The sequence below is a fragment of the Peromyscus eremicus genome, chromosome 4 (assembly GCF_949786415.1).
Source record: "Peromyscus eremicus chromosome 4, PerEre_H2_v1, whole genome shotgun sequence".
Taxonomy (NCBI): domain Eukaryota; kingdom Metazoa; phylum Chordata; class Mammalia; order Rodentia; family Cricetidae; genus Peromyscus; species Peromyscus eremicus.
The window spans coordinates 78,832,503-78,943,015 of NC_081419.1; the positions used below are offsets into that span (position 1 = coordinate 78,832,503).

At 39.6% G+C, this 110,513-nt stretch overlaps 4 protein-coding genes and 1 long non-coding RNA gene across 5 annotated transcripts; 4 read left to right on the forward strand and 1 right to left on the reverse strand.

Moving 5' to 3' along the window:
• The first annotated feature begins 4,098 nt into the window (after nucleotides 1-4,098).
• On the forward strand, nucleotides 4,099-6,118 carry C4H11orf91 (chromosome 4 C11orf91 homolog). Its single transcript, XM_059259459.1, has 2 exons — nucleotides 4,099-4,669; nucleotides 5,854-6,118. The coding sequence occupies exons 1-2, from the start codon at nucleotides 4,171-4,173 to the stop codon at nucleotides 5,937-5,939; spliced, it is 585 nt and encodes a 194-aa protein (XP_059115442.1). The 5' UTR covers nucleotides 4,099-4,170; the 3' UTR covers nucleotides 5,940-6,118.
• Nucleotides 6,119-16,704: 10,586 nt separating this feature from the next.
• Nucleotides 16,705-17,293, reverse strand: LOC131908411 (translation machinery-associated protein 7-like). Its single transcript, XM_059259460.1, has one exon. The coding sequence runs from the start codon at nucleotides 17,100-17,102 to the stop codon at nucleotides 16,908-16,910; it is 195 nt and encodes a 64-aa protein (XP_059115443.1). The 5' UTR covers nucleotides 17,103-17,293; the 3' UTR covers nucleotides 16,705-16,907.
• Nucleotides 17,294-21,538: 4,245 nt separating this feature from the next.
• On the forward strand, nucleotides 21,539-60,358 carry LOC131907830 (transcriptional regulator ovo-like). Its single transcript, XM_059258910.1, has 16 exons — nucleotides 21,539-21,596; nucleotides 34,388-34,455; nucleotides 38,783-38,876; nucleotides 40,857-40,885; nucleotides 40,978-41,050; nucleotides 42,717-42,787; nucleotides 44,957-45,050; nucleotides 47,190-47,260; nucleotides 47,738-47,825; nucleotides 50,090-50,151; nucleotides 52,286-52,379; nucleotides 54,834-54,862; nucleotides 54,949-55,021; nucleotides 58,081-58,136; nucleotides 59,755-60,111; nucleotides 60,290-60,358. Exons 2-16 carry the CDS (start codon nucleotides 34,408-34,410, stop codon nucleotides 60,356-60,358), a joined length of 1,308 nt encoding a protein of 435 aa, XP_059114893.1. The 5' UTR covers nucleotides 21,539-21,596; nucleotides 34,388-34,407.
• Nucleotides 60,359-60,565: 207 nt separating this feature from the next.
• LOC131907831 (ankyrin repeat domain-containing protein 26-like) lies at nucleotides 60,566-87,699 on the forward strand. The gene is made up of 9 exons (XM_059258911.1): nucleotides 60,566-60,776; nucleotides 65,969-66,149; nucleotides 70,621-70,670; nucleotides 71,421-71,538; nucleotides 72,398-72,606; nucleotides 75,458-75,671; nucleotides 78,431-78,543; nucleotides 82,149-82,269; nucleotides 87,481-87,699. The coding sequence occupies exons 2-9, from the start codon at nucleotides 66,054-66,056 to the stop codon at nucleotides 87,697-87,699; spliced, it is 1,140 nt and encodes a 379-aa protein (XP_059114894.1). The 5' UTR covers nucleotides 60,566-60,776; nucleotides 65,969-66,053.
• Nucleotides 87,700-89,324: 1,625 nt separating this feature from the next.
• On the forward strand, nucleotides 89,325-97,015 carry LOC131908412 (uncharacterized). Its single transcript, XR_009378584.1, has 3 exons — nucleotides 89,325-89,675; nucleotides 90,944-90,994; nucleotides 96,197-97,015. It is a non-coding gene; the product is annotated as an uncharacterized LOC131908412 (long non-coding RNA).
• The last annotated feature ends 13,498 nt before the right edge of the window (nucleotides 97,016-110,513 follow it).

A 110,513-nucleotide genomic window follows, 5' to 3' on the forward strand; every position in this document is an offset into this window, starting at 1 on the left:
TTGCTTCTATATTCTGCTGGATCTGGATCTTGTAAGCATCTGAGCTGCAAGAGGAATGGGGAAAGCTAGTATTTACTTTCTGCAGCCACTGTGGGTGAAGGAGGCAAAGGAAAAGGACTGTGATTGGTACAGTCACTGGGACACCCAGCGGCAGCATCTCCTCTCTAGTGGCTGCGCTGAAGGCCACACAGGTGATCCTGCTCTATCTACTCCACACAGGTGATCCTGCTCTATCTACTCCACACAGGTGATCCTGCTCTATCTACTCCACACAGGTGATCCTGCTCTATCTACTCCACACAGGTGAGCCTGCTCTATCAACTCCACACAGGTGATCCTGCTCTATCTACTCCACACAGGTGATCCTGCTCTATCAACTCCACACAGGTGATCCTGCTCTATCTACTCCACACAGGTGAGCCTGCTCTATCTACTCCACACAGGTGATCCAGCTCTATCTACTCCACACAGATGACCCTGATCTATCAACTCCACACAGGTGATCCTGCTCTATCTACTCCACACAGGTGATCCTGCTCTATCAACTCCACACAGGTGATCCTGCTCTATCTACTCCACACAGGCGATCCTGCTCTATCTACTCCACACAGGCGATCCTGCTCTATCTACTCCACACAGGTGATCCTGCTCTATCTACTCCACACAGGTGATCCTGCTCTATCTACTCCACACAGGTGATCCTGCTCTATCTACTCCACACAGGTGATCTTATTTTATCTATTCCACACAGGTGACCCTGCTCTATCTACTCCACACAGGTGAGCCTGCTCTATCTACTCCACACAGGTGATCCTGCTCTATCTACTCCACACAGGTGATCCTGCTCTATCAACTCCACACAGGTGATCCTGCTCTATCTACTCCACACAGGTGATCCTGCTCTATCTACTCCACACAGGTGATCCTGCTCTATCTACTCCACACAGGTGATCCCCTGCTCTATCTACTCCACACAGGTGATCCAGCTCTATCTACTCCACACAGGTGATCCTGCTCTATCTACTCCACACAGGTGATCCTGCTCTATCTACTCCACACAGGTGATCTTATTTTATCTATTCCACACAGGTGAGCTTGATCTATCTACTCCACACAGGTGATCCTGCTCTATCTACTCCACACAGGTGATCCTGCTCTATCAACTCCACACAGGTGAGCTTGCTCTATCTACTCCACACAGGTGACCCTGATCTATCAACTCCACACAGGTGACCCTGCTCTATCTACTCCACACAGGTGAGCTTGCTCTATCTACTCCACACAGGTGACCCTGCTCTATCTACTCCACACAGGTGACCCTGCTCTATCTATTCCACACAGGTGACCCTGCTCTATCTATTCCACACAGGTGACCCTGCTTTATCTACTCCACACAGATGATCTTGCTCTACTTCTGAGTCCTGTAGGTTGCCCTGGGTTTTGCACCTTCCAAATGTAATTCTCAAGCTTTCGTTTTGTTAAGGTTCCAGTGTGAAACATCCCCCCAGTCTCGGCTTTAGGCTGCTTGGTCTTCAGCTGGTGATGCTCTTTTAGGAGGTTCTGGAAACTTGGGGGGTGGAGCCTCACTGGAGGAAGCCGACCAAGGTTAGTACAGCTAATTGGTTCTGGTTGATTCGATTTACTCTCATGTCTGATCTGCCAGGCTTCTTTATACCCTATACTGACTTAGCTCTCAGACTTCAATTTCATTAACTTTTTAACAGTTAACTTTCATTAACAGTTTCATTAATTTTTTTTTTTTTTGCTACCTCTGCAAGTACATGGGAATACATGTACCTAGGAAAACAAGCATACAGGCTAGACTGCATTTTTGAGAACATGTTTTGAAATAGTGGGAACTGTGAAGGAGGTGGGAATACCCAAGCCCTCAAGTCCACACCAGAACAATGGTTAATTCAGATTAGTAATAAAGGGCTGTTTTGTATTTCTGAGAATAGCATGGCCCTTAGATTATGCATAAACAACCTCCAATAAGAGCCAGCCTGTTGCCAGGAAGAGGGACTTGGAGACCAGAGGCCATGTAGGCAGCCCTGGCCCTGCCATAGCAGAACACAGGGTCCCCTTTTAAAGTAGTTTCTTGATGTCATAGATGAAAAAAACTTTAAAAACAAAACACAAAGGGGGAATGTTTTTTATTGGAATTAGGAAGAGAAAACAATTGGTCATGGAGCTCTGGGGGAGGAAGAGGGAAAGTTACCCTTTGTGAGTCAGAAGTCAGAAAATGCCCAGTGACCATCTGTAAGCAGCTGGATGCGGGGTAGCTGAAGTATATAAATAGATATTTCATTAATGGAAGAGCTATTCAGTCTATTTCTGTGCCCTTAGGCATATCTACCATATATGTCTTTTCATTGTTTAGCTTAGGCTCATCTTGTTTAAGAAATAAAATAGCCTTTGCTCTTTGATGTAGTACATGGAGGAGGGACTCATCTCAAAGGCAGTCTCCTCATGATTCTCTTATTTCTATTTATAGATAGCTGACTTAACGTCTTTGATGAGATGGTCTGTTCACCAAGAGCAGTGAATCAATTTTACTGATTGACCTGGTACAGTTCCCAGCACCCACATCCTCTTCTGACCTCTGCGAGCTTCTGAGTGCACATGGAACACATAAATTCACACACACACACACACACACACACACACACACACACACAAATTAAAGAAGGAAAGAAAGAAAACTGACTTACAAGTCAAGCAACATGCTAGGTGTGGTGATGCTTGCCTCTAATTCCACCAGGTAGAGACAGGAGGATTGCTGTACGTTTGTGGCCAACCTGGTCCACACAGGGAGTTCTAGGCCAGCTTGGACTGCCTTTTCTCAAAAAAACAAAAAACAAAAGCAAACACCCTTTCCTCCAAGTCAAACTACTTGCCCAAGACTACCAGTTTGGATATCAGACTCTATCCTTTGCTGCCCCACCCTATATATTTAGCATATATACATACAGCATTCACTTATGGAGCTGAGACTGATTGAGCTGGCCATCCCTGTTCATTCATGATGGTGATCATTACAAGAACATCCTTAAGGAAACTGACCTCCCCTTAGTTAATTGTGGGAGATCTGCTCCCACTTTTTTCCTCAGGGTACTCTTGAGGAGTGAGGGATAAGAGATTTAGCTAGAAATACAGAGGGGAGAGAGAGAGAAACACAGGATAGCCTAGGGAGGGCCTGGATTCTTATCTACCAGCTCCTTCTGTCTCTTCTAAAGGGCTTTTAAAGGAATGCCAAGGGGTGGAGCAAAGACCTCCCCCTAGCACAGCCAAGTGTAACACCTGGTAAGCACGCATGTGGTCAGTCCATCCGCTTATGCAGCCCTGCTGGGTAAAGCAAGCTCAGATCTCACTAGGAAACCTCTGTGGGCGCCCACAGTTAATGACTAATATTTCATAGAAATGAGCTATACATGGCCCTTGGGCAGAATATCCAGTTCTCAGGAATGGGTGTGGAGTATGTGTGGCCACATGAGGATTTCCTCTGGGTGCTAAGCTGCCTGTCAGCTCCTGAAAACTTACAGAATTAAACTTTATTTCATAAAGAAAAAAAATTGTCTGCTTCTGAGTCATTACAAATCCAGATGCTTCCCCCTTTCCAGAGTCTTTCACAGCATCGCTAAATTTATCAGAAAAATTTCCCCTTCTCCCTCTGTAGAGGATGAAGTCAGCCACGCATTTTGTCAATTTCCTAAGTAATGAGTCAAGTGTGCTAGGACCCGGTTGTTGGGAAATATTTTCCGCTCTCCGATAAAAGGAAAGGCTGAACTTCTCTCGCAGCCTTGGCCATCTCCGTGCGCAGGATTAGTATGTGACAGCTTCGGAAATCGAATTGAAGGGCGCTGGGAGGAACCTAGGGCCGAGACGGAAGTGCGCTAGGGCTATTTTGGAGCCAGTAGGGCGGGGCAGCAACTGGAGCCAAAAAAAAAAAAAAACAAGCAAGGAAGGACAGATGCGGCTTTCGGCCCTGCCGGCTCGCGGGGCGGGGCCTCTGCTCTCCAGAGCCCCGCCTTCTCGGGGCGGGGCGAGAGCGAAGGGTGGGGCCGCGCTCCGTCGGGGCGGGGCCTGTGGAATCTCGGAATTCGGAGACACGGGGCGTCGGCGCGCGTCGCCCGGCGCGGGATTCCTCTCACGCAGACTCCCATTCAAAAGATGCCGAAGGGGCGGCGCGGCAGCCAGAACCCCAAGATGAGCCAGCGGCCGGCCCCGCCCCTCTACTTCCCGTCGCTCTACGACCGGGGCATCTCGTCGTCTCCGCTGAGCGATTTTAACATCTGGAAGAAGCTCTTCGTGCCGCTAAAGGCGGGCGGGGCGCCGGCGGGCGCGGTGGCGGCGGTAGCGGGGGTCCGACCCCTGCCTCTGGCAGCCCCCGCCACGGTGCCGCCGCCGCCGCCTGGCCTGGGTCCCCCCAGCGAGCGCCCGTGCCCTCCGCCTTGGCCGTCCGGCCTGGCCTCTATACCTTACGAGCCTCTGCGCTTCTTCTACTCGCCGCCGCCAGGGCCCGAGATGGCAACTGCAGCCCTGGTCCCCGGCTCCACGACCCCCTGGCTCGCCTCCGCCTCCCACCCCGAGGAGCTGTGCGAGCTAGAGATCCGGATTAAGGAGCTGGAGCTGCTCACCATCACTGGAGACGGCTTCGACTCCCAGCGCTGTGCGTGACTGCCAACCGAGCCCAACCCTAGCTGTCCTGAGTGTCCGCTCTAGGCGTCCGCCAGGCACCAGAATGTGACCCCAGATTGGCCACAGCCCTAGGAGTCCCACTCCCCAAATCTGTCCTCCAGAGGTCCAGACCCCCACGTGCTGAATTTCAACCGACCCCTGCCTCACCACACACTTGAGCTAATCAAACCCTTTAGTTTTAAACTTCACTCCTCAGGGGTTCGTCCTTGAGGAGGTAATGTGGACTCTGGATAGACTCCTGAAGCACTCCCTACACAGTAATACCACACTTCCGTAGTCTGGAGCTCCATTCACCACAGACTGCCTATCTCTAGAGACTAACCTTCAATAGTCAGTCTTACACGGGGGGTCTGTGGGTGGGAGGAGATGGTTGGAATTGCCCAAACCTTGAAAGCCCTCAGTCATTCACTCTGCCTTTCCATGGGCCCCATGCCCCAAGACCCTTCAACGGGAAATCTCGGACTCTGACATTTGATCTTAGGTCTGAGGTTTTAGGGATCTACACCAGAGCAAAGCAAGTGTATTGATGTAAGCAGGAGTCCTCCGGTATATGAACTGATTCCTCTCTATTGGGCAGTAAGGCGGTTAAAGCCGGCTGTATTTCCAGAAGGACCGATTGCTCAGGAATTAGTAGTCATAGGCTGTCCTTTCTCATCATCTGCTCTGAGGTTTGAATTTGACTCCTGGAGGGGGGCAGATGGCACTGGAAAGACCATGTCACCTGTTCTCTGCAACAGGTTAAACTCCTCCCCTCTGCCACACAGGGAGGTGAAGTATGGAAAAAAAAAACAACACCCTATATATTTAGGTATGCATGGCCATGGGAATGGTCTCCAATTCATCTGATACCCTGTAGGATACACTTTTTCATAACCACAGGAGACAAAGTCCCTAGAATTTCCAGACATAGGCGTTAGCTATGTTTGAGCTGTTAGGAGATTTTAGGGTCGTGCACAGTTACTTCTCAGAAGCTTGCTCTGAAGTTCTAAGATTCCTCCTCAGAGCGGAGGTGGTGCACACCTGGAATCCCAATACTTAGGAGGCTGAGGCAGAGGGATCAAGAGTTCCAGAACAGCCTGGAGCTACATAGGAAGACCCTGAACAACAAAGCAAAACCTTCCCAGCCGCAGCTGAATCTGTTTTGCTCTCCTGCAGATAAGTTCCTGAAGGCGCTGAAAGATGAAAAGTTACAAGGACTGAAGACGACCAGGCAACCTGGAAAGTCGGCCTCCGTCTCCTGAGGAGCTGCCCCCCAGAGCTGGGCAGCCACCTCCTTAGATGTTAGTGCTTAGATAATGTGTCCTTTTGTTGTCATTTCAAAGATGGTTATTTTCTGTTCTGTAGTTACTACTGTTATTGTTGCTCCAGCACGTACTTCACATACAGTTGCCCGCTTGCATAGTAAACCTCATGGCCTCTCTCCTCTCTGCTGATGCTGGGGGTCCTTCCTCATGGGATGTAGAGCATGGTAAATCTCATGGCCTCTCCTCTCTGCTGATGCTGGGGGTCCTCCCTCATGGGATGTAGAGCATGGTAAATCTCGTGGCCTCTCTCCCCTCTGCTGATGCTGGGGGTCCTTCCTCATGGGATGTAGAGCATGGTAAATCTCGTGGCCTCTCTCCTCAGTGCTGATGCTGGGGGTCCTTCCTCATGGGATGTAGAGCATGGTAAACCTCATGGCCTCTCTCGTCTCTGCTGATGCTGGGGGTCCTCCCTCATGGGATGTAGAATTCCTGTCTGGCCTACTATCCAGAGTCTCTTGTGGCTTAAGGAGCGGACCCAATACTGCCACTGCCAGGCACACCAGGCTGGCCCATATGTAGGAGAGACTCAAAGCACAGGCAATAAATACTGGTCCTGATGTTGACTCTCAGCCAGAAAGATCATTTGAGGACTAGAACTAAAATTAGAATTTTAGTTGCCCTCCATCTCAACATCTTTCATTTTTAGAAGTATTTTTTGAACCACAAAACTCTGGTAATCTTTTGAAAGGCATGGTCCTTCTAAGAAGTTCACATACAACGTTCAAGAAGTATTTATCAAGTCCTTAGTATACCCTTAGACCCCCACCTAGGTTCTTGGAATTGGGGATGGGGAAAGATAAATGAGTGAAGTACAAGATGGCGTCACAGAAAATAACATGCCGAACAAGGAAAAGGAGAATACAGTAAGGGGAGCCAGACTACCCTAGGGAGGACAGGCGGGGTTTCAAACAGGGTCTCTTGGAAGACAAGGCATATTTTGTTACCGTTTTGTGATTGAGACAATGTACCCCAGGATAACCTTGAACTCCAAAATCTTCCTGCACCTGCTTCCCAAGTACTGGGATTACAGGTGTATGCTACCAAGGTTGATCAAGAGGTAGCATTTTAAACAATGTTGGGAAGTGATTGAAGGTTGTAGCCCTAGGGGAGAATGTTCCAGGCAGAGGGGCCAATGCAAAGGCTTACAGTGGGAGCATGCTAGCTTTTTTTTTTTTTTTTTGGTTTTTCAAGACAGGGTTTCTCTGTGTAGCTTTGCTCCTTTCCTGGATCTCACTCTGTAGAACAGGCTGGCCTCGAATTCACAAAGATCCACCTGTCTCTGCCTCCCGAGTGCTGGGATTAAAGGCGTGCGCCACCACCGCCTGAGCATGCTAGCTTTAATGAATCCTTACAAATAAGTGAGGCGGCAGAGCAGAAGGGGTGAGGGGAGATGGGGAGGGATGAATGCAGAGGAACTCATTCATGTAGTTCAGTAGAACTCATTCTTGTAGCCATGACCAGGTCACAAGGTCCTTGTGAGATGGGAAGAGACCTTAGGGGTTTTCAGCTAAGGTGTAACGGGATCTGACTTGTGGGGCTACGGGTTCTCCCTGCTGCTACACTGTGAATAGACAGCAGGGGTACAATCGGTGAAGCCCGGTGAGCCCTTAGCAATCAGTAACCCAGCTGAAGAGAGTGCTGACAGCAGCTGTTTAGAGGCCATTGGAGTCACCGGGCTGAGCTACAACCGCAGGTGGGCAGGTTCTGGGGGAGGGAGTCCTTTAGTCTGAGGTGTGTGAAAGGGAGGGTTGTAGAGCTGTGGGGTATATGAGTTCTGGACAAGGCCTTTGCTGAAGGACACATTAGGGAGTTACTGATGTGGAGATGTAAGACCCCTGAGACCTCCACAGAAGTGTATGCAGGAAAAATAGAACAAATTTCAGAGCCTCCCTGACCCAACCATCTGAAGTCCAGAATGTTCCAAAATCTAAAACTTTGACCACCATCTCAACTAAGTTTCACATCGTAAAACTTATGTTTCATGCCCCAAAGTATTGAAAATATTGTCTAGAATTCCTTCCAGGCTATGTGGATAAGCTATAAACAAACCGTGCATGAATTTCATAGGTAAGCTTGGGCCCCATCCCCGAGTTATCTAAGTATGTATACATTGCACACTTTCAAAATCAGAAGAAGAGGAAGGTCTCAAACAAATCCACGACACTTCTGGTCCCAAGCATTTTGGCTACGGAGAGCTCTGAGCCTGGAGGTACTTCTTTGGAGGAAAAGATGCAGAGCCTTGAAAGAATAGAAAGCAATTAGCCCCGAGTCAGTTGTGTGTGATGACAGGGGCATCAAGGAGGTGAGTGGCCTGCCTTGATAGACAGTGCTGCGTGGGGCTGGCAGGGTGGCTCAGTGGGTAAAGGTACTTGCCACCATCCCAACAGCCTGATTTTGATCCCTATGACCCTCTGATGGAAGGAGAACCGACTCCTGAAAATTGTCACCTGACTTTCACACATATGGTGTGGTACATGAACACTCACACAGACACACACATAAATACTTTATAGTCTATTATTATTATTATTATCATTATTATTATTATTATTATTATTATTATTTTTCGAGACAGGGTTTTTTTGTGTAGTTTTGGTGCCTGTCCTGGATCTCGCTCTGTAGACCAGGCTGGCCTCGAACTCACAGAGATCCGCCTGGGTCTGCCTCCCGAGTGCTGGGATTAAAGGCATGCACCACTGCCACCCAGGTCGTTTTTTAATTTTTAAAAGTTAAATATTTTTTTAAATTAAAAAGGATGGGGGCTGGAAAGATGGCTCAGAGGTTAAGAGCACTGGCTGCTCTTCCAGAGGTCCTGAGTTCAATTCCCAGCAGCTACATGGTGGCTCTCAACCATCTGTAATGAGATCCTATGCCCTCTTCTGGGCTGCAGGTGTACATGCAGGCAGAACACTGTATACATAATAAATAAATGAATAAATAAATAAATAATCTTAAAAAAATATATAGTGCTGATATGGCAATAAGGTAAGCCAAAGAGTCTGCTCTTAGACTTAGTAGCACACAATTTGTGCGAGTGAAATCTTTAAGAGCAATTTTGGTTGAGCAGTAGGATCAAGGTCTGAAGGATGTAATTTTAAGAGATGCTGGGAGCAGGTGGATTGGAGCTGATGGGCGCTGGCCATTCCTTGGGTTTGACTGCAAAGGAGACCAGCTAGACCTGAAGCTGGCAGAGCAGCAAGTGGTAAGAGAAGACTTCAGATTGAAAACTAGCTGCCTGGTTGTGTTCTGAGGAGGGTAATCCAACAGAATGTGACGGAGGTGGAGAGGGTGGAAATCATTCAAGCGGCAAGCTTGAATCTGCAAGAAAGATAGTGTTTTCATTGGCTCCTCAGATTACCACAGACTCATTATAAAAGAGTTGTTTTTCACAGGAAGCCCAAAGATCAAGGCACTGGCAGGTTGGTCTCTGCTTTCAAAGCTGCATTTTGAATGTTGCATCATTTGGAGGGGAGGGACATTGTGTCTTCCCTCATGTGGCAAACAGGCCTAAGAGGAAAAGGAACTCACTCCTGAAAGCTGGTTTTACAGTGACATTAATTTGATAAAAGAAGGGTGGGCTCATGACCCAGACATCTCTGTAAGGCCCTGCCTTCCACCATACACCGTTACACCGAAAGTTAAGCTTCCAGGATGAATTTTGGAGGGAACAGACGTATTCACACGACAGCACAGGGTGTCTAGCATTCAGTAGAGAGACCGACTTGAAGGGAAGCACAGAAGACTCATCTCAATAGGGGCTTACCTCTGTATGGAGGTATAGATGCTGGAAGTGAGTAAATGAGGTGATGGGAATCGGGAAGTGGCCTACACGTACACACAGATTTGTTCAGCAAACCCCAGCTTGAGGATACAAATCTACATGCCTGCAAGACCTGGCTGGAAACCCTGGAGTTGAGGGGCAGGTAGGACTGGTACACTGCAGCACTTGAACCCAGTGTTGAGGGGAATAAGTCCCTAATGCAGACAGTCGTTGCCAAAGCTGGAATGTGAGCACAGGGTCAGGTGAAAGTCCTTGGTTTTCAGTCTTAGCAATTCATCCAGATAACAAAACATTGTGCAGGCCACATGGGTGGAAGATGTGCCGTGGAGTGATGAACTTTGTTCTACTGGTAGGGCCCTCCCACCCCGGCAGTGACTCTGGAGCCTTCTTCCCATGCTTGGAAGATGACAGACCTGAGTCAAGGTAGCCAAGGTGCTACTAGAGAAGTTCTTGTCCTTGAGAACTTAGGGCTTCCAGGGCAGTGACTGCTGGGGCCTAAACAACCTTAATGAGAACAAATGGGGGGTTGGGGATTGAGCTCAGTGGTAGAGTGCTTGCCTAGCAAGTGCAAGGCTCTGGGTTCGGTCCTCAGCTCTGGAAAAAAAAAGAGAGAGAGAGAGAGAAATTGCTGTGGGATGGTCTGTATGTCAAATGTGTTGCTGATTGGTCAATAAATAAATCACTGATTGGCCAGTGGCCAGGCAGGAAGTATAGGCAGGACTAACAGAGAGGAGAATTGAGGGAACAGGAAGCTGGGTGAGGGAGACTGCCAGCCGCCATCAGGACAAGGAAGATGTAAAGTACCAATAAGCCACAAGCCATGTGGCAAGGTATAGATTAATAGAAATGGATTAATTTAAGATATAAGAACAGTTAGCAAGAAGCCTGCCACGGCCATACAGTTTGTAACCAATATAAGTCTCTATGTTTACTTGGTTGTGTCTGAGCAGCTGTGGTACTGGCGGGTGTCAGAGATTTGTCCTGACTGTGGGCCAGGCAGGAAAACTCAAGCTACAAATGGCGCCCAACGTGGGGCAAGAGTTTCCACCTAAAAACTTAAAAAAAAGATTCTAAAACGGAGCTAAAAACAGCTTCCTAATTGTCTCCCTCAAATGAGCAGCAGCTGCCGGTTTGAGCTACTGGCGGGTTCCTAGTGTGTGCTCTTGACCTGCAGTACAGTGGGAATGAGGCCTCTGCAAGTGGCACATTAAGCTGTGTGGTGGATTTAGCCTTTGCTAGTACAAAACAAAAAAAGAGGTTTCTGGGCTACAAGCTACTTTGGTAAAAATTTAGACCCACTATTTCTGAGAGTTACGGCTCCCAGAGCTGGCGGAAAGCGGACCACCGCCATGTTGGGAAGCTGAAGTGGGCGGAGCCAGCAGCCACTGCGCCATTTCAGGCTTAGAATGCTGCAGTTTAAAAGGAATAGGCTCAAGCTAATATAAAAAAATAAGCCACGTAAAGATGGCTACCACACAGAGAATCTGGATTATGTTCTCTTTGATATTTGTAACTAAAGAAAAACATTTGATTACAAAAGCTGTTGAGTTATGCCAAAATGTATATTTTAAAGATACCTTGACTTCAACATTTGGATGTAAAGATATGTTGCTTTGGAAAGCAGGCTCTGCTTTTGTTTCCACAGAAAGCCAGAGGCTATGGATTTGTTCCAGATTAAGATACATCAGGTTTGACCAGCCAAGACCACCTGAAAGGTCTCCGATGACACCATGGCCCAGATGATCCAACATCCAGAACCGTTTCAAGGCAACTGGCTCAGACGATACACCCTCATGGACTACTCCATAATCCTAAGATAGTCTTTATGTTTCCATAAGATACAGCGCCCCCCTCCAGCAGGAAGTAGTAAGAGAAGCTACGCCCAAATTCCCAAATATACCAAGCTGACTTTGGAGATGTGTAAAGGTTAAAACCTTTTTAAGGAAAGAAAAGGGGAAGTGCTGTGGGATGGTCTGTATGCCAAATGTGTTGCTGATTGGTCAATAAATAAATCACTGATTGGCCAGTGGCCAGGCAGGAAGTATAGGCAGGACTAACAGAGAGGAGAATTGAGAGAACAGGAAGCTGGGTGAGGGAGACTGCCAGCCGCCATCAGGACAAGGAAGATGTAAAGTACCAATAAGCCACAAGCCATGTGGCAAGGTATAGATTAATAGAAATGGATTAATTTAAGATATAAGAACAGTTAGCAAGAAGCCTGCCACGGCCATACAGTTTGTAACCAATATAAGTCTCTATGTTTACTTGGTTGTGTCTGAGCAGCTGTGGTACTGGCGGGTGTCAGAGATTTGTCCTGACTGTGGGCCAGGCAGGAAAACTCAAGCTACAAGAAACAAATGAGAATCAGCCAGGACAACCCAGTGCAAAGCTTAGATGGAGACAGAGGTGTCCCGGGGGCCTGTGACCCATTACCTCCTCAGAGTCCAGAAAGCCCCTCACAAGGCTATACTCAGGTAAGTGCAAAGTGCTCAGGTGTTGCAGTTGACATTAATTTGATTTGATTTATGACATTTACCACCCCCCCCCCCCCACCACCACATTGTGAGATAGGTCAGTCTCTCATCTTGTTTTCTAAACAAGAGGCCAATGCTCTGAGACCAGGTCACTTTTCTACAGGCACAGGACAGGGCCTGCAGAGCTGGCTTGGAACTCAGGGCTGACAAGGATGCCTGCTATGTATGCTTCTTCCTCCATGAACAGGCTACAGAAGTCTCGGGGGAGCAGAGTGGCATGGTCACAATTACCACCCATGGAAGGGAAAGGCAAGAAGATGACAGCGTATTTAAGGCCACCCTGCTCCATGTACTTCCACCCCACCCCCCAGGACTACATAGTAAGACACTGTCTCAAAAGCAACAAAAAATACCAACCAAAGCAGGGGCTGGGGAGATGACGACTTGGTGGGTAAGAATGTTTGCTGTGTACACAGGAGGACCTGAGTCTGGATTCCAAGCAGCCACGTAAAAAGCTGGGAACAGCCACGAGTGCCTGCAACCCCAGTGCTGGGGGTAAGGTGGGAACAGGAGTGTTGGGGCTTGTTGGACAGCCAGGCTAGCTCTGGGTTCAGCAGGAGACCCTGTCTCAAAGGAATGAGGGAGAGTCATAGTGCAGGACACCTGATATCTCTCTCCAGACTCTCTGTACATATCGGTGTACTGGGCATACACCACACACACACACACACACACACACGTACCTATCCCCCCACAAAACACAACAAAACACCCTCAAGACAAACTAGGAGCTATAGAAGTATGTGACACAATGCAAGGACAGCTGACATGTCTTCTGAGGAACTCTGACCTCCTGCCATGTGTTCTCCTTGTGTCTTGGGCTCACAGGTGACACGACAGCCATGGAGGATGGTAGGCTGGACACTTGCTTGGTCCTGACGCCTCGGTGCCTACACACAGCGGCCAATGCGCTCACACTGGATGTAACCTTCCTCTCAGGATGCCCTGATAGCCTGGACCTGCCCTCCCCAGACAGCTGCCGCAGACAGACAGACAGACAGACTTCATTTACACCCACCAGCACAGCCCCATTTCCTGCAGATTGGAGAAGACATATAGGTTCACATCTCTGATTTGTCTGTGCCTGGAGCAGTTGTGGAAAGTCGGAGGCATTTAGTGGATGACCGGGAACCCAAGCCATTGAGGAAGGATGGCCCATTGTGTTATCCCATGGCACAGGTCCTTCCAACTCAGAAGACCAAAGAAGAATCCACAACACAGAAGGTCACATTGAAAGGACCAAGCAGATGCCATAACAGGCTGCTCAGTCTTCTCTCAGAGATCAGGCCTCAATTTCAGTTTTTTGAGACTTGAGCAAGCAGTTTCTGAGAGGGCCATGAACAAAAGACATAGTCCTTGCAGTAGCTCCCTTTCTGCACGTACTCTGACTGCTCAAAGTTCAGCCAGATGTTTACTCTCTGGGGCCACTCACCAACTTAGAGTTATGTGTAGTACGTGCTTGGCCAGCCAGCCCCCATGGTGGCTCAAGGACAAAGCCTGGGACTTGTGCTGGACTGCCCCCAAAGTAATAAATTGTAACCACCAACCAGTAAATTCAAAGGTTACATACCCTCACCCAATTAAAAGAGAACAGAGATAAAAATAAACCAATCCGAGTTGCACCCGTGCAAAACTCCCCCAACCCCCCTGAAGGGCTTATGGATTTTGCCTTTAAAAAGCTAGCTACACAAAGAAAAAGCAAGTTCCTCCTGGCCTCATGGTTACTACGAGTGCTTTGGATCGAGCTTCCCTGCCCGCGGCTTGTAAACAGAAATAAACCATGCTTTTGCATTCTGTACCTAAGGTCTTAGGTGGTGTCTTTGGGGTCCCAATCTGGGCATAACAACATGATCAGTGCAGAGTTCCAGACAGGGTGCGTGATTTGTTGATCTTTTGTATACATGGTGACTATAGCCCCAAACCAGACACACCACATACTTTAAAGCAATATAACCAGAGCCTTCCAAATCTACTGGCACTTTCTAGGCATCACACATTGTTTTAAGCTTTTTACATGGCTCATTGAACTTTATCTTCAGAATGATCTTGTAAGGTAGAGAGATGGTTTTATAGGTTCCCCAAAGGTGAGACACCCAGAAGTAAATTAACCACCCCTATGGTACTGCTGCTAGTAGACAATTTAGACTTGGGGCCGGCTCCAGAGCCCACATTTTGTCCACACAGACCCTTGTGGACATCGTGGTCAGGGTTTGTGGTGAGTACAGATGGATATCAACAGGAAACAGTGCTGCACTTAAGCTGGTTTGTGCTGCAAGCCACAAAAATATACAACGTAGGATTTCAGCTGATTATGACAAAGCCAAGGGCCTTCCAGAGGTCAAGCTGAGGCTCAAGGAGCCTTGGTGATATTTGGCTTTTGATTATCAGCCGTTTCCTGCTGTGAGTTTCTTGTGTGCTATTGTAGTTTTTCCATCATTTATTGGGGACCATTTCCCCTCTACTAAAGGAATATTTAGATAACCTGCGTTGACAGCTCTGCACAGCCAGAACCCCAGTCAAGCCTGCCTGCAATTATCGTCATTGGCAGCATCCGGCCAGGTCCATCCCTACCCGGAGGAAAGTACCTTATCAGAGATAACCTCTGCACTCTCTGAGAACAGACTTAAGCGTCCAGACTACCTGTTTGAGAAGGCCTGGCGGATGTGCCAATTAAGCTTAACTTCCTCCTTTCCCAGATCTTACCTCTAGTTCCAGATCTCCCTTTAACTATCACCAGAGACATATAGCTGTACACAGGTTGCCTAGCGACTGAGCACAAATTTCCCCCACCTTGCAGAAAAAACAGCAGATAGCTTGGACAGATAGGAGCCACAGGAAAAAAGAAGGCAGTTTTATTTTCTCCCATTGACCTAGCAACTTACAGATTCTTAACATTTTCTACCAATCACATTTAAGACTATAGTGGAGTATATAAGATCCCTATTCTTAGGTATTACCCAAATTTAGCCTTTAGTTAATTCATTTCCCCATTAGTCACTTCCCTTTTGGGTTGCAAATGATAATTAACAATTATTGCCCCTCTATGTGATTCTTATCACCCCTTTGTTTGACCCTGGAAGCCTGGTGGTCACTGCCTGAGGAAAATTCTTACCTGCCTTTATGACCCTGTAGAATTCAAGCCTGGTGACCTTGCTCAACCAGGAGCTTGCTATTGCTTGGGTTTATAACTGGATCCCTGGGAGACTTAGGAGGAACGTGGAGAACGGATGGAGAACGGAGAGGGATAAGAAGAGTACGTGTGGATGAGATGGAAGATGAGGAAGAGTCAGATGGGGAAGTACTAGCTGGGTAAGAACAAGATGAAAAGGACATAGATGAGGCAGAATTAAGATGAGAGAATTAAGATAGAACAATAGATAAATGTAGAGAGAAATCAGGCAAGAAAGGAGCTAGGCACGAGAACAGAACTGAAGCTGTGTAGATAGGATGTTATGCCAGAGGAATTAAAGCTTGGTGTGCTGAGATTCTATTTCCCGAAAATAGTCCTCACCATTAGTAGTTCTCTCTCCTGAGCCCCTGGGATGTATAATATTAAGGCTAGTCCCTCTAATATTATACAAGAGGTTTGTGTATACATGTATGTGCGTGCACGTCTTTATGTGTGCACAGATGCACATGCCAGAGGTCAAGCTCAGGTGTCAGTTCTTGGGTGCCGTGTATTATAAGTATTTTTATTTTATTTAAAAATTTTTAATATGTATGGGTATTCTGCCTGCATGTATGTGTTTACTCCTCTGGAACTGAAGTTACAAACATACAAACAATTGTGAGCTGCCATGTAGGTGCTGGGAATCGAACCTAGGTCCTCTGAAGAGCAGCCAGTGCTCTTTACTGCCAAGTCATCTTTCCAACCCCTTTACCTTTTTTTTTTTTTTTTTTTTTTTTTGAGACAGGATCTCTCATTGGCCTGCGGCTCTGGGTTAGGTAGGAGGGTTGCAGAGGCACGCAGCAAAGCTGCCTTTTCAATCAAGGGTTCTGGGGACTGGACTCAGCTCTCCATGTTTGTGAGGCAAATGCTTTACTTTTTTTTTTTCCCTGGAGCTGAGGACCCAACCCAGGGCCTTGCGCTTGCTTAGGCAAGTGCTCTACCACTGAGATAAATCCTCAACCCCTATAGCTTAAAATTTAATTTTAAAATATTTAAGTAGATAGAGTCTTTGAATATTCTTTTTTTTTTGCCTTTTAATGAGTTGGTTTAATTAATTCAAAGTGATACAGAATTCAGAGTATAACAAAGATGAAACAGCTCTGGTAGGATTTCGGACTGAGTTTACTTTAAATTCACAGCTGAGGTAGGAATTGCTGAACACTAGAGACAATGAGCCATTGTATTATTTATTATTATAATTTTTTTTACAAAAGTTTATTACAATGTACAACGGGCTCCAGGATAACACTTCATTCTGACTATAGGTGGCAAAGATGTTATAGTTGGTAATCCAGATGTTTAACGGGCTCCAGGGTAACTCTTCATTCTAGCTGTAGGTGGCAAAGATGTTATGGCAGGGAATCCAGATGTTTAAATAGGAATGGAAGAGGGCCACCATCATCTCAGATATGAGGAACAGCTTACTCTTTCCCAGATTTCTTAATTCCACCTGTGGCCAGGGGTCCCTTGCCCACGACCTTGGCTTTTAGCTCCACGAGTTTCTTCTGCTCCTCTTTCTGTTTCTGCTTGAAAGCCTTATCTTCCTCGTCCATCTCCTTGGCCTGCTTCTTGGGCTGTTTCAGGGGCTTCTTTTTGCCACCTTCACGGCCCGACATGGTGCCTACAGACAGCCCCTTCCGAATATTCTTAAAATCTGTATTTGTCGCCCGGCGGTGCTGGCACACGCCTTTAATCCCAGCACTCGGGAGGCAGAGCCAGGCGGATCTCTGTGATTTCAAGGCCAGCCTGCTCCTCAGAGTGAGATCCAGAACAGGCACTAAAACTACACGGAGAAGCTCTGTCTCGAAAAAACCAAAACCAACCAACCAACCAACCAACCAACCAAATAAATAAATAAATAAATAAATAAATAAATAATAAATAAATAATAAAAAATAAAAAATAAATCTATATTTGTTCATACATAGTTTCTTTGGAAATTTTTATTAATTAAAAATTGTTATCATGTCTACTTTTATTCTTACATTCTACTTCCATGTAAAACGTAGGAGACATTGTGTTTGTTATCACCAAGTACTTGGAAACACTGACAGTGTACTGATCTTTTCATTGTCATATTACAAATAGTCTTAAAACTCACTTTTTCTATAAAAAGCTCAATGAGCTTTGAGACAAACTGGCTTATTGTGTTAAAGAAACAGAACAAAGAATTGCCTGGATCAAAGATGAAATGTAAATTCACTTGACACTTAGGAGCACTCTCCACACCACAGGTCTCCACTGGTCTAATTAGAACCACATTAACCCAATGTAATGTCTATGCATCATAAAGTACTCACAGACAAATTCAGTTTTCTCCGATTTATCGACTGAAGTTCTCATTGAATAATCATCTTTTCATTACATGTATGAATAAGTTGCAGGATGATACTTAACTAGTGTTTTTAAATAGTGTCCTTATAATTGTGTTTTTGTTGGCTTAGGGCTAATCTTTTCTCAGAAATGAGAGCCTGGGGCTCTGAGGATATGTTTAATTAAGCCTTCAGGTGTTGTCTATTGACTTCTCCCACAGAAACAGAGAATTTATCTCTTCTTTTGTCCCGTGATCCTGCCTCCTTTCTTAGCTGTATGAATAATCATTTTAGTCAATATAAAAAAACTATTTTATAAGTTAACATTAGGATTACACAAAAATAAATTCAACATCACTCCAAAGTTGAAATATGAGCCTTAAACTTTCCTTGATTTAAGGTGTTCTATAGAATTATGGTATTTCTCCACACATTTCCTAAATAAAATTTGGGGAAATGTTGGAGTCAACACTGAAAGTAACTTGTATTACTTTTGTTCCAGCATCAGCTGGCCAGAGGACTCTTATTCAAAAAATGCATTTGGTTTTATTTGTTGTCAGGAGGGCTTTCATATATATATTTCACAGGGTTCTTTTTTTTTTTTTGGATGGAAATGGCATTTTACTGCTGTGAGTTAATTGCATCTGCAGAACATATTCATAAAGAGATGGGAGCTAAGGATGTGTGCAGTTAACCCTGAGTAAGGAACGTAAAGACAAAAATCTGAGGAAGGATGATAAAAACTGATTAGCAACATGGTACACTTGCACCAAGCCATATAAAAACCATTAAATGGTTAAACTCTAGCTGAAGGAAACCAGCCAATATCATGAAAGTACTATCCAAAGAATTTAATTAACATTAGACTATATTAGGTCTTGTAATGCATGCATATGGCATAGATGTTTGGGACTATTTGAATATGTGTTTTGTAGAAATTCTCAGATTCTGCCCATATGGAGTGATTTGTGCTTGATGTATTCCAAGGCCATTTTCGTTTCTTTGATACTGAATAGTTTTTTATGAATACTTATCAAAATAAAGACTGACATCACAGCTGTGTTTTCTTTCTTTCCTTGACTTTGACTGTTTTTTCCAGTTATTGAAAAGCTGCAAAGTGACATACAGTGAGTCAGTGGGCACAGCGGATGAGCCACTGTGCTGACTTTTAACACAATAGCTGAACAACCAGAAAACAGGTTTTCATTCTGCACACAAAGAAAACTGGCCCAGTGGCATCATCGAACATTGGCAGAAGTTTTCTTTAATGGAGATTAAACATGAAACTCTAGGTAAACTCTTTCTGAAGGTCAAAAACACGAGAAAGGCAATGGCATCATGAGTAAAGAGGAGGGAACCCTGTATCTGCTAGTCATCTTAGTCTTGATAACCCAACATGGACAAGTCAACAGGAATTCAGATAACAAAGCCATAACAGTTTTATTATTGTTTTTTTTTTCTTTTTTTCCCCTTTATTCTTCTCTCATGTATTTCATCCTGACTGCAGTTTCCCCTCCCTCCCCTCTTCCAATTTCTCCCCCACCTTCCCTCTCTTCCATATCTGGTCCTCCTTCCTTTCCCTTCAGAAAAGGGCAGGACTCCCAGGGACAAAAACCAAGTTACAATATTGTAACCAAGTTACAATAAGACAAGGCACATACCATCATATCAAGGCTGGACCAGGCACAGACCATCATATCAAGGCTGGACTAGGCAACCCAGTAGGAGGACACCGGTCCCCAAAGCAAGCAAAAGATTCAGTCAGGTCCCCGCTCACAGTTAGGAGTCCCACAAGAACACCAAGCTACACAACCATAACGTATATGTAAAAGACATAGGTCAGACCCATACAGGCTCCATGATTGCCGCTTCAATTTCTGTGAGTCCCTATGAGTCTTGCTTAGTTGATTCTGTGGCCCGATTTCTTGTGGTGTCCTTGACCCCTGTGGGTCCTACAATCCTTCCTCCTCTTCCACAGGATTCCCCAAGCTCCACCTAGTGTCTGGCTGTGGCTCTTTGCTTCTGCTCCTACCCTTATAATGTTAGGAGAGGAAAATGTCAGAGAAAACATCTGGAAAAATTCAGACACACAAAAACATCTTCTGTTTCCCTTCCTATTATGACTTGTGCTTATTTTTGTATTTAGAGGGGCAAGACTTATATAACATAATTCCTATGTTATTATGTAAACCAAATCAACACAAGTTATTCTTATTCTATTATTTCATTCAATTAGTTTTATTCTTAGCTACTATTTTGTGGAAAATATTTTGCACTTTAAACCTAACTAAACATCTGATTTATTCTGCTGATATTCCATGAAGAATGTTTTGGTATGCATCCTTAAAATATGTAAAATTAATACATTTGAAAAAATTCTCATAATATACTGAAAATGGCATAGACCACAAATTATCTAAATGGCATGAATTTGGTATTGTGTAAAATACCATTTTCCAATATTTTAGTAGTTAGAATGTTAATTTTGCATGAAAATCTCTTAAATCTGTAAGTAAAATGAGACTCTTCCTGGCTTTTCTCCCTTTAAAACTTTAAATTTCTCTTTACAAGAAATTCATCCAACTGTGCACGTTGAACACATCCCTCATGCCCCATGACCTCATCCTTTCTCTCAGATCTCTTTCTAGCTCCCCCTTTTCCCAAAGACAAAGTCCTTTTTTACTTTCATGTCCTATATGCAAATGTGATTTGGACCTAGGATGGAGAAGGAAGAGCTGGAGTGATTCGGATGCAGCACTCTCATGAAGTTAGAAAAAAATATACAGTAGAATTTTAAAAAAAGAATAAAAAAATTAAATAGCAACAGCTTGCAATTTTCTAATTAAAAGCATTAATTTGTGGGGCGGTGGTGGCGCATGCCTTTAATCCCAGCACTCGGGAGGCAGAGCCAGGCCTCTGTGAGTTCAAGGCCAGCCTGGGCTACCAAGTGAGTTCCAGGAAAAGGTGCAAAGCTACACAGAGAAACCCTGTCTCAAAAAACAAAAAAAAAAAAAAAAAAAAGCATTAATTTACACCCTCCCACCAAAGAATCAAGGAATAAAAATGAGAGAAAATCCATGACCTGTGGCTTTCTGAGACTTGATTTAGTTTTTAAACTTGGTTACCTACAGTTCTATAGATAACATATTTTTCTTTTTTTTTACTGAAAATTAAAAATTTTTTTTTTTATTTTTTGAGTGTTTTCATTTTTTAAATAATTTTTTATTCATTTTACATACCAACCACAGTTCCCCCTCCATACCCTTCTCCCACCTCCTCCACCTCCCCCAACCCACCCTCATCAACTCCTCAGAAAAGGTAAGGCCTCCCAAGGGGAGTCAACAAGGCCTGGCACATTCAGTTGAGGTAGGACCAACCCCCCTCCCACACACCCACCTCCTCCATCAAGGCTGAGAAAGACATCTCACCATATGGAATGGGCTTCAAAAAGCCAGCTCATGCACCAGAGATAGATACTGGTCCCACTGCCAGGGGTCCCACAAACAGACCAGGCTATAAACTGTTGCCCACATGCAAAGATCTTGTTGGTCCCATGCAGGCTTCCCAGCTGTTGGTCTAGTGTCCATGTACTCCCACAAGACTGGGTCATCTGTCTCTGTGAGGTTCCCCATCATGATCTTGATCCCCCTTGCTCCTACAATCCATCTTCCCTCTCTTCAGCTGGGCCTGGTGCTTGGATGTGGGTCTCTGCATCTGCTCCCATCAGTTACTGGATGAAGGTTCTATGATGACAGTTAGGGTCCTCACCAATCTGATTACAGGGGAAGGCCAGTTCAGGTACTTTCTCCACTATTGCTTGGGTTCTTAGCTAGGGTCATCCTTGGGAATTTCCCTAGCATCAGGTTTATCCCTAGCTCCATAATGCTGCCCTCTATCTAGATATCTCTTTCATTGCTCTCCCACTCCATCCCTCCCGCAACTCAAGCATCCCATTCCCTCATGTTCTTATCACCCATGCCCTCCCCTTTATCGCCCACCTCCACTCCCAGTTTACCCAGAATATCTCATCTCTTTCCTCTTTCCAGGAAATGCATCCCTATTAGAGTCCTCCTTGTTACCTAGCTTCCCTGGAGCTGTGGATTGTGGTCTGGTTATCCTTTGCTTTATATCTAGTATCCACTTATGAGTACATACTGTGTGTGCCTTTCTGGGTTTGGGTTACCTCACTCAGGATGATTTTTTCTAGTTCTATCCATTTGCCTGCAAATTCATGACGTCATTGTTTTTTTTTTTTTTTTTTTTTTTTTTTTTTTTTTTTTTTTTTTTTTTACAGCTGAGTAATACTTAATTGTGTAAATGTACCACATTTTCTTTATGCAATCTTCAGTTGAGGGGCATCTAGGTTGTTCCCAGGTTCTGGCTATTACAAATAATGCTGCTATGCATGTGTTGAGCAAGTGTCCTTGTGGTATGATTGAGCATCTTTTGGGTATATGTCCAAGATTGACATAGCTGGATCTTGAGGTAGACTGATTCTCAATTTTTGGAGAAACTGCCATTCTGATTTCCAGAGTGGCTGTACAGTTTGCAACTCCCACCAGAAGTGGAGAAGTGTTCCCCTTACTCCTAATCCTCTCCAACACAGGTTGTCAGTGTTTTTGATCTTAGCCATTCTGACAGATGTAAGGTGGTATCTCAGAGTCATTTTGATTTGCATTTCCCTGATGACTAAGGATGTTGAGCAATTCCTTAAATGTCTTTCAGCCATTTGAGATTCTTCTGTTGAGTCTCTGTTTAGATCTGTACCCCATTTTTAAATTGGATTATTTGGTATTTTGATGTCTAGTTTCTTGAGTTCTTTATATATTTTGGAGACTAGTCTTCTGTCAGATGTGGGTTTGGTGACTGAGGCAAGCCAATGGTTAGTTTGAGGCCAGTCCAGGTTATATAATGAGTCCAAGACCACTCTGAACAATATGCTAAGACCATGTCTCAAGAAATCAAGTGATAGAAATATAGCTCAGTGGTACAACATTTACCCAGAATGTACAAGACCCTGAATTCAAGCATCATCACTATAAATGGAGGGGGAGGAAGAGAAAGACAAGAAGGTGGATATGGAAAAAAAAAAGATACTGTTAGATTATAGAGAAATCTATAATTATAGATGAATCAATATGCAGATGAAGTAAAGTTACATAGAGAAGTGACTGGAATAAGAGTCAGGGATGAGGGAAGGATAGGTTTCAAGTTGGCTAGAGAGAAGAAATTGCAAAAAGTTTTGTCTTAGTTACATTCTTATTGCTGTGATACATGACCAAAAGCAGCTTGAAGAAAGGGTTTATTGGGCTTATACCTTGGGTCACAGTCCTTTGAGGGAAGCCAAGGCAGGAACTCAAGGCAGAAGCCTGGAGGCACGTGCCTAATGAAACCAAACAAAAATGAAAAAATCCTACTTGATGATGGTGGATGATTTTTTTTATGTGTTCTTGGATTCAGTTTGCCAGTATTTTATTGAGTATTTTTGCATCGATGTTCACGATTTTTTGACAAAGAAGCCAAAACTGTACAGTGGAAAAAAAAAGCATCTTCAACAAATGGTGCTCACATAACTGGATGCCAACATTTAGAAAATTGCAACTAGATCCATATATATCACCATGCACAAAACTCAAGCCCAAGTGAATCAAAGACTTCAACATAAATCCAGGTACACTGAACATGATAGAAGAGAAGGTGGGAGGTAGCCCTGAACACATTGGCACAGGAGACCACTTCCTAAAGATAACACCAGTAGTACAGACATTGAGAACAACACTCAATAAATGGGACCTCCAGAAACTGAAAAGCTTCCGTAAGGCAAAGAACACTGTAAATAAGACAAAACGGGGGAAATTTTTTTTTTTACTGTAAGGATTGTAAATACTTTATTCTGTAGTATTTATTATAATTTCAGTGAAATTATTATGCTCAAATCTATTTTTAAACATCTCATTAATAGGAAATTTGCAAAAATGATATTCTATGTGTTCCAAAGTTAAATCCTGTCTAATATGCATATCACTTAATGTTCTTACATGCCCACTTACATTCCATTGTGGGTTTATATTGTTAGTTTTCAATGATGTTAAATATATATTTCATCTAGGAAGCATACATGTGATAATGAATTCCTATTTAAAAAAATTTTGAAATTATTTATTTTCATATCAACAATACTTGCTTTTACTTTTTTTAAAGGACTACCTTTTTCTATTTAAGTATATGTATGACTATGTCTCAGGTCTGTGTGGGTATGTGCATTTCTGTGCAGGAACCCAGAGAGGCCTGAGGAGTCAGCAAACTGATAATGGAGTTATAGATGGTTATGAGCCACCTGAGGTGGATGCTGGGACCCAAACACAGGCTCTCAGCAAGAGCAGGCTACCTGCTTAACAACTGAGCATCTCTCTAGCCCTAGAATACCTTCTTTTAAAATAAAAAAAGCTTAAATATTCAAAAGCGATTGAAAATTGATAGATCTATGTTAATATTTGTTTTATCAGGATACCTCTACACGTATTCAACCAAGATATATTTCTCAGTTATCATTAGGATTAACTCCAACCCCCACAAATATTCTAAATGGAGGGAAAGGTAAGGATTATGTCATCAGTATGCCAATTTAAGGAATTATTAAAATCAGGGCCAGCATGTATTTTACTAGCTAAAAGTTGTCTATAAAAATAAGTATGCAGTAAGAAATAAGAAGCATTAGATTGGAATAATTTGTAAGTATCATGAAGCTTTAGTAGTATTTTAAATTGGGCATGCCAAGAGCTGAATTATAGAGCTTAACTCAATGCTTAAGAGTACATACTATTTTTCCGAAGGACCTGAGTTCAGTTCCCAGCACCCAAATCAGGAGGAAAACAACCACCCATAATTCAGCTCCAGGAGGATCCAACTGCTCTGCTTCTGTAAGCACCTGTGCTCAGTAATAAACATACCCCCATAAGGACATGCACAAAAACATGCAATTTAGAGTAACTTAATTTTTACAAAAGAGATAGGAATTATAAGTATATTTCAATTTTGTTTATCTGAGGAATTTCAAGCAGTAAGAATTTGTAAAGAAGATAGGAAATGGTGGATAGAATAGGTGTAGAGGAAGGGATCTGGGGTAATGTATATTGTAAAGGGTATAAAAAGAATGTCTTTAGGAAATGAGGTGAGAAGTTAGACTTATGGGGAAATATGAACTAGTGGTATGGAAATATGACTGAGAGGAAAAAGAAAGGGGTGCTGTACTTTATGTCTTTATCACTTGTGGAAAAGTGTGAAAGACTGAAGAATTGGGTCATAATGGAACTTCTTTTAATGTACAGTAGATAATAATAAACATCTGTGTCACCCATAACATATATGGAATGCCTGTGGATTCCTGGGAACTTCCCTAGCACCTGGTTTCTCTTTATCCCCATGATGTCTCCCTCTATTATGGTATCTCTTTCTTTTTTTTTTTTTTTTTTTTTTTTTTTTTTTTTTTTTTTTTTGGTTTTTCGAGACAAGGTTTCTCTGTGTAGCTTTGCGCCTTTCCTGGAACTCACTTGGTAGCCCAGGCTGGCCTCGAACTCACAGAGATCCGCCTGGCTCTGCCTCCCGAGTGCTGGGATTAAAGGCGTGCGCCACCACCGCCCAGCATGGTATCTCTTTCATTGTTCTCCCACTCAGTTCCTGTTCCAGCTTGACCACCCTGTTCCCTCATATTCTCATCCCCCATCCCCTACCTGCTGTTGCCACCCTCCTCAACTAGGCCCTCTGCATACGTGAGACAGTTGTGTACCTTGACATGCTTAAGAGGCCCCTTGGCAGTAGGATCAGGATCCATCCCTGGTGCATGAGCTGGCCTTCTGGAGCCCACTACCTATGATTGGACACCATGCACAGCCTTGATGCAGGGGGAGGGGCTTGGACCTGCCTTGGTTGAATGTACCAGGCTCTGCTGACTCCCCATGGGAGGCCTGGCCTTGTTAGAGGAGGGAATGGGGGGTGGATTGGGGGAGAAGACTGAGGTAGGGGAAGAGGGGGATCTGTGGTTGGTATGTAAAATAAATAATTTTTTTTTTTATAAAAAATATACGGAATGTCCAATGCAGGTTTTTCTACTTCTCTGATTCTGTGACACAGGCCAAAATATCAATGACAGGCAGAAGCAGTACATGATTAGGAAATGATCAGCAGATGATCAGTCTAGGTGGCGATCACTGCCTCAGGCTCCTTAAGCTGTGCATCCTGGAACACTGAAAGAACCCTGTGTTTGACACTACAAAGTAAAATTCTGTGTAACGGAATGTGAATAGAGACAGTAATTGAACTAAAGCTTCTCAAATATTCATGGACAGTCTACTGAGGACTTTGGTTAAAATTTAATCTCTGATTTAACAGCCCTGGACCTCTACATGTATAAGTCATGTTCAGGTGATGGGGATATGTCTGGTGGTTTAAGCAAATTAAATGCTACTTAGCATTCAGTTGTAGAATAACGGAAGCATGCTTTCATTAGATGTGGCCCTGTGCCCCAAGGTAGGAGAGGATGGTTTCTAATTTTTAGTACTTGTGAAAACTCAAGCTATTGTGATTTTATTTCAGCTATAAATGACATTTATTTTGTATTTAGATTTCCTTGATTCTGAATATTTCTTACTACAAAATTCACATGTAATCTAGAAAGTAAAAAGGAGTGCATTCCTCACAGTTTTAAGCATGTTTGTATACAAAGTAATCCTTATTATTCTATGAGTGGATATCTTTGCTGATCAGTTCAATCCGCATTTTATTTTGTGGAGAAGTGACTTATTCCTTTCACTGTATTTTGTCAGTGCCTCATGTTTGCGGAATTACAATTCAATATGGAAACTTTGAGAGTACATTGGTGTGAATGTCTCTGCAGTGTTTATATAAGACGGCACTCGACTTCAGTTTGTATGGTTGGAATTCCACTACGGGTAGCTGGTTTCAACCTGCACTCACTCCGAGATAGGTTCTCTTACTTTAATTACAAAGTTCATAGTGGTGTGTATGACTTTTGTATTTAGTTTAGTTATTTTTATTTGGATTATGATCATGCTTTGCAATTTTTCATTCAATTACATATTAGGCCTTTTGTTTTAGCAACCAGTATCCTATATTTGAGATCTAGAAAGACTCTAAGCACAATATGCAAAGAGAAAACCCATCAAAATGCTTTCCAAATATCCTTACTCATTCCCCAAATCAGTTATGATGATTTTCCATTCCAGGTCTTTTCATTGTATTTATCGTGCCCTGTCCCCCGTCCTGAACCCCACATTTCCAATAGGCAGGGCAGAATGTAGGTCAAAGGTTGTGTGGCTGTGCTAGAGTCCCAATCCCTTCACTGGAAGTCCACCTGGTCACAGGAGATGGTCTGTTCAGGGTATTCATCCACCGTTGCTCAGAGTCTTAGCTGTGGTCATCCTTGTAGATTCCTAGAAGTTTCTTTGGCACCAGGTTTCTATCTGAGCCTGGAATGCACCCCCATTCCAGTCATCTCCTTCAGTACTCTCCCCCACCCCAATCACTCATGTTCCCATCTCCATGCACCCCCAGTCCACCCATGAGATCTCTTCTGTTTCCCCTTCCCCAGGATATCCACGCATTCTCCCTTGGGCCCTTCTTATTACCTAGCCTCTCTGAGTCTGTGAATTGTAGCATTGTTATCCTTTATCGCTAATATCTACTCATAAGTGAGTGCAATCTATGTTTGTGTTTCTGGGTCTGGGTTAGCTCACTCAGGATCATAGTTTCTATTTCCATCCATTTACTTGCAAATTTCATGATGTCATTGTTTTTAATTTTCTAAGGAATTGCCACATTGAATTCCAAAGTGGCTGAACAAGTTTGCACTCCCACCATCAGTACAGGAGTGTTCCCCTTGTTCCACATCCTCTCCAGCATAGGCTGTCATTTGTGTATTTTGTCTTAGCCAATCTGACAGGAATCTCATAGTCATTTTGACTTGCATTTCCCTGGTGGCTAAGTATGTTTAACATTTCTTTAAGTGTATCTCAGCCATTTGGGATTCTTCCATTGAGAATTCTCTGTTTTGATCTATACCCCACTTTTAAATTTGGATTATTTAGTATTTTGATGTCTAGTTTCTTGAGTTCTTTATATATTTTGGAAATCAGCCCTCTGTCAAATGTGGGGTTCGTGAGGATCTTTTCCTATTCTGTAGGCTGCTGTTTTGTCCTATTGACAATATCCTTTGCCTTATAGAAGCTTTTCAGTTTCAGGAGGTCCCATTTATTAATTGTCAATCTTAATGTCTGTGCTACTGGTGTTATATTCAGGAAGTTGTTTCCTGTGCCAATGCATTCAAGGCTATTTCTCACTTTCTCTTCTGTCAGGTTCAGTGTATCTGGTTTTATGTTGAGGTCTTTGATTCACTTGGACTTGAGTTTTGTGCAGGTTGATATGTATATACATACATACATACATACATATATATGCATTATTCTACATGCTGGCATTCAGTTATGTTAGCACCATTTGTTCAAAATGCTTTCTTTTATTTTCCTATGGTATACTTTTGGCTTCTTTATCAAAAACCAGGTATGCGTAGGTATGTGGTTTTACATCTGGGTCCCTATTCAATTCCATTGATCCACCTATCTGTTTTTATGCCAGTACCATGCTGGTTTTATTACTATAACTCTGAAGTAGCACTTGAAATCAGGGATGGTGATATAAACTCAAGTGCTTTTCTTGTACAGGGTTATTTTAGCTATCTTGGGTTTTTTTTTCATATGAAGTCAAGTATTGTTGTAGAATATTATTTTAAGGTGTGTTATATTTGTTCATGCTCTGGAACATTTGCTTAACAATACAAAGATGGTTGCATTCTTTTATGTTGCATTTGTTTAACTCTGTGAAGCTGTGTTACTTTGCCTGTCTAAAACACCTGATGATCTAATAAAGAACTGAACAGCCAATAGTTAGGCAGGAGAAAGAATAGGCCGGGCTAGCAGGCAGAGAGAATAATTAGAAGGAAAAATCTGTGTGGAAAAAAAAAGAGAAGAAGGAGCGAGAGAAGGAGGAGAATGCAAGGGGCCAGCCACCCAGCTACACAACCAGCAATGGAAAGAAAAGAAAGGTTTACAGAAATAGAGAAAGGTAAAAGCCCAGAGGTAAAAGATTAAGGTCTTGTCATGCAGATCTTTCACTTGATTGGTTAGAGTTACCACAAGATATTTTATATTATTTGTGGCTATTGTGAAGAGTTTCTTTCTCAGCCTGTTTATCATTTGTATATAAGAGGGCTACTGTTTGTTTATTTATTTATTTATTTGTGTGTGTGTGTGTGTATGTGTGTTTATCTTGTATCCATTCACATAACTGAAGATGTTTATTAGCTATAAGAGTTCCCTAGTATAGTTTTTGGAGATGCTTACCTATGCTATCATATCATCTGTAAAAAGCAGTACTTCTCCCTTTCCAATTTCTATCCCCTTGATCTCCTTTTATTGTCTTATTGCTCTAGCCAGAACCTCGAGTACTATATTGACTAGGTAAAGGAAGAGTTGACAGCCTTGTCTTGTTCCTGATTTTAGTGGAATTGCTTTGAGTTTCTCTCCATTTAAGTTGATGTTGGCTATAGGCTTGGTGATATTGCTTTTATTATGTTTAGGTGTGTTCCTTGTATCCTTGATCCCTCCAATTCTTTCATCATGAGATGAGGTTGGATTCTGTCAAAGGCTTTTTCGGCATCTAGTGAGATGATCATGTGGTTTGTTTTTTCTTTCATTTTGTCTATATGATGGATTATATTGACAGATTTTCATATGTTGAACCATGTCTGCATCTCTGGGATGAAGCCTATGTGATCATGATGGATGATATTTTTGATGTTATCTTGGATTCTACTTGTGAATACTTTGCATCAATGTTCATGAGGGAAATTTGTCTGAAATTCTCTTTCTTTGTTGAGTGTTTCTGTGGTTTGGGTATCAGGCTGACTGTGGCCTCATAAAAAGGATTTGTTATGGTCCTTCCATTTCTATTTTGTGGAATAATTTGAGGAGTATTGGTATTAACTCTTCTTTGAAAGTCTGGTAGAATTCTGCCCTGAAACCATCTGGCCCTGGGCTGTTTATGGTTGGGAGATTTTAATGAATGTTCTATTTCCTTAGGGGTTATAGGTCTTTTAAAATTGTTTATCTGGTCTTGATTTAGTTTCGGTATGTGGTTATTTATCAAGAAAAATTTCCATTTCTTTTAAATTTTCTAATTTTGTAGAGTACTGTTATGTCCTACATTTCATTTCTGATTCTGCTAATTTGGATAGTCTTTCTCTGTCTTTTAATTAGTTTGGATAAGGGTTTATCTATCTTGTTGATTTTCTCAAAGAACCAGCTCTTTGTTTCATTGATTCTTTGTATTGTTCTTTTTGTTTTTACTTTATTGATTCAGCCCTCAGTTTGATTATTTCCTGCTACTCCTCTTGTGTCCATATGTTTCTTTTTGTTCTAGAACTTTCAGGTGTGCTGTTAAGTTGCTAGTATGAGATTTCTCGAAATTCTTTATGGAGGCTCTTTTACTATGAATTTTCCTCTTAGCACTGCTTTCATTGTGTCCCATAAGTTTAGGTGTGTTGTACATTCATTTTCATTGAATTATATGAAATCTTTAGGTTTTTTTTATTTCTTCCTGGACCCATTCAGTTGAGAGTTGTTCAGTTTCCATGTATTTGTAGGCTTTCTATAGTTTGTGTTGTTGTTCAATTCCAACTTTAGTCCATGGTGCTGTGATAAGATACAGGGGGTCATTCCAATTTTTTTTGTATCTGTTGAGACTTGCTTTGTGACTGAGTATGTGGTCATTTTGGAGAAGGTTCCATGAAGTACTGAGAAGAAGGTATATTCTTTTGTGTTTGGGTGAAATGTTCTGTAGATGTCTATTAAATATCATTTGAGTCATAACATCTGTTAGTTCTGTTATTTCTTTGTTTGGTTTCTGTCTGGAAGACTTGTCCATTGGTGGGAGTGGGGTGTTGAAGTCTCTCACTATTATTGTGTGAGGTTTTATGTGTGATTTAAGTTTTAGTAATGTTTCTTTTATAAATGTGGGTGCTCTTATATTTGGGGCATAGATGTTCAGAATTGACACATCATCTTGATGGTCTTTTCCTTTCATGAATGTGAAATGTCTTTTTTCATTGCTTTTTTAAAATTTTGGTTCAAGTCTATTTTGTTAGTTATTAGGATAGCTACACCAGCTTGCTTCTTAGGTCTGTTTGATTGGAAAAATCTTTTTCCAACCCTTTATTCTGAGGTAATGTCTGTCTTTGGTTTTGATATGTGTTTCTTATGTGCAGCAGTAGGATGGATACTGTTTTCGTATTCATTCTGTTAGTCTGTGTTTTCATTGGTAAATTGAGTTCATTGATAGTGAGGGATACTAACAACCAATGTTTGTTAATTCATGTTATTTTTTGTTGTTTCTGTTGTTGTTGTTGATGATGGTGGTGGCTGCTGGTGGTGGTGGTAGTGTGTGTGTGTGTGTGTGTGTTTCCCTTCTTTGGGTTTTGCTGGTGTGAGATTATCTATTTCCTGTGTTTTCATGGGTGTAGCTAACTTTCTTAGGTTGGAGTTTTCCTTCTAGTACTTTCTGTAGCACTGGACTTGTGGATTGGTATTGTTTAAATTTGACTTTCATGAAATATACTGTTTTCTCCACGTAAGATGATTGAAAGTTTTGCTGGATATAGTAGTCTGGGCTGACATTTGTGGTCTCTTGGTATCTGTAAGCCATCAGTCCAGGCCCTTCTGGCTTAAGAGACTCCACTGAGAAGTAGGGTATAATTATGATAAGTCTGCCTTTATATGGCACTTGACGTTTTCCCTTTGCAGCTTTTAATATTCTTTCTTTATTCTGTATGTTTAGTGTTTTAGTTATTATGAGGTGAGGAGACTTTTTTTTTTCTGATCCAGTCTATTTGATGTTCTGTAGGCTTCTTGTACCTTTATAGGCATGTCCTCCTTAGGTTCTGTGATTTTTTTGAATATATTTTCTGAGCCCTTGAGCTAGGCTTCTTCTCCTTCTTCTATTCTTGTTATTCTTAGGTTTGGTCTTTTTATAATGTCCCCAATTTCCTGGATGTTTTATGTTAGGATTTTTTTAGACTTAAAATTTTCTTTAACCGATGAATCTGTTTCCTCTATGGTATCTTTAATGCCCGAGATTCTGTCTTCCATTGCTTGTATTCTGTTGGTGATGCTCACATCTGTAGTTAGTTCCTGTTTGCTTACCCAGTTTTTCCATTTCCAGAATTCCCTCAGTTTGTGTTTTCTTTATTATATTGTTTCTATTTCCACTTTCAGGTCTTGAACCATTTCCTTCACCTGTTTGATTGTTTTTTCCCCCCTGTCTTTCTTGGCATTCTTTAAAGGATTTATTGGTTTCCATTTTTTTTTAAAAGATTTATTTATTTATTATGTATACAGCCTGTATGACTGCAGGCCAGAAGAGGGCATCAGATCTCGTTACAGATGGTTGTGAGCCACATGTGGTTGCTGGGAATTGAACTCAGGACCTCTGGAAGAGCAGTCATTTCTCTTAACCTCTGAGCCATCTCTCCAGGCCCGGTTTCTATTTTTTTGTTTGTCTTTTCCTCGATTTCTTTAAGGGAATTTTTCATTTCCTCTTTAAAGGCCTCTATCATCTTCATAAAGTTATTTTTAAGGTCTTTTTTTTTGTGATTCAGCTGTGTTGGAATGTTCGGGTCTTGCTGGTGTAGGATTGCTGTGTTTTGGTGGTGCCATATTGCTCTTTGTGTTATTGTGTTCTTACACTGGCATTTAGACATCTGTGCTTGGGATGATTATAGGCCTAGGTGTTGATTCCCATGTTTGTCTTTGTTGGATGGGTGTTTTATTCCTTTGTTTTCTGTTTCCTCTCTGATCTGGCCTAAGTGGCCAAGACTTCTGATGACTGGCAAGTCTTCAGGTCCAGTAGGGTGTCTCCACTTGGGTTCGGGGGTCTTGAGTCCCTAGATCCAGGTTGGCCTCCAGTAAAGATTAAGTCTTCTGAAGTTGTAGACCAGAATATGGAGCCTGGGGGGTTGGGGGACGTTGCTGTTCTTCTGACTGGTGTGGACTATACTTGCTCTTATGGAGTTTGCTCGAGCTGTGGAGAAGTGCTGGCCGTGAGGAGAGTGATGGGTGGGAGGGGTTGGGCTGTGGAGTGGGTCTTAGGGCCCAGGATCCAGGGGATGGTGGCTATCCAGCTGACAGGCAGTTCACTCACCTGCTTGTTGACTGGTCTCACATTTTCTTTATCCACCCATCTGCTATTGGACTATAAGCTGATTCCCACCTTAGGTAGTGTGACTACTGGAGCAATAAAAGTGGAAGTGCTAGTATCTCAGTGTTCACACTTGATGGCCTTGGCATTCCAGCATTCTAGACTTTTTTCTCGTATTGTATGACATCATTTCCTTACTCTCCATTCTACCTTATTGTCTTCTATATTCTATTTTCTTCCCATTTAACATTTATCTGTCAGTCTTAATACTGTACTTTTTACTTCTGCTTCTACTGCGCTTCATAAATTCTCACATTACTAGTGAAAACATCGATTTTTCTCAAAAAAAAACCTTCCATGTCAGGTCTTCTTATACCCATCAAATTCAGGATCCGAAACCTAAAACATAATCAGTAATTGAATTCTAAGAGTACTGAATTGAAGACAGTTTACACAAAGATGTAAAAATGATTCTGTTCAGTCTGGTAATAAAATGGTTAACCTATAACTGAATATTTTACCCTTCTAGTTGTGAGGAAATGGAGGAGAGCTCCGTAGATAGATTGTTGAAAGCAACACATGTTTTTCTGGGGAAAGAGGAACATAATCAAGGAAGACATGTTATGTTACATTGAGTAGTCAGAGAAAACTCTGTATTTCAAAAGAGCACAAGAAATCATCATGTACAAATTGTAGTATCCGGTGAAGTGTAAACAGTTCACAGAAGTTGAACTAAGTAAAGACAGCTTTTCTTCTGGAGAAAGTTACTGTTAGAAAGGTACAAAATCACATTTTAAAAGATGCATTCATTTATGTTGGGTGCATAGATATGTAGGTGAATTTGACATATGTCTATATGTGAACATGGAACCCTTTATAATATAAATCATATCCTGAATTTCTCTGTAACTGTATTTTGTATATCAGCAAATACCCATTGATAAATAATCTTAGATGAAGCTTAAACTGAGAAAACAAACATTTAATTATCATAATAACCACTTTGTTTTTGTTTTTGTTTTTGTTTTTTGTTTTTCGAGACAGGGTTTCTCTGTGTAGCTTTGCGCCTTTCCTGGAACTCACTCTGTAGTCCAAGCTAGCCTCGAACTCACAGAGATCCGCCTGGCTCTGCCTCCCGAGTGCTGGGATTAAAGGCATGCGCCACCACCACCCGGCCATAATAACCACTTTTAAAACATTTGTTTTTTTCTCATGTATTCAATCCCAACCTACTTTCTAAACTTTTTTCTCTATTCAAGATTCCTACTTTAGAAATGTTATTTCTACTTTATTTGACTTATATAAATAAATATTTATTTTAACAGAAACAGATTTACAGTTGAAGATGGAAAATCTGAAAAATCTTGATGGCAGTGAAATTACTCAATCATCTGTACGTAATGTTAAATTTGAATTTCTGCTTTGTTTTATACTTTAATATTTCTTTTGTACCACACTCTAAATTAAATCTTCTTACCACATTTAGAATGAGTAGTACAAAACAAAAATTTAATTTTAAAACATTTAACTAGTTAGAAGCTTTGGATTTTTCTTGACTATATATTAGCTCATGCTTAAAATTACTCTGGAAACTGTTAGTAATTTTTTTGTTAGTATTTTATAAGGAGTTATATTCTTCTTCCATAAAAAATATGAGACAAGCACTGGAAAATGTGAACAATATTGCACTGACCTCTCTTGCTATACTCCAAACAACAACATTATTAACACCTTTTTTGGTACACTGAAGTAAACCAGCCAATACAAGCAAAGTGCTATCCAAGAAAGTTAGCTAACGTAAGAGTAAGTTAGGTCTTGTCTTAACGCACATGCATGATGTAGGTATCTGATACTATTTGAGTTTGTATTTTCAGGAAATTGGTAGACTATCTTGTGGAAATAGAGTGATTTGTGTTTGAGGTATCCCCAGTGACAATTTCATTACTTTGATATTGAATAGTATTTCGCCAGTTCTTGTCGGTAAAGCAGAGACAGAAATTGCACCCGGATTTTCTTTCCTTTCTCGATTGTGACTGTTTTACCATCTGCAAAGTGACGGGTGGTAAGACAGTGGGCACAGCAAATGAGCTGTGGGCTGCAATTTAACAAAACGACCAAGCAAGCAGACAACGAACACTGAGGGGCAACACTGTCGCACACTAAGGAAGCTGTCTATTACAGTGGGAATGTGAGTAGTAGTGCAACTCGGTATTCAAGGGAACCATTTCTAAATGTGACTTTGAAGTTACCATGTGAACAAGGAGTCAGCCTTAGAGACAGATCAGTGACATGGTGAGTAACGATGGGGAAAAATCCTATCTGTTTATCATCTAAACCACTAGACTTCTAGGTAGGGGGAATCATAAAACTCAGCTTATTAATAATCCTTGTGTGATCTTACTGTTTTGAGGAGAGAAAAATGAGCAAATAAGCACTGAACTCAATTCAGACATTCTCCATGACACGTTTTCCTGATTCACTTATGAATATTTTTACATTAAATTTTTTCTGTATTCTGAAATTTCTATGCTATGATGTAAACAAAACCCATAATACTTTCCTTATTATTTTGTCATTTCATTCTCCACTTTGTTTTCTGTGAATATTATACTAGAAGTATTTAGCATTTTAAATCAAACAAGGCAACTTCTTGATTCTCCTGGTATTCCGATGACATGCTATGCGTCTGTTTTAGTGTGTGTCGTTAAAAATGTAAAAACAGCTAGTAATAGAGAGCATTCTCAGAATTACTTAGGGAATAGCGCATCACAAATTGTTCAAATGAAATTAATTTAATATTGAGAAATTTTTTTAATTTTTAAATAATGAGAATATTTATATTGTGATGATATTTTAAATCCATGTGAAAAATGAATGTGTTCTGGGTTTTCTGCCTGCATAATATTTTAAACTTCATTTTTCTAAAAGAAATCATGCAAATGGATAATGGATGGTGAACTTATTTCTTGTGCTACATACATCCTGTCCTTTCCCTCTGCCATTCTTTGAGTCCTGTGGTGGTATTTTACTTGTACTGAAATGTGATTTTAATTGTATGTTTTAAATACTTTACATTAGATTGGATTGTTTTATATTATATACAAATTATATATATTGAAATTGATATTAATAGAAAATGCTATATGTATATTTCTAATTATACTTATATCGTTCATTTAACAATGCAATTTTCTGATCCTTGAATGTTATTATTACCATTAGGATATAAAGAAATAATAGTTAATAATTAGACATTACAATAGAACTTATAGTCATATTAGATATGTTTTAAAAATTGAGCAGATATATTTTAGATAGGTCATCTTCAAACCCTTCAGAGATCTACAGAATATGGCATTTAAAATATTTTAATAACTTAGAAAATTTTTCTTTTTTGTTATGATTATGAGACATGTCGGCTCCTGGCAGTACCAATCTACTTCAGAGAAAATATGGGCATTGAAAAAACTGCGTATGGAGTTAGCTTTCATTGTGGCAAAAGTTAGCCACTGGACAACAAAGTATCCTCGAATCAACTGATGACAAAATGGACAGACAGGACATGAAACAAAGGACTACTGATTCTTGCCTAAACAAGCATGGTTATGGCTTTATCAAAAGGCATCTTCTGAGGCCAGGACAATATGACACCATCCCTGACGTGGCCTTCGCAACTCGGAAAAGGTACAGTGCCCTTTTCTTCAAAGGCAGCTGAACAGGCAATGGGCCGATGGCTTCTGATATGCTATGGAACAGCAGCTGAAACAGTTATTCTTAAAGAATAACTAAGCTCACGCCTCTCAATAGTAGACTGGCATTTGATAGAGAGATGTGAAGAAGAACGGGATGCTGAGATGAAGCCATATGTACACAGCCAAGAAGAATGGAGAGCTGAACTAAAAAAAACCATCAACATTTTCCAGAATTTAAAATCCTGAATCATGACATGACATTAATGGAATTCAGATGTTTCTGGTGCATGGACTGCTCTCACCCAATGTGAGGTTGAACTGTTGACCTTGTGTACATCCTACTTCACAAATGAGTCTGTCAGATATGCTAAGCCTATATAGGCTAAAGATGATGCCCCAGCATTGCGGAGAAACCTCAGATGACTGTCCAGGCAGTTGGCTGTTTCTGTCAACTCACAAATTTTTTGGAAGTTGCTTACATGCACTTTCTGTTTTTATTTTTGTTAGCTAATATTATTTCCTTCTTGGGTCTCTGAGGGAGTTAAAGATTAGTTAGTTATAGTTGAAGGTTAGTTAGTTGAAGATTAATTAGGATAGAAAATGAATTAGATACATTTTGGACTTAACAAAATAGGATAATGAAATTATCATCTCTGAATTTGTCAAATACAAATGGACTAGACATTGTTTAGACATTTATTATTTGTATATATTGTATATAATTATTGTACTTTTGTATATAATTTTTCTTTTGTTAGTTATAACCTTTTTCTTTTTTTTCCTTTTTATTAAAATAGAAAAGGGGAAATGTGGTGGTATTTTACTTGTACTGAAATGTGATTTTAATTGTATGTTAATAAATAAAGTTGCCTGGGGGTCAGAGTTATAGAGCCATAGCAAGTGCGTGGCGGTGGTGGCGCACGCCTTTAAGGACCTGGAGGGCGGTACATACAGGCAATGACAAGGCAGTCACGTGTTTAGTTTACAACCAATGAGAAGGCAGAACATCTAGACTATTTAAAGACATACACACAGGAAGTAGGCCTCTTTTTCGGAGAGCTCTCTTGGCTGAAGCAGGATAGCTGAAGCAGGAAGGGTAAGGCTCTTAGTTCTGACCTCTTGGCTTTCTTCTCTGAATCGGCTCTGTGTTTCTTATTTAATAAGACGGTTGGTTACATCTACAGAGTCCTTTTTATTTTTATTAAACAAGTGTCTCACTTATATTTTCATATCCTATACATAGGTAGGATTATGTATGATTATTCATATAAAAATCCAAAATCAGAGTAAGTATATGATATTTGTATTTCTCAGTCTTACTTAATTTGCTAAGTAATTATCTACAGCCTCATTAATCTTTCTGTAAATGACATAATACCACTCTGTATAGCTAAAATTTTTCATTGTAATATTTAGTAGTGTAGATAATCTAGCTAAGCTGATATGTTCAAATATAAATTTTTTGTTATTCTCAATCATGGAATAAAAAAATAATGGTATATGTATGTGATGTTAAACCTTGTTAAGATATACATAGTGCCTAATGTTATGGCTGCTAATACATGAACACCAGCTTTTCGTGGTGTGTTAAATGGTCTATTATCAATGACATTAAATATAATTTTGTTCTAGAAAGCATATGTCTTATAATTAATTCATAAATTTAAAATATTTTGTAATCATGTTTTTTAATATCAAGAATACCTGCTTTATTATTTTAAAACTCTATACTTTTAGGTGTGTGTGTGTGTGTGTGTGTGTGTGTGTGTGTGTGTGTTTCTGTATGTGAGAATGTGTACATGCATGTGAGTGTCCGCAGAGGCCAGATCCATTGAATCTCACTATAACTGGAGGTAGAGGTGGTTGTGTACTGCCCCAAAACTCTGGTCCTCTACAAGAACAGAAAATGCTCTTAACCACTAAGCCATCTCTGATCCATAGGGTACTTGCTATTATAAGAAGTTCACTTATTTTATTCCAGAGTGAATGAAAATTCATGGTTGTCACTATTGATATTTGCTTTATTAGGATACTGTTAAACATATTAAGCCAAGGTGTAATCCTCACTTATCAACAAGACTAAGTCCAAGACCTATGAATATTCTAAATAAAGAAGGGAAAGGTAAGAATTATATGTCACCAGTAAATCACTTCAAAGAATATTTATTGAAATCAGAGCAAAAAAGATATTTACTAGCTAAATTAGTTACCTATTAGAAAATGTAGAAGAAATAAGATGCACTAGATTATAATAAGAAGTAAGACCCATTAAACCATAATAAGAATATATCTCAAGCTGGGCAGTGGTGGTGCACACCTTTAATCCCAGCACTTGGGTGGCAGAGGCAGGTGGATCTCTGAGTTCGAGGCCAGCCTGGGCTACAAAGTGAGTTCCAAGAGGGCGCAAAGCTACACAGAGAAACCCTGTCTCGAAAAACCAAAAAAAAAAAAAAAAAAAAAGGAAAAAAAAGAATATATCTCAAGAACGTTCAATAACATATTAACTTGCAGTGTCAAGGTTTGAGCTGTATTATAAGAAGATGGTAAAGTATTGTTTGCCTTAAGAGTTTTCAAGGAATAATGATTTTGAAAGCAGATGGAGAATGAAGAGCAAAGTGGCAGATAAAAAGGAAGGGACTGGGTTAGTTGTATTAATTCATGGCTGATAACTTCTTTAGGAAAATGAAGTCTTAGACATTCAGGAGATGTATTCCATGAGTTAGTACTGTGGAAACATGACCAAAAAGTAGAAGGAAGGATGCTATAATTCTTATCTTCATCACCTGTGGAAACACATGAATGATTAAGGAAATTTACAATGTTTAGTTGGTAGCTGTAAATATCTGTGTCAGCAATACATGTCAAAATTTGAAGTTATGTATGGGGTTGTTCTTTCCCTGTTTATCATAAAGGCCAAAATGTGAATGTCAGGGAGGAACAATAAGTGCCCATGAAAGTGATCAGTTGGTAACAGGTCTATATGGTGGCCCTGACTTCGTAGGCAATTTATATTTTGATCATTGAAAGGAAAACTATGTGCTAAATACTGTGAAGTAAAATTTCACATACGTAATGTTCATGGAAGCTCCAATCTGAGTAGGGCATATCTAAGTTTCATGAACAGCTGATTAGGGACCATGGTCAAATTTTAGTTGGTAATCCAGCACCCTTGAGGTCTGCATTTATAAGACTTCAAGTGATGAAGATGTTGGTGGCACTACAATCAAACCCAAAAGCCTTAGAGCCTCAGGTGCTGCGTATCAAACCTGCATGTTCATTAAATGTGACCCTGAATCCAAAGGTAGGAGATAGTATTTTCTAAATTTTAGTATTTGTAAAATCTCAGATTATGTTTAATTTTGATGATCTTATTTCAGTATTGTAAATTTATTTTGTAGTTTCTAGGTACCACATACCTTTTGAGAATTGCTAACTAAAAGTTCACATTTATAAATTAGAGACAAAGGAAATGTATTCCTCACATTATTGAGCTCATTTATGTACACCAGAATATTTTATTCTTTATTGGCTATGTGAATGTCCAAGCTGATCAGTTCAGTCAAATTGTTTAGTGAAAGATGAATCATGTCTTTCATTGTAAATTTTTGTCAGTGCCTTAATCTTGCCAAGTTACAATATAATGTGAAAACACTGAAGCTGTTATTAGTCTGTTGGTGTGATTGTCCCCCAAGTGTTTATTTCAAGACATTTGGTGTAGCATTCTACTATCAGCTTGGGAAGTTGGAACACTCTCCAAGTACCTGATGTCAATCTGTACTCAGAGATGAGTTCCATCTCTTTAATTATAGACTTCACTTTGGTACATGTGACTTTTGATCTTAGTTGTGTTTATTTATTGGGATCATAATCATACTTTGAAAAAATTTGATTAAATATATACTCTTGTTTTCTTCAAGAGTCTGTTTACTATATTTGAGCTATAGAAAGACTAACACATAACTTGAGTGAAAAATCCACCCCAACACCAACTTTTCTTAACTAATCTCAAATTCCATTCTGATAGTCATAATTTTAAGCCTACTTCTACATGAAATTATGACAGATTTAGGCATATTTATATATAATTGATTTATCATTTTAGGATTTCAAAAGAAACATCCTGAATGGAAGGTAATAATTTTATTTTCTATCCTGGACTATTAAGTTCGTAAGGTATGACATTTAGGAAAGTAATTAACTACATATTTTTAAAACCCATCCAGGCTCCCACTGACTTGAGAGAGTCTAAGTCAGTAGAAGTATCATCAGTGACTTATGGACAAGAATTCTCAGCAGGTAAATTCTGCAATAGTGTATTCTTTGGAGCAACGACTTTCAAACATGGGAGATACCCACTGTTTTATAATCCCTAAAACTTTGTTTCTAAAACCGCGTGGAAAGATTTGTTGTAAATGATTAGAAGATCATCTTGACATCATAATTTCAAAGTAACTTTTTTAGCTTAAAAATATATGCATCTTTTAAAATGTTAGGTATAATTAAGTTATTTTTAGCATTAGGTCAGTACACTTGTCTTCCTTTTGGAAGTTTGATGGTCTAACTTTACTGAGCTTATCAAGGAAAGTCACAAGTTTTGAAGAGGTAGAAAAGGTTTGCTGTAGAATTAAAGTGTGGTGGCCCATATCTGTACATTAAATTAACTGAGAGGCTGAGGCAAGAACTTCCTTCCCAATCAGGAATTTTGAGTGAGCCTGCTTTATGTACAAAAAAATGTGTAGATTTAAGTACATTTTGCCTTTAATTCTACATGGAAAAGCAGTCTGTGGGTTAACTGCATGTGGTTTATATTCTAATTTGTGGTCTACCAAATTCATTGTCCATAATCAGTCATTGTACCTGCTATGAAGTAAAACTTCACATGACACTATATGATGAACCATGTTTCCCCAAATGACAGAAGGAAACCTATACTACACACACATCCAAGTTCTCTTGATAATATTTACAAGTATCACCAAATCCACAACCTGTGTTTGTTTATTTGATTTTTGTCTGACAGTTTTCTTTTCAAGTTTATGGTTAATCCTAATTTTGTCACTTTGAATACTTATCTACTAGAGAGAATTTTACATCTTCTCTAGGGTTTGTCACATGAAATTTACGCTTTTTACAAATGAACTAAACTTCATTGTATTATTTCTTGATGATGCTGTTTCAAAAATGAATCACCAGTTCTTGAAAAAAATTTAAGTGAATCCCAACAACATTCATAGGTGCAAATGAAAATGTCAAAGTAAATAATAAAAAAACCCTTAATTTATGGAGTTCCACCACAGCCTGTTTCCTAAGTGTAGTGACAGCATGTTGTCACTAAGGAATCCCAATTTGTATTTACACTCCTTCAACTGGTCTTTTTCTATGCTTTTCACTAATTGTTTTGCAGGAAATATACTTTAAACAGTCCATGAGTTCAAGGTTACACTATATTTATATATATTTATCTTCTAAATAACTTCTTTTTTTTCTTTGTGCCACTCATATTCATGGTCACATTTAGGAGATCTATCTCAGTTTCAGAAGTGAACATGAACTTATCATAGGTATACTTCTAAATGGTGTATATAAGATGTCATTATATGAATGATGTTTTCCAAAGGATCCATCTCAAAATTATGATTCATTCACGTGATTTTCTTGAGCATCATATAAAGTAGTGTCCCTCATGATGTTGGTTTCATACACATATATAAATACATTGTTCCAATTGTCCTGTGAGAATCTCCCCATGTTTTTCTTGTCTGCCCATGGTAATTTCCTCCTATTTTTAACATAAGTAAATATCCTTTGTAAGAATATACTTTAACTTAAAAATGATAAAACAAAATTTAATTTTCATAATAACTAAATCTTAATATTTATATTGTTGTAAAGACTCATTCATACATTAGAAATGTTACTTTTAGTTTACTTGAATTATATAAATATTTACTTATTTCAATAGAGGCAGATTTGAAAATGAAAACCCAGGATTTTCAGGAATATCTTGAAGACAATGAAAGTATCCAATCATATGTATGTAAACCTTAATTTTGAATTTCTGCCTTAATATTTGCTTTGTAAACAGCTTCGTAAATTTAAATTGGTGCAGGTTAAGTTAAATCTTCCTCTAAACATGCATTTAGACAGAATACTTTAAAGCTCACATTTTGATTTTTAAGCATTTAAATAGTTGAAACTTTTGAACTTTCCTTGAATTAGCACATACTTGAATTTTCTCTTGGAAATATTACCATTTCTGTACCATATGCTTCCTCCCTTATTCTTTCATTATAAAATCTAAGAGAATAGTGTATTTTTATTACTAAGCACTCGAAATAGGAACACTATTATTATTGCCTTGATCCTCCTATTGTTATGTTCCAGTCACTTTATGCTAGATCTTGTTCTTTTTTTTTTTATTTTACTTCCAATTTAAAATTTATTAGCATTGGACTTATACAGCATGACTAAGAGGTATGTGGACACGTATAACAGCAAAGAATTTGTGGTACATATACTTAGATAGCTATCTGCATTGTCTTCAAATAGTTACATAGTTTCTAAACCGTATTTATCAAGCAATACATTTTTGTCAAGTTTAAGTAACATAGAAATGTGGTAGTATTGTGTTCCCCAAAATATTGTGCATCCTAATAAACTTGTCTGGGGTCAGAGACAGAACAGCCACTAGATACAAAGGCTAGAAAATGGTGGCACTCACACCTTTAATCCTAGCATTCCAGAGGCAGAAAATCATGTGTTCAAGGATACAGCCAAGCATGGTGACTCACGCCTTTAATCCCAGAAAGCGAGCCTTTAATCCAAGGAAGTGGTGGTAGAAAGCAAAAAGGTATATAAGGCATGAAGACCAGAAACTAGAAGCATTTGGCTGGTTAAGCTGAACACTGGAAGATCAGAGAGACAGAACAAGCCACAGCTAACCTCACCTGGCCAACTTCTCAGCTAATCTTGATCTTGTTTCCTCAGACTGGAAGCCTCTGTGTCCTCATATCTGAATGGCTCTCAGCGGAACTGTGCTGCTAGAAGCCTGAAAGCTTAACCAGCCAAATGCTTCTAGATCTTGTTCTAATACCCATACACAATCCAGGTCTTTGGCACTGTGCTTGCAGAAAACTGACAGACTACGTATCCTGTGGGAGGAGAATGATTTGTGCTTGAGGTCTCCCTAACGTCATCTTCATTCCCTTAGTTTCCCACCAGTTCTTATCATTTAAGCAGAGACAGAATCTAGAATGTCTTCCTTCCATTGACTTCACCTATTTTTTAGTTATTGAATAGCTGAGAAGTGACAGGTAGCGAGACAGTGGGTATAGCAGAGGAGGCTTTGTGACACGCTTGAATAAAATAACAAAGTAACCAAAAATCAAGATTCAAGTACACACACAAATAACACTGACCTTGTGGCTCTGGAGAAATTTTCCTTCATAGTGGGAATCAGAGTAAGAGTGTGGCTTTATATTGAGGGAAAATCTTTGTGGATTGTCAGTGGAGCTACTTTGGAAAAGAAACAACAGCATCATGGATAAAGAGCAGAGAAAGCCACGCCTGTTTTAAATCCAGTCTTTAGAAACCAAGATCATATAAAGGAGGCTGGGATTCAGATAATCAGGCTTAATGCATTCTTTTTCATTCCTGTCAGGGGAAGAAAATGTGCTATTATATACTGGATTATTTCAGATACTTACTAAAATATGTTCTGATTCCCTTTTAATTAATTTTTGCAATTTAATAAATATTTCTTGGGAAAGAGTTCTATAATTCATCTAACATTTCCATTCTATTATATAAAGCAAATGTGCAAAAAATTCCAACCAGTTCATAATAAAGAAAAAGAGGCCTTGTTTTCAAGAGGGAGAACATGGGAAGGTATATGGGCAGGTTTGGGGGAAAGAAAAGGAAAAAACCGTGAGTATATTTAAATTAAAAATTAAAATTAAAACATTTCTAACATTCTGTTCTTATTTACTATGTGTACATGTTTAATAAAGAATATTCACAGAAATGCACACATAGCCTTTGTCTGGAAACAGATGTAATTTAATGTATTTATATTTTTGTATATGTTTTAAAAACATGCTATTTTAGTTTCATGGATATTTACCTTTAAAAATGGAACTCATGTACTTTGTCTCAAAGTGATTAGATTTCCTCATTTAATAACATTGATTTTGATTTTACCAGAATTCTGTTACATGTCTTCAACCAAGGCCTAGTCCTTATTTGTCATTAGGACTAACTCAAAGGCCCAAGAATCTTCTAAATGAGGGAAGGAAAGGTAAGAATTATGTATCATCGCTAAGCAATTTCAAAGAATATTGATTAAAATCAGCGCAAGCAATATACCATTAGCTAAAAGCCTTGCCTATAAAAAGTGCTTTAAGAAATAATAATTCATTATGTTGTAATAAGTTATGTATCTCACAAATTTTTGATACTATTTTTAAATAGTGTCTGATAAAAGCTGCATTATAAAACTAGGTACTATTCTTTTTTTAATTGAAGATAGAATATTCTCTCATACAATACAATTAGACCACAGTTTCGATCCCTCCTCTCCTCCCAGTTCTCCTCCATGTAGACGAAATTCTGAACGGTCTTATTAAATAAGAAACACAGAGCCAAATACAGGGTTAAAAGCTCAAGAGATCAGAACACTAGCAAAGAGCCAAGACCACCCTACCTTACCACTCGCTGCCGTCCTTCCCCCGAGAGACCTTCTTCCTGTGTGTCTTGTGTTTTATTGCTTTCCTGTTCTACCTTCTCATTGGCTCTAAGCCCAGCCACATGAGTTCCTCGTCACTGCCTGTCTATACAGACCTCCTAGTCTCTATGGTTGGTACTGGGATTAAAGACTCAAGGATCACCATGCTTGGCTGTGTTCTTGACCACACAGAGACTCTGCCTGCCATGTGATCGGATTAAGGCTACCACCCCCTGATTTTTATTCCTGGCTCACTAATGACCTCTGATCTTCAGGCAAACTTTATTTATTAACATACAAATAAAATCACATTTCAGCACAATTAAAATATCACCACACCCCCACCTCCCTTCTCCCCCAGACCCACTCCCCCCTTAGTTTCTTCTTCTGAAAAGAGCAGGTTCCAAGAGACAACAGCAAAACAAGACAGAACAAGATAGAGTAGGACAAGGCAAAAGCCCTCCTGTCGAAGCTGCCAAGGAAGGCAAACGATAGAAGACCCAGGAGCAGGCAAAAGAGTCAGAGAAACACCTGCTCCCACTGTGAGGAGTCCCACAGAAACACCAAGCTAACAGCCATTACATATGGGCAGAGGACCCATGCAGACCCATGCCAGCCCCGTACATCTGTGACTTGTCCATTTGTCAACGGAGAGGCTTCCTCCAGAAACAGATGGGAGCGGGCGCAGAGACCCACAGCCAGGCATTATGCAGAGACGCTAAATAGGAGGTCTCCATCTAGTTCCTCCCCTCCGAGACCAGGGAACCTGGTATAAGAGGAGGAAGAAAGACCATGGGTACCAGAGGGATAAAGGACGCCAGTGGAACATGGCCTACCGAATCAACTATGTAGACAGTATTTTTTAACTGAAGAATTTCAAGATATAAGTATTTGGAAAGGAAATGGGAAATAAAGATTAAAATAATAGAAAGGGTAGAAAGGAAATGATATGGACCAGGTATTTTGATTACGTCTTCTCATTTTCCTTTTTGAGTGTTGCTTGATATCATTTTCCCTAGGCTTTTGGATACATCACTAATTTATTAAGTCCAGATGCCTTGAATATTTGCATGTCCTCTTAGAATAGCACATGTGTCTTATATATTTTTTATGATGTGCCTTAATTTTCATTCAGTTCTAAGAATTTTAAAATTTCTTCTTGAACTTAATTATGTTTAGTGGAATCATAACCTTGGAGTTACTTAGTCAAATACTTGGTCTTATTTTTACATGAGTATTATGTACATTTATAACACAGCTTGACTAAAGTATAAGTAATATGATAATTGACCATACTTCCAAACTCCAGTAACCTTTCCCCTGGAGAAATCCTACATTATTTTACCAGTTCAGTTCTACATGGAATTCTGTCTTATTTAGGGATATTAACATATAATTGAATTTATGTCTTTTTGTTTTTGTATGCAATACTCTAAATGGGAGGTAATACGGAATGAACATCTGACATATCTTCATATCTTGAATATGGAACCTTTTATGTTCCAAATTCCTGCTGTTCTTATTAATTATATTTTTCTACATCTGTATATGTGCAGTAGAAGGTTAAGCTTAATTGAGTGCTAAAGTTAGAAAGACAAACATTATTTACCATAAAAATAAATTTTAAGCTTTATTTTTGGATATAAAGACTTCTTTCCAATGCTATTCCTCATTTTGTTTTCTATTTTTTTCAAATGCATAAACAATCAACAGAGGCCGAATTACAAAAGAAATCAGTGAAAAGTCAAAACAATCTTGAGAACAATAAAGATACTCAACTATCTGTAAGTCAATGTTAAATCTGAGTTGCTACTTAGATATTTTCTTTTGTAAAATAATTTATCATAGGCTCAATGAAGTTTTCTTATGTATATGCCTTTATATTGATTAGTCATAATTAAAATTAATTTTAAAAATATTTAGCTGGTTAGAAATTTAGAACTTTCTTAGAAAAGACAATAGTTCCTAACTAATCTTCCTCTCAGATTTGTCTTTAAGTTTTTATCCTGTACACTTCCTTACTTTGAAAATTTTTAACTGAGAAGGACATGAAGAAATGAACAATAATGTACTTATCACCCAGTTATTCTTTAGCTTTTTAAAATTTGTGTTTTGTAACATTTTGTATGCCTGTGTTTTTCTAAGTTTGGAAAACATGTTTCTTTTGGTTTTAATAATACTTTCTTTAAAATAGGAAATCTGTTGTGATAAAGTCCTCGGAAAATATTCATGGAATTCACTATTGATATTTACTTTGCCAGGATAACATTATGGATCTTCAACCCAGGGATATTCCTCATTCATCAATGGGACTAAGTCCAAGATTCACAGATCTTAATTCAGGAGAAGGTGAGACTCATATATCATCAGTAAGTCACTGAACGCATTTTTTGTTGTTGTTGTTGTTTTTTGTTTTTTGAGGCAGAGTTTTTCTGTGTAGCTTTGTGCCTTTCCTGGAACTCACTCTGTAGCCCAGGCTGGCCTCGAACTCACAAAGATCTGGCTACCTCTACCTCCTGAGTGCTGGAATTAAAGGCATGCACCACCACTGCCCGGCTGAATGCATTTTTTTTAAGTGAGGGAAAGCAATATATTTTACTAGCCCAAAAATTGCATATCAAATGTGTAGTATGGGTTAAGATTTATTCAGTGACTATGCATTATACAGCTCATGAAATTTCAGGAACATTTTAGGTTGTTATTGTCAAGATGAGCACTGCATAAGAACTACATGGTAAATTATTTTTATCTGAATAATTTCAAGAAGTAAGAATTTGGATAGAAAATGATAAATGAAGATTAAAACGGTAGTATGCAGTCATTGAATTATACTAATCATTGAGTAGACTTGTTCTGTACTGTCCATTTATAATTTTAACATATTATTTGAAAATTCCATGAGTTCCCGTTTGCTTCATTTTTATACACATCTATCTATTTTGGAACCATATCTGTGTATTTTATTCGTCTTATTACTATTCATTCTCCTCCTTGTATTTAGATAGATCTTTCTTATTTTCAAAAAAGAGCATGAACCTCTTTCAAATGTATTTTACATACTTCTGAAAGTTATACATAAATCTTTGTTATATACATGGCTTGCTAAATCTTCTACTTTTAAATACTGGTTCATAATATTAAATATACTATTTTAGATATTATACAAAGTAGTTCCTGTCATTAAGGAGGTTCCATGCATATGTAGTCTTCTATATTCTTTTTATTGTCCTCTCACCATCCCCTGGGTTTCTCCTGCTCATGGCAGTCTTGTTTTTCTCACAAATAACTACTCTTTATGGTTTTATTGTCACACCTATAATATTTTCTATTATCATCCCCTCCTTTCCTCCTAATGCTGCTCTTCCCCTCTTATGGTCACTTTTCTACACTCATATCTGCAAACACATAGATAAAACCCGTCTGGATTAGTTAGCTCAGCAGAGTAATCTCTATTTTCATTTATTTTGCTGTATTGCCATGGTTTATTTATTTTTATTGTGAATAAATTTCCAGAGTGGATATGTTAAACATTTCTTTATCTATTCATCTTTCTGAAATTCCAAGATGACTCCCTGATTGGGACCACAGTGGGAATAAAAGTTGTCGTGAGAATATCTCTGTGGTGTACTGAGCTAGACATCATCCTATTCAATTGTTAGACAGTTGCTGGTTTTCCATTTTACTTGATACCAATAATCTGCTATTGCTCCCCTTCTTCCCTATGTTTTATAGCTGTTTTCCCATTTAACATTTTCTTCTATTTTGTTCATGCATTTTTAAACTTCCATCCTTTATTAAATTCTCCAGCTTTCTAGATTCTCTCATTAGGATTCAAAAATACTTACAACATCATTTTAATCATCTGCTAGAACCAGTACAAATTCAGTAGGGTCTTTGTTTGTTTGTTTTGTTTATTTTTTGTTTTGTTTGTTTGTTCTTTGTTTTTCTGGATAGAAGGGAGTTTATACAAAGATGAAATAAAAATTTCCCTTCATCCCAGTAATAAGCAGATTTTATCTATAATGGGAAATTTTGCCCTTAAAGTGGGAAAGACTGAAAAGTTAACAAAATTGACATTTTAAAGAGAGTTATAATCAAGGAAGGCTTCAAATGCTTCACTGTATCAAAAAAGAAAAGTTTTTGTGAGAATAATAAATTTAATCATGTCATATTTAAGTTACAGGATGTCCAAGGGATAAAGTGTAGATAGTTGATACCAATTAAATGAAGAACAGGTTTGGATTTCATCCTTATAAAGTTACTGTTATAAGATATAAAATAGAATTTGAATCCTTTTTTTTCCAGCTGTTTCTAAAAATGTGCTTATTTGCATTGGGTACGTGAATATGTGGATGCATCTTTAACATATGTTTATGTTTGAACATGGAACCTTTTATGATCTACATCATGTACTAAAGTTCTTGTTGACTGAATCTATTTTCTACTTCAGTATATAAGCATTTGAAGATTAAATTTGATTAAATGTAAATGTGAAAATAAAAAAGTAATTTCCATTATAAAGTTTTAATCAATTTTCTTTTGTTTGAAAAGCTTACTACTTTCAAGATTTTATTCATAATTTATTTAAATTAAATAAATACTGTATTCAACAGAAACAGACTTACAGATGAAATCAGAGGGAAATATTGATGGCAATGGAAGCATTCAATCATCTGTATGTAAAAATTTAATTGCTAAATTTTAATCACTATTATTTTCATTAGTAGACAAGTAAGTTTATGCAAATTCAGTTTTCTTATACATTTAATTTTAAATACATCTTGTTAGAAATTTTGAACCCTCTTAGAATCTACAGAAACCCCTATAATTTTTGCTGTTTTTTTCTTATTTTACTCTTCAATTGTAAAAATGTTAAGTAAAATATGAAACTATGTTATTAAAAACTACCTGAAAACATGAACAATGATACACAAATCTCCCTGTTATTTCATACCACACAATAACTCCAAACTCTTATTTTACTTAAGAAAACCAGAAACTATAACGGGAATAGTAGCCACCAATGTGAGCGGTCATTAGAGTAGATTAGACCCTGACCTAATTCAGACACTTGTTGGTATTTCTCAGGTAACTGTAGAGTCCTGCACTGTGGAAACAGGCTGCTCTGTGCTGGAGATCTCCCTACAGCCATTTTCATTCCTTAGATGCTGAATAAGCTTTACAGTGTTGTCAAACTTGTGACGAAGGGCACATCAGGTTTCCACTATTTCGGTGACCTTAACCATGTTCAGTGATTGCACGTCTGCAAAGTGACAGGAAGTGAGTGGACCTCACAGACGTACTTTAATAACTTAACCAAATTCTGAGGAAACACTTTTTCAGTGGTTCACACAGAGTATTGGTGGTGTAATGGAAGGGAGTGCTTCCAAATATATTAAAAAATACCATGGTTGGGAAAATAAAATAGCATGTCATGATTAAAGGGAAAATGAAATTAAATTTTTTTTTGGCTAGGTAGCAGGAAAAAATTAAGGCGCCCCTACCAATTTTCATTCTTGTAAGGTACAGAGAAGAGAAGGTGCTTATGAGCACCTGGCCTGATTCATACACACACTAAACTATCTCCTATGGTTTGTTCTAATCAAGGCTTTCGATTATTCTCCTTATTTGATTTAGCAAGAACTTTAATACCGTATGTACAGTCTCTATGCTACATATTATTAAAGCAAAACCCAAACAATATTCCCTTCATTATTTTGTCATATCAAAAACAAGTTTTGTACTTAGTGAGGTTTTACCTGAAATACTTAGATATTCATTCCAGAATAAAGCAGACATGAAATTATTATTATATTATACTGATAAATTATTAAGCCTATTACAACCTGTCTTTTTTAAAAAATGTCAAAACATTGAACAATATATAAAAATGCTTGTAATCCACCATGAAATAATACAGATCAGAATTTATCCATGCAGAATGAACTAAAAGATGAGAAAAATAATTGTTTCTTATTTTTTTAATAATGAACATTTATCTATGTATTTCATGCACATTTCTAAAAATTCATATAAAATGATGCTCTTTTACACCTTTCTGTTGTTTTCTACAATTTTCAGCTTTCGATTTAAAAAGTAATCCGGAAGTAACATTGCATGCTGAGTATACTCCCTCATTCCTTACCCTCCTCCCGCCCCAGTTACCAATCCCTCTACTTCTTCTTCATCCCCGTTGTGCCAAGACAGTGGTACTTCTAGTTATCTCTATAACATGTGAGTGTCTAGAACAAGAGAAGATTTATGCTATTTGTCTTTCTGAGGCTGGATTAATTTGGTTAACACGATTATTATAGTTGCATGACTTTTTCTACAAATGACATACTTCTGGTTTTTATGGACACATTTTACTTATTTACTTTTTATACATCTTTCTCTAACTTGAACAATACTTGCCGTTAGTAAAAATTCTAAATTCTGTAGTAAATAAAGTGAACTTAATACATCAAAATGTGTTTTTAAATGCTTGAAAATTTTATGAAAAATATGATGCCACATCTGAAGTGAATGTCTGTTGAAATAGACCTATCACTGAGGTTTTGACTTTGAATTTATTTCCTTTTGCCTACCATGGGATGTTTACATTCTCTTACCATATATATGAGTTTAATCATGGCTTGATCTAGATAGCATACATTATATACTCTTCAGATATTTTAAAATCATATGCTTGCTTTTAACTAAGAAATAGTGAAATAATTTTTAAAAAAAAACATAGGAAATTAATTTATTTTCCTTTAGAGTGATTGGAAAATCTTAATTTAACTCATTTTGGTATTTGTTTTTACCAGGATAGCGTGAAGCATCTTCAACCAAGGCGAATCCATCATTTATTGATGGGGCTAATTCCAAGACCCATGAATATTATAAGAAGACGAGGGAAAGGTGAAGGTTGCATGTTATCAGTATTTCAAAAAATGCCTTTTTTTCCCCCCAAATCAGGGTGAACCATGCATTTATGAGCCAAGAGTAGCCTATCAAATGTGTGGTAAGCACCGGGCGGTGGTGGCGCACGCCTTTAATCCCAGCACTCGGGAGGCAGAGGCAGGTAGACCTTTGTGAGTTCGAGGCCAGCCTGGTCTACAGAGTGAGATCCAAGAAAGGCGCAAAGCTACACAGAGAAACCCTGTCTCAAAAAAACCAAAAAAAAAAAAAAGTGTGCTAAGAAATAATGTGTATAATGTGGTACCAAGTTCAGTATCTATAAAAGTTCTAATAACATTTCAAATTACATCTCAAATGTAACTCTGTAATAAGGTATTATTTATCTGAGGGATTTAATAAAATAAATAGTTAGAAAGAAGAAAGGAAAGTAAAGAATAAGAAAACAGAAGGTCCTGGGAGTGCATGAAAGGAAACTTGACAGGTATACATAATGAAAAAAAATGATGGAAACAATAAACGTGCAAATTATATAAATCATGTTAAAAACACAAATTTGAAAAAAAATTAACCTGAATTTTCCTGTTTTTTATATTACCTTCTTTTGGAGCCTTGCTAAGCACTGAGATAATGATCTTGCACAACTGTGCTGTACTTATCATAGGCATATGTGTACATATTCAGCCAGCCAGGCACATAGCAATGTTATTTAAAATGCTGCTATTTCAAAAGATATTATCATATATGTCAAAATAACAGAGTTGGAAATAATCTCATAGTGAAGTTATGGAGAGATCCAGAAATACGGAGAAGTCAGAGAATTTCCATACTTCAGTTTGGAGATATGAGCTCATGGTTACATTCTAAGAAGGTAATCAGTGACAAGGAAAGGAACTGAAGCCAAGTCATCATCAAACAAATCTACTCAAATGCCAACGAAGGGCCTGTGTAGACAGTGATAACAATGTTTGTGCTGATATCTCATCTCTGGGACTTGTAAGCTCTGTGAATTGTTGGGTCAGGGGGTTCCTGCAGGTGTCATGACAGGCAGGGAAATAATCCACAAAGAGGTGAGAATGAAAACCGGTTCAGGCTGACTTAGGTGGCATTTCCCCTCCCTCTTGCTGTCTTTCAAACTCACAGGAGTCTCACCAACATGGCTGCCAAACATAACCTGAACATGAATGGCACCAGTAGACACACTTCCCATAAATTCTTTTGAGTATGAAGATGATATAACCAACTAACATATAATTTTAAAAACAAAAATCATTATAAAAGATCTTCCTTGAATATTCAAATTGTTATTCATATGATAGAGAAGGATTACTTAACCTGTAGCTAGTTAATATGTAATATTTAATTGGAAATACAATTTGTGTTTTTTGATAACCATGCATCAATACTAAAGGATAATGTTACCCATAGTTTGTAGCTGAAGTTTTCCTGTGTCCCACCTGACCCATGGTCAGGACAAATCTCTCTCACCCACCAGTCCTGCAGCTGCTTGGACCCAAGTAAACACACAGAGGGTTATATTAATTAAAACTGCTCACTCATTGGCTCAGGCCTACCACTGACTAGCTCTTACATTTAAACTAACCCATAATTCTTATTTATGTTTAGCCACATGGCTTGGTACCTTTTCTCAGTTCTTCCTTCACATCTTGCTTCCTCTGTGTCTGGCTGGTGACCCTGACTCAGCCTTCTTCTTCCCAGAATTCTCCTCTCTGCTTACCCCGCCTATACTATACTTCTTGTCTGGCTACTGACCAATCAGCATTTTATTTATCAACCAAATCAGAGCAACACACATTCACAGCATACAGAAAGACAAACCCAGCAATAGTTTATACTCCTCACACAAGTTACTCAGAAACAAGACATATGTCCAAACTACATGGAAACATGTAGTCATACAATTATCACACACAAATGTGAATATTTTATAAACTTACCTTTTACAATTGTACATTCAAGCTTATTCATCCATAAAAACCTTTGTGTATAACAAATTACATTTTTCTTTTAACATATTAACATCAGTTTTCAATTCCTAAATTATAGACCAAAGAATGTGACTTGATACATTTTTATAATTTAATGGAATAATTGTCTGTGAAAGGTTCTATTAAAGAAATACACATTTACTTTTTGTTGGTTTATTCATTAACAAGTCAATTCCCAGGATTATGATCTGATACAAAGCACGTTTCTATTAATCAGCAGTTCAAGTTGGTATATCTTTCTTTTCTATTTCAGTTAAATTTATCAGAATTGTAAGTTTATTAAAACCATATTCTCAAAAGCAAACAAGGAACATTATCCTCCCAAATCCAAATCTAAAATAGCCATTTGCATATGAATTACTAAGAATGACTTTCATAATTTCTTTGTATAGATATGGGATAGTTGTTTTTACATCTAAATCACTATATTTTCTTTGATTTTTTTTAGCATCTCACAAGAAATATCTTTCACAAAAGGTATTTTTATTTATCCAATAAAATTTGCATCATATTTTATGGAATATAAATTAAATTAATGAGTGTTTTGTTTCAATTCCATACAGGGTTCCATTGCAATAAAAGACTTCAATGCAAATACAAAATTACAAAGAAAAGAAATACAAACACTCAAATCAGGTAACTGCTCAAAATTATTCTGGAAAGAAGCATTTTAAAATACCTGTAATGGGTGCAGTGTTCTCGTCTTTACTTCATTTTCTCCTAATGTGACAGAAGGATTTGTCCTAATTAATGAAAATATCAGTTTTACCAATGTTTAAAGAGTATTTAGAATCTTATGAAAATGTTTTATAAATGAACACTTCTTTAGGTATTTCTACCTTTATGTGTCTGCATCCTAACATTCTAGCCCAAATTCATATATTTGCTAAGAGATACAACGGGGTTAATTTTGAAAGTGTAGTATTTTCCACACGTTAAAAATGATCATAGAAAAGTTGGTCTCCATCTCACACATTTTAATTTCTGTGCATATATTATCCAGAGGACAGAGCTCTCCAGGATCCCAGGTGTTTTAAGACAACCTGAGCAGTATAGCAAGATTACTTCATATTCTTTAGTTTCTGTTTTATTGAAAATAGATTTGTCAATAATATATTCTGATTAGGATTGCCCTTACCCCAACTAATCCCAGATCCTCTCCACATACTTAAATACACATCCTTGCTCTCTATCTTTAGAAAACAAAGAGGCATCTGTAAAATATAGAAAATGAAAAAAAACAATAAAATAATATAAAACCAAATAAACCTGAACAGGACAAAACAAACGAGAGCTACAGCTGAAGCACAGGAACAGATGAAGACAGAGACTCACGCATGGCGCACACTAGAATTTCCTAAAAACAACATTGGAAGCCATGATACACAAACAAGACTTGTAGAATAAAAATAAGTAAGTTAAAAGTAAAAAGAAAAGTCAGACAAATCATTCAGAGACAGCAACAGCAAAATGTGTTGGTCATCTACTGCTGGGAAGAGGTCCTTGCTTTAAAAGAGGTTTGTATGTCCAGTGAGAATCCACTGGAGAAAACTAAGTTCACTTGCGAGTGGTCGTCAATTGGAGATAGCCTCTGGGTTAGACATGGTGGCTTACGTCCATTCCTCTCAGTGCTGGTACTCCATCTAGGGCAGACCTGTTCAGGCTCTATGCAAGCTGCCAGAGTCTCTGAGTTCCTATGTGTATCAGTCCTTCTGTTTTTAGAAGGACTTGTTTCCTTGGTGTCCTCCATCCCCTCTGGCTCTTACATTCTTTCTACCCCCTCTTCCACAGGGTTCCCTGAATTCTGAGGGGAGGGAGTTCATGGAGACATCCAATGGGTGTTCAGAGGTCTCTCATTCTCTGCATAATGTCTAGCTATGGTCTCTACATTTGTTCCTATCTACTGCAGGAGGAAGCTTTTCTGATGATGGCTGGATAAGAACAGATCTATGAGTGTAGCAGAATACTGTTAGGAGTCACTTTGTCTCTATGTCCCTTTTGTATTTGGTTTTCCCTTAGGTTCTGTCTCCAGCCTATCTAACTTCAGGTTTTTGACGACCAGAGAGGTATCAGGGATAAGTTCCAGACCACGGAGTGTATCTTAAATCCAATCAGATATTGGTTGGTTACTCCCACAAGCTTGGTGCCACAACTGGACTAACACATCTTCCATGCATGTCGCCATTATAGACCAAGGGGTTTGTAGCTGGGGTGGTGTTTTCTTTTCTCCTTCAGTAGCATACAGAAAATCTTCCAGTACCATGAACACTAATCTAGTAACTAACTACATCCTACGTTTGGTCTGATTTTTGAGCCAATTTATCCAGTTTTTTTTTTGAGACAGGGTTTCTCTGTGTAGTTTTGCGCCTTTCCTGGATCTCGCCCTGTAGACCAGGCTGGACTTGAACTCACAAAGATCCACCTGCCTCTGCCTCCTGAGTGCTGAGATTAAAGGCGGGCACCACCACCGCCTGGCTTATCCAGTGTTTTTAAGAGATCGTAAAATGAAGTCTATGACAACAAATCACATTACATAATATACATATTATGCAATATATATATATATATATATATATATATATATATATATATATATATAAGTTTTCATATCGACAGTGTATGTAACTCATCATTATAAACTGTCTCCTGGATTAGAACCTCAAAGTCAGATATAATAAATTATTCATTCATTAAAGTGACTTAATTACAACTTTTTTCTCACCTTTTCTGTTTCCCTCTTGCATGGATTAATAGTCCTTTCTTGGGTTTTCAAGTTATACCTCACTTAATATTCTTTTTCTGTTGCTGCTCATGTTTCACACTTTCCATCTGCCTAAGTCACTCTATGAGTCTCAGCTCTATCTTTCCCTCTTGGAATATCATGCCTGAAAACTTTCACCAATAGCTTTTAATAATCTTAAGCACCTCACATTTAGCAGGACCTCAATATTTACTGAAAAAATAGTGACTGTTTATACTAGGATGATTCCAAGAGTTTAATGTACCAATCGATCCAGGAGTAAAAGGAATAATTTTGAAAAGCAAATAAAGTTATTCTGGTAAAGCCAAAGTAGAAAAAAAAATCATATAAAGCATTAATCTAATTCAAAAGAGATGTCTAGCATTCAGGAAAAAAAAGGATGAAGGAAAACTTCTCAAAGTCAACTGAACCTTAAAAGGAACAAGGAAAGTTAGCACCACAGTGAACAAATAAATAAATGTGTCAGGAAAATAACTGTAATGTTTAGCAGGTTGTTTATGTTTCTATTTTGAAGTATTGAATGGTATACGTGGTGAATTCTTATGCATATGTGTTTTTTTACATTTAACTTTAGTTTCAAATTTTTAAAAAATATTGGCCATAGATAGATAGATAGTTATGGTGGATACAATTGTGACTAAATCTTCCAATTCTGTTGCTTAAAGCTAAGAAATATTTGGTGTCTGTCAAAGGGTTATATTGAAGTTTTAGATAAGGGAAATTATCTCCTAAAATAAAGTTTTCAGCTAAGGATAAATAAGCTGAATTGAAATTCTCAAATGGGAAAATAGAAAAAAAATAGTATTTACTATTGCAGATTTGAGAAAGATAGTACTTACTATTGCAAATTTAATTTTTTTTGGCTAATATTAAATCTGTGTTGTTTTCTTTAATGTTTGTGGTATAACTAAGTACATTTATTTATTATGAACAGTGGTATTAGAAGATGATCACGATATGTGTGATGGCAGCAAAAATAACCAGCCATTGGTATGTAAATACTTACATTTAAAAGACTAATGTCACAACGTTTTCTTTTTAAAAATACTGTAGCATAGAGCAAATAGTGCTATGTTTTTAAACTTCTCTATGGGATATATAGGTAATAATTTCATACTTTATTTTAAGTATCCTTAATGTTTCCTTCTAGAAGAGCTATACTTACTGTTAGGGTAGAAACAACAAACTTTAATGTAGGTAATAGGTTATTGTTATCAAATAGATTTAATTCACCTTCTTTACTTTGTATCAGCATACATTCATTAATAAGTAGAAGACTGAGTTGTGAGGTATATTGAATCAAAGACAGTAAAAAATATACAGAGGCATTCTTTTTTTGAATTAATTTATTTTACATCCTGGCTGTGATTTCCCCTCCTTCCTCTCCTCCCAGTCCTTCCCCCATACTCTCCCTCTGTTTCTACCCCCAATCCACTCCTCCTCCATTTTTGTTCAGTATAGGTCAGGTCTCCCATTGATATTGACAAAATATGGCATATCAAGTTTCAGTAAGACAAAGCACCTCCCCATGTATTAAGGCTGGGCAAGGTGATCCGATGTGAGGAAAAGAGTCCCCAAAGCCAGTACCAGAGTCAGAGACAGCCCTTGCTCCCACTATTAGGAGTTCCACACGAGGATCAAACTATATAACTGTAACATAAGCAGAGTCCTGTGCAGGCTCCCTGGTTTTTGGGTCAGTCTTTATGAGCCCCTATGAGCCAAGGTTGCTTGATACTGTGGGTCTTCTTGTGGTGTCCTTGACCCCTCTGGCTCCTATAGTCCTTTCTCCCCCTCATCTGCAGGATTCCCTGAGCTTTGCCAATGTTCTGCTGTGGGTTCCAGAGGCAGTCTTAAAAGTAAAACTATGTTAAGGCTCCCCATCTTCCTCAAAGACATCAAACCACTTTGTCAGCTATACTGTTTAATTAAAGTGGATACTTTGCTGAATTTTATAAGTAGATTTTGAAGCTATCATGGTGATAAAATTTCTTTCAGTTTTCTAATTTTATGGTGGATCCACGTGAAATTTGGAAATTGTCTTACATTTTCCAATTATTTCAAGTTATCATACTTAGAACTCTGAAGTTCCACTCTGTCCCTTGCTTTGAGCAAACCTGGCTTCATTTTTTGTGAGCCCCTTCAGATTTTGGTTACCCCAAATCCCAGTGAAAAAGGGAGGAACATAAAAGACTATGTGAGAAAATACCTTATTTCAGATAGAGGAGACCCCCCCCCCACACACACACACCCACCTTTGTTGTAGAAGAACCAAAAGTTACATATCACTAACGGAGTGTTTCTTTTATAACAGTTATATAGGAGTTAGCAGTATGAGTTAGCAAAGCATACATGGAAGAAAAGGCTCAAAATGAGGAGTGCCAATTTAAAATTAAAAAAATAAAAGAAGACATATCTTTTTTTTTTCCTTAGAAATAAATGAAACGTTTTCCCCTAAACTTTCCATGACCTCTTACGACAAACTAAGCACATAAAGATTTTATGAAATAAATTCTTCAGTATTTTCAACAGTCAACTCATAAGGACTATTGGGGGAAAATAGCTCTTTATTATGAAAACAGTTCTCTTTAATATTCAACTCTCATTAAAGGTTGCAGCAAACAGGAAGAAACGTGCAAGCAATGAAACGGAAGATGCAACCCACTCCCATGGTCGTGCAGCATCATCTGCCGCTCCTGAAGTCTCTGAGGCTTCTGTTGTCACTGCTATCGTTTCTGCAGCCGTTGTTGCTGCGGCTACTCCCACTGCTGCAGCCGCTGCTGCCTCTGCTGCTGTAGCTGCAGTTACTGCTGCTGCTGCCCCTGCTGCTGCTGCTGCTTCTGCAACTGTTAATGCTCTCGCTGCTGTTGCTCCTGGTGCTTCACCTGACAGTTCTGCTGTTCCTGTTGCTGCTGCGACTGATGCTGCTGCTGCAGACACTGCCGCCGCCGCCGCCGCCGCCGCCGCCGCCGCCGCCGCCGCCGCCGCCGCCGCTGCCGCCTCTGCCACTGCCATTGATGCTGTGGCTTCCGTGGATGCTGCGTCTCGAACTACTGCCTTTGCTTCTGTTGCTGCCGTGGTTGCTTCTGCTGCCACTGCAGCAGCTGGTTCTGAAGCTGCCACTGTCGCTTCTACTGCTCCTGTAGCTGCCGGTGCTGCTGCTATCGGTCCTGCTGCAGCAGCTGCCCACAGGGCTTCTGTTGTCACTGCTATAGCTCCTTGTGTTCCTCCTCCTGTTACTGCATCAGCTGCAGCCCCTTCTACTGTTGCTGCTGCTGCTTCCGCTGCAGCTGCTGCGGTTGCTACTCATGCTGCTGCTTCTCCTGCTGTCGCCGCCGCTGCTGCTGCTGCCGCTGCAGCTGCTGCGGTTGCTACTCATGCTGCTGCTTCTCCTGCTGTCGCCGCCGCTGCTGCTGCTGCTGCTGCAGCTGCTGCTATTGCTGCTGCTGCTCCTCCAGGTATTCCTGCGGTAGCTACTGCTGCTGTTGCTGATGCAGCCCCGGATCCTCCTGATGCTCCCTCTGCTGCACTCGCTGCTGCCGCCGTTACAAAAAGAAGATTGATTCTACAAGGAAAGTATGTGGAAGCAAGAAAGCAGCAACCCTACCTTGAGGAGGCAGAAGAAGACGATGGGTAAGACTAGGAAGACTTAAAACTAGGTATTGTTCCTGCCTGTTAAATGAATTCTACTTCTTGATAATTTCCATACCTAATGTGGTTTTACTAGGGATAATCTTGAATGGGCAGATACCAAACAAACAAACAAAAAACCTAAAAAAAATAGCAAAATTAGGTACCATTGTGTCCTATTAATATTGAGGCATTTTGTTTAAAAGATAATAACCAAGGTTGTCAAATGTGAGGCAAAAGAAATTTGGAAACCAGTATGTATATCAATTTTGAGCCATAATATAGTAGCAATGATTCACACATTTCCAAAGTATTACTGTTTTGATCTAACAATTTCATTTTGAGGATGAATTCTTTTGGATTAGGAAAATGTTGCTTTTAAACACAACCACACACATTCTGAGAAACAATATTGTCTATTATAGGCAAAATAGAAAAGGTACACACATATGTGATACATATTAAACACAGTTGAATATTTAATATACAGACTTTGAATGCATATGTAGATGTATGTTCAAGAAACAAGGGTATTTATTTAAGCATCATCAGATTATAGTGTTACACTTAAACATCAGTAAGGAATTAGATTACCATATCCATATAAAATGTAGTATGTGAATATTTAAAAAATGAGTTTCAATTTGATTTGCATTTCCCTGATGACTAAGGAAGTTGAGCAATTTCTTAAATGACTTTCAGCCATTTGAGATTCTTCTGTTGAGAATTCTCTGTTAAGCTCTATAGCCCATTTTTTAATTGGATTGTTCAGTATTTTGATGTCTAGCTTTTTGAGTTCTTTATATGTTTTGGAGATCAGCCCTCTGTCAGATGTGGGATTGGTGAAGATCTTTTCCCATTCTGTAGGCTGTCATTACTGACCGTGTCCTTTGCTCTACAAAAGCTTCTCAGTTTCAGGAGGTCCCATTTATTAATTGTTGCTCTCAGTATCTTTACTCCTGGTATTATATTTAGGAATATAATATATTATATTGCATTCAAGGCTACTTCCTACTTTCTCTTCTATCAAATTCAGTGTAACTGGATTTATTTGAGGTCTTTGATCCACTTGGACTTGAGTTTTGTTCATGGCCACAGATATGAATCTATTGCAATCTTCTGTATGTTGACATCCAGTTATACCAGCACAATTTGTTGAAGATGCTTTCTTTTTTCCATGGTACAGTTTTGGCTTCCTTGTCAAAAATCAAAACGACTCTGAGATACAATCTTACATCTGTCAGAATGGCTAAGATAAAAAACACTGAAGACAGCTTATGTTGGAGAGGATGTGGAGCAAGGGGAACACTCCTCCACTGTTGGTGGGAATGAAAACTTGTACAGCCACTCTGGAAATCAGTATGGTACTTTCTCAGAAAATTGGGAATAAGTTTTCCTTAAGACCCAGCTATACCACTCTTGGGCATATACTCAAGGAATGTTCAATCTTACCACAAGGACACATGCTCAGCTATGTTCATAGCAGCATTATTAATAATAGCAAGAACCTGAAAACAACCTAGATGCCTGTCAACTGAAGAATGGATAAAGAAAATGTGGCACATATACACAATGGAGTACTACTCAGCAGTAAAAAACAATGATATCATGAAATTTGCAGGCAAATGGATGGAACTAGAAAATATCATCCTGAGTGAGGTAACCCAGACTCAGAAGGACAAACATAGTGTGTACTCACTCGTAAGTGGATACTAGATGTAAGGCAAAGGATAACCAGACTACAACTCACAGCTCCAGAGAAGCTAGCTAACAAGGAGGGACCTTAAGAGAGACATATAGATAGCCTAGGGAAGGAGAAATAGATGAGATTTACATGAGCAAACTGGGAGTGGGGGGGTAATGGAAGGCAAAGAATGGGGGATGAGAACATAAGGAAATGGGAGGGTCGAGCTGGAACAGGGACAAAGTGGGAGAGCAAGGAAAGAGATACCATGAAAAATGAAGACATCATGGGAATAGAAAGAGGCAGGGTGCCAGGGAAGCTCTTAGGAATTCACAAGGATGACCCCACCTTGAACTACTGGCAATGGTTGAGAGGGTACCTGGACTGGTCTACTCTGGTGACCAGGCTAGTGAATACCCTAACTGTCATCATAGAGCCTTTATGCAGTGACTGATGGAAGCAGATGCAGAGATCCATGGTCAGGCACCAGGCTGAGCTCCAGGAATCCAATAAATGAGAGAGTGGAAGGATTCTGTGGGCAGGGTATGTCATGATCATGATGGGAAAACGTGCAGAGATGACCAGCCACACTAGTGGAAACCCATGAACTATGGACTAATAGCTACGGAGCCCCCATAGGACTAGACTAGGCCCTCTGGATATGGAGACAGTTGTTCAGCTTGAACTGTTAAAGGGGTATCCAGGCAGGGGGATCGGGATCCTTCCCTGGTGCATGGGTAGGCTTTTTGGAACCCAGTGCCTACAGTGTGACACCTTGCACATCTTTGGTACAGTGGGGAGGGGCTTGGACCTGCTTCAGCTGAGTGTGCCAGGCTCTGCTGATTTCCCATGGGAGACCTTGATTTGGAAAATGTGAGGATGGGGGTGGGTTGGGAGGGAAGGCTGGGGGGTGGGAAGAGGGAAGAGGTGGGAATCTGTGGTTGATATGCAAAGTAAATATAAAATTTCTTAATAAAAAATGAAAAAAAGGGAAAAAATGAGTTTCAATCTGTACTGTACTCATTATTTTGCAAGTAAAATATTCCAGAGACATGGATTTTGATAGAACATCTTAAACAAATTTTGTTCTAAAACTACATCTGGAGAGTTGCAAAAGGAAGCTGCTTGCTAGAATGAAATTCTACTTCCTAATTAACAAAACTATTAGTTGTTAATCTGTCTGTTTCTTCTCAGTGCTCCTGTGTTGATAATTGAATCCCCAAATTAGCCTTGCTGTTGCTGTGAGGATTATACCCAGGGAAAATGTCAATAAATGTTTCTGTCATATGTTCTCTGTTGATATGCAGTGGCCTAATTTTAGTTTGAAGTTTACTATCAGCTATCAGAGTAGTCATGCCTTTCTTTGGTTTCTATCCACTTGGTAGGTTGATTTTCACACTCTTTACTCTTTGTCCATGAATTCCTTTAGCAGTATTTCCTGGAGACCTCAGATCATTGGATGCACTTTTGTTAATGCACTAAGCCAATCCAGCTTTCTTTATTGATGTGTTTGGCTTACTTAAATGTAAAGTTATTGTTGAAGTTCTTCATTAATAACTGCACTTTTGTTGCCTGATTTTCTGGTGTGTTGCATTATTATTGGCTTCATCATTCTCCCCCGTTAGCATCAGGGCCTGTGCTGATTTCTTTTGTGGGACATGATGGATTCATTCCAACTCTTTGTTCAGGTACTCCTCCTAAGTTATTTATTCTTTCCTGTGTCCCATAATTGGGACTCCTCTTTCCTCTGTGTACAGTATTTAGTTAAGTATCTCCACTACATTGGCTTAGTGATAATGAACTGATGCTCTGTATTTATTTTGAAACATCCTATTAACAGTAGATTTTTAAAATCCATTTTTGATAAAGCAATCTTAGTTGGAAGTTACCTTCACATCGTGAAGTATTTCATTCCCTTTTCCCTGTCTTCTAAGTTCGAATAAGAGAAATGGGATGTTATTATGATATTTTATCTTAAGTTATTTTTTCCCTTAGATCTTTCTTAAAATCTGTTTTTAAAAAGTAGAATTATATCACTCTCTCTCTTTCTTTCCCTCTCTCTGGCCCCATCCAGCTGCGCTACTCTACTTAGAACCATCCCCTCCCCCCATTCCTCCAGCACTGTCAAGTTGATAGCCTCCTTTTCTTTGATTATTATTGGTGTGTGTGTGTGTGTGTGTGTGTGTGTGTGTGTGTGTGTGTGTCCACTCCTGTGTTTGAAGGGAAGAAGAAATTTTTGGAAATAATAAAACCACTATATAGTCATTAATACTTTTAATATATTTGTCTCATACATAGACAGCAGAATGCATATGCCAGTGCAATGTATATATGGAACCCTACAACATGGAAGCATCTGTATTTAACAATTAGGATTTTATGGGGCGTTATGTATTACAAATAATTCTGTAAGAAACAGCATTGAGGTGAATAATTTCCTCTATTTCTAATTGTCTATAATGAATATATTTCCCATGCAGAAATATGTTGAAATATTTAGAATCTTAAAATTATTTTGATCAATATTTCCAAGTTTTTCTCATGAAAAATTATAATCATTCATAGAACAGATTATTAAGTGGTATCTTGGTTGCTGTTCTATTGCTCTGAAGAAATACCATGACCAAGGCAACTCCTATAAAAGGAAGCATTTAATTAGGGGCTTGCTTACTATTTCAGAGGCTTAGTCCATTATCATCATGGCTTAGAGCATAGTAGCCGGGAGCATGATATCCCACAGACAGATGTTAAAGCAGTATCTGAGACCTGCACATCTGCACATGCTGATATGAGGGCCAGGAGAAAGAGAGAGAGAGAGAGAGAGAGAGAGAGAGAGAGAGAGAGAGAGAGACTGGTCTTGGCATGAACTTTTGCAACCTCAGTCTATGCCCTGTGACACACTTCCTCCAATAAGGCCACACCTATTCCAACAAGACCACGTCCTAAGCATTCTAATCCTCAAACAATTCCACTTTATTCAAACATATTAGCATATGGGGGCATTCTTATAAACCACCACAAGTGGTAATTTTAATCTACTGACAATTTTAAAAATTAATATGCATTTGGGTGAAGCTTTGTATCAAACCCAGGACCTTACATGTAGTAGGCATCACTCTGTTTCTTAGCCATACTCACATAGTGCTTAAATTGATTAATTCAATTCTATCAATTAAGAAGAAAAACAGTCATTTAAGTCCTTTTCTTTAAAAAGCACTGATCTTTATTATTATGGTTACCATTAGTTGTTATTTAAATTCCCCAAGTGGATGCTAAAGTTGTTCATAAAATACATAATAAACAACAAAGTAAGTAGAAATTGTGATAAAATAGATATATGAAAGTCATGTTCATGGATATTAATTATAAAATTTAGAACATAGAATAAAAATGAAAACTGGGAATATAAACTTTTAGAAATGTTATAAGCAACTTATGAGGGGCCAATTCATAAAAGGAACATTTTGTTTTCTGAGAAGAGTAATTCTAAGATTAGCTTATTTAACTACAGGTCAATCATAAAAGAGCAAGTGGAGAAGAAAAAAAACATAATTTGTGCTTATGAGACTGTGGAGGAACTGAGAGTCAAAAAAGAGATGATTGAGAGACAAGGAGAGCACTACCAGAGACAAGTTACAGAGACGCAGGAACTTAAAGTATGTCAGAAAACAAGAGACGTGGAGTTGAAGCAGGTAATTTAGTCTTTAGTAAAAAGAGCATTCCAACTTTAGATCACTACTGTTTACACATTCCTCTGATTTAATTATATTCCACCTCATAACAGATACATGATGAAAAAATGTTTCCTTCGCCAGCATCATCATTGTGCAAACTTCATTAGCATATACATACAAATCTCCCTCATTAGTGTGCTATGTAAGCTAATGATGGGATCATTGTATGTGTAGACTGTTTTTGACCAAATCATTGCTATTTGATGTATGATTGTTTTATTTAGGATTCAACCCAAATTTTATTTCATTATAAATTAATGATATTTAGTATGGACTTACTTTTTAAAAGTGTTGTCATCTAATAAGTATTTGGTGTATGATCTCTGAATGAAGGAATGGAAACCAGTTGAGATTTATCAACAGCATAATTTTACTATATTTTATTTTTACTTTTATTGAAAATAGGTTCTTTTTTCATATAATTGAACTCGATTGTATTTTCTCCTCGCTTTTACTTCTCCCAGATCTTCCCCACTATCCCTCTCATCCAGATACATTCCCATTCTGTCTCTCATTAGAAAAAAAAGGATTCTAAGGGATGTTAATAAAATATAACAAAATAAAATATAATAAGACAAGCCACAGTCTATCACATTAGAGTTGGAAAAGACAAACCAACAGAAGGAAAGAGCAGAAAAGAACGTGCAAGAGTCAGAGATCAACTTGTTCATACACTCAGAAATCTCATGAAGACACTGGAAGCCATAAGAAATACTCAGTGGACCTGGGCAGACCCTTGCAGGCCTGTGTATACTGCCTCAGTTTGAGTTTGTATGAGATTTGATAGTGTTGATTTAAAGGGCTTCGTTTTCTTGGTTCCCTCCATCTCCTCTGGCTCTTGCGCTGTTTCTACATTCTCTTCTGTGGGATTTCCTGAGCCTTGAGCAGAGGGATTTGATGGAGACATCACATTCAGGGCTGTGTGTTTCAAGGACTGTCACTCTCTGCATAATGTCTAACTGTGGGTCTCTGTATTTGTTCCCATCTTTGGCAGTAGGAAGCTTCTCTAATGATGGTTGAGCAAGGCTCTGATCAAATTTGTCCTCTAGGTCTGGGATATTTCACTCAGGATGATTTTATTTCTAGTTCTGTCCATTTACCTGCTTTGTTTACTCCAAATTCTTATGGAAACACAAAATACCCAAAGTTATTCTAAGCATTAACAGCAATGCTGGAAAATAAATACAACTTGTTTTGAATTATAACAAAGGACATAGTAACAAAAGAAAGACACTACTGTCACAAAAATAAGCATGTAGACAACTACAATCTAATAGGAAACAGAACCATACGGTTAGTACAGCAACCTGTTTGGGTTGTTTGCTTGTTTGTTTGTTTGTTTTAACATGAAGGTTCCATGGCCATGCTTTTGAGAAGAGGTGTCTTTTCAAATAAAATGTTCTGGGAAATGTGGACATCTGCATGAATATAGTTTCATTTACCTCTCCCTGTAAATGGATCAACTCAACAGACCAATGCCCACAATGTCGGATGTGAAACTCTGGACTGTGAAAGCCCCTTAAGTGATCTTTATAAAAAGGATTCCAATAGCCCCTAAAATGGTAGCAAGAACTGACAATAGGATTTGTGTGAATGGGCAGAGTACAGGGTCAACCTATGTACTAGGAGAAACAGGCAGGTAGTATACTAAATTTATAAGGAACTCAAAATTTTAACACCAAATGAGGAAAAGAATCCAGATTAGTTCTGGAAAACAGAAGTACAAATGAAAAATGTGCTCAGCTATACCAGTGCTGGACATATTTCCAAAGGCATCTAAGTTGGCACTCGCCAGGAATACCGGCACACCCGTCTTTGTCTTAGTACTGCTCACAGTTGCCAAGTTATAAACAAAGACTACATGTCCATCAACAGAGGAATGGACAAGTAAAATGTAGAACATATCCACAGGAATTTTATTCAGGTGTAAAAAATGGAGACCTGGCATTTCCAGGAAAACGTGGGGAGCTGGTTATCATTAGGCAAAGAGAAATAAGCCAAATCAAGAAGAAAACATTATATAGTTTCTAAGTACAGAATAGTTTCAGATAATACATAATGGGCCGGGTGTATATGCAAAAGAAGCGTAGTGCCTAAAAAGGCAGAGAGGATCAGAGAAGCTTCTTCTTGTAGTGGATGGTAATTAACAGAGAGTGCCAACTGGGCAATGAGCAGGGAGTGAGACCTTTCAGCCATAAATGAGATGTCTTCATCAAACCCCTCCCTTGATACCCAGGGACCTATGCAGAAGAGGAGGAAGAATGAGTCATGGAGAAACCACAAAACAATATTTCTGGACACAACACAGCTTCTGCACATACAAACTCATAGAGACTATGACAGCATGCACAAGACCTGTTCAAGTTCAAACCAGACAAAATCCCAGCGTGAGAAGGGGAAGTGGACACAAACTCCCACCACAATCAAAAAGCTATTTATGGTTGACACCTGCTTGGAAAAAGAAAATCACTTTTCTCTAGTGGAGTGCCACTGGGCATATCAAACAGTCCTCACGCGCAAGTGAAGATGGCCAATAGAAGGGGGACTTTATAAATTGTTTTTTTTTTTTTTTGTCTGTTTGTGTACTTTTTGTTTTATTTTGGTATTTTTTTGTCTCATTGATTTTATTTTTCTTTGTTCATCTGTTTTAATTTTCATTTTTGGTTGTTTTTATTGTGTTTTTTCCTTGAGGGAAGGAAAGAGTGAAAGAGAGAGAGAAAATAGAGACAGAGAGAGGGAGCGAGAGAGACAGAGAGAGGGAGAGAGAGAGACAGAGAGAGGGAGCGAGAGATGAAGTGGGGTGAATGGGATAGTTGGAGCTGGATAGGATATGGGAAGAGCTGGAGAAGGACAAGGAATATGATTGAAATATATAAAAAGATTAAACAAAATGATAAAAAATAAAATAAAATGGGAAGATGGTAGAATAACTGTGTAATAAACTTGTAAATAAACAAGACATTCACATATTTTCTCATGGAAAGAGTCTAGAGAAGCTTGTTTATAATGTAAAGTGCAATACTTCCTATCAGTGCCTTTAGCTACCTCTGATGATCATGCCATCTACATACCAGTTAATAAATGACATAGTAGGAGGGTACCATCTACATTTTACATATATGATCGTCACTTACCAGAAGCATGAAGTTTTTCAGGGAAGTATAATTTACCATTGGCTAGTGGAATTAGTGAAAGTTGCATGAAGAACTGGAGATGGATCCTTTGTCCCCAAACCAATGGTATGAATAAGGGATCAGTTTACTTAGATAGGAGAATTATTTAACTGGTGTGCTGCCTTCTTAATAGGCCTAATTTTATTGTGAAATAAAATGTGCTAATAATATTAGTGTTACATCAAAGGTATGTTACATCATACATACATATTACTATGTCACATGAGAATAAAAGCATGTGCATTGCATAGTAAACCTTCCCAATATTGGAGAACAATAGATATTGTTAACATTTGCATTTTACTGATCTAAAAAAAACTTAGACATAGGACCTTAACTTGTTTCAGAACTAACATCTTGTAGTAGTTGGAGCTGGGAAAAGGATCACGTATTCACATTCAGGCATCCATGTTGAAACTGCCTCAATGCCTTGCTGACACCCTTCAGTAAAATATCTGATTATAACTAAAACATCTCATGTCAGGAGTTAGAAAGACAGCACAGTGGGCAAAATGTTTACAAGGCAAGCAGAAAGACTTGTGCTCAATCCCTGAACCCATTAAAAACAGGCACGCGGGTACATGCTTGTGATCACAGTGCTGGACAGGCAGAAATGGATGGCTTTTTAGGGTTCACCAGCACGCCAGCCTGTCCTATTTGCTGAGTTCCATACTTGGTATGAAGAAAAAAAAAAGCCAAAACAGCCCCCAGAGAACACGTCAGATTGTCTTCAGTGCAACCATGACCTTACACACACACACACACACACACACACACACACACACACACGCACACGCTCACACACACACATACACACCAGCACGCACATACAATGTTACGTCAATGTTTACCATTGCTGGCACAGCTTTGGTCATACATGTTTATGGATAGTTTTTAAATGAAAATGACTGTGTGACCCTTGTAAAGCAAAATCACAAAGGCCATAGGGCCTTCCATTTTTGTCAGCTTCCATATTTGATAAAACAAAATTGAAATAGAAATGTAATGCATTTCAGTCTTTTAGCAGCATCAGCTCATTCTTATGAAGAGTGAGGAAATATTACATCCTGCCCTGTGAGCTGGGAGAATCCTGTTGCAACAACTGAATTAAACCTGTAGTGGTAGTGTCAAAGCAGCCACACAGAGTGTACATATCAAAGGTTCTGCCTGAATTCCTACAAAAGCTTTAGCACGTAAATAGACGATGGATCAATTTGTATCAGAGTATAACACAATTCTTTTTATCTTTTATTTAGTTACATAAAGAAAAAGAACATGCACAGAAGATGGAAGATCACCTACAAATGTAAACTTTAAATCAGCCTATATTTATATAGGAAATGAGTAACATGAGACTCATCCAAGTTATGGTTAATGTAAAAACACTGTAACACTGTTATAAGTTTCTTGAAATTCACAACACAGAGTTTGGGAACCTCAATAGTATAGTATGGCTTTGCATGCATGAGGGATATTATTTCCCAAACATTACCAACCAAAAAATACATAATTTTTCATGTACCTACATCTTGTTCATTCTTTTAAAAAGGCTCAAAAATGATAGCATTTGTACATCATTGACATTTAATATATTTCTTTTATAAAGTCACTGTTTCACATGTGTATTATGATATTATATGTTGTGGTGTGTGTGTGTGTGTGTGTGTGTGTGTGTGTGAGAGAGAGAGAGAGAGAGAGAGAGAGAGAGAGAGAGAGAGAGAGAGAGAGAGAGAGAGAGAGAGATTAGAAAGGGGGCTTCTAAAGGGAACAAAGAGTTCTAATGGGAAGTGAGGGGGAGCAATAAGGGATTAGTCGGGACATTTGAGACATGAAAACACCAGCAGGGAGGAGGAGGAAGACTCTAAGAAGAGGGGGAAGGGACAGGAGATGGTTTTTATGGCAGATAAGAACAAAGTGTAATAATAAACCTCTGTGAAAATGTCACAAGAAAAGGTGATACTTACCTGACAACTAAAACTTAAAAAGTGAAAATAATGTGGCATTTAAAATTGATATGTGAAAAATGTATTTTAAAGTATGGTTGAATATATTTTAGGTTAGAACTAGAAAAGACCTCATTACTAGCTACAGTGAAGAAACAAAAGGCGGAAATAGACCATCTGCAGAGACATCTGCAGGACACACAGAGAGACCTGGCCCAGAGTTCCAGTTTGGTAAGTCAGTGTCATGCCAACCCCCTTTCTGGCAATAAAAAGAAATACTGTAGGGAACATATGAAATGTGTTCATATGAAATGTCTCATTAAAACACTTTTATTGTTTGGTAATTTTGCACATGCGTAGATTGTTAGAATCAACTCTGCCCCCTAACTGCTACACTTTAATTCTTTCCTCATTGCTTTCAGCACTCTTCCTGCTAACTGCACGTGCCCATTTTGGATTATTTTCAGTGTTGTGTTTTAGCTCACTGCTGCCAGTATGTGCATGGGTATAAAACCATCTACTGGAGCATGGCTAGCCTCTCAGGTTCACGTCTCTGGAGAGGGCACTCCAGAATGGAATGGGCACGTGCAGTTAGCACTCTCCCTGCTAACTGCACGTGCCCATTTTGGATTATTTTCAGTGTTGTGTTTTAGCTCACTGCTGCCAGTATGTGCATGGGTATAAAACCATCTACTGGAGCATGGCTAGCCTCTCAGGTTCACGTCTATGGAGAGGGCAACTCTCCATCTCCAAGAAGCCACAATTTCTCTTTGCATTAACTACTTCCATGGGAAGGAATGGTTTAGGGTGAATAGCATAGCTTGGAGTTAGTCTTTTCCTAGCATGGTGCCAAAATCTGGGTTCAGTGACCAATACCATGTACATGAGTATTTTTTACAACTCAGATTTAATACTGCTTACATTGGTAAAAAATATTTAAAACAGCAACGTATTTTTCACATATTTAAAAACTGTTATTGAAATCATTTTTTCAACCTTTAAAGAATGAAATGTCAAAAGTAAAAGAATCAAATATACTAGGATGATTTGAATTAGATTTTCTCTAAATATAAATTTCAATTTGCGGTAGGCACAGACAGCCGTTCAGGAAAATAAGAATCTCTGTAAGAAGCACACTGCAGTAATAACTGAGATGGAAAACACAATTAAGAGGCTGTGGTCAGAAGTCTCCAGTGTTAAAACTTCCAATGAGTCCAGCAAGAGAGAACTGGGGAAGTACAGGCGATGCTATCTGGAAGAACTAAGACATAAAAACTTCCTATTATATGAACTAAACAGGTGAGTGAAAGAGAAGGTCGCAGAAGGTGCAGCCAGCTCATTCATAAACTGCTAAATCATAAATTTCAGTCAGATTTGATCCTGACACTAATGGGATGCGAAAGCTACCTGGCCAATATGTTTTGGGGAAGTTACATCAGAAGATGGACTCACTGATAAAATGTTGTTCCAGGCACATTTTATTACTTGCCCTCTCTTAGTTATGTTTGGCTTTTTCCTCATTAAAATTCTCATATAGTTAACCCAAGCATCCAGATTTTTAGCCACATATTTCTAAAAGTTTCTTATTAGATGCAGCTATATAGGTATAAAATTGCCTATCAACATATACAAAGAAGACGCATCCCCAGTGGAGTTAGCGGATTGTGCTAAGTCCTGCTGGCCTGGATCTGGAAATCTGACAGGGCAGGCAGCTAGGGAATAAAGAAAGAGCAGCACATAGACACATGTATGGAAGAGCTGGGGTCCAGACGGTGCATACACACTCTGAAGGACCAGCACGCATTCCTGCTATGATGCTGAACTTGAGTGTGTTAATTATGCACAGCCCTGGGGTGGGAGGATGTGTTGTCCAGTCTCGGTAGGCAAGCAGCCTCAACCTGCAGCATCCACAAAGAGGGGAGAGCTGCATTTGCTAGTGTTTGTGCACTTGTGTCACCCTTTCCAGTTCAGAAAGCTTTGCCAACCCTCTGAGTCTCACACGGGACTGAGACATTGGACTCCTTGACATGGCTGTACCCATCTCAACAGCACATGCTCTTTCAGGACTTCCCTCACTCCGGCCTTCCTTCTTGCACTTCCCACCGGGTTATCTTTATGTATTTATGTACATGTATGTGTAACAACAATAATCTAAAAGAAGTCATTAGTTAGAGAAAGAGTGAGGGGTAGACACGGGAGAGGTTGGAGGGATAACAGAAGGGGGAAGTGATGTAATAAAATTTTAACTTAATTTGGGGGGGGGTGTTTTGAGACAGGGTATCACTATGTAGCTCTGCCTGTCCTGGAACTCACTATACAGACCAGGTTGTCCTCGATCAGCCTGCCTTCACCTCCCAAGTGCCAGGGTTAAAGGCATGTGCCACCGTGCCTGACTATTATGTTTTAATTTTAAAAAATCATAATTAAAACAAATTGGTTGTTTGAGGATGAATACAATTGAAACCCCAGGGGGGAAGTACTGCTAATTCTATTGAAACCTGGTGAATTAACTTTCTTCCGCTGTTACCTTTTGTCTTATGTGACAAAACTGTACTCTAGAATGTTTATATGCCTTGTACTTAGAGTAGAGAAGAATACAATGGTAGAAGAGGTTAATACAAATCACAGCGTTGAGTAAGATAATTCCTTTGTTAGTAGGAGAGCATGTGTACGAGCCAAGAAGGGGCAGGTCCCCCGTCTGATTCCTGGGTACTTTTGAAATGGCCAGGTGTACTCAAAGTTCCATTTGTTTTGTTTTGATCATCAACTCAGCCAGTTCCTTGTTTCTCTTAATGCTTAATGTCTGTCATAGCTTTTGTCAACGTAACATAAACCTGAGCATACCAGCACATCTTGGAGAAGGAAATCTCGTATGAGAAGTTACTTCTGTCAGGTCTGGCCTGTGGGCACATATGTGGGATGTTTACTTGATCAGTGGTTAATATGGAAGAGTGCAGCCCACTGCGGGTGGTGCCATCTCTGAGCAGGTAGGCCTGGACTGCATAAAAGAGGTAGCTAAGCAAGGCACGGAAAGCTAACCAGTAAGCAGAATTTCTCCATTTCTCCACGGTTTCTGCTTCAAGCTTCTACCTTGATTTCCTGCCTTGGCTCCTCTTGACTGTAACCCATGAGCTAAATAAACTCATCTCCAAGTTGCTTTTGGGGAGGGTTTTTTTTCACAGCCACAGAAAGCAAACTAGAACAATGTCCAATGCTTAATTTTACACACTGAATATAAAAATCCTGAAAGCAAATGCTTGAGAATGTCATTTTGTTTCCTTTAACTTCCCAGCTCTCCTTACTAGTACAAACGTTACTGCTTTTTATAGCTTTGTTTTATTAATTATATAGGTCTGAAAAGTATAATATGATGTTTTAATAAATTTACATGTAGTTAATTTGGTAGTAAATCATGAATGTTAATATACTCATCATATCACATAACTATATTTTGAATTTAAGTATTTCTAATCTGATCTCAATAATTATATTATTCCTCTCAGCACCAGCTTACCAGTTAAGTAGTCATACATTGTTGCTATCTCTTATATTGTTTGAGTTTCCTTTTAGTGTGGAATTTTCCCGAAAGTATATATATACTCTGTTTTCTGCATTTGTGTGTGTGTGTGTGTGTGTGTGTGTGTGTGTGTGTGTGTGTGCATCTGGACATGTACATATGCATGTGGTGCATGTGGAGGTGAGACTTTGATATTGGACGTCTTCGTCAGTCGCCCTCCTTATATATTGCGGATGGTCTCTCACTCGAACTGAGAGCTCAGTAATCTGGCTGGTCTGCTAACTGCTTGCTTTAAGAATGCCCTGTGTCTGCCCCCGAAGCTCTGGGGTTGCAGAAGCACCCACCTGGTACTTTCAAAGAATGGGGGATCTGAACTCTGGTCCTGGGCTGCGTCGACAAGGCTGCAATCACTTTCCCTGCTGGGCCATCTTCCTGGGCCCATAGTGTGTGTTCTTCTGGAAGAATTCTGAACATGTAATTGTATTCAGTAGGTACGATTTGACATAGTTTTCAATGTTAAAATTCTCTTCAAAGCAAAATTTATTATTGTGGAAGAATTTTTATTGAAAGTCCTTTTGGAATTTTTCAGGGAAAACGATTACTACTCAGTGTTTGTCTCTTTGGTATCCATAGGACTAACGACAGTCCAGAAGAGTCCCATACAGAACTTCACATGAAATTTGAGCAAAACATTTCTGCATCAAATACACTGAGCACAAGGCTGGCTCATAAGTGCTCTTGTGTGGAAAAAACTCACCAATTGGAAAAAGAAGACGGGGAAAACTTGGCGGCGCCTTCCTCAGCCACAGGATCTACTCATGCCTGTATGGCACACTACCCGTGGATGGTGTGTTTGAGTATCATTGTCCTTTGTATTTGTGATATATTTGTTTTCAATTTGATTTGCAATTAAGTTATTTATTTGATTATATGTGTAAAGTTAAGGTTCTAATAATATGTGTTATTGATGAGAGAAAACAAAGTTTGCATTTTGGGGGGAATTTTGTTTTTCCTGTTTACTAAACACAGATTCTTTTCTCATGCAATGTAATGTGAATACAGTTTCCTCTCCCTCCACTCTTCCCAGTTCCTCCCTCACGCATGGGTCTTCCCCAGGTCCTCTGCATATATACTGTGGCTTTAAGTTAGCACTTTCATGGGACCCCTGAATGTGTAAATGAGTGGGTCTCTTAATCATGTGCCTTTTCTTGTGACTTTTTTTGTTAGTTTGTCTTGTCTAAATTTGATATGATGGTTTCTTTTTGTCTTACTATATTTTATTTTGTTATGTTTTGTTATCTCCTAGAAGCCTGTTCTTTTCTAATGAGAGACAGGAAGGAAGTGGATCTGGATGGGAAATTTTACCATGTTTAAGGCGTCCCTCAAACTCCTATTTTCTTTTTTTTTTTTTTGGGTTTTTCGAGACAGGGTTTCTCTGTGTAGCTTTGCGCCTTTCCTGGAACTCACTTGGTAGCCCAGGCTAGCCTCGAACTCACAGAGATCTGCCTGCCTCTGCCTCCCGAGTGCTGGGATTAAAGGCGTGCGCCACCACCGCCCGGCAAACTCCTATTTTCAAGAGATACAAATTTAGCTTTATTAAACAAATATGACTAAACAGTAAACAGTTGCATTTTTACATTTTTGTCAAAAGCCTCAATTACATGACATTTTATTTTAGCATGTAAATGTAGCTCCAGACACTTGGACATGCTGAGGCAAGGCTTCTGTGTCATTGTGTCTCTGCTGCACCCGGAAGGACTTTAAGGTTCTATAGAATCCTAATTGTACTATACTAAATCATAAGTGAGTGACTGACATCTAAACATTTGCAAATATTTAAGTTGTAACGACATCTGAAAGGAACTCTTATCATGAATCAAATCAACCTATAAATGTGGTGAACTATGAACTAAGCTATTAACGCTTTCACTGGAAGCAGTGGTTCTCAACCTTCCCAATGCTGTAGCTCTTTAGTACAGTACCTCATGTTGTAGTGACCCTCAACTATAAGATGAGTTTGGTGCTATGCCATAACTGTAATTCTGCTACTGTTATGAATCATAATGTAAATATGTAAATCATAATGTAAATATTTTTGGTGATAGAGGTTTGTCAAAGGAGTCATGACCCACAGGTTGAGGATATTTAGAGTACTTTAGATTCTATAGATTCTATAGTATTTATTGAGGTCAGAGAAAAACCTGATAACTGGAGAAATGTTTTTTCTCATACCAAACACAGGAGTTAAAGCGTACCTGTGGTTTCCTTGTGAGATATGTGTTCCCCAATCATGGTAAACTTCATAAGAAATCCTAACTTTAATATTTTCATTAACACTTATTACCAAAATCTTACAGTTTTATCAGGTAAATGTTCGCAACTTAACAAAGTAGACAATGTACACACATATTGTAAGCGAGTTTTATAGCTCTGGAAGGAAAGGTATCGTGACTTATCTGGAAGCCAGGCTATTCCTAGAGCTACAATAGGTCAGCTCTGGAGGGTGGAGCCACAACAGGACAGCTCAGCTCTGGAGGGAGAGGTATCCCGACTTGTCCAGAAGTCAGGTGATACCTGAAGCTGGGGGATGGAGGGGGATGGTCTCCCTGCAGGATGTAGCAATCCTGCTCTTCTAGAGAGCCTTTACAGCTGAGCTTCACTCTGCCCTCCTTAAGGGTCTTCCCAGCAGAGCTCTGCGGCTTCTCTCAGGTCCAAGATGTTGGTTCTTCTGCTTCACTCTGCTAAAGGGGAAACTCCTGCAGAAATGCAACAATCTCCTCTGCCTCCTTCGAAAAGTTGTTACTTTTTCTGTTCTGCCATGCTCAGCCCTCTCTAGGGAGACGTCTCAGCAAAGTTTTTTCTGCTCAGTCCACCTAAGGGACATCTGAGCAAGGTTCTTCTGTTCTGTGCTGGCAAATGAAGATCTTCACCCAAGACTCTTTTGAGAGAGGGATTATGTGGGAAGGGGGAGTCCAAGAGCGTGGCTGCCTCTGCCACAGTGGGAAAGCACAGCTCACAACTGAACAGGCAGAAGGGCTTATATAGCACTTCTAAGGGGTGGAGTTTCTTCAGGGAGATTTTCTGCTCAGTGATTGGTTAGTTTTTCTGCTCAGGGATTGGTTAGTTTTGTTGGTCAGGAGCAGAGATAGCTCTGATTTCCGGGCCAAACTGTGTTGGTCCTTTTTAGCCTTTTGGCTCTAATTTTAGGGCCAGAGCATATTTCTTTCACTGGCTCTGATTCTAGGGACAAAGTGTGTTTCTTTGGCCCTGGTTTCAGGGTCAGGGCATGTTTCTTGGATTCTGTGTTCAGAGATAAAATGTTTCTTTCACTGGCTCAAGTCTGAGATCCAGGGTGTGTTTCTTTCACTAGCTCTGGTTTCCATACCAGGGTGGGTTTCTTTGGCTGGCCCCCTTTTCCCTACATATATCAATTTGAGAGCTTTGAAGAAAAGTAATCAATTTTGTGTTCTTTCCTTGTTTCCATCAAGTTTATAACGTTTGTTAAGCCCCATCTAACCACATTCCTCATAAACTCATGAGTACTAATAATTCAAAAAAGATGAGTGAGCCTCTAGAATTTTTAAATTATATTCTATGTTTTAATAGTCTGAAAATAATGTGAGAGAGCTAAGCAAAGGACTCGGTGACTTAAAACAATCCGTGCAACTTAGTTTGAAGACGCAGAAAAAACAAAATAGCGGCGTAGAAGAACTAGCTGGGTAAGATGCTAATCTTCTAGATAATTTTGGTGATTTAACTCTGATCTTAGTAATGCCCAAATAAAAATTCACTTTACACTTAGTTGTTAACATTTAAATAACAGTACTTTAAGATGTACTCAAGAAACTCATACAGAAACTTTTTTTTTTGAGACAATGTTTTGCAATATTAGGCCAACCTGGCTTCAAATTGTGATCCCCCTGCCACAGCCTTCCAAGTGCTGAATATATACATATATATGTAGCTAGAGTTTTCTCCAGTCCTGCCTGGCCCACAGTCAGGACAAATCTTTCTCACCTGCCAGTCCCCCAGCTGCTCAAACCCAACCAAGTAAACAAACAGAGACTTAAATTACTTATAAACTGTATGGCAGTGGCAGGCTTCTTCTTATCTAGTTCTTCTATCTTAAATTAACCCATTTCTATTAGTCTATAAGTTGCCATGTGGCTTGTGGCTTACCGGTACCTTACATCTCGCTTTTCATGGCAGCATCTGGCAGCGTCTCTCTGACTCAGCCTTCCTGTTCCCAGAATTCTCTTCTCTGCTTGTCCCGCCTATACTTCCTGCCTGGCTACTGGCCAATCAGTGTTTTATTTATACAGAGCAATATCCACAGCACCTCCCCTTTTCTTTTTTTTCAAAAAGGAAAGTTTTAACTTTCACATAGTAAAATTACAGAAAACAAAACAATTATCAAGCAAGAATTACAGTTACACTATCTAGTCTATTTATAATATCTAGTCTATTTGTATTTGGCAAAATTAAAGAAGATATCCTATCTATCCTATATTTGTGAGTCTAAGGTTTCATATCTAACTTATCTTTTATCATAACTAAGGAAAATTATAACTATCTAGTCTTCAACTACATCAAAGACCTCAGAAGACTATAATATTACCTGAGAAATGGGAGAAGGACACAAGCAACTTTTGAGAGTCTTGTGAGAGTAGACAGAGACAGCTGGCAGCCTGGACAGTCATTCAAAGTTCTCTTGTAAAGTTGGGGCATCTGTCTTCAGCCTACAGGCCTAGAGTCTCTCAGTCACTTCTCTCTGTGTCCTGTAGAATGTCTGGCAGTTTCATCTGTGAAGCAGGAACCTGAAGGACCATTTTGCCAAGCAAAGTTCAGTTGTCACCTTCCTATAGGTCCTGCATGTCCAGTCGATCAAGCAGTCCAGGCAAGAACAGTTTCTTGCGCAAATGGCTATTTTTGCCAAGAAGATAAACTCCATATAGGATATCTTCAATGCCCATCCACCTCTCTGAAGTAAATCGGTGCTGCCAGGAGTAGATATGTCTCACTGTCCAGAAAGTCTAAATTTTTAAAACATTTTAAATGCCATATTCTGTAGGTCTTTGAAGTGTTTGAAGATTACCTATCTATCTGAAAAATATCTATGTATACCTAGAAGACTTAACTAACATGGCTACGAATATGATTATCATAGATGACTAATTATTTATCTATTTCTTAATTATCCATTACAATTTTAAATGAGCTGTACAAAAATAATACCCTAAACAAGAGTAGAAATATACACACAGTATAACAAAATTAACTCTAAATTTGTATCAAAAAACTAAAATCTATACCAATGTAAAACATTTCAAACAAGTTGTTGTTCTTTTAAAGTAGGTTCATTAATCTACCCTTTCATCCTATCATATCTATATCATATATACATTATATTTCAATAACAAAACCAGATGTTTTTGAATAGCAAAATAATAAAAATATTCTGTGTATTCTTCAAGGCTTTGGACAACAAATGGAGCATTACCTTTGGCATGAAGAGGCAACTGCATACTTTATGTGCCACAAATGTTTATTCTTATATGACTTTTCACTCCTCAATTCCTTTTGTATTTCATTGTCTTCAGGATTAAAGAACTTTATACACAGACTCTATCACTTCTAACAATGTCATAATTATCTGGATTTAGTTTATTTCCTTTTTCCATCTTTCCTTTTATAATGTATGGAATATATGAGGGAGATGAACACCTTAATGTTGGCATCTTCCATATGTACAAAGTATACATGTTATTAAATATTTGCATATATCTGAATATTGATATTTTTTTTAAAAACAGTAGTTTCCTTGAAGAGAGCAATGGCATTGGTTAGGTATAGAATGATCAAGATGCTTGTATAGTTCTGCATTGTTGCCTTGTGAGAATTAGTCCCAGAATCCCTTGAACACTCCAAAAGCCATGGTTACACAAGTCCCTAATAAACAATGGTATGGTCTAGACAAATATATTTCCTGATAACCACGCATGATTGTTTTTTTACCTTGAGCTATTATGATACTATTTGTAAATCTCATTACTTTTATTTTTTTCTTCTCATGTTCAAAAAAGTTTTTTGAAATTAAAATATTGTAGCTAGAGTTTTCCTGCCTGGCCCACAGTCAGGACAAATCTCTCTCACCTGCCAGTCCCACAGCCGCTCAGACCCGACCAAGTAAACACAGAGACTTATATTGGGTACAAACTGTATGGCCGTGGCAGACTTCTTGCTAACTGTTCTTACAGCATAAATTAATCCATTTCTGTAAGTCTGTACCTTGCCACATGGCTTGTGGCTTACCGGTATCTTCACATGCTGTTTGTCATCATGGTGGCTGGCAGTGTCTCTCTGACTCAGCCTTCCACTTCCCAGCTTTATTCTCCTCCTTGTCCCGCCTACACTTCCTGCCTAGCCAATGGCCAATCAGTGTTTTATTTATTGACTAATCAGCAACACATGTGACATACAGAACATCCCACAGCAAAATATGATTATATCATTTCCCCCTTCTCTTTCCTCCCTCAAAACCCCTTCCATGTAGCAATACCCCCATGCTTTTCCAAATAAATAGCTTGTTTTTCTATTATTTTTTTGTGTGTACTGCTCATTCTATTTTCTTTTTTACATTTAAACTACTTTTATTCTTTGAGAATTTCATGCATTTTTATTTAATCATATTTACCCATAGAATATAATTTATAAATGTGACTATTAGAATTCTTCAAAGATTCTATTTTCTTAGGTCAACTGAAAAGTTTACCCTGTGTACAAACAATTTAAAATCTGTTTGATCATTAAATTTGTATTGCTTTATAAGGTAACTATTTTTAAAAGAACATGTTCATGAGTAAATTCATTTTAAACAATGGTGTAGCACTCTCCTTACATTTTCCATTGTTTTCATCACCCTTAGTTACTTTTAACTAACTATGGTGACATACAAATCATAGTTAAAATCGCATATATTTGTGTATTTCTTGATAAATACTTGTGAATAATTTTTTTTCCTTTTCTCATTTTGAACTGACCACTGGTGACAGATGATAATGACTTAATGTTTTATATGTACATACCGATGTGAAAAGAAATAACAGTTATTTAACTACTACACAAAATATACTAATTCCCTTTATATTATTTACATATGATTGTTATTAGAATTATTTGAGGAAAAATTAGCTACAAACAAATAAGAGGAGCATAATTTATAGATGTCTTTTATTTCATGATAAAACATAGTATTGTAAGTATTTACTATTAACAATTATTAACAGTCATTGTTAATGTACATTGATTCCTTACATTTTCACAGAATTGGGAAACCCTTTAAGATAATAAATCGTGAATGTGAAATTGGAGAGTGTGGTTCTCACAGAGATTTTGAAACCTGCCAACTTGAAAGGAGGACTCCAGTTTCAACGCAGCAATGCTCAGTAAGATTTAATAAGTTTTGGGACCAGAATTCATTTAATTGGGAAAAATATAAGTCTTTCAGTACTTTGAACAGTGAAATGAATACTTTTGGTAGAGTGAGAGACTTGATATCATAGGAAAAGTTTTTCTTTTTTGTATTGAAACTATATGCTTTGATTCTCCTGTAACTTGTTATTTCACAAGAGTTTAAAGGAAAGCAATGTATGAACCTCAGTTATGACCATAAAGGTATTTTTGTAACAATTTATTGATATATAATTACTGTCTATGAAATGCAATAGTTTCAATTATAAAATTCAATGTTTTCAGTATATTTATGTCTCCATATCATAATCATAATTTTATAATCATAGTTTTCTCAAAATAAATTCCATCCTTTTCATCCATCATGTAATCCTCCTTCCACTGCTCAGTCTTGGGGAGACATCAAGCTATGTTTTCTCTATGGATGTGTCTTTTCTGGACATTTCAAATAAATAGCTCCTTTCTATATTAGCTTTTTTTTTTTTTTTTTTTTACACTTAACATGATGTTTCCAAGGTCCATTCCTGTTGCGGCTGGTGTTTGTATTTGGCTTCTTATTATTGCTAATGTTCTCTTGTATCTGTACACCATGCATCTTATTTATTAATCCATTAGTTTGTATTTCCATTTACAGTATATTAGTAATCCTGCTGTGGACATGAATGTACACATGCACATGTTTTCCTTTCTCTTGAATGAATACTTACTGGGAAAATTGTTGAGTCATGTGATAATGCTATATAAACCTTTGAGGAGCTGCGAGTGCCAGGCTGTTTCCCAACTAGGATGCAGTAGAGGCAGATGAGGGTTACCATCTCATCCCATCCAGTTTATGCTTTGCTGATCTCAAGATATGATTTTCAGTTGAATTTATAAGGACAAACTGTTATTTTTCTTTTCTTCATTGAAATCTTTGCTCCCTCATCCAGAACTTTTTTTTTTCACTTCAGTTCCCATCATATCTTTATTACAGGATCTGCTGATTCGGTCTGCAGTTTGTTACACTGTGGTTGATTAACTCATTACAATGTACACAGCTTACATAACTTGCTAGGTAGGAAAGGGAAGACTACCTTCAGAAGCTGGCTTCTCCTATTAAAGTCAAACTGATCTTGGAGTTCAGTTAGGTCTTGTTCCTGCATATAACACTGAAGCTATCCATATATAGTGTGCTGAATATACACCCTAGAAATGATACTTCCCAGCTGTTTCACTTGCCTTTAATTTAAAACATTTAGATAGATACACACATGCATAACTTTTACAGAATTTCTAGAATAAATATTTCAATCCCTCCAAGCAAAAAAAAAAATCAGCCAGATAACATTTAAAAATTCAGCAGTGCTTAAGCAATTTCTGAAAGAAAAATGATTAAAATATAGTAATTGTAATAAAAGAATCTATCTAAGGTTAGATCTATCAAACCTTACTCAAAGTTAGCTCATTCTGAGAATTAATTGCTGAAAGCAGATAGGTGTCTGAATTTGGTTATATTATCTAGTCTTTCCAGGCTTTTGTTTCTTTGTTTTCTACTATAGTACTTTAAGTCATGATTCCCATTATTTTTCACATCCTAATTAATGTGGTGATATTGTGTTCCCCAATATATTGTACACCCTAGTAAACTTATCTGGGATCAAAGAACAGAACAGCCACTAGATATAGAGGCCAGAAAATGGTGGCACACACATCTTTAATCCTAACATTCCGAAGGCAGAGATCCATCTGGATCTCTGAGTTCAAAGCCACACTGGAAACTGCCAGGCATGGTGACGCACGCCTTTAATCTCAGGAAGTGATGGCAGGAAGCAGAAAGGTATATAAGGCATGAGGACCAGGAACTAGAGCTGGATAAGTTTTTAGGCTTTTGAGCAGCAGTTCAGCTGAGATCCATTCAGATGAGGACTCAGAGGCTTCCAGTTTGAGGAAATGAGATCAGCTGAGGAATTGGCGAGGTGAGGTTGGCTGTGGCTGGTTCTGTGTCTCTGATCTTTCAGTGTTCACCCCAATACCTGGCTCTGGGTTTGTTTTTATTAATAAGACCTTTTAAGATTCATACTACAAATTAGAGATAATATTCTGGCAAAATTGCTTACTTAAAAGAAATTTCAATTGAAAGAGTCGGGGCATAAACTTCTTCCTCAGTAGTTCCAGTATCGTCCTTCTTGTTTTCTGTTGTTTCTCAATGACAGTGTTTGCCATCATTAAATTAATATTACTACACAGTGGACCCTTTTTAAAGGAGAGTAACTTCTTTTTTTTGTTTGTTTGCTTGTTTTTTGAGACAGGGTTTCTCTGTGTAGCTTTGCGCCTTTCCTGGAACTCACTCTGTAGTCCAGGCTAGCCTCAAACTCACAGAGATCCACCTGGCTCTGCCTCCCGAGTGCTGGGATTAAAGGCGTGCGCCACCAATGCCCGGCAAGGAGAGTAACTTCTAAGATGTGACTTAGGTTTTGTTATTATCTCCTATTCAAAACAATGTCTTTTATATTTGTTTTTTAAAAGACTTATTTATTTGTGTACTTATGTATACAGATGCTTTGTCTGCATATGTGTCTGAGCACTACGAGATGGTTGTGAGAGTCCATGTGGGCACCAGGAATGAACTCGGGACCTTTGGAAGAGCAGCCATTGCTCTTAACTCCTGAGCCATCTTTCCAACCCTGTCTTTATTTTTGTCTTTTGTGGCATAGACAACATAGTTTTCTTTTTCTTTTTCAGTATCTTGTTTGAGAAAAGTCTAGGAATGAAAGATTGTTTCTGATTCCCCTTGCTTCAGCTGGGGCAGCTTTACAACTTGGAAGGGGGAAGAGTCATTTGGAGCAATGCTTTGTCCTGTCCTGTGTGTAGTACCTTCTGTAGATGCTGCTGCTAGCCTAACTGGAACAAGCAGCTCTACCGGGAAGCATAGCCTTTCTCTGTGGCCTGATGTCTTACAACATAGCCCTGAGTTCAAGGGGTCAATGCTGTGAAACAGAGGTTTTGTCTAACCTAGTGTTGACAGTCACCTTTTTGATGTTTGGCCTAATTCTATCTTCTTATCTAATGAAAATTAAACAATTAAAACCCACACACCCAGATCTCTAGTCATAATGTTTTATAGTCTCCTCACTTGAAAATTAAAATTATTTTAATCAATAAGAGCCACAAGGCTCGTTAACTGCCAAGCCATCTCTCCAGCCCTGATGCTAAGATCTTATAGAAACTGGAGCTGGCTCAACCATCCTCCAGAGGATCTGAGTTCAGTTCCTAGAACCCACTTTGGGTAGCTCAAAAGTACCTGTAACTCTGGCTCCAGGGGATCCAGCACCTCCTTCTGGCCTCCAAGGACACCACCTGTCTGCCCCACATAACACAAAGATAAAAATTTTAAACCATCTTACCATTCAATATGAGGTTGTAGTGACTGTGTCATGATTACTGGACTATAATACCTTCATGTATAGTTTCCCTCCATATAGAGACTTCACGTGAAGTGATGCCATTTGCATTTCACCTGCTCAACTATCTGCTCTCTTGCCCTCCCCATCATTCCAAACAGAACAGTGCAAGGCTATAAGAAGGGACAGTACAGGCTGAGGTCACGCTGAGAAATTAGCCCTCAATATTGACATCATTCTTTGTGGCTCTTTGCTACGCCCTAGACCCTCTACTTCTTCCTTTACCTAAGAAACAGCCTGAGCAACTGAATTGTTTTTTTCATCTTGTTTTCTAGCTAGGTTCTGTTGCCTCTTTCAATAATATTGTGCTGTGGAATGTCGTCCTGTATGCTGTGGATATGTGTTGCTCTGATTGGTTGATAAATAAAATGCTGATTGGCCAGTAGCCAGGCAGGAAGTATAGGTAGGATAAGCAGACAAGGAGAATTCTGGGAAGAGGAAGGTTGAATCAGGAGTCACCAGACAGACACAGAGGAAGTAAGATGACAAGGCAGAACTGAGAAAAGGTACCAAGCCACGTGGCTAAACATAGATAAGAATTATGGGTTAATTTAAGTGTAAGAGCTAGTTAGTAATAAGCCTGAGCTAATGGCCATACAGTTTGTAATTAATATAAGCTTCTGTGTGTTTATTTGGGTCTGAGCAGCTGTGGGCCTGGGTAGGACTGGAGAAAACTTTAGCTACAATATTGTTTTTGTCTCTCTCTATTTTAACACAATCTTCAATGAAATAAAATTCCATCACTTTCTTCCCTTCCTCCCCTCCCAGCAACCCTACCTCAAACCCCTCTGATCTCCTTTTAGCTGATAGCATCTTCTTCACTGCTGTTGTTACATACATATATGTGTTTGTATGTATGTGTGTATTTGTGCAAATTTATATTGGTCTCCCTTCACTCAAGTGAGCAAACAGCTACCACATTTCTCCTAAGAGCTTTGAATCTCCTCAGAATTCTATTGGAACTCATGTCATTCTAAAAGGAACTTTCAGAAATCCTTTTGAGGTGAACTCATCATCTTGGCTTCCCGTTTAGCCCAACTATGACAATGTTTTAAGACCAGGACCCTAAGGTTCACCAGAAAATTTGTGACCTTGCCTTAGAATTTTCTGAATTCTTACATCCGTGGTCCTTTTAAGAGTGTGGATTCCCAGTGGCACCTAGGTTTGATCTCATTAGAAGTCATTCACACTACCTTTTTTTTTTTTTTTAACAATTTGTACATCGATAGTGTAAAAACTAGAAACCAGTATTTGCACACAGTAAATGTTGGCTCTTCTGTGTTTCATGGATTTTTAGCTTGTGTATCAAGTAAATTTAATATTCAGTTGCTAGGTAGCTTCCTCCAAGCTTCATTACCTTTATAATTTCCAGTCAGTCTCTTTGTGGTCCATGAGCTTCCTCTAGTAATACCTTTGGATGTTTTGTGGCTCTTTCTTTTAATGATACAGACCATATCATATTTCAGGGCTGAAGATGTGGCTCATGTGTTAGAGCATGTACCTAACAAACGGCAAGATCTGGTTTTGATGTCCAAGTGCCTCACATGCAAACAATTGTGCAAGTCAAATTTTGTGCTGAAATAATACAATTGATATTGATGAAGACTTGAGAGTCTAGTATCTCTTAATTACTGAATATTTGAATTTTCTCTGACTCACTATCAAAACTACAGTCATCAAACACCCTGCATTAGCTGAGTACAACTGTTTTTGACATTTTTTTTTGTTTTGCTTTTAATGTTTCAGGCACAAACAACAACTAAACCATACTCAGAATTCTTAAGAGAGAGCTACACAACTTCAACAATAAATGTGATGGAAACCAAAATTAGAAGCCTTAAATCTACACTCTCTAAATTGAAAGTTAGCAGAGCATTAAGTGCATTGGAACTGGAACGATATAAGTACCTCTATCATGAAGAATTAAGCATTAGAAAATCATTTCAATATTACCTAAACAAGTAAGGAAAGCACATATATGTAGAAAGCCTAATAAGTTCATTAGTTTGTCTTTAAAAATTAATTTTTAGAAAAAAAACTGTGAAATTCCTATAAGGAATGTTTTGACAAAGGTGAAAGTTAGTTGAGCGATATAATTTTGGGAAATAATATTATTACATAAACTTAATTTTAAATGATCATTCTTACAGATTATGATATTTTCTGCTTTTTATTACACATGATAATTTCATATACTTAGTCAAATCAGGTATATATTCACCTGTGTATTTTTGAGACTTTCTAATTAAGACAATGATAGTTACATAAAACTTTTTGTAAGCATTATCATAAAAATAAATATTGAATGCTGACCTATCTTTAAGATAGTATAGCTTAAAACCAAGGGTACGAGTACCACCATCCCTACTTCCCCAGGGATATTCTGGCAGTTGGCAGATAATTTTCTTTGCTGTGAACTTTGATTGTACCACTAACTAGGAGCCAGGAGATAAACTGTTCTTTTGAGTTTCTATACTCTTCATAAAGACATTCTGTGATATAGGGAAAGACTAATATGGGGCGGGGGAGAAAGCCTAGATCAGAAACAATGGTTAAAAATTGTCCAGTGTGAAGATTTTGGAAGCTATATTGGAGATTTCTACCTGTGCTGCCTTGGTAATGATGAAATGATGTCACAGTGTCTTAAGCTTCTTTGGTTCTTTTTCATTAACAGCCCCACTACCACATTCTCCCCAGAGTTTGTTGTGAATTATTCCCCAGTGCCAAATGTTTAATTATACTTAGCTAATACATGAGGCACACATAAGGGAGAGCAAAGCAAATCTTTTCAAATTGTGTCAAAAGGTGATATTTGTAAAATCTCCTAACCGGTTTACAAGTATTGTATGACCTCTCTCTTGGAAGGCATGAGGACTGCAGTGGTGACACACAGATGACCATTCTACTCATCCCAGCTTTGTGGGGCAGTGAGTAGAACTGGGGTAACTTACAGGAGCTTAGGTGAACTCTTACTCACAGTAACATGGGGGACTTACAGGGAGCTACAGCAACCACAAAAGAGATTCTTTCTCTTTGTGCAATGATTAATTGTCTATACATTCTCATGGAGAAGAAAGGACTCATGAGGCCCCAACTCCATATGAAAATAAGGGGCCCGGTGTTTAACAATTCTGGTATATATAATTACAACCACTAAGCCTTTAAGAGGGCAAAAGCCATATCTTGTCCAAAGGACAGAGTGGTACAATAATGAAATCCACATATTCCTAGATGTTTCATTTTAGCTTGTCAATTGAATATGTTTAAGCATAACATCATGATGTTATAACAAATTTTCATGTAATAAATCCCTCTAATCAAGAAAGTGAACATCCAAGATCTTATGTTACTCTTTACATATTTTATTACTTATTCCAATAACATCATGAAGAACATTATAAACATATTTTGTCTAGATAGAGGAGTCATATTGGTCATGATGCACATCATTGATAGCTGTACTTATCCCTCCTTCTTTAAAAATCTAGTTTCGTATTTGGAATACCTCTAGAATCACATGAACTATCTTTGGAAAAATTTCATGCCCACAAATGCATACAGTTGGTACACTCAGCAGCACCTTCACTGTTAGCGTGCCATTTCCATGAAAATTTCATTTAGTCTCATGGCAGTATTGTTAAAATGCAAGTAACTTAATAGACCTTCAGGAGGAAGTGGCAGCTTTAGAATTTATCCTTTACAATCTTTGCAGGAGTAATAAGAAATCAGAGACGAGCAGGACAAAGCTTCACATGGAAATGCAGCACAGCAGATCTGCAGGAAATGCACAAAGCTTGAGTCCGTTCACCAAGTATTCTTCTGCTGGCAATTTTGATAGCATCCCAGGACCCAGAATAAGTCTCCTCCGGAGAGAACACCTGACAGCATCTTCCTCAAACTCTCCACGATCGACCAGGGGCCTGGAAGACTGCCTAGGAACGGTTAGCTATGGTTTCCGTTGTGCAGTTCTGGTGCAGTTCTTGTTTTCAACCTGGTTAACTATTAGGCTTTGCAGTTGACACCTCCTAAGTTAAGACAAGAGTGAATCATGATAAAGAAGAAAAATGGAGGGATTAGAGAGAGGGCTCCACTGGGAAACTGTGCTACTGTGCAGTGCAAGGGCATGAGTTCAGATCCCCAGCACCCACCTAAAAGTTTGGCATAGTGCCTGTCATTGTAGTGATGGAGAATGGGTGGAGACAGGGGATCCTGTGGTTCTAAGTCAGGCTAGTCTTGAATAAACTGTGAGCTCTACGTTCAGTGTGGAACCTTGTTTAAAAAAAATAAAGTAGAAAAGAGAGAGAAAGAGTGGAAGTAAGCTTTCCCTACAGAAGTACATGCACTGATGAGTGCCACCCCTACATTGTTAGTACACACACACACACACACACACACACACACACACACACACACACACTACATGGGACAAGAGAGAAAGAGAGAAAACAAAATTAGAAATCTTATAAACTTGGAAAGTTCCTGGTGTTCTTATTTTTATGAGACATCATTTACAAACTTTATACACATGTAAGTGAATTTAAATATATTTAAAATCTGAATGTAAATTGCTTTTCAGAAAATGATTATTCCTGAACAGACAAGGTGGCTCAGTATATAGAGACCTGTGTCGTGAACCCTGATGATGTCTGTTCAATTTTCAAAGCCCACATATGAAAGGAGAGAACAAGTTGTCCCACCAGTTGTCAACTGACTTAGACAAATGCTCCATGACATGTGTATGTGTACACCCAGATACAGACACACATGAAATGAACACATAGACACATAGATGCATAAATGAACAGACATGAATGAAAAGGATGATTCCTGCACCTAAGTCTAGGTATGCTTTGACATGCTTTGGCTTACTTTCTAAGCAACTTTTAGCTTGGCCGTGCAACATTTTGCTGAATCTTATTTTTAGGTTTCATGTTCCAGCTTAATTCCAAGATGATGTGTCCTATGCACTAGGAGCCATTGTATACTTTTGCTTTGTCCCCATTAGATGTTATGACTTTGCAATTACAAGTTATGTACCTGACATGAGGAGATACATCTTTTAGGTTCTGTGTATAAAGAATCATTTTCTGATCATTGAAAAAACATGTTTGGTGCTGAGAATTGAGGATATAATCTGTGCTTGTAAGCCACTGAGCTAGAATTATTTAATTGATGTAAAGGTTATAAATAACATCTGACTGTTTTTCAGATGCATCAAGAGTCCCAATAGAATTAAAGATAGAGAAGCAAATAAAGCAAGGTATGTTGCCAAAATGTATGAATTTAATAAGTTAATTGATTTTTGAAATAAATTTTAAATAGTAACTGGCTTTCCCTTTATCTTGCTATATTAACTAGTCTTGTTACAGACATTGAATGAAATATATAAGGTGTAAACATTCATAATGTCTTCATTATTAATCGTCTACAACTTTTAAAAGCATCTACTTTTTTGGAAAGAAAAACAAAGACATAATTGCTAAAACACAAAATAACAACACTGAAAATAACAACACAGTTCCTGCCAGTAACACTCACAAATTTCAATAGTAACTTTAACTATTAACGACCTCAATTCTCCAATCAAAACACGTGGGCTGACTGAATGGATCAATAAACAAAATCCATGTTATCTATGAGAAATACATCTTATCTTGAATGATAGACACTTTAATGATAGTGTAAATGTATGGAAAAAATGTTCTGATCAAACTGGACCAGGAAGTAACCAGGCATCACTATCTATGCCAATATCTGACAACAGAGACTTCTAACTAAAACTAATTAGAAGAAATAAAAAAAATACACTTCATTCCATTTAATGGAACTGTCAACCATCCTAAATATACATGCACCATACTCTGTTGTACCAAATTTTATTTTAAAAGAGGTACTGCTAGATTTAAAGACACAGATAGCATTGACCCATGAGTAATTTTAGTGTGCTACTATTGATAGAACCAATTTAGTGTCCAATTGATAGATCATCTGGACCAAAAATAAAGAGAGAAGCATCAGAATTAAGTGAAGCACACATCAGTAAGACTGAACAGTTAGCTGCAGAATATTCCCCCCAAGCACCAAAGAATACACATTTTCATTTCTACCATCACAATGCAACTCTCACTTGCATTTTGAAACTATTCTTAACAAATAAAAGCCTTTTCAGATTAACTTTCTGAAATCCCAGACTCATTTAATAATCCTTGTTTTAAAGTATTACAAAATTTCTGTGCTTGTGAGACACCATACATATGTATATACACTCATTCTATAGATTGTTTCTTTATTTTTTTCTTTTTTTTTTTTTTTTCTTCGAGACACGGTTTCTCTGTGTAGCTTTGCGCCTTTCCTGGAACTCACTTGGTAGTCCAGGCTGGCCTCGAACTCATAGAGATCCACCTGGCTCTGCCTCCCGAGTGCTGGGATTAAAGGCATGCGCCACCACCGCCCGGCCTATAGATTGTTCCTTAATAGACCTAAACTAATTTGACTAACACGGTGTGAATAGACATGAGATGAATGAAAAGGTCCTCTTTCTTTGATGCTGAGTATAAGACAGTGCATGTGATTATAAAACAAAAGTTTTAGTTTTATTTAAAGTGATTGTCATTATAATATTATTCAGTCGTTTGGGGAGTTTGGTGGTCCTCTCTCTTCTGAAAGGCCTATCATCACAAATTGTACAGGAACAGATACATGAGTTGACTATCAGCTACCTGGCTCCATGATACATTCTCCTTCCTCTTCCCTATATTTAGCTTAGTACTAATATTGAAAGGCAGATCATATGAGGGCAATTCAGAAAGTCATAGTTAGTACTATTTTAACCCATGTGTCAAATCAAATTCTGCTTAGGAGACCAACTATATCCTAATACTCAGCCATTACCTTGTTTTTACCATAAGATGTGGTAGAGGAGACCTCACTTACACACACTTTAGAACCAGAATCTTAATATATGTAACATAAGACTATTCCATGAAAGCAATTACTATGCCAGAAATGAATATCTGTTTTATATCTTACATTTATTGTAATTAACATCTATTTAAAGAACTTTTTTGAAGAGACTATCCCTGACTGGCTTGGTATAACAGGGTGGCCATGAACACCCAGAGATGCACTTGCCTCTTCCTCTTGACTGCTGGGATTAAAAGTGCAACCCCACACCAAGCTTGAGGGTATTTTGATAGATTTCTCTATGGAGATTTCTATTTGGTGTTCCTTTCCAACAATCTCCCTTGTCTTGTTCCTTGTGACTTGTTCCGATGCTTGTTTTTTTTTCTGTAGTATTTTTGCTAATATTGACTATCTTTCCTGCTTTCCATTTGGTTCTTTCTGAACATTATTTATGTTGACTAAATATTTTCTGTTTTCATGTGAAAGTAGCAAAACGACAAAGGATTTCAGGATTCTATAGATTTTTTTTTTTAAAATTTTTATTTTGCAATACAATTCAGTTCTACATATCAGCCACAGATTCCCTTGTTCTCCCCCCTCCCGCCCCCCTCACCTTCCCCCCAGCCCGCCCCCCATTCCAATCTCCTCCAGGGCAAAGCCTTCCCCACAGGCTGAGATCAACCTGGTGGACTCAGTCCAGGTAGGTCCAGTCCCCTCCTCCCATGCCGAGCCAAGGGACCCTGCATAGGCCCCAGGTTTCAAACAGCCAACTCATGCAATGAGCACAGGACCCGGTCCCACTGCCTGGATGCCTCCCAAACAGATCAGGCCAATCAACTGTCTCACCCACTCAGAGGGCCTGATCCAGTTGGTGACCCCTCAGCCATTGGTTCATATTTCATGTGTTTCCGTTTGTTTGGCTATTTGTCTCTGTGCTTTATCCGACCTTGGTCTCAACAATTCTCGCTCATATAAACCCTCCTCATTCTCGCTAATTGGACTCCCAGAGATCCACCTGGGGCCTAGTCATGGATCTCTGCATCCAGATCCCTCAGTAGTTGGATGAGGTTTTTAGCACGACAATTAGGGTGTTTGGCCATCCCATCACCAGAGTAGGTCAGTTCGGACTGTCTCTCGACCATTGCCAGCAGTCTGTTGTGGGGGTATCTTTGTGGATTTCTGTGGGCCTCTCTAGCACTTTGCTTCTTCCTATTCTCATGTGGTCTTCATTTACCATGGTCTCCTATTCCTTGTTCTCCCTCTCTGTTGTTGATCCAGCTGGGATCTCCCACTCACCCAAGCTCTCTTTCCCTCGACCCTCGCCCTTCACTACCCCCACTCATGTCCAGGCTGTTCATGTAGATCTCATTCCATTTCTCTGTCGTTGGGCGATCCCTGTGTCTTTCTTGGGGTCCTGTTTTCCAGGTAGCCTGCCTGGTGATGTGAGTAGCAGTCCAGTCATCCTTGTTCCACATCTAGTATCCTGTTATGAGTGAGTACATACCATGTTTGTCTTTCTGAGTCTGGGATACCTCACTCAGGATGATTTTTTCTAGATCCATCCATTTGTCTGCAAACCTCATGATGTCATTGTTTTTCTCTGCTGAGTAGTATTCCATTGTGTATATGTACCACATTTTGTTTATCCATTCTTCAGTTGAAGGGCATCTAGGTTGTTTCCATGTTCTGGCTATTACAAACAACGCTGATATGAACATAGCTGAACAAGTGCTCTTGTGGTGTGGTTGAGCATTCCTTGGGTATATGCCCAAGAGTGGTATAGCTGGATCTTGGGGGAGATGGATTCCCAATTTTCTGAGAAATCGCCATATTGATTTCCAAAGTGGTTGTACAAGCTTGCATTCCCACCAGCAGTGGAGGAGAGTTCCCCTAGCTCCACATCCTCTCCAGCATAAGGTGTCTTCAGTGTTTTTGATCTTAGCCATTCTGACAGGCGTAAGGTGGTATCTCAGAGTTGTTTTGATTTGCATTTCCCTGATGATTAGGGATGTTGAGCAATTCCTTAAATGTCTTTCAGCCATTTGAGTTTCCTCTGTTGAGAATTCTCTGTTTAGTTCTATAGCCCATTTCTTAATTGGACTGTTGGGCATTTTGATGTCTAATTTGTTGAGTTCCTTATATATTCTGGATATCAGTCCTCTGTCAGATGTGGGATTGGTGAAGATCTTTTCCCATTCTGTAGGCTGTCGCTTTGCTTTGTTGACCGTATTTTTTGCCCTACAAAAGCTTCTCAGTTTCAAGAGGTCCCATTGATTGATTGTTTCTCTCAGTGTCTGTGCTACTGGTGTTCTATTTAGAAAGTGGTCTCCTATGCCAATGTGTTCAAGACTACTTCCTACTTTCTCTTCTAGCAGGTTCAGAGTAGCTGGATTTATGTTGAGGTCCTTGATCCACTTCGACTTAAGTTTTGTGCACGGTGATAGATATGGATCTATTTGCAGCCTTCTACATGTTGATATCCAGTTTTGCCAGCACCATTTGTTGAAGATGCTTTCTTTTTTCCATTGTGCACTTTTGGCTTCTTTGTCAAAAATTATTTGTTCATAGGTGTGCGGATTAATGTCAGGGTCTTCAATTCGATTCCATTGGTCCACATGTCGGTTTTTATGCCAGTACCAAGCTGTTTTTATTACTGTAGCTCTATAGTAGAGCTTGAAGTCAGGGATTGTGATGCCTCCAGAGGTTGTTTTATTGTACAGGATTCTTTTGGCTATCCTGGGTTTTTTGTTTTTCCATATGAAGTTGAGTATTATTCTTTCCAGGTCTGTGAAGAATTGTGTTGGTATTTTGATGGGGATTGCATTGAATCTGTAGATTGCTTTTGGTAAGATTGCCATTTTTACTATGTTAGTTCTGCCTATCCATGAGCATGGGAGATTTTTTTTTTTTTTTTGGTTTTTCGAGACAGGGTTTCTCTGTGTAGCTTTGCGCCTTTCCTGGAACTCACTTGGTAGCCCATGCTGGCCTCAAACTCACAGAGATCCATCTGGCTCTGCCTCCCGAGTGCTGGGATTAAAGGCGTGCGCCACCACCGCCCGGCTCTATAGATTCTTAAAGACTAGTCAAAATGCTATTCACTGAATGAACTTGTGTTTAATATCCTGGGTAAAATGCTAGTTTTTATGTAAAATGTTAAACTCAAAACTTTTAATGGGCCTCTGTGAACATAGTAGGCATACATGAGGTTTACCCTAACATTCCTTAATATAGAACAGATTTCTCTGGGTGTTTTAATAAGAAATTGAAAGATTGGTCTATGTATTGCTATGAGAAAAGGATCCGAATGTGTTTAGCAAGTGAACCCAATGGAGCAGGGTAAAAATGAATTATCAAGAGAAGGGGAGATTTAAAAGAACAACACTGGATAGAATATAAACATTTTTGGAAGGAGACTTGTAATTGGAATTGTAGAGAAGCTGTGTATACACAATATATAAAATAAGGACTCAAGATATTGAAGCTTACCTTTACATAAATATTAAATTTGTGAGACTGAATGATTCTAACAAATTTTTTCCTTTCTTATCTTTGATTGTAGGAACTGACAACCAACAATATTTCTATTGACAGATATTAAACAATCTGAAACAATTGGAGGAGTTTCTCTGGCAGAGAAGAATATGGATTTTCTACTTTTAACACCCTCTCTCTTGTGTGCATGTGTGTCTCTGTGTGTGTCTGACCGTCTCTGTCCTTACCTATCTCTATTTGTATCTATGACATCTATAGATCAGTTTACAAAGGATATGTTACAGATCCTCTTATACAGGGATCTAAGTGTTGTCGAATTATATGTATCTGTGACTCAGCTCAGGTAAGATGTCTCCTATACCGCCTTGCCTCTCATTGACATTTTTACAACAGACATGTAGAATAGACAATAGATAGGCCCCCTTGGACCACATTCATAGAAATGCATTTTCTAGATGTCAGCATTCATACAGAGAAGACAGCTGGTTGAGTCTACATTTAACCAGATTTGAAGAAATAAGGAAATTGAGAACACTTATTATCCAGTTGAAGAGAGGGATTCTATGAGCAAGGGGCATCAAGATCATGATGGGGAAACCTGCAGAGACAACCAAACCAAGCTAGTGGGAACTCACGAACTTTAGACCAACAGCTGTGGAGCCTGCATAGGACTGGACTAGGCCCTCTACATAAGCGAGACAGTTGTGTAGCTTTATCTGCTTAAGGAGCCCCCCTGGCAGTTGGATCAGGATCCATCCCTGGTGCATGAACTGGCTTTTTGGAGCCCATTGCCTGTGGTAGGACACCTTACATAGCCTTGATGCAGGGGGAGGGGCTTGGACCTGCCTCAATTGAATGTACCAGGCTCTGTTGACTTCCCATCGGAGGGAAGGAAGCCTTACGTTTTTGGAGGAGGGAATGGGGGGTGGGTTGAGGTGGGAAGACTGGGGGGAGTGGGAGGAGGGAAGAGAGGATGATCTGTGATTGATATGTAAAATAAATAAAAAAAATCTTAAAAATTATTAAAAAAGAATTAAAAATGTAAAATTCTGGAGTGATGACTGCATATTTAGTATGCTAAGAAACATAAAACATTTAATATTGTCCTGTTAAATATCATAGCAGAGACTCAATGAAATAAAACTTCATACTACACAGCTAGCCAAATGATCATAATTTAATATTTGATTCTGAAATACTTTTACTATTCACAAAAATAAAAAACTCAATTTTTTATATATACAACCAAATCTTTACATAAATCAATTTTAAATGTGGATTTGTGAAATAACAGTTTCAAATTACTGAATGCATATCCGTTTTATAACCTCCAAGATGACAAAATGTTAAGATCAAATATAAGACTTATAATGAATCATATGGGAAAATGTTGCTTTTAAACACAATAACGCACATTCTGAGAAACAATATTGTCTATCACAGGCAAAACAAAGGAGGTACACACATATGTGATACATATTAAACACAGTTGAAGAATATTTAATATACAGACTTCGCATGCATATATAGATGCATGTGCAAGAAACAAGGATATTGATTTAAGCATCATCAGATTATGGCATTATATTTATAACAATCATCAGTAAGGAATTAGATTACCATATCCATATAAAATGTAGTATGTGAATATTTAAAAATGAGTTTCAATCTATATTGCACTCATTATTTTACCAGTGAAATGTTCCAGAGACATGGATTTTGATAGAACATCTCAAGCAAATTTTGTTCTAAAACTACATCTGGAGAGTTGCAAAAGGAAGCTGCTTGCTAGAATGAAATTCTACTTCCTAACTAACAAAACTATTAGTTGTTAATCTGTCTGTTTCTTCTCAGTGCTCCTGTGTTGATAATTGAAACTCCAAATTAGCCTTGCTATTGCTGTGAGGACTATACCCAGGGAAAATGTCAATAAACGTTTCTGTTACCTGTTCTCTGTTGATATGCAGTGGCCTAATTTTAGTTTGAAGTTTACTATCAGCTATCAGAGTAGTCATGCCTACTTTCTTTGGTTTCTATCCACTTGGTAGGTTGATTTTTACCCTTTTTACTCTTTGTCCATGAGTTCCTTTAGCAGTATTTCCTGGAGACTTCAGATCATTGGATGCACTTTTGTCAATGCAATAAGTCAATCTAGCTTTCTTTACTGGTGTGTTTGGCTTACTTAAATGTAAAGTTATTGTTGAAGATGTTTATTAATAACTGTACTTTTGTTGCCTGATTTTCTGGTGTGTTGCATTATTATTGGCTTCATGATTCTCCCCAGTTAGCGTCAGGGCCTGTGCTGATTTCTTTTGTGGGACATGATGGATTCATTCCAACTCTTTGTTCAGATACTGCTCCTAAGTTATTTATTCTTTCCTGTGTCCCATAATTGGGATTCCTTCTCTTTCCTCTGTGTATAGTATTTAGTTAAGTATCTCCACTACGTTGGCTTAGTGATAAAAAGCTGATGCTCTGTATTTATTTCGAAACATCCTATTAACAGTAGATTTTTAAAATCCATTTTTTGATAAAGCAATCCTAGTTGGAAGTTATCTTCACATCGCGAAGTTTTTCATTCCATTTTCCCTGTCTTCTAAGTTTGATTAAGAGAAATTGGATGTTATTATGATATTTTATCTTGTTATTTTTTCCCTTAGATCTTTCTTAAAATCTGTTTTTAACTGAAGTAGAATTATATCACTCCCTCTCTTTCTTTCCCTCTCTCTGGCCCCATCCAGCTACACTAGTCTACCTATAACCATCCCCTCCCCCATTCCTCCAGGACTCTCAAGTTGACAGCTTCTTTTTCTTTGGTTATTATTGGTGTGTGTGTGTGTGTGTGTGTGTGTGTGTGTGTGTGTGTGTGTATGCATTCCTTCTCTTTCCTCTGTGTACAGTATTTATTTAAGTATCTCGACTATGTTGGTTTAGTGATAATGAACTTAGCGATAATATATATTCATATTATCACACTCATTGTGGCAATGCATGCCTACATTCATATTCTGTCCCCTCCTCTCATAAATCAATAACAAAGATAATGAAAAAGCATCCTCGAAGAGCACCCTCTCCTCTTCCCCACGTGAGGACACAATGGAAAGAACCAGTCAGCAGGCCCTCATCAAACATGTGTGCTACCATCTTGATAAGACTTCCCTGTCTCCAAAAGTGTGAGAAGTAAACGCGTGTTGTTTAGGAGCTACTCCAAGGGCCGGGCTTTGTTACAGCCCAAGTGAACAGGGACACACTGCTTAGGAAGGCGTGGGCTGCCCGTGGGGAACCCCGTAGCTTCTGCAAACCCAAGGCCTCGGGTATGAAGGGGAGCAGAGAGGACTGTGTGCACAGGGCCTGTGGCAGAAGGTGTGGCCCTTTTCTAGGGCCACAGGTGGTCCTATCACAGCAACCCTGCAGGGAGGGAGACCAGAATGGAACAAAAATGGGGACATTTCAGTGTAAATACTGACAGATTCTGGAATTAGCTGGATTCCTTCTTCAACTTTCCCTTGTTCCCAAGTGAGGACAGGGCTGACAGTATTCTGGTGTTACCCACCTGCTCACCCCGTGACGTGAGATCATGTGATTGCTTCTCGGTGACAAGACAGAATGGAAGAGGCTGTTTCTCCAAAGAAAGGGATGTCTGGCAGATGAAAGGGACTGTGATGGGAAGAACTCCCCAGGCTTGGGAAGGAGCAGAAGAGAGTCAGCTACAGGGTTAGGTGTAGGGGACCTAAAAGTTGACTCAAGACACCCAAGACCAAGCTCTCAGCACAAAGGAGATTTATTTGCCCCAGAAGGACAGAAGGCAGGGATAAAGGAGAAGACAGGAGACAGAGGAAGAGGGGGAAGGGGAACAAGTTAGAGGGGAGAAAAGGGACAAAGGAGGATGGGAAGAGGTGTTTGTTGTGGAGTTGGAGAGGGCAGGACAAAGGACAGATAGCATATGTGGATAGAGGAGACAGACATGGCGCACAGGAAAATGCCAGTTTATAAAGGTACAAGGGGACACCCTGTGTTAGGATGAGGGGTTGAATTTTAATTGGGCATATTAATTAGGTGATCCATAGGGGACTTTTGATTGCTAGATTTCAATACTTTGATAGCTGGATCTTGGTAATCAGCCTCAGAAGGAGGGACTGGCCGTATAAGGGAATGGACTGTGGGGACTAGCTTTAGAAATGGAATCTAATGGTTTTAAACAAGGCAGAGGGAATGGGAGAGAAGGGCAAGGCCTGCCAGAGCCAGGTTTGCGGGAGCAACTGGAGCATGCTGGAGCTGGCTGAATCTCTTCATTAGGAGAGCCAATTGTCCATTTTTCAGGACCTCCGTGAGTGAGCTGAATGTCAAATACAGTCATCTTTAACAACTTCTTTTGGGAGGCCAAGACAGGGGATTAGGAGTCTGAGGCCTGTCTGGACTTTACAATCAATTCGAGTCCAACCTGAACCTCACAGCAAGAATCTGTCTCCAAAAACTAAAGTTAAAGCAGGATGGTGGTGGTCCACGCCTTTAATCCAGCATCCGGGAGGCAGAAGCAGGTGGATCTCTGAGTTTGAGACCAGCCTGGTCTACAGAGTGAGTTTCAGGACAGCCAGGGCTATGAAGAGAAACCCTGTCTCAGAAAAACAAAACAAAACGTTAAATTATATCGTTTTACAACAGAGCGGTGGCACCACTCTAATCCCAGCCCCAGGAAGGTAAGGACAGGAGGGTAAGGCTTTCAGCGTCAGGTCTGCTACGCACTGTGAGGCTGTTTCTAACAACAAGTCCCCAAACAATTTACGATTGAGCTATACTTAAAACTAATGTAACACGTGGGGCTGGAGAGACGCTCAGTGGTTGGGAGCACTTGCTGCCCTTGCAGAGGACCCAAGTTCAGCGTCCAGCACTGGTTTCTGGCTGCACACAACCATCTATAACTCCAGCTCCAGGAGTCTGATGCCCTCTTCTGACCTCCTCGGGCACAGCATGCACTTGGTGCACATACACAGATGCAGGCACACACAAACACACATAAAAATAAATAAATCTTAAAAACCAACAACACATGTTAGCAATTCTGCACTTCCTAATGATTTTGCTATTATCTGTGCTCTTGAGATAATTTACCCCTATTGTGTCTGTAGGGTGGAAATTTTGCATAATTGCATCTCTTCCTGATGATGCACAGTGAGAATATTTACACCGTGGAAGCTGCACATGCACCAATGCAGGGCTGTCTTCATCTTCCCCAAAGAGAAGCTTGTTAGACACTTACTAACACATACCCTGCTAAATGGGAAATAGAGCACAGCCTTGTCTGTAGCTGCACTGCAGGGACAGCTGCTCGGGGGTCATCAGGGTCAAGCTGCAGATAGAGATGAAGCTACCTGTTTCCCCTGCTTGATTTGTCCCCTCAGTTTGGAGGAGGGAAAGGCATGAAAGCAGCAGCCGGCCCTGCTGCCAGGCAAGGCAGGCTGACCACGGCCTGCCTAGCTACAGACACAAGGAGCCGAAGGACAGCACGAGGTTCCCGACTTCTGCTGCAACAGACCTTGTAAAACAGGTAGAGGAATGTCCTGGAACCGGACCAGATTAACAAATTCTGCTTTAGGGAAAGCAAGGTCAAGGGTGAGGCAGAGTCAGGAACCTGTACACAGAGGCCAAATGCCTTTGTCTTCCACTGGTGATAGTTCTGAGCAAGACAGAAGAGGAAACCCACTAGGACTTGCAGTCAGCTATTTCTACGGTGACCCTTTGGTCATGGCAACAGAGTCTTCCAGCATAAGGGGACTCTCTCATCGCCTTATTATCTTAGCCATTTGTGTGTTCTCCTGGTGACAACGGAATCAGGCAGGATTCAGCACCTGTGGGGACTGGCTTCTGGAAATGGTGTTTGTGTATGTGTGTGTGTGTGTGTGTGTGTGTGTGTGTGTGTGTGTGTGTATGTGTGTGTGTGTGTGTGTGTGAGAGAGAGAGAGAGAAAGAGAGACAGAGACAGAGACAGAGAGACAGAGAGACAGAGAGGGGGCTTAAAAACTGCTTTAAGTTTTCAACTCCACTGCAGGCGAGCATGCTGTTAGTTGGTTCTTAGGGCACTTTGGCCTTTTCGCTTCAGTGGTATCACAAAGCAAATGTGTAACCTTGGCAATGTTACCTAACCTCCCTGAGCCTGCTTCCCTAGCTGTCACAGGATGATTGCTGGCTGGACAGCTGTACAATGACAACTGTGAAACTGCCCCACATTGGGAGTCATCCACCTCGGAGGTCTCTTGTAGGACATGGCCCTCAGTGTCGAGTTACTGGTGCCGGCAGTGATGGTGGCTAAGAGCTCTGAGCTGGGGAGAGGCTGAGACATAGAGAGGAAGAAGCATTGACCTTACCGAACCCTAGAGCTCAGCTTCACAAATGGGGACAGGGAGACGGGTGTAGCTGGGAGGCAGCTGGGGGAAGTCATTCTTCCCAACACACAGGGCCCAGGACTCTGCTTCTCTGTAGGTAGCACCTCAAAGGGAGCATGGTTGATTGTTGACCAGTCCTTTCATCCATCCAGACCAGGTGTCAGCATATCCAAGGTGATATGGACACATCGCCTGGAGGGAATGTGGTTATATAGGAATCTGGAAGATCCATGGCATGAGGCTACATGATCATCTGTCCTGGGTGTGGTTAGGAAATAGCTTCTTCAAGTAGCATTATGGGTGATAGTATAGGTCCTCGGTAACATGCCGTAAAAAGAAACCTGAAAAAACTTAAAAGGAAGTCCTCTGACACTTAAGAAAAGGAATGAAGAACCACCACTGCAAAACTCAGCTCCAAAGCCATTTCTCTTTTTTTTATTATATTAAAACCTTTTTCTGTTTACTTTACATAATGACCACAGTTTTCACTCCCTCCTCTCCTCCCATTCCCTTCCCCCCACCTCCCATCTACTACCCTCCTCCCCCATCCACTTTTCCTTCTCCGTCTCTATTCAGAAAGGGGCAGGCCTCCCATGAGAGTCAACAAAGCATGGCACATCAAGTTGAGACAGGACCAAGCTCCTCCTCCTGCATCAAGGCTAGGCAAGGCAACCCAGCATGGGGACTAGGTTTCCAAAAGTCAGCTCAAGGCCCAAGTACCAGGAACAGATCCTGATCCCACTACTAGGAGCCCCATAAACAGACCAAGCTACACACCGTCACACATATGCAGAGGGCCTAGGTTGGTCCCACGCAGGCTCCCTAGCTGTTGGTCTGTGAGCTCCCAGGAGCTCAGGTCAGCTGTCTCTGTGGGTTCCCCTGTCATGACCTTGACTCCCTGGCTCGTACAATTCCTCCTCCCTCTCTTCAATAGGACTCCCAGAGCTTGGTTCAGTGCTTGGCTGTGGATCGCTGCATGTGCTTCCATCGGTTGCTGGATGAAGGCTCTTTGATGACAATCAGAGGCCAGTTCAGCCACCCTCTCTACTGTTGCTAAGAGTCTTAGCTGGGGTCATCCTTGTGGATTGCTGGGAGTTTCCCTGGCACCAGGTTTCTCCCTAACCCCAGAATGGCCCTTTCATCAAGATATCTCTTTCATTACTCTCTCCCTCTGTCTGTCCCTACCCACCCAACTTGATCCCTCATGCCTCCCACCTCCAGTTTACTCAGGAGATCTCTTCTATTTATCCTTTCCAGGGAAATCCATGCATCCCTCTTTAGACCCTCCTTGTTACCTAACCTCTCTGAGGCTGTGAATTGTAGCCTGGTTATCCTTTATTTTATAGCTAATATCCACTTATGAGTGAGTACATACCATGTTTGTCTTTCTGGGTCTAGGTTACCTCATTCAGGATGATTTTTTTCTAGTTTGCCTGCAAATTTCATGAAGTTATTGTTCTTCACTGCTGAGTAATGTACCACATTTTCTTTATTGATTTTTCAGTTGAGGGGCATCTAAGTTGTTTCCAGATTCTGGCTATTACAAATAATGCTGGTATAAACACAGCTGAGCAAGTGCCCTCGTAGTATGATTGAGTATCCTTTGGGTATATGCCCAAGATTGGTATAGTTGGGTCTTGAGGTAGATTGAGTCCCAATTTTCTGAGAAACTGTCATATTGGTTTTCAAAGTAGCTGTACAAGTTTGCACTCCCACCAGCAGTGGAGGAGTGTTCCCCTTACTTCCTCTCCAACATAGGCTGTCATTAGTGTTTTTGATCTTAGCCATTTGACAGGTGTAAGAATGTATCTCAGTTATTTTGATTTGCATTTCCTTGATGGCTAAGGATGCTTATGGTGATATTTTATTTGTACTAAAATGTTATTTGTATGTTAATAAATAAAGTTGCCCGGGGGTCAGAGCTATTAGCAAGCCATAGGAAAGCTGGGCGGTGGTGGTGCACGCCTTTAATCCCAGCACTTGGTAGGCAGAGCTAGGTAGATCTCTGTGTGTTCAAGGATACAGTCAGCATGGAGACACACGCCTTTAATCTCAATACCAACCATAGAAGACCTGGAGGTCTGTACAGACAGGTAGTGACAAGGCAGTCATGTGGTTGGATTTACAACCAATGAGAAGGCAGAACAGAAAGTCTTTATAAAGACAGACACACAGGAAGTAGGTCTCTTTTGGAGAGGTAGGACCACCGCGAGAGGAAGGGTAAGGTTTTTAGCTCTTAGCTCTGACCTCTTGGCTTTCTTCTTTGCATTGGTTCTGTGTTTCTCATTTAATAAGACAGTTGGTTACATCTACAGATGCTGAACAGTTCTTTAAGTGTATCTCAGCCATTTGAGATTCTTCTGTTGAGAATTCTCTGCTTAAATCTGTATCCCATTTTTAAATTGGATTATTTGGTATTTTGATGTCTAGTTTCTTGAGTTCTTTATATATTTTGGAGATCAGCCCTCTGTCAGATGTGGGGTTGATGAAGATCTTTTCCCATTCCATAGGCTGCTATCTTGTCTTATTTACAGTGTCCTTTGCCTTACAGAAGCTTTTCAGTTTTAGGAGGTCCCATTTATTAATTGTTGATCTCAGTTTCTGTGCTACTGGTGTTATATTGAGAAAGTAGTCTCCTGTACCAATGCTTTCAAGGATAGTTCCCACTTTTCTCTTCTATCAGGTTCAGTGTAACTAGATTTATGTTGAGGTCTTTGATCCACTTGTACTTGAGTTTTGTGCAGGGCAATAAGTATGGATCTATTTGCATTCTTCTACATGTCAACATCCAGTTATGCCAGCACCATTTATTGAAGATGCTTTCTTTTTTCCATTGTATAATTTTGGCTTCTTTGTAAAAAAAAAAAAATCAGATATTCATAGGTGTGTGAATTTATGTCAGGGTCTTCAGTTTGATTCCATTGATCCACCTGTCTATTTTTCATGCCAACATCATGCTGTTTTTATTACTATAGTGTAGCTGGAATTTTTCCTGTGTCCCACCTGTGCCCTGCAGTCAGAACAAACCTCTCTCACCCATGTCCCGCTGCCGCTTGGTCCCAAGTAAACACACAGAGGCTTATATTATTTTCAAACTATATGGCCTAATGGCTCAGGCTTCTCGCTAGCAAGCTCTTACATCTTAAATTAACCCATTTCTATAAATCTATACTTTGCCACGTGGCTTGTGGATTACAGGTACTCTTTCATCTTCCTTCTCCTGGTGGTGGCTAGCAGCGTCAATCAGAGCTTTATTTATCAATCAGTCAGAGCAACACATATTCACAGCATACAGAAAGATATCCCACAGCACTATAACTCTATAGTAGAGCTTGAAGTCAGGGATGGTGATCCATAGCCATTTCTTATGAGGCTGCCTGGCCTTGGTCGACCTTGCCTTCCCTGGATCTGTCTGTGTTGGGAAGAGGGTGGTTGGAGTCTGTTGTAGCCCCCAGTGCCACTTGAAGCAGAGGAGTCACTAGTCCTAAAATGAGTCCTGGGAGACAAAACACCCCATGCTCCCTTCTGGATCTCTCAGATTTGTCTCTGCCCAGAAACCAGCAAGGATGCAGGCAGCTCACCTCTCATCTTGACGCTGGACTTGCTGTCCCTTCGCAGCCAGCTGCCCTACAACTTAGCTGCTAGAGAGCTGTAGGAGCGACATGGGGTCCCGGTGCACTGATTGTGAGTACTTGGCTCTTTAAAGAGGATGGAGGGTGGCATGCCGCTATATATTCCCAGTTTATCAATCTTCAAATTATGAACCACACAAGCCCTTCTTCATCCCAGGGCACTAAGCAAGGAAAGAGAAGAGAAGCCGTGATAGCTGCCCCTCTCCCAGCAGCTGAATGCCATTCCCTTCCGGAAGTCTCTCCCGATGCTCCTCCCCAGGCTGGCTGAGGTGACCCTGCTTTGTTCCCTCAGCGCCCTGAGCGTCCCCTCCTGGCACTTACGGCCTGCAGTAGGAGTGTCTGCCTATCCTCTTGGCTCTGTCGTGATCTTAGGGTCCAGGGCTGTGTTGACATCATCGCACCCCGAGCCCAAGGTTCTCTTCACACTGCACACCCCTCAAGTGTGTTTTGAGCACACTGATGGCTACTAACCTGAGAAAGAAAAGCTGCCATTCCTGGTCTTACAGTCTGACTTTCAGTCCAGCCTATTAAAACATTAACTTGTACAAAACCACAGGAAAAGTTGGTTTATCAGGGGTGGCCACATGTGGCTAAGAACAGCTATGCATGTGGTCCAGTAAAAATCATAAGCATATTTAAAACACTATAAGATTTTTGTTGTTGTTGTATTTTTTTTGGTAACTCAATTGCATGGTTCTTGAGTATAAATGTGAAAAACAACATTGTGTTGCCATGTCAAAAGGTTGGACATAACTGGATGTAGTAATTATCCAGAATTATCTGGGACAAGTGGTTGTTTATTATATTACAAGTACACCATAGTGCCTTGAGTTCTTGACTGAGACTTAGGGATGAGAGGTGGTTTGTAACACAGTGATGGAGACTGTAGGCTCTGGGCTCGACTGAGTCAGAATCCCAGCACACACCAGCTGTGAAACACGTGGAAAACAACTTCACTTTACCGGGTTCCTCATCTGAAGGAGGACCACACAAGGTGAGTCAATATGTAGGGAGAGTTCAGAATATCACCTAGCTCAGAGGAAGAGCTCTTCTGTGTCGTCATGGACTCACTTAGGGCTGTGCCTCTCATGGCAGAGTTTCAACCCAGTGCGGACTTTCTGCAACTCTGAAAGCCACGTACAAAGTAAGTCCTTCCTTTCCCCATTTGATTGTTCGCGTGTTTTCCTTTCTGTCCTTTTCTCACATGGAGAACATGCACAAAAACAGACTGTTGCCAGTTAACCGGGGTAGTGTCTGCGAACTGTTTGTCTCTGCTGCCTAAGGTCACCATTGCTATCTCAGTTGCCTGGACAATTTGCGGCAAGGTTTCTGGGTTTTTCATAGAAGCATGTCACATGTTTCTCATGGTAGCCACTAGATGGCAGCATAGATTCAGAAGTGTGACACACACACACACACACACACACACACACACACACACACACACACCCCTCCCACCTTGCCAACATACCCACCCACCTACCTACCACAAGTCTTCTCACAGGCACAGGGCTGACATTTACCTGTTCGTTATCATCCAGAAGAAGATCTAGAAGGGGGACACAGCCACGGCAGCAGTTGAAAGCATGCAGCGCCAAAACGAACACAGGTGTAGCCCCTGGCTTCTCCCGGAGGCTGCAGATGGCTGCCTGCTGCAGGAGTGTTCTGCTCGCCCCTGGAAATGGGCTCTCTTTAGATTTGGTTTCCAGGTGAATGTCCAGTTCACAAAGAACAAAGCTAAACCAAACTCATTGACTGGTCTTCTCGTATGGGTCTGCTCGGGCTGCTGCTGCAGAATATGATGAGCCAGACCCTGTGGTGCATGTCTAGAATCCCAGCTGCTTGAGAAGCAGGAGGATCACATACTCCAGGTCAGTCTGGGCTACAGAGTTAGTTCAAGGCCAGCCTGGGCACTCAATAAGAGCCTACTGCAAAAAAAAAGGAAAAGGAAGCCAGGCATGTTGTCACCCAGCAGTAATCCAGCACGCTGAAGAGGCAGAGACATGGGGTTTGCTGTAATTTTAAGGTCAGCCTTGTGTATGCAGAGAATTCCAGGCCAGTCAGGGCTACATAGTGAGACTCTGTCCCTCCAACCCCAAACAAATGAAAAGAGCCATCTCATTCATATTTACCACCGCTACCTACTAGTAGGATATGTTCAAACCCTAGGTTACACACACACACACACACACACACACACACACACACACACACACACACACACGGAAAAACCCACATCTGTGATGGAGCCAAGCCACCCTAAAGCTTTGGATCTTGAACCCTTAGTTAATGTATTGGTGACTGGTTTCAAACTATTACATTCTCCTTGTCCCCCTCAGCCCATATCAACCAATGAAGATGAAGAATGTTTCCACAAATAAACGACACCACCAAGTCTGGACTCCAAAGTGAGGCTAGGCAGGAATTTTCTCAGTTCTATGACAAGAGAACTCTACTGTAAACTGCACTGAGTATTATGGTTTGGAGATGAAGTATCCTCTCAAAACGCTTATGCACTGAAGTCTTGAGTCCCCAGTATGAACAATATTTAAAGGTTTGTTTGGGTCCTGAGATCTCTGCCTGTATCAGCAGTTTAGCCATTGATGGACTTGAAATTTGTATAGACTACTTGAGAAGGAGGGTAGACCTGGGGAAGATGGGGACTGGTTGGCGGAGATAGGGACTGTGTGTGTGTGTGTGTGGGGGGTGCCTGTGAGGGATATCTTGCCCTGACCCTTTTCTGCCCATTTCCCTCTGTTTGACTACAGGAGCCAAGCTGTTCACCCTTTCCTGACGCTCATAGCGAGAGACCCAGCTGACTATGGCCTAAAGTCCCCGGAACCATGAGCCAAAAAGAAATCTTTCTCTGTGCAAGCCGTGGCTGGCAGAGATTTGCTAAAGAAACCAAAACAAACCTAACACGTTGCTCTTGGGCAGGTGATGTGGGAAAGCCCATGGAGTGCTCTCAAATAGTGTCTTGTTTTCCATGGCTTGCCACATGACTCTGGGCCTGTGACCTGCGCTGTCTGAACAAAGCCTGATGCTGTGCCAGACTTGTTGACGCACCAAAGACAGCTGTTTCATGAGGTTGCTGGAATGCCCTGGGGAGTTGAGTGCACAGGAGAATGACTCCCAGGGGTGGTGGGATGCATCACGACAAGTGGAAGAATGTAGGGGTGCTGGGGAGATCTGCATCCAATCCCTCGCTTCCTGCTCTGGTGAATGCTGGAGGGCTTTCCTTCCACAGTCCCTCCACCTCTCCCCAGGGTCCCTGAGCTCATGTTCTGGTGGCTTATGAGTCTTCTAGGCTCTTGGACAAAAAGGGATTTTCACAGAGGATAATTCAGGGAAATGTAGTAGAGTCTCTGCTAGGTGACCCATGGGTGACATGCCAGCTCTGGCAAGATAAAGAGGTCCCCACTGTTGGAAATATTCTTGCAAGAGTTGTGGGAATCACAGTAAGCACCATGCTTACAGTGTGCCTCTGTCAGCCCCTCTACAGTGTCTTCTTCTGTAGAAAGCTTCTCAATAAGACAAGACTCAGAGACAGGACACAAGGTGCCCAAAGTCACACAGCTAGAATGTAGTAAAGGCAAAATTCAAACCTGGATCTGGCAGGTCACAGATCCTGATGTGGGTGCTGTGGTTCAAGTCTGGAATGTTCCCCATAGGCAGTGTGTTAATGGTTTTAGGTCATTGGAGACATTTCAGAGAAGGGCACTGGGGGATCCTCTCTCTCTTGTTTAATACACATCTAACCATGAGGTGAATAGCTCGTTTCCATCATGGGATGCCTGCCTCATCATGGGCCCAAGCAATACGATCAATTGATTATAGCCTGGAACCTCCAAAGCCAGGATTGAAAGCAACCTTTTCTTTTTTTAAATTGATTGTATCAGGTATTTTGTTACAGTAATGGAAAACTGAGTAACACAACAGGGATCTACTGCAAGTGTGATCATGTTGGCCATGAATAGACCCAAGGCTAGAGTAAAACCTTTTTAGGACCCCAACTGAGAAGATTTTGGTTACTCCTCATGTATAATTTTAAATCAAAACAATGCTAAACTCTAAAATAAGTAAAAAGAATTTCAATAAAGTTGTAGCCTTCCCTTTCCACCCCAGAGTACTGACATTGATTTCCAGCCAAATACTGAATCATATTAAAAATCTCTCCATCTTTCTCAACCTCTTCACTCCACTTGACTGCCTCTCATTTTCATCTATTATTTATTTATACTTATGTGTATGTGTGTGCCTCTCTCTGTGTGCATGCCGCATACATGCAAATACCTAGAGGCTAGAAGAGGGCTTTGGATCCCCTGGAGCCAGAGTTACAGGCAGTTGTGAGCCGCCTTAAATGGGTGCTGGA

Excerpts from the sequence above, each read along its gene's own strand:
- LOC131907831 (XM_059258911.1), top strand. The coding sequence starts at position 66,054 with ATGATTGAGAGACAAGGAGAGCACTACCAGAGACAAGTTACAGAGACG. Across the intron at positions 72,607-75,457 it reads CTATTATATGAACTAAACAG|GACTAACGACAGTCCAGAAG; the intron begins GTGAGTGAAAGA and ends TGGTATCCATAG. Across the intron at positions 82,270-87,480 it reads TTTCAACGCAGCAATGCTCA|GCACAAACAACAACTAAACC; the intron begins GTAAGATTTAAT and ends TTAATGTTTCAG.
- C4H11orf91 (XM_059259459.1), top strand. The coding sequence starts at position 4,171 with ATGCCGAAGGGGCGGCGCGGCAGCCAGAACCCCAAGATGAGCCAGCGG. Across the intron at positions 4,670-5,853 it reads CGGCTTCGACTCCCAGCGCT|ATAAGTTCCTGAAGGCGCTG; the intron begins GTGCGTGACTGC and ends GCTCTCCTGCAG.
- LOC131907830 (XM_059258910.1), top strand. The coding sequence starts at position 34,408 with ATGGAAAATCTGAAAAATCTTGATGGCAGTGAAATTACTCAATCATCT. Across the intron at positions 50,152-52,285 it reads ATGGAAGCATTCAATCATCT|GATAGCGTGAAGCATCTTCA; the intron begins GTATGTAAAAAT and ends TGTTTTTACCAG. Across the intron at positions 60,112-60,289 it reads CCGCCGCCGCCGCCGCCGCC|CTGCCGGTGCTGCTGCTATC; the intron begins GCCGCCGCCGCC and ends CTGCTCCTGTAG.
- LOC131908411 (XM_059259460.1), bottom strand. The coding sequence starts at position 17,102 with ATGTCGGGCCGTGAAGGTGGCAAAAAGAAGCCCCTGAAACAGCCCAAG.